This window comes from Momordica charantia (assembly GCF_013281855.1).
Source record: "Momordica charantia cultivar OHB3-1 chromosome 4 unlocalized genomic scaffold, Mcharantia_2.0 BLBB01000004.1, whole genome shotgun sequence".
Classification (NCBI taxonomy): domain Eukaryota; kingdom Viridiplantae; phylum Streptophyta; class Magnoliopsida; order Cucurbitales; family Cucurbitaceae; genus Momordica; species Momordica charantia.
In genome coordinates this window covers 27,598,645-27,701,710 of record NW_028275162.1, presented here as the reverse complement: position 1 = coordinate 27,701,710, position 103,066 = coordinate 27,598,645, and the positions used below count along the sequence as shown (strand labels likewise).

Sequence of the window (103,066 nt, the reverse complement as noted above, 5' to 3'; positions counted from 1 at the left end):
TCTATATTTTTGAAAAAAATCTGGAAACCAAAAAAACTTGATTGTGTTGTTTTTAAAATTTCTACTTAATTTCGAAATTAACATTTATGAAACTAAAAACAAAAACCGTTACCTTATGTTTTTCCTAAATAAAAACGAAAAAATAAAAAACAAGAAGCGAAAATGTTAGCGAACAAGCCATTCAAATCTTAAAATGACTCTAATAAGTGGAGGTAGATATAGAGTTGCATGATTAATAAATTGGAAAGTTTAAAGAGGTGTTGGTTGATGGATGCCACACTGTCCTCTTTCTTTAATTAAAATCTTCATTTCCCTTTATTGCCCTTTGACATCTCTCACAATTCACAAATACATATCCCCCAACTGTGCATCTCTCTCTTTATTATATTAGTCAAACCATTGACTTCTTTTCTTTCTTATATATGTAATATAAAATGTAGTTTATAATTAATTTTGTTCTTGAACTTTAGTTTATTTATTTCCATCAATGGGACTACGAAGTTAATAGGTCGCGTCGCGGACATGACAGAAAGTGAAATAAAGTCATTTTGTTTTTCTCTTATTGAATTAGCGGGTGAATAGACAAATTAAATGTGGATGTATAAGTAGAAAGGAACAAATAGACGCTTTCGATTGAGATAATGGAACCTATCTTATAATCATTTCTAAATAACCATGGCAAACAAGTAAAACTTACATCTAAATAAAATACATGGTATCGATAGCCCTTTTTTTTTAATATCAATAACTTAAACTTAATGATCATTTTCTTAATATCAATGACTTAGATTTATAAAACTTTACCAATTTCATTTAGAATTTAGATCTCACTTTACCTAAAATAAAAATTGATACGATAATTCATTTATTATATAATAAAAAAGGGGTTTTTTTGGACCACTTCTTGCTCTAATGACAAAAGGGCCTTTAGGTATAATAGCAATTAGCATCATAGCATAGCATATGTTTCACACTTAAGCCACCCAAAGATAAATATAGAAAGAATCATGTGGAAATGTAATAATGGTGTGCAATTTTTTGCACATGATCCAAGTGTTCTAACTCACAAAGCCTGTTCTTACTCACAAACCTTTCATCATCACAAAATTAATGCCCAATCTATACTTTATACTAAAGTTTTTCTTTTTTCCTTTCAATTATCGCTTATTTTATGATATGCTTTTCGAAGTTTTATTACCGTTATGTTCTTATCTTTTGACCAAAACTTACCAAATGTTCTTATTACCAGTGGAGATAATATAACTTCAATACCACGGATTGCTACTTTGTTGCACTTTTTAAGAAGAGTTACATACATTATTTGCCACATTTATAAATAACTTCTCTTGAGGAATAACCTAGCATAATCAAAGTATAAGGACGGTGAAAAAACTACTTTTAGCAGCATGTGGACTATGTTAGATGTATATATATACGTGCAAATTGATTCTCTTATCCCATTTATAATCATAAGCAACGTCGATAATTTAAAATATGGCTGGAAAGTCGAGTTTTCTTTTATCCCATTCATTAATCATAAGCAACTAAAAGTATTTTTCAAAATTCTAATGATATTTTATGACGTGGTAATAATACTTTTGAAAATTTTCTAACAACCATTCACAAAAACAAAACTTTTTAAATTCAATGCATCTTCAAAATAAAATAATAAAAAAAAGCTAAAAAATAAAAATGGAAAAGAATGGGTGGCTTTCACAACAATCTAGGCCAACTTCCCTTTGCTTCAACTTGCACCAATATTTTGTTGGCTTTGTTTGTGGTCCAAAAACCTTCCATTGGGATCAACTGTGTTACACATGAAAGCTGAAAAGTTGGGAGAAGGCCACACTCTTCATATGCCACAACCTTTTTTGTTCTTCACCAAAAAAAAAAAAAAAAAAAAAAACTTTCTTTTTCTTTTCTTTTCTTTTTTTTGATTGAATCTTTGATGCATCAAACTGTAATCATGGTGATGTTTTAGGGATTTTTTGGAGTGGGTTAGTAGTGGAGGGCATGCAAGGGAAGAAATAATCTAGGCTTTGATTTGGTTTTTCTTTTACATTTTATGAATATAATTATGGGTCGTGTGGGTAACGATTTTATTTTTAGTCTTATGTTTCTAAATTTAGGTATGTTTTTACGTTTACCATTTTTTTTTGTGTTCGGTAACATACTTATAGATTTTTATTATCCTTTTTTTAATCGTAGCTAACTTTTATATAAACTTGAACAGGTTGGATTTGATTGGTGAATGATTTTATTTTCGATGTATTATTTTTAAAAAATCATACTTGTTTATTAGTAATTTCTTTGTTTTTTTTAATGCTGTTTAAAAATATTTTATATATCCCAAGTAGTTAGTTCAAATTATCAAGCACTAGTACATTCCGTAATGAATTAGAGATTCCAATCGACACTCTCCCATTTATGATATAATTTTTTTCCCTCTAAAGAAAGGTCTTTTAAAAAGTTTTAATCGACCATTTTTTGTTTTTCCAATTTTCCATTGGGATAAAATACAACATTTTCATTCACATGGCCCATAACAAGGAAATGGGTTCCATCAGGCCCAAGTTTCACGGGCTCAGCCCATAATGAAAATTGAAGATAAACCTGGGATAAAATATTTACAAAAGTATATATTTTTTTATCGAATTAATTATAAGTATTAACATTTTTTAAAATAATTGCAAAGATAACATAGGCCGAAATAAATAAATAAATAATCCCTAATTGATTTGATAATTCATAATAGTAATCATTAAATTTTTACTATAATAGATAATTTGATCGCTAATCGTGATCCACTTGAATATTAATTGAGATTGGCTATAACAGTCGCTAATGAAAATATATTTTACTTTTAATTTTTCTATCATTTTAAAAATATTTTTGGATTATAGCACTCATTAAACAAATCTCTCTAGAATAATTCCATTATTCAAAAACAAATTCTTTAAACTGCATTCAGCTATAAGTTTTTTTTTTTAGTTGTTTAAAACCAAATAAGTTGAGCTTATATCAGTTTTAATTGGTTTATGACTTCTTCTTATGTTAGGCTGAGTTGAGTCAAAAGGAGTCTAAATTTATACTTTTAATTAGATCCTTAAATTACTTTCTTTTCAATGTTTTCATTATAAAATTTTGAAACAAACCATTTTGAAGGTGTTGTTCCTCACCAAATTAAACTTATAATTTGAAATCTAAAAAATTAATTTATAACTTTGAACAAATAGACTAGGCGCTAGTCTTTTTACTCACAACCAATAGATTGAAAGAAGTTGATAAAAATCATTAGATGTATAGTTAGAAATATATATATATATATATTTTCAGAAGTACCTCGTACATCTAATGATTATAAAAGTGGAAGATATAAATTGCAATAAATTATTAGAAGCGGGTTGCTACGATATATAGTTGTCAACTAATACTTAATTAGTTTTAAAACATACATTTATCATGTACAAAAAGATACATTTACTATGTTTTCTATATATTCAAAAGTCATAGAAGTGATAGCTAAATGGTGCTAGTTGTAATAATAATTTATCAATCTCATTGGCATTCATTATAAAGAAAAAAAAAGTTACAAAAAATATTTGTTTGTTGAGAGTTACCCATATGCACATATCACGAATTCAAAACTTAGTGTGAAGGTCATTATGAGTTTTGATATTGAAAAAAGTAAAAGAATGTGTTTGAATATTGTTAGGGCGGAATCATGTCACATTTGTTCCTCTCTTTCGGATAAATCAAGGATGAGATGGACCAAACAAAATTACCTCTTTTACTGATCTATGGAAAGCACAGCTCGACATCGATTTGAAAACACAGATGCCACCAACACTAAAATTTACTGAACACACCTAATACATGGAGCCTCGAAATGACAGGATAATGTTTCTTTAAGCTCTCTGGTAAGAAGCAGGGGTTCATCTGTCACAAAGGTACACAATTTCTACGTAGTTTTACTAAGTTTAGCTCAACACTAGTTCGAATTAAGTGCAAACTTAAGTTTCGGAGTGTATGTAACCTAGCACCACACATATGTAAAATTCTACTTGTAGGTCATCACTTGGACCGAATCAATAGTAGCCGACCCACCGTCTCGCCGAGATCCAGTATCAACAAATATGTATAAAGAAAATACAATTGGTATGTGATGCAATTTAATGGGTGTGTGGTGAAATGACAATCCCTAACTAATACCTGACAAAAGGAGAGAAAGAATCCAAGAAAAGAAGGGAGGGGGAGATGGGTGGAGTTTAGGTATGGCTTTGAATTGGATGCATATACCATCATATATATGCATGAGCCATGATGATTGATGAGCATTGAGTGGTGTACAAAATAAAACAAAGGACACACCTAATTCCTAACCCTAACTGACAAAGCTGCCATATTCATTGATTGATTTTTTTGGTACTCCCCTCTCCAACTTTCAAACTTAACCCATTTCCCATTTGAATGTTGTGAAAATACCGGAGCCCTCCTGGTTTGGCGATGGGTTCGTTTCTTATTCTCAACTAAATACGTTTCTTGTTTATCATTTTTTGGAAACAATCAAAACAGATTTTTTGTTTCTTGTTTTCGTTTTCAGTTTTTAATTTTTTACAATACATAAATATAGACATTATTTGATCATTCTTGAATTCATGGATGTTGGACTATACAATTTTATTTTTCTTTATTAAAAATAAAAAAATAGAATGGTTACCAAACTAGTCTTGGGTGAATTTTTGAACCTAAAAAGCTGCCCCACCCTGCTCGTTTTTTTTCAACCCTTACCCTTACATGCTTTCTTTCTCACACTTTTCCATTCACATATATTCCTCTATTTTGCTTTTCGTATCCAACCCATTGTTTTAGGTCTTCTTAAAACTAGTATTCCAACGACGAGTGAAGATTCAAACTCTAGATATGGTTCTAATTAAGAAAAGTTATTAATATGTTTTGAGTAATCGAACTAGATTCATGTAACTCCTGATCCCTTGACCTATTTCTTATCTAGGTCACGATATTTTGACATTATGGTATACGTTGCAATAGTTTATGATCAAAATAACATTGAGATATAACCTAACATGTATGATTAGCTTGATGTTAGTTTTTAGTTGGAGGTAATTAGCAACCATATGAATGAGCAAAATATCTTTTCTCAACTTATGTCTTATATTATCAACATAAATATAGCTCAACCACTCAGAATTCTACTACTTCTCTTGAGATTAGAGGTTTAAATACTCATTAAAACTATGCATTTTATGTCCCAAAAAACTAAAATGCAAAATTAACAAATAATTTTAGAGTTCTTATCATTTTAATTGAAAAAATAAAGTTTTTCCCTTTCTGAATCTAACAATATTGTAGAAATGGCATCAATTTTTTTTTCTTTTCGAGTCTAGCAATTGTGTAGGGCAAGTGATTGAACAATTGACTGTTGAAATAGTAATATACATCTTATCCACTCAATTATGTTCGGATTAGCTAAGTTAGTTTTTTAAACCATACCTGAAGTAAATAATAATAATAATAATAATAATAATAATAATTAGTGAGAAAAGCATGAAAAAACTTGTGTACTTAATTGAAAGCACAAGTTAGCGAGGAAGGGAAAAGTTCCCAATTTAATATATTTTGAAGAACTTATTAATTGAAATTAAATAATTCAAAGTTAAATAAAAAAATGAAGTCAACAGAAGACTTGGTCATCTTCATCATTTCCACCATGAATTTCAGAGCATGTGAGTGTGTAGATCCCAATGAACTGTCAATTTTGGAGACTATGAATTAATTATTGAGTTTTTATTGTGGCATTTTGTCAAATCCCTTATAAAAGAATTTCAAGACACTCCCACAATTATTCTATTACATTTCCTTCTTATTCTTTATTTTATTTTATTGGGAACATCAAACCAAAGTTTGATTATGCAATTCAAGGAAAATGATCCATTGATTTTCATTGATTTTTTTAGCCATTTTCTTCCTTGGCTTCTCATTTCCATTAATTTAATCTGTGCCAAAATTGAAGCCACCATATTTTACTAAGGCTTTAATTTGTTAATTTGAGATTTTTTTTCAATGTAAATGATTCTTCAACAATCTTTGACTTTTACCAAAAAAAAAAGAAAAGTAAATGTGCTTTTTTTTCAAATGTAAATGAGAATCAAGTTCGCTGGATAGGATCAAATTTTTTTGGTATGTTTAGACTTTAAATAGATTTTTACAAAAGTAAAGATTCAATTTCTTCTCAACATATTTTATTCTTGTTTTTTTTTTCTCCTTCCCTTCAAATTTAATATGAATTACTATTAAGCGACTCCAAATGTTAAAATTATTATATATAAAATGGTATTGTTATCAGACATGTGATTTTAGATGAAAATAAAACTTTCAACTATTCTTAAAAGTAGACAATATTACGATGAAATATCTTTAGATGAATACTCAAGGAAATAGAAAATATGCTAAACGAAATGTTTTGTTTTGTTTTTGTATTTGTTTTTTGCCTTTTTACTTTTTCCTTTATTAAAATTCACTCTGATGTCATCTTAAGAATGCACAAACAACACTCAGCCCAAAAGCTTAAGCTAATAAATTGGGTAAATTTAATTAATTTATATGGATTCTAATAAATTTATAAATAACTTTCAAATTATTTTCAAATTTTAAATAGTAGAACTATATCACGGTTCATTTAAACTACAGGGATCAAATATAATTATTTTTCCTCAAATTATTGGAAAGAACAAAAGACTAGCTTTTCCTTCTTTCTTTTTCCAAATTGAACATAAAAATACAAGGAAAAAAAAGGCACATTGTTTTTTTTTTTTTTAAGAAGGTTCCAAATTTGTTCTATAAGTTTGATCATGTGCTCAATAAAATACAAAACTATTTTGAGATTTTATACCAAGTGGGGGAGATTGGCCCTTAAGTTTTTGTAATGCCCTTCAAAAGCTATCTCTAAACATTTAATGGGATATTCTTCATCCAATGGATTATTACATATAGTTTAAAACATATATCATTTTCTTTATAAAGTCTTAATCAACACAAAATATTTATTTTTTCATGCAAAAGTTTTCTTAACACAATCATATTATAAAATAAACTTAATTAGGACCCCTAAGTTTGAGATCCATAAAATCTTAAAAAAGCCATACCACCTCTCATGTGTGAAAAAAGGATAAGATGGAATCTCTTGACTTTATCCCACAATCATTGAATATGCAAATGAGAGACTATCCCTAGTTTTGTGGGTCACACAATCCCAAACCCCCAATATAATTTATGAAACTTCTTAGAATCTAAACCCAAGAAATTTTACATCATCCAATAGAATAATTTAATACTATAATTACAAAAAGAGATAGTAGCTAGGAATTGATTTTTTTTATAAGCATGATACTCAATATATAACTATTGAATCTTATTGAATAAGTAACTAAATTATAAAATACCCACATTAATTTAATGATAAAGAATTGTTTGTTTGTTTTTTTTACAACATGCAAGAGTGAAAATTCGAACTTACAACCTTTTAGTCAAAAATGACAATATACCAATGCTTTATAAAGGCGTTACATTTATATAGGTTAGGTTGATTAAATGGTGTAATAATTAAAAGTGGGTATGATTTGATGATGATGATAATTAAATTTGTTGACTTAAGAAGGTGATTAATGGAAAATCACATGGTGGATTTTGGTGTGTGGCAGATCATGTGGTGATGGACTGTACAATGGGTGATGATGCCAAGTTGGAAGGTGGTGAAGAATGATGGAGATGCCTAAGTTTGGTCTCTGCCCTTTGTGTTGAAACTTTTGAATTTGTTAAGGGAATCACTCATATGTCATGTGATGCCTTCACTTTTTCCATGTGGTTTTGCATCCCCTCTTTCCCAAATTCTCCCTCCATTTCAAAACCATCAACATCATATATCCTTTTTTATCATTTATATACCTAATACATATATTATCTAAACTCATCCAATGTTTATATATAATAATATAACGTTGTGACATTTACATAAGCTTTGTAACGGCTTTTTGAATGCTTTATAATCTTGGTGTTGATTGTCTAAGATGTAGTTGATAACCATAGGATCTGCCCAGTGATTGTCTTTTTTCTTCTTTTACGAGTTTGTGGTAGTTTGGTGAGATGTACATATTTGTAATTTAGGACAAATCAATCAACGTGGGATTAACTTTAAGTGTTACAAGAAACTTTCTCCATATAGTTACAAAACCTATGAAAAATGCTAATTTATACGGATCATGATCTCTAATGACAATAGGTTTATTATTTTTTTCATGCAGTCAAAGCATGAATTATAGACTATATGTCAAAATTAAGGTATTGGCCCACAGTTCAATATTCAAAATATTTATGTCAAAGCGAGCAATATAACTCAGCAGTAATTGACATGCATTTTTAATTAGGTGGGTGTGAGTTCGATCTCCACTCCGCATATTGTACTAACAAAATATATATATTAAAAATCTCCAAATGGCTCACATGTCAATTGACACCAATTCTTTTTATCAAGAATCAAATAAAATTTTTGAATGTTTAAAAGACGCAACATCTTATAATATGGGCAAATGCGTAAAAGGTAAATTTTTAGTTATGGAAAAAAGAATTTCAATGTCATTTTCAATGAACTTAGTTCTTACCTTAAAACCCTTTTACATAGTCTTTTCTTTCTTTCTTTTTTTTTTTAGTACACCTTTTACATAGTATTTTTTTAATTCCCATTTCCCCCTCTCACAATAATAATAAAACCTAATACTTGAAAAGAAAATAAATAATAGAAAGTGGCCTATTGGTTGGATGTCCTTTGCTTGTACTTCTCTATGCCACCATTTTCTCTCACAACTCACATGCTACATGAGAGAGGGAGATTTGTTAAAGGTTTTTTATATATCTATAATTGATCAGTTTTTGTTCTAATTTTTTTTTAATTTTATTTCCTAATTTCCAAAGTCTCAAAACTTTTTGAAAAATGTATGACAATAAACTTCAAACTCACTATAAAAATTCAACCACAAAGGAGCTACAATCAATCTTTATACAAATAAAAATATATTTAAATATCCATAAGATTAAAAACCTTCTGATTGATTCATCAAGCATCTTTCTTTTTTGAAATCCTTATATGGTATATAACTTTACTAATAGTTTTTTTTTTCTTAAGAAAAAAGAACTAAAGAAAATGAAGACATCTCCAAGATTTTAAATGTTGATGTCGATAGAATTAATATTTCAATTTTATGAAAATGTCTATGCTAATATTGATAATCCGTCGATATATATCGATAGATATTTCTGAAAAAATTATAAAAATATTTAAATTAACAAATAAGTATTTCACTCTTTTAAATAAACTAAAAACTTTTATTGTTAATATAATGTCTACATTGGTTAGTGATATTTTATCAATTTTTTTACAATAGTATGAAAATGTCGATTGACTTCTTGTGTCAATGTCGAATCCATAAAAATGTTGATGAAAATATCAATATATCGATAGATATTTTAATATGGTATTGTTCTGGATATGTATTAATTATTCTCTCCCCCTGAAAATGGATGGTACCGCAGCCCACAGTAGGTTCTTGGAAGATTTCATTTTGATGCATTATTTAGGGTTCCATAATAATGCTACATTATTGAAACTTTTATAATTTTTTCCTCAATCTAATTTCAATCTATGAAGAAGCTTTTGTTGGATTCACATGCATATGTTTTTGTTCCCATGCGAATGTATAAAATCTCATATCAATTAGAAATTAATTGAGAATATATATATATATATATAGTTAAGTAAAGATGGAAATCATAAATTTTTATAGCTTAAATACTTTTTGATCCCGGTGTTTTTTTTGCTTTGCTTTATTTTGGTCTCTTGTACTTTTAAATTTTGTTTATTTTGATATTTGTATCTTTCAAAATTTTTATTTTAGTACAATATGTGGAGGTGGGGGATTGAACTCACAACCTCTCGATTGGAGATATATGTCAATTATCGTTGAGTTATGCTCGTTTTGTTGACATAAAAATTACGTGGGTTTTGAACTTAAATTAGATAATATATTAATACCATTATAAAAATATAGATACGATTATCTATCTTAATGAATCTATATTTATAAACTTGATTACACCTATTTTCTGTAGGTTTACAAAATAAGAAAAGTGAAGTTTTTTTTTGGCAATGGGTTAAAGTTTTTATGGAAAAGTAAGAGCTACATGGGGGTGAGCTTAATTATGACAGTGGAGTATGATAATATGTCACATCTACTTTAAATACCTAAATATTCATCACAATCACAATTAATTTTTGTCTCTATTTCAAATCGTTTAAATTTTATCTATATAATCAACTCGATTAATCTCTACCCTTAATGAATGTTGAAAAAGAAAACAAAAAATTGTTCATGATCGAAGGATCTCGTCAACCACTTCAACTTTTTGTTACATTTAATTCCACTCAATAAAATTAAAATATAATTAGAACAGCAAACTAAAATGTTCCTTAAAAAAAAAGAGTAGAACTAAAATGTTTTTAATATAAATAAATTACAATACGTATATGCAATGTTTTGTTTGGTTAATTTTTGTTAAGCTTTAAATTATTTTTTTATTTAGTACAAAAAATGAAGTAACTTATTGATGAGAGACATGTGTCAATTACCCCACACATATATGAATTATAAATTGTTTTATATTTCTCTTTAACCGTATAGTATAATGAGATTTTAAAACCCAATCCAAGGTTGTAATGATGTTATAGCAACTGCTCCTATTGAACACGAAAGGATTTACAAAGGGCGGAATGATTAGGTTTTTTTTTAAGTAAAAAAAAGATTAGGAAAGAAATGTTTGATTAACAATTGATAATAATTATAATGATGTGTTGTGTTGTGACACAAACGGTAAAGAGAATACATAACACATGGTTTTACCGACCATAAAGTGATTGTGGATTTTTATCAAAATAATAATAATAAATAAATAAGTAAAAGTGTTGTGGATATTACAGGATTCTAAGTTGCTTAGCTGTCAAGATTTGGCCATTCAAAGTAAAGAGTGTGAGAAAATTTGCAAACATCTCTCTTTCAGGTTAAAAAGAATGAGAAAAAATAGAATAGTTTAAGATAAATGGACCTGTTCAAATATATTTATTAATGTTACAGATCTGGTCCATACAATTTTTTTTTCTTTTTTTTTTTTTAAAGGACAAAAACTAAACAAATTATATAAAATATGGAAATTATCCCTCTAAAAGCTTTTCAAGAGGGTACTTGGCTCACTAGCCCCTATCAGTTTTTTGAAAATCTAAAGTAATATTTATTTATTTTAGTTCCTCTCCTTTTAAAACGTTCTATCTGTTATCTGGACTTTAAAAAAAAGTGATAAATTTTTTCTATATTTTCAAAATTCTAACAAAAGTTTTATACATTTGATATAAATTTATGGCAACGAATAAAGTGTCATGTTAGACCAATTAGTCACTTTTTAAACTTACAAGTTCAAAATGAACATTTAAAAAATACAGAAACTAAAATAAACCGAAGTTAAAAAGTAAAGTACAAAAATAAATATACTAAACTTTTCGCAAATTACGATCCTGTAAACCAATTATAGATTACACAAATTAAAGTTGAGATGATTTGCTACTTTGTATAATGGAAATATGAAGCATATAAACTCAGACTTCCCAACCTAAGGTTTATAAATGTAGACTTGTTAAAAAAGGGAACCAAATATTCCACACTTGTTTCCATTCATTTGAGATGTGGATGGAAAATGGTTGAAAAAAGACGATAATTGTTAGGAAGAGATTAGAGTTGAAGCAAGGCTTTTTTTGGTAGCACTTTTGTAAAAATAAAATCCCACTTTCATAAATTTCATTCCACTTTTTTTTTTCTTTCTTTCTTTTCTGACAGACACCACATGCTCTCAGCTCAAACCTCAAAGTAGAGACTAAGAGAGGTCCATTCTTCTGACCCACCAGCCCCCATTATCTTCTCCACATCAAACTCTGTGAAAAAAATTCCATTTCAGATCTGACCCACCACACCCACCAAGCTTCTCTTCCTCTCTTGGCACCAATTTTCATCTTCTCTCTGTGTTTTCTTCTTTAATCTTATATGTAATGAGAGTAGACAAAAAGGCTGTCACCAGAGCATCATTCTCTGCTTAACTGGTTTCTGTGGTTTTCTTGCATTTAAACCTCACACCCCACAGTCCACAGGCATCTCAATTACCCTCTTCTGCAGCTGCATTCCCAAGATAGAGCAAAAGGATAAAAACCAGTCGTCTTTTCGTGTTCTGTGAACAAAACCCAAAACAAACCATATCTTATGAGCTTCTCATTCCCCCAAGTTTTGGACTTTGTAGTTCTTGGAAACGTGGGGACTCCTTACGACTTCTGGGTTTTGAATGTTTCCTGCTTCCGTTTCTTCCTTTGTCTTTCATTTCACATCCAATCCAATTTGCAGTTGCACACTTTCATTCTCACTTCTCTTTTCTCTGATGTGTGACGTTTCTTCCATTTTAACCCCAAGCATTGTTCAGTGAGAGAGATAACAGGGGAGGTGGAGGAAGAGACATGTCTGCAAGGCTTACCTATTCCTTATCGGATGAAAATCAAGGCCTTCATAAGCAGATTGGGTGCATGAATGGGATTTTTCAGATATTTGACCGGCGTTATTTCCTCGGCGCCCGGAGCTCGGCCGGCCGCCACTGCAAGAAGCTCCCACCATCGCCAGGTACTTCAGTTCTTCTACCTAATGAACACTGTATTTCCAAGCAATTTTTGGGATTTTGCTGATGAACTTCTTTGGCAGGTGAAAATGGAGACGTCCCAATGGAACCAAACAGTGGCTTACAGAGAACTTCGGTAAGAATTGGGCTGGGAGTAATTTGGTTGTGTTTTGAAAGATGGCATTGTTTGTAAATTACATGTTCTGTTCAATTTGCAGGGGAAGGACCAGAAGAAGACTGCGAGGGAGAAACAGAGGGTCTCCACAGAGTCATCCAGAACCTCATTTTCGTCTACCACTTCTTGTTCTTCGAGTTTTTCATCTCTTGATATTAACAACAGAGCAGCTCACCTTGAGACAACATTGTTCAGCCATGGCGATTTTCCCAAGAACCAGCAGCATCATGCTGCTACCAAGCAATTGAGCTGCCAGTCTTTCGAGTTCCGGGATATTGTCAAAGACAGCATAAACAGAGAAGCTTGTGGGATTTCAGTCAGAACAGTGGCTGGAGAAGAAGCAGTGAGTCGTAAGTTTACACATGTGGACTCCCCGAGGCCATCGAGATTGGTCGAGTCCCACGATTCCAAGACTTTGGGATCGAATGAATCATTTCGTGTCCTTGCGAGGTTACGAGAAGCACATAGAAATGCCAATGAAGAGAATGGCATTTCCACACATTCAGCACCGAAATTCAACCGAAGGCTCTCTTATGATGGAAGGGAATCTTGTGATACTGCACTAAAATCAACCATAAAGATCAGAGAACTACCAAGGTTATCACTGGACAGTAAAGAAAGCTGGGCTAAGTGTTCTGCTTCTGGAGCAAGATCAAATGATCTTGTTAAGGATTTGAAGAAGGGCAACAGGGATTTCGACAAAACAAATGACTACGAGCAAGAACCAGTAAGCTCGAGACAATCGTCTATGGTCGTCGCAAAGTTAATGGGATTGGAAGATCTCCCAGGTTCAACTTCAACCATCAATAGTCCAGCAAGATTGATCAATATTTACCCCACCCATGAACCAAATTCTTTGTCAAAATCATCAAGGAAGAATGAGGAGAACACACAACAAAGCCGGTTTTCTGGTTCCCCAAGGATCTCTCATGGAGGTTCTTGTTCACCCAGCTTGAAAAACAATACAAAGCTTACGGTGGAAACAACTCAGAAGAGCCAGCTAAGTAGAAATGGAGATTTTAATGAACCAGCTTTCGAAAGTCATGAACTTGCTACAGATGTGCCAAACTCCTATTCTGTTTATGGAGAAATTGAGAAAAGGCTGTCAACACTGGAATTCACAAAATCTGGAAAAGACCTCAGAGCTCTAAAACAGATACTTGAAGCAATGCAAAAATCTCGAGCGATGTTGGATAACAAGGAACAAGCATCAGACTGTGCATCGCAAATAAGCATGGACGGAGCCATCGATCAGAGTCACAGTTCGGGAGCAGCAAGCCCAAGGAAGTCGCAGCTCGATAACACAGTTTCTTCTGCCAGAGCCAAGGATTCTAACTCTTCAAAGACACATAAATCCTCAATTATCATCATGAAACCTGCTAAACACATGGGGAAAATCAGCAATTCCACTCCCTCAGTGCCACTGAATCATGATGCACCAGGCGATCACACCACAAGGAATGGGAATGAAGAGGTGAAAATGCAATCTACAAAAGATATTGGTCCACAACATGCTCATCTGAGGTCCCTCCCTAGTCATTCACAACTTTCTACAGATAAAAATACCAACACTAGGATTTCGAAATCAACAAAGTCGACGAAAGATCTTCGCATAGAAATCTCAACTGCCTCAGTAAGCAGTCCAAGAGTTACAAGCTCAAGAATACAAAAAAAGTTTGGGCTGGAGAAGCAATCTTGCCCGACCACCTCATCATCAGAATCCAGCAGGACCGAAAGGATTAATGGTAGAAAAGTTGAATCATGTTCCACAGAAATAAAATCAAGGCAAAAATCTCCCACTTCGAATCAGAAAAGTACCAAGAGATCAAGCAAAAGCAGCATATGCTCCCCTGGAGATACGAATCAACGAGGAAGTGTTCTCCCTCTGAAGCCTGAGAGCAAGGGAATTGCATCAAACATTAATACAAAAAATTCAAGCAACAAGCAAACTCATAACACCAGAAGCAACTATGTCCTGGTGGATGGAGATGAATGCGAACAAAGGGTTAGTGTTTTCAGTTTCACCTGCTCGCGCTGGTAAATTAAATGAAGTTTACTGGTCTCAGTGAGTTCTTATCTGATTAAAATATTTCATTTTTACTTTCTCAGAATGCAGAAATAATGTTGAGCAGCAGCAGCACAAAAGTCAAAGCAACATTAACTAGCTCTGAGCAACAAAGTCCTGTCTCTGTTCTTGATTCAACATTTTACCAAGACGATTCACCATCTCCTGTCAAGAAAATATCACATGCTTTTGAAGGTATGAATCTTATGCTTCATTACTTTTCCCAGCCGCACACGCTAGAATGACATAAGGACCATAATAATTACGTTGCATTCTGTTACATGACAAAGCTCTTGAATTTTCTTGGTATAGATGACGAGACCATAAATTCAGAAGCAGATTCGAGTCAAGAGGTTCCAGTTCAATCACAGAAAAGCAGAGAGATCCTCGGCACTGAGATTAAGATCTTGAAATCAGAGATCGACAACTTGAGGAAGCATATTCGACAAGTGAACTTCAGTAATGAGTGTGAGGAGCTCTCGAGTGATTGCCAGAATCATCTCTGCCAAGAAATGAATTCTCAGCACAAATATATTTGGCAAATACTATCAGAATCAGGTCTCCTCAAAGATCTTGACCATGGCCTTTCCGCTGTTCAGCTCCACTCACCAGGACACATGATCGACCCCAACCTATTTCTTGCACTAGAGCAAGCCAAGGCAGTCATGTGGCCTTTTAATGGTGATTCATACTATAAACAGAATGCCAGATCAGAAGCTCGCAATAAAGTACAGAGGAAACTTGTATTTGATACTGTCAACGAAATTCTATTGGATAAACTAGCAGTTGAACGTTCGTCCAAGCATTGGCTCACAACAAGTAATACAGCAGGAACAGAGTCAAGAGGACAAAAGATTCTGAAAGAATTATGCTCACAGATTGATCAACTGCAAGATAGCAACCAAAATGGCTGTCTCAATGACTATGATGATGCCTCAAGAAACATGATTTGGAAAGATTTAATGCATCCCTCAAGCTACAGGGGAGATTATCAAAATAATGTTCCAGGCATAGTGTTGGATGTTGAGCGACAGATCTTCAAGGATTTAATAACTGAGATTGTGATGAACGAAGCAGGCTTCTCTAACAATCATTACAGGGAATTTCCCTTAAACTAGGGATTTCCCAGGAAACATTGACAAATATGCAATCTGTCCCTCTCTTGCATCTTTAGTTCTTCTTTGACAGGGTTAGGTTCATATGATATTACCCTTTTAGAATTTTTCTTTTTCTCTTGTACAGTGCCAGTAACCCCTGCATGTTAATTTAGATGGTTGCTGGCATTAGAACTGTATTAGAAACAACAATTTACTGTATATGAAGGCAAAGGTACAAGTAGCATCCTTGTTTTCAAGTTCTGTCCAGGCACATTGTAGGGATCATAAGGCCATCTTGGAACACCCAGGCCCTGGAAGTTGAACAAATTTTAAAATTATAATTTTGCACCATAACATGACACAAGCACAAAGCTGATAGGCCATATTTTCTGATCATTCTGTAAGATAACAAGCCCATCCCAAGAACAAGAAGTATGTCACTATGATGTTTGATATGTGCAGAATTCTAAGGAACTCTCTTTTTTAAACATTGCAGTGAGGCCATGTTCACTATGATATATCATATTATTGAAATATTAACTTTATAAAGAGAAAATAGACAATTGCATAGATGATGCTTCCAAGGATCAAACTTCCAATCTTTCACTCTCGTCTTTAGTGTATCCAGAAACTTACTGCAATTTGCACACAACTCGGTCACAAAAGAAATTAAAGATCCTGTTCAGACTTTTCCACTCAAATTGTCTAAAAGCAATTTCTCCAAACTCAGTGTGGCTAGTAGCACAAGGAAACAATCTGCAGATATTTGCAATAAAATTATATTAATCCAACTGATCCTCCAAACTATTTCCAACAACCACAAGATTTAAAATTTCTTCTATTCATTAGAATGATTAACAACAATATATGACTTTTATTCAATATTCCTTTTAAACGTAGTATTCATTAGTGGACTAAATACAACCTTTATCTAATCAAATAAGTAACGAGAGATTCATATTTTCTCCATCAAGGAATCCCAGGTTCTGTAATTCTATTCCTTCCAAGTTCGCAACTAATCTGGCAGATATAAAAACCATATTCCACTAGTTCCAGAAAAATGAGGGAACGTTCCATTCAACTCTTGATTCTGATCGATCAGAGCAAGTGAAACATGGGGGGAGCATGGTAAGAGAACAATTATGGCCACATATGATCAGCTTCAAACTCTTGAATGCGTGCAAAATCAAAATACAAGTGCTATATGTCAAATACTCTCATGAAATAGTAAGAAAACAAATAATCAAAATGATAAGCAGAAACAAGAAATCAGAAAAACGCGTTGCTATGGCCTTTTAGACCATAAAACATTTATTGATGCAAAACCAGTAAACCAACCACTTTCGTGGAATAGAGACTTGCCCAAAGACAAAGTGTGTCTACATCAGCATGGTAGTAACAAATATATACACATATGACGTGAGAACTTCCTGAACTTTATGTTGGATTTCGAGTGGAAAAGTTTTAAGCAATCAAAGAATCCGCAACATTTAAGCTCAATAGAGAAGTGTCCATAATCGTGCCAAAGCTAATCTAAACCAAAATTTTCAGAAGCATGTCTGATTACTCCTCCCATGAGCAAAAACCAAAGTCACAAAGACAGACAGCCACATGAATGAGATAAGACTTATAATAGAAGCCACAATAAAGATCCATACTCGAGATTTCTTTATTAGGAAGAACTCAACAAAATCCCCAGAATTAAAAAAAGATTACAAAGGTCAAAGTTTTCATTCAATTTTCTAGGGAATGTAAATTGGAGAGATTAACTGTATAAATTTTAGTGAGGAGAAAGTACAGATTAAAAATGAGATTGAGATAGCTAATAAGCAAGGAAGAAACAAATATGAACAAGATATCCCTCTAACCCAAAACTTCCCTAGAACGTTGCAATGACAAGTTGACTGAAAACGTTAACTTCAATTATTTTAGAACCAATCCCCACAGCACCCCCCCCCCCCCCCCCCCCCAGGGGGCTGACTTAAAACGTCTGTCTCAATTTAGTTTTCTAACCCTTTTTGGCGGTGGGGATAGGATGATAGTTAGACAACGCATATGCTAAACTAAGCTTTATAATATACTCCCTCCCATTCTCATGATCTCCCCCCTTCGCTCAAAAATATATTGCTTAGGATGATATTAACGAGAGGCTTGGTTTATTCACCCAACCCTATCTGATATGGTATTCTCCTATTAAAAAGTTTCCAAATGCAAAATTTAGAAGAGAAAAGAACGAATTCATTCAGAATAAACACGAGCATACCTCAAAAATTCACTAAACTGGAATCTCTCTTTCCACAAATTTGAATCTTTCATTCTATAATGCTAATATCCAGACAATACAATGTCAGTAATTTTCACAACCTGGAAAAACTGCTGCCAGTCTCCTAAATTCCGTGTACAAATTTTAACAAAGCAACCTAATTACAACTGAGGTAGCTCCTTGGAGTTCTCCATCGAATCCTTCAGAATATTCTCAGCTTTCCTTTTCTTGTCATCCTTCTCATCCTCCACTAGAAACAAAGACGAAGACTTCTTCAAACCATTGTTTAGCGCCCTCAATTCTATCGTGCTACCTACAGGCTTCTTTCCAGCCCCAATCTTAAACTGTACAGTGGATCTCCTGTTCAGAGAGAAATTTTCCTCAGAATCGTATAAATTGTTCTTTATTGATTCAATAGCAGGAGCAAAAGTCTCCAGCACTGAGACATGGGCATCCACAAGACAGTTTTCCCTGACAGGGTAACCTGTACTCGAATTGTTCAAGATCTTATCTGGAAGAACGACAGAAGAAACTTCCTTCTCACCAAATTGCAGAGGAGGAGCAAGAAATGGGTTACTTTCTTGTATTTGCTTGGTCATAGCTGCATTTCTGGAGCCTTCTTTGTGGGATCCTTCCAATCCATTGCAAAACAACCACTGCTGTAGATTCCACAAGGGTTGTTCGGTACTTTTACATTGTTTTTCTGGCTCAGTTTTAATTGTTTGAGGCTCTACTACTTTCTCCTTCACAGTGGGGGACTGAATGCATGCGTGGGGATCAGGGAATGCAGGCAACCAAGAAGGTATATGCTCTCCAGGAGGTTCTTCCCCAATTTGCGAAAAAGTAGGTCTCAGCTTTCGCTCTTTGACAACCGGAAATTTGGGAACTGAGTATGCAAATGGGATTTCTTCTGCTTGAGCAACATAACGAGCAATCTCTTTGACTGCGCTGGAACTTGCGAGGCAGTGTTCAACATACGAAGCACCTGCATATCCTTGGACAGACCCCAAATCTTCCAGAGCTTGAATTATATCAAATACATTACACTCTGTTCTGCCAGAAAAATTAGCACAGAAATTTGCAGTCTTTCCTAAGTTTTGAATATACCGAACTGTAATGTCAGCTAGCGTTTCGAGGCCAGACTGCTGAAAATTTTGGAACCCCTCACTCTCACATATTTGGGTTACAGCAATCCTGGCAAGCGCCCGAGGGAAGTCTTCACTACCCAAATTCTTTCTCGTTTTCGGTCGTTCATGCACTTTTCCACTCGCCCCACCTCCATCGTTCATATTCAAATATTCATATCACTTTATCTGCCGCCCGCAAGGATAACAACCAACAGCACCACTCTGCACAAGTACCCAAAACTCCACGTCATTCACCCATGAATTAATTCCCCGCTTTGCACTTCGCTCGTAAGCGGGAAGTTCAAGAAAATAAAACTAAGTAGAAGAATAAATCGCCGACGTACTTCGCTAGCTCTCATAAATCATAAATCAGAACTTAAGGAAAAACCCTAAATACAAAATTAGACGAAACGAGAGTCTCGGCATTCAAATGACAGAAACGCTAAAGAAGGGCACTACAAACAGACGAAACATATACAGATGGAGAGAAATTATAATTCAGTAGAACAAAGCGTCACACGCCTACAACCAGAAAAGGAAAAAAAATCCAAAACTCAAAATTGGATCCAGCTCTAAACGAAGAAAGTGAAGGAGAAACACGAGAATTTCCGCATCTGAGAAAACCCTAATGCGCGGGATATCGAATTAAGAGCGAAATTCGCGTTCAGAAAAAAATCAAAACTCAAACAAACAAACTAATAGGATGTTTATCTTATGTACCATTAACTGCAATGGTGTCGGAATACATTTGAGATTCAATGAACAAGGAGATGTAGAGGAATTAATCCGGAAGAGAAAAATACGATGAAGTTTCCAATTGAAGACGAAGGGAGCCGTAGATCGCAGCAACGGAGGGTAGAGAAGTAGTTGAGTGGAATATGTACAGTTGAATTATGGAGAGCCGTGGCTAAAACCTAAGCAAAACCCTGAGATCCAGAAAACGGCGAGAGAGATGGAGCGAGAGAGAGAGAGAGAGAGAAGGGAGTTCGAGTTTTTAGAGAACCGGGCTGGGACTTAAATAAGGTAAACAAACGGGAATGTAATCGTTTAAGAAGACGAAGGAAAATTTCTAGAACTAATTATAATACTCTACCTCACGGTTTCTATGAACATGATTCCAACTCACGACTTCTTTTTTTTATGAGATAAAAGCGAACCACACTGTTTCGTATATGTCAGGAGTCTATTGATGAGAAGGGATCGTAAAAGGCAGGAACTATCTTACTTATTATATTTAAATTGACATTGTCGATTAGTTAACATCATATAATAATTATTAATAAAATTATATTTTTTAATACAACATGTCGAATGAGAAAGGAGATATTTTTATAATACTAAAAAAATAATAAAATTCATAAAGTTATTATATGATATATTAAATAACGAGATAACTAATCCATTATTTATTTAGGAAAAAAAATTAGTTTTTGTATTTTATAAACTTTGTTTAGTATGTTGATATCTTCGATATGGGATCTTGAACGAAACAAAAATTACAATGAGAATTTTAATGTGGTGTATAATAGATTGTAAGGATAAAACCATTTACCAAGATGGTAAGAAGTATTATATCTACTAAGTTAGGATTAGAAAGTTATATATGTTGAGTTTGTAAAATGTGCAAACAATGTCTCATGCTGGTTAGAGAAGATATTAATTCAGGACGAAAACAATTATATCTTACATTTTGAATAAAATCAAAAGTAAAATGGTTACGTCTTGTACTTCGGTACCGTTTTCTTTAACAGTAACAATTTGATTTTTGAAATTTGTTTGTTGGAAGTAGGGAGCCAAGTTCATAATCAACATGATGTAAATACAGTTTTTTAATTCTGTCCGTTCAGCTTAGCTCCCGGAGTTCAAGAGTATACACCCTCCTATCATACGATTCCATCCCGACATCAGCACTCCTTTTCGTCGGAAATCTCGTTCCCCGACGACACTGAGACTGATGTCGTCTCGAACAACATCTCCGACAGCGTAATTCGTCGAGTGACAATTTGTCGGTTCCGGTCATGGCTCTGCAAATAACTCTGTTCCAAAACAGGGGATCTCCAACCACCACACCTTGAAATTGTGGCCATACATTTGCAAACGTACCCAGATTGGAAGGGAAGACCCCTTTAGATTGGTGCTTTCAGAACCTGAAATGCACCGTCGAGACTCCCAAGAATCTATATCACGTGGCTTCCTTTATTAAATTACATGTTCATTTTCATTGCTTGCTTGGGAATTTTTTTATTTTTTATCTTATGGTTAGGTTTGAGAATTTTTAATAATCCAGCTGGGATATTTTTTGTCTTTGATTTTGATGATTAAATATTATTGAGGGTAAAACCCGAGCAGATGACGCAATAGGCTCGAAGAGTGACATATGGTTGGGGGACCACAAATTGAACAAAGTGTACGATTGGGAGAGGACGCGGCCCGAGCACATGTTGCGTAATACGGGAGACGCGGCTCATTCTGCAGACGACACTTTGTGGGGGGACAGAGTAGCAAGTCACCATACTACCACTATACCTCAAGGATCTCGTATGAATCTCGTACAACAACAAGTCTTGCTACCTTGCAACTAATAGGGCATCCTCCTAGGTCGTCCGAGTGTGTCTATAAAAGGGAAAGAATTACCACGACCACGGGGTAAGTGAAAATTTTGTCACTAATTTCCTAAGGTGTTTTTTTGCTATACTTCTCGTCGATTGCTAAAGTGATTATCGGAGACCATTAGGCAAGGTATGCACCGCTGTCAAGGATCGTTGTTGCAGACTCATTTGTCTGATGACAGTTTGTCTCGAAGGATATATGAACATCTCTGAAAACTCGCCATCAACAAATATAATACATTTTATTGATTGGTTTATACTAGCTCAATTTTAAGATTATATCATGTACGCGAGTCAAGCTTCCATGGAGTGGTAGGCTAGCAAAGCCATTTGGATCATGCAATCAAATCGAGCCAAGCTACAAGCTGGAGGGGGATGCACCTCGTACCAACAAGATTGACCTAATACTATCTAACTTGGAATTCACCCTAGCTTACCACATACGCTTGTCATTCTATTGACTTTTTTATTCTTAATCTCAAATTGATTAATTTTAATTAATTAATTAATATATTGATGATAACCAACTTAATTTTGTTATTTGACAATTTTGATATTTTGAAGTGTTACACAATGTATAGCTCAATGCAACACCTTCAACTACTTTTGAATTACTCAAATCGGAGTTCAAACGAAAAAATTATAACTAAATGAAATTCAAAGCATATATATCGAAGATGATGATATCGCAGTCGAGTCATCTCAACAAACCAACAAGAAGTTAACACGTGGTGTTTATATTATTAAAAAAATTTAGAAGAAATAAATAAATAAGAGAAGTTAAAAAAAAATTAAAAAAAACGAGAGTTACCGTTGAGGTAAAAAAAATATATGAAAAATTGTCAAATCAATATCTAATAATTTGGCATGAGTAAAAGAAAAAAAAAGTTGATGGTGGAGTGTGGGTATATATTATTAAATCTCCACCATTCATATATTTTTACAAAAGATGGAATAAATTTATGCTAATTTCAAATCCTTTCAAACCAAACTTTCACTCATGTTTAAACATCATTTCCCTCTCAAAATTTTACAACACCATCTTGACGAGTAGTGTTGTAACTAACAGCTCGATAGGCATCGATCATAATACTAGATATGAAATAATTGGATCTGAGGTCACTATGAGTAAAGAATCTTATCTCATTCACAGGAACATGACTTCACTTGACTTCACCCTACTCAATTCTCATTTTGATCTAAGTACTAATCGAAGCCTTTGAGTATATTGGGCATACCTTTATACTTAATTTAAGGTCTATAAGTTATTGTCACCTTGGTCCTAACATTAACTATGTTCTTACTTCACACGGATTAGCAATATCAATGATATGATTTATTTAAATTTAATATGAAATTTGATAAATTGAAAATTCTAAATTAAAATCGACTCAATAACTAAATTTTAAGGAGGAAAATGGATTTTTTAATTACATTTGTTGAAATTGTTAGGAACAAAACGTGTGGTATCATTTAGGGGTGTACATCATACCTCGAAAAATTGCTCAGGCTGATCGAAACATGATTCGGTCGATTTTAGCTACAATTCAGTCGATGTCAATTTTACCATCTATAAACAGTCGATCAGTGGTTCCAAATGAAGAAAAACGGACCGACCAACCAACTTCATTTGTATTGAAAAGGTATATTCAAGGTGGTTTGAGAAAAACCAAGTACGCCCATGGTTTTCTTGAAACCACCCAACCTTTTATAATTTTTATAATTATTTCTCTTTCCTCTCTCCTCCCCATTTTCCAAAATCATTCGTTATTCAATTTTTCATTTATTAATTTTCACTCTCTCTTTTTCTCCCATCTTCCTATTTCTCAAAATCTTCCCTCTCCCTCTTCACTTCCGTTCTTTCTTCTTCTTTTTTTCTTCTTTTTCTACTTCCATTACCATTTCAGATTTCTTTTCTTTACCTTTTCTTCTTTCTTTTTTCTCATTATCAGCCTCCAATGCTTCTTTTTTCCCGTTGATACAATCTTACAAGGATCTTCGCAGTTCTCAACCACGACAATGGTACACCCGTCGGTTGCCTTCGCCTTCGCCGGTCGCTCTGGCCGTCGCAACAGTCCCAATCCTCAGTTTGTAAAAGATCGACCGATCGAGTCGGTCGGCGTCGGTTTGGCTTTGAAAATCGAGCCGACCGACCGATGTACATCTCTAGTGTTAGTAGCATGTATTTTTATCACGTGAACAACGTGCTTCAATTTCTTCGTAGCAATTTTCATTAGAAAAATATTTTATGTTTGTCGTAATTGTCATGCGTAATATTCAAAATATTTTTTAAAACAGTTTCTCTTTATTTGAAAATTTTAAAAATATTTTAAAAAATAAAACAAAAGGAGTTATAAAAACACCTTTGGCTTTCACAGCTTGAGCTACTTCGTCAATGGCAGAAAATCCCCAAGCTTCGTCCATGGCGGAATCCCACTCTGTAAAGATCCTCGAAATCTGCAAAATCACTCCCTCTCCCTCTTCCTCCTCCGCCTCCTCTCTCTCTCTCCCCACCACTTTCTTAGACACCTTCTTCTTCCAACATATTCCCAATCAACGCCTTCTCTTTTACTCTCTATCTTCTTCAGATCCTCCATTTCTCCACTCTCTTCTCCCCCAACTCAAACTCTCCCTCTCTCTCACTTTATCCCATTTCCTCCCTCTCGCCGGAAACCTCGCTTGGCCGGAAATTTCCCCCGACCCCCTCATTCTCTACAACCCAGGCGACTCTGTTTTCCTCACTGTTGCTCAAACCGACGCCGATTTCCACCGTCTCTCTGGCAATCAACCCCGCCCAGCCATTGAATCTCACCCTCTCTTACCGGAATTACCAGCGACCAACGATGCAGCTCTAGCTCCAGCGATGGCGATTCAATTAACCCTTTTCCCGGAGAATGGATTCTCAATTGGGATCACTACAGATCACGCGACCCACGATGGGAAAAGTTCGACTATGTTTTTGAAGGCATGGGCTTTCATTTGTAAGCTCGGAGAAGGAAATCAGAGCCCCAGTTTGCCAAAAGAACTATCCCCTGTTTTTGATCGGACCGCCATTAAAGACTACCCTGCTCTCGACAGGCTCTATCGGGGCTATTTGCAGAGATTGGGGAGATCCGGCGACGTCAAGGGCATAAGGTTCAAGCCAAACAACGGCGTCACGCCGAAGATGGCAAAAGCCACATTCGAATTAACCTCTCTTGACGTTGAGAACCTGAAGAAAAAAGTGGAAAAATGGGTTCCCGGAATTCGTTTATCCACATTTGTTCTCACGTACGCCTATGTTTCAAGCTGTTTGGTTAAAGCAGAGGGATTAGATGAAAGCAAAAAGGTTTGCTTGGCGACATTTGCCGATTGGAGACCCCGATTGGACATTGGAATTGCACCAAACTATTTAGGTAACGGCGGTGGACCCATCGGTGTATTCACCGGAGTAAGCGACTTTATTGACAAAAACGGGATCGCCATTGTGGCGAAGAAGATCAGGGAGGGGATAACAGAGCTGGAGAATGCAGTGACGGAGGGGAAGATGGTGGAGCTGATAATGCATAGTATAGGGAAATATATGAAAGAAGGGCCGGTGGCTAAGAGTGTTTCGGTATTCGGGTCGCCGAGATTTGGACTGTACGAGGTGGATTTCGGGTGGGGGAGGCCGGAGAAGGTGGAGTTTCCGTCGGTAGACGGAGGGAACTTGATTTCGTTGGCGGAGAGCAGAGATGGAAGTGGAGGGGTTGAAGTTGGTGTTGCTCTGCCAACTGAGACTATGCAGGTTTTTGGTTCTCTGTTTTCTGAAGGTTTGAGGTCTCTTTGAGTCCCAAGTTTATTGAAATAAATGAAGTGGAGAATTTTCTGTCTATTGAATTTTATGGCTAAATTTAGACACTTTCATGAACCAGGCTATTTACTGCTTTTAACCCTGTCTGCATAGGCTCTTTACGTTCAATAATCCCAGGGCTTTCACGATTAAGTTATTTTGTGGTTTAATTCCAATGGGTTTTCAAGAACTGTTCTCATAAGATAGAAAGTTTGTCTGTTAACTGTTCATGATGGGGTTTTGATGAAGAAAAGTTGTACAATAGTATAGTAGTTCTGATCAAAGCAAGAAAAAAAAAACAAGCTCTCAAGATTTCATCATTTCAGCCTTGTGTTTATCTAGACAATGCAGCCTCATAAAAAACTTGAAAAAGAAAAAAGATTATACAATGATAACTAATTCTTCTGCTGTATGTAACTATTGCAACCCACGAAGATTAGAGCCATCACCTAATTTACTAGAATGTAGAGTTACCATCCCCGTAGATTTTTATGTGATGAAGAGGAAGAGATGTGAGCAGAAGAAGTAGTACATTCACCGACGTCGACACCAAGAGAAGCAGGAAAACCAACCCGAACTTGCGGTCGGCGATGCTGAGGTCGCTTCAGTAGATGGAGATTGATGCTCGGGCAATTGCTGCTTCAGTGATTGCTGCTTTGCCACCGGCTGCTGTGTCGGACATGAGTCTGTTGAGACAGAGCTGGCTGTTGTTGGTGTTGCACCTTCACCTCCCAATCTGGATAAAAGAGTGAAAAGAATTTAGAGCCAGAATGTTTCAGATTCCAAGTTCAAAGTGAAAACAATCTTTGAAACAACCATTTTTGTATCCATATCCATGATTCAAGATTCCTTACACTGGGAACTGAAACGAACGGGAGCTGTTCATGCTGTCATTTGATACACTGTGGCGACCCCTAAGATCATCCATAGGTGTCGAGACTTCTTCTGTTGCACTCTGAACTGAGATGGCTGGAATTTGAGGTCCAGTTGATGTCAAGGGTTCAACACATGGCTTCGCGGTGATTTCCTTTTTGCTCTCAACTCTTGCTGGTTCAACAAAAGGAGGCAGCTGGTTGGATGGATTTTGGGTTAAACCAGGGTTCGTCATCAATTCTCCAGACTTGTTAAAGAAATTGAAGTGGTCCCTTGAAAAGCTATTGTTCCCCACATGAATACTAAACAATGATTCATTCGAAGCAGTGCTCCATTCCATTGGGTTTGAAGGTTTACCAGAGAAGATCGATACCGGTATTCGGTTTGGGTCATGGTTTCCGAGTGCCCCCGATAATCGAATTTGAGAAGAGCCCCGGGATGAACTCCGGATTCTATTAATACAATCTAGGGTCGAATCCTCCGCTGTCTGCGTAGCTACCGGAGACTCGACAACATCTGGTTTTGGTTGAAGAGCAGGAGGATTAGTCTGGAAAATGCTGCTAACAGCTGACTCTTGTGACGAATCTGAGGCACATGAAGAATGAGAGTCGCTGCGATCAGGGATGACATCAGTTTCTTTATGGGTCACCTCTAATTGCACCTTAGATTGCTTAAAACTCTCTACACAATCCATATCATTCACACTGAAATAACCACAATTCTATCAATTTCCTTATCCCAATGCTGCATAAACAGAGAAACACAGCGAAATCACAACATTAATAAGCTCTAGCTAACTTGCCTTAGACCCAAAACCAGAAATTCAAACATGAACATAAGAACATCATTCTTGATAATTCAAGACATTTCAACCGATCATTTTTCTAATGGATTAAACATCCAAACAAACGCAAAACATCGAACCTACGTGAAATGGGCATCATGAAAATAAATTAAGTCGCGTTACTTATGCAAAACATTTTACATTTTTACAAATAAAAAACCCGTAAACCAAAGACATTAAATATAAGTTCTAGGTTTTTAAGATATATTTTCTTATACCATTCAAATACAAATTACAGAAACTCAAACTCTTCCTAATTTAAAAAATTTAAACGATTATGATTGAATTTATCACCTATAAAAATGTTTGAAATGATTAATTAAATACGAACACTCTCAATAACAATAATCAAAATATTGACACAAATTTTCAATTAAGATGCTGTGTTGCATTAAAAAAAAACTTTCAATAACAATAAATGTATTTTTAACCATTAAAAAACGGCCAACCGAAATCTAGCTCCAAGACACACATCTCCGTAAAAAAAAATTGTGCTAAAAAAAAATAAAAACCTTTGGGAAATTCTACTTCCTCCTACGTGCCAGGTTAGTAGCTTGTAGAAAAGACCAATTTGCCCTCTCAATTAAATATTAAGCTACTCAATAATGTTTTTTTTTTATATCAATTAATTTTACGCGCCAAAGTGAGCTATGTAATTGTCATACTAAAAAACAATTAATTTTACGCTTTCATTTGCCCTATCATTAAATGAAATTGGGTTAATTTCATAAACGTGTAGAAGTGGAAAATTCTCTTTCTTCTTCTTTTTTTTCCTTCTTTTTTGGGTAAAAGCAAAGGGGTGGTTCCGGTTACGTAAACCAAACGAAAAAGCGAAATGGTACTCAAACTACAATTCTAAACACGAATAAATGAAATGACCAAAACTCACAGAAAACCCTAGAGCACGTTGTGGATATGCAATAATGGTCAGTGGTTTGAATCTGAAACGCCCTCCTCAGTAGCAACGATCGAAATCGGAACGAAGGATGAAAGTGGAGAATAATGGCGAAGAGTTGGGAGAAATAACAAGTAAGAAAAACGAAAACGAAGAAACGGCGAGGAGTTCGAAGAATAGGGGAAAAGGCAGTAGGGTTTTGGGAATGGGTTTGGTAAAGACAAAAACCAAAGAGGGTGGAAATGGAAGGCCCAGAGAAGATTTCGGAATGCCAAACTCTTTAGCTTTGCAACCAAAGCAACTAATTTCATTAATTGTTTTTTTAATCTATAATCAATCACACCGTTTTTTTTTTTTTTTTTTTTTGTAACAATCACGTTAAATAATTTCATTAATTGTCTATGCTTATTCAAGAAGTTTCAACTAAATGTTTCCTAAATAAAGGACCCCATCAAACTTGTCTATTTTTGGTCATATTATGGGTTAATTGAAGTTGACCACTTCTTCTCACACTCTTTTATGTGGCTAAGTCTACGATATAATAATATTTAGGTTAAATTACAAGTTTAATCTTTAAATTTTTAGATTTGACTTTCAATTTTATGTCTCATAGATTATTGAATTGTAAAAGGCTGGTAGTAGATCTCCAAAATTTTAAATTTTATGTCAAACTTCACGAATTTTTATTTTGTGTCCAATGAATTTATTGATCTATTCAGCATTTTTTTAATTCACAAACGGCACAGTATTGAAATTTTAGGATGTTATGTCATATAGATCTACTACTTGAAAAAAAAGATGAATTAGACACAAAATTGAAAAAAATTCAATAGTCTATTAGACGTGTTTTAAGTTTATGGAACTCTATTAGAATTTTTTAAAAAGATATTTGTCCCTCACGAGTCACAACTATAAATTTACTAAATTCATGATTACATAAAAAAATTAAAAATAAAAGAAAACTATAATTTTTAAAACCCACACCCCAAACTGAACACCTAATTTTACAAGCTATACATCTACACATTAAACACATACAATATAAATTATGAGTTCAAACCCACTTTTTTTTCCCACAGTACAATATATACATATTGCATAAATTAAAACATTGAAATAAATTATGATGCTATTTATTTATTTTTTAAACGAATTCTATTAAATTTGAGAAGCATATTTTGGAGCGAAAACTGACATGTGGCTCACTTGTATATATAACAGGGTGTGATAAATAGGATGACTATTTGAATAATATTTAAGTATCTATTTTTTTCCTCTCTTTCTTCATGCATTCATTCTCTATTTGTTCCGTATTTTTTTAATAATGATAGTTCCATAAATATTTAAATATTATTCGTTGCCATTCTCAAAAGTGGGAAAAAAAATATGGTTGTGAATAGGTGGGTGTAATTGTTTTTTTTTTTTCCATTTTTTTTACATGTAGAGGTGGCCGGGGATGAACTCAGAATTTCTTTATTGGAAATATATATCAATTACTGCGTAGCTATGCTCGTTTTGACTGGGTGTAATTGTTGGATATCATAAAGACACCCTCTCCATTGTACTTCAAAATGTATTTACTACCTGGATTTCTTGAGATTTTTCAAAAAACAATGCTATTAAATGAAGGTAGAAAATTAAATATGGATTATTGATAATTATCTCTACTCCCTCTGACATAGTTTTAATCCCTTTAATTTTCAATAGGTTCAAAATTCAATATAGAATCAATGAAAAAGAAAATTGAATGATTTATATACTTTGTTACACCTTAGTATTGATGTATTAGCTTGTCTAAAAATTAAAAATAAGAGATTAAAAGGAAAGATTTTTGTATTATTTTTATTTTTTTCTGGAAAAGGATCAATAAAATATTTGATAGAAAATATTGAATTTTTTAATTAAGAAAAATAAATTGAGCCAGGTTACTTTTTCACTCACAAGTTAGGTTTGTGTGGTTCAAGATTAGGAAGTTAAATATATATTTAGTACGTAGATTTGGTTATCTCAAGTTAATAGATTTGTTAATTTAACGAGCTATGTAACATATTTTACACCATTTTTACAAACCACCAACTTGTAAACCAAATATATAAAATATAAGTTCTAAGTTATGAAATACCATTAAAATACAAAATCTTCCTAAATGAAAACTTATTTGAAATTCAATAAAAACAACTAAAATTTCAACGATAAGACCGACAATTAATTAAGACAGATCTTGGACTAAAAGTTTTATTGTGCTCAAAAAAAAGAAAAAAGAAACATTTAAAAACGTTTGGGAAGTTGTACTTCCAAAATCCTACGCGCCAGGCTAGTAGCTTTGTACAAAAGACTAATTTGGCAGCTCGAGTAAATATTCAGCTACTCAATTATTTTGTTGTTTTTTCTAATATCAATTAATTTTACGCTTTTTTCTCAAAAAAAAAAAAAATAATAATTTTACGCTTTCATTTACCTTATCATTAAAGGAAATGGTTAATATCGGAAATTTGTAGAAGTGAAAATTTCTCTTTTTCTTCTTCTTAATTTTTTTTGGTAAAAGCAAAAGGCTCGTTGCGGTGCATTTATGTAGAAGCTTTCACGAAGTATAAATTTTCTTTTGCCATGCGGATTAAACTCTACCATTCCTCATAAAATTATTAAAACTAAATTATATATTTTATTAATTTAGTTCCAAAGCTTCGATTTGAATCCTCTCATTTCATCAAACTTTTTCAATCTTCACTATTGTTACGAACCATCCTCATATTAAATACTTTTTATTTACACGAAAATGAACTGATATTTTTTATTGGATTAATTATCCGACTATATTTTAATTTGAGATCAAATGAAAAATAAAGATAAAATGTGAGGTTTAGTGTCGATACAAACAAAAATGATTTTATAGATCATGGTAGGAATCAAATCACAAGGGCTAACTTGATTTTATAAAAAAAAAAAAAAGTTCTATAGATCATGATAGGATTAATCATGATCATGTAAAATCTTATTAATATTAAGCTAACTATGTATATTGAATTGAAATAAATTTATAAGGACTGATTTGAAACTATATCCAAAATATAATTATCAGATTAATAATTTTACATTATATATATTAACATGGTATAATTTAATTTTATTAACATCACATTCTATTAACAATTTTATTTATAAAATGAACTTTAGAATGTGAAAATATAAAATTAACGTCAACTTGAGCATAACTCAACATGTAATAAATTTATACTTTCTTTGAGTTGGAAGGTTTGAGCTCTCTATAATCATTTAAATAAACATACATTTGAAAATATAAAATTGATACCAGATTATTTTTAAAAACATTGAAGAAGAATATATTAATTTAATAAAATTAAAACTTTTAAGGAATCAATAAAATTGAGTTTTTAGATTTAATAATATGTGAAAATTGAAATGAATAGCCAAAATGATCTGAATATAAACTCAATTATATATCCTCGACTAAATTGCTTGCGAGTGAGGCTGGTGTACGTGTACTAAAAATAATTAAATGAATAAATATGAGGGTCAAACATGTAATTTCAAAGGCAGAGAAGTAACGAAAGGGCAAAAAGAACATGGTGTCCATATCGCCCTTTGAGAGACACGTGGAGATGTTTCGCGGTAAAAAATTGACTCTTTATTTTAACCGTCCACATGCTTTGACTTTTCTACCCCCAATGCCACGCAGGAAAGTGACCCCAACTTCCGCTCCCTTTTATAACCATCATGTTCTTTCTTTTTAGGCCTTTTAAAATTGATTTGTCCCCCCTTTAAAAAAAAACTTTTTTTTAATTAACTTTTATATATATATATTCACACAAACACACTAGATTAAAAATTAAATTTTCATTTATTTTAAGAGTCTATCTTTTATCTTTTAATTTTCTACGATGTATTATTAAATATTAATATTGCCTTTTATTTTCTTCTCCCACTTTTATTTTCTATACCTTTCTTAACAATATTGTTTATATATAGACTATTTATCCTCCCTTTCAAATTTAAATCTTTAAATTTCGACTGAATAGAAGGGAGGAAGTAATTTGAGAAATTGTGGGAGAAGATAACGATATTAGTACACGAAAATATAAATATAATAAAAAAATATTGTAATAGAGTTTGAGAGCTCCATAATAGTGAGAAAAGATTTCTACAGCCAAAATTAAATGTAGATAAAATCCAACGAGGTGTGTAAAAATTAGAGATTGGTGAATAAAAATGGGTGTAAAGAGGAGTTAGTGAGACAATCTAACTGAGAGAGATGAAACAAGATAAACATATGGACTGAAATTAATAAAGAAAAGTTTGTAGAAAATAAAAAATAAATAAAGAAAGTTAATATTATGTGTTTTAATTTTAAAAAGAGAGAATATGTGGGAAAAGAGATGGAAGAGGGTGAGTGTTTGGAATTTGGATAGTAATTAATGGAGAGAAAAGTGTTATGAAAGATTAAAAATAAATGTGGAGCAAAAAATACAACAATTACTTACTTAAAAAATAGAATAATTTTATCTCTTCGAAAAGTATTTTAAATATTAGTCAAATACCAAATGTATTTTTAATCCTTTACTCCAAAGTTCAAAATATATTGAAATAACAAAATGGTGGAAACTAATCTTAATCTCAATTATATCTCTTAGTTTGCTTTTATAGCTATACACACATTTTTTTGTGACATTTTTTTTAAATATTTTATCAACACATCAAAAGTATCAACTAATTTCTCGTTTTAACGTGATCAATTATTTACTATTTTAAAATAAACTAACATAGTTTCAGCCAAAATCAACCGTTTGTTATTAATAATTTGATATAATAAATCCAAATCAATTATTTATAAATAATTAATAAAATTTTTACATAGACCAATCTAATTTTATGAACTTATAATCATCCTTATGGAAATAAGCCATAGCTTTGCTACAATATTAAAAAGTTGTTGAAATTTATGCAATGTTATGTTACTCATCAATACTCACTCAACTATAATTATCAAAACCTTAATTATAACATAAGTGTAGCTTATGTTGTTATATTTATATTATATTGAATTGGAATTTGATTTCAACTATATTATTTTTCTTTGTACAATTTAAAAATTTCTATTATATTTGAGAATATACATTTATTTTATGTAAATGTTTTAGCGAAAAAGAAAATGAGTTTTATTTTTAATGAAAAAGAAAAGAAAAAGGATGGTTGCGTTGACTTGACTCTTGACTGTGGAATACAAAAATAATAAATGGACGGTTGAGATGTAAGGCGGTGGTACACTCGAGCACACGCTAGTAGCCCTCTCTCACCCTAACCTGGTATTGGATGTCCGAGGCTAATTTGGAAGCGGAGGTTCGGGAACGGAGCTAAAGCGGCATTTTCCACCGGAGTTTGTTGATTAAGATTATTAATTGAGATTATTTAATACTTTTATTTACTGTTTTCATCGCTTTATCTTCGGCTCTGATGTCCGAACGAAGACACCAGTTTCTCACTCTTTCTGCAGCACTTAAAGAGAAATTTTTAAGAGTAGAGAGAGGAAAATTTCTAGTGAGAGAAAGCTCGGTGATACACACAGAGAGAGAGAGAGAGAGAGAGAGAGAGAGAGAGAGAGAGAGAGAGAGAGAGAGAGAGAGAGAGAGAGAGAGAGACATTGATTGGGAACTGCTGTGGATTTCGAAGCTTGAAGAAGAACTGAAATTTCAGCTCAAAGGAGAGAGACACACACACACAAGAAAGTGGAAGGCCTTCAATTGTGCCATTACAATACTCTCTCAGCTACGCAATACAGTTTTCGCAGCCTCTTGAGAAGTCATAATTCTGTTGCTCAGATCACGCCTCCCAACTCGCTACTGTGCTACTTACCTCGCTTTTCATTGTGGGTTTTCGTTTAATTCTATTTTTTCTCTCATCTTTCTGTTGCTAATTAGTAATTACCTTCCTGCTGGGTTAACTATTAAGCAAATTGTGAAGAATACGCGGTTCCTCGTTGAAATCAGCGGACCAACAGTTCTTCTTTGCTGGCGGCTCTTGATTTTGTTGACTTATTTGGGAGTTTTTGATGTTCGTCAATAGAGATATGCGGCAATTTTAGGGTTATGAGCTAAATTTGTGGGTCTTGGGTTTAAACCAATTTGGATTTTTCTGGCATCATTTACAGTCCACTGGAATTCTTCCCAATTCATGATTTGTTTTCTGTGCTACTGGTCTTCATTTTAGCTTAATTTTTTTGGTTGTAACTGTGCAGTTCTATTAACTATGTGCTTTTTGTATGTAATTGTCGCTACGTGGCTGCTTTCTGCTTCTCATTTTTGGATTTTCTTAGACTTCAAATCACTAAGCTTTATTATCTTTAAGTTTTTCTTTTCCTCAAGAATAACGTGCATTCAAATTGGTTCAGGACGCTGCTCAATTGGAATTTGACCTTCTTTCATGTTCGGGTCAAGTTTCTTACCGGTGTGTTTATTTGATTATAATCTTATATTGATTTGTTTTTCCACTTGTTTGGCATTAGGGCTGTGATGCATTTTGGTGACTGCACCTTTACTTTAAGCACTCACTACTGGTCATGATGTGAAGACAGTAACATTGCCCCAGATAATATAAATTAGATAAGAGCTGGCTTCAACTGCATGCCTTGAATGGCGACCTGTTTATGTTTATTTGAGGTCATTATGATAGAAAACCGCACGTGATAATCCAAGTTTCGATGCGAAAAAACTGTAACATTACTACTCTACAAGGTACACATCAAGTAAAAATTTTTTTTGTCACTCTTGTCACTGCTCCTTTTCCACCCATTATAATTGCTGGGTAAGTTTAGCACATCTGAAACACCCATATGTGATTCTTTTGACCACAAAAGGTTTTGATTTGCAGATTCTGTGGGTGGATACCAGAGAAAACATTTGACTGTGTCATTAGGCGAAAACTTTGCACCACTGGCTTCAAGACCTGGTTTTTGCAGTGACACCTTGGAAGGCCAACCACTGAATACGAATGGCTATATGTTTGGAGGGCAAAATTTCCAAGCAGAGCACTCTCAGCAAGCATTCTTGGGTGAAAATACTGGCCATGATCCTCATTTCTTGATGTTGAGAGGCTTAACTGTCCTAAAGTCACCTCAAGAATATGCACCAGTAGACAGTCCAACCCTGACAACTAATTCTGAGAGGTCTGAAATTACTGAAGCGTCAACTGACTTCAACTTCCTTGGAGGATCACAGCAGCTCGTGAGGGGTCAACAACAAATTGATACTTCACAACTCCAATCGATGCAACAGTCTACATATAATGACATGCAGTTACTGCAGCAGCAAATGATGTTCAAGCAGATGCAAGATATTCAGAGGCAGCAGCAACTTCAGCAATTTGATGATGCAAGACATCAGGGTTCTCAGAATCAAATCTCTGCTTTCACGAGACAGTCTATGGCGAGTCAATATCCGTCCTATATTAATGGAACATCCGTCTCTGATTCATCAGAAATGTTCATGAACAGGGCACATCTAGGTGCATCTTCTGCAGCTCAAGGAGTATTTAACCAATTAATGTTTCCTCAGGAGAAAGGCCAATCTTTCCATTCAACATTGTTGGTTCCTCAGCAGCTTGACGAAACTAATTATAGGTCTCCTATTTCCAGTGCACGGGGTAGCATTGGTCAATATTCTCAGCTCCAGGGCATGGATCGTGATTCTTGCAGTTTGTTGACTAAGGCTAGTGGTCACTGCCTGAAGCCTACTATGCAGCCTGTAGCCTTCAGCAGCTCCTCTGTTGGTAATATAAATAATGTTTCCGCAGACCATTTTGCCTTGTCCCAAATGGATAGAGCCAAACAAGGCTTTCAAGGAAAAAATTTATTTGAACAAATTCCAAATCATGGTCTGGATTCTGGAATCAAATCAGGTAACATCCAGCAAAAGAATTCTCTGCAAACAAATGTATCGTTTTCGGAATTTCAAGGGGGGCAAGATGGCAATAGTTGGCTTGGTGCCACACAACAAAAGGTCACACAACTGGATACTTCTCAGTATTTTGTTCCCCTGGATCCGATTGAACAAAAAATTTTATACAATATGGATCAGAATATGTGGGACACTTCTTTAGGCAAATGTACAAATGTTAGTAATGGAAATTTTGAAAATAACCTAATGCATTCAGATTATTCAAAGGTATTTCCTTCTATTCAGAGTGGGAGCTGGAGTGCTCTCATGCAGTCAGCTGTAGCTGAGGCTTCTAGTAGTGATACTGGGATACAGGAGGAATGGAGTGGACTGACTTTTCAGAATACAGAGCTGTCAACTGAAAATCAGCATTCAAACATTGTGGATAGTAAAAAGGAGCAATCAGCTTGGTACGAGAACAGCATGCATAGTGCATCTTCCTTAAGTTCAAGGCCATATCCAAACTTCAATGATTCTAGTATGAGTTCTAGCTTTCCTGGGTTCCAGCAATCAGGAATCCAACCCTCTATTGAGCAAACGGATCATCTTTGCCCGGAAGACCCCCACGAACTAAATCAAAATCCTTCTGCAAAAGGTGGTGAGTGGCTAGATATTAAGAGTGCACAAAAGCGACTTGGTGACCAGTCACAACATGTTCAACCACTTGAGCACTTAAACAAGAACTTGACAAGTCAGATTTATGAGGATTCTGAATATGACAGACCACCTCAACAGATAACAACCTCTCATGATAATATTAATCAACCACATGGAAAACCACAAGGTAGGATCATTCATTTACTACTGCTTAATTGAAGAATAATTTCATTGATTAATTATTGTTTATCCAACTATCTTGAAGGTCGAATCAATGAAGTCACACACAATTGGAGGGATTATCATAGTTTTCCCTGCAAGGCTGATAATGATTTTAGGCACTTTGAAAATATGAAGCATGTTAACATCTCTATGAACAGCAAGGAAAATGATATCATGAGAAAAAAGGATAGTCAGATAAATGATGATCCTATTGTTTTACAAAATTCTTTTGATAAAGCAGGTGACTCATTTTTTGAGAAGCTTCAGCAAAAAGACAACTCCCGTGACCAGTACATTTTAAAACAATTAAATTCTCAAGGGCAGGGACATTTTCAACAGTCATATCTTTTTGATGTTTCTTCCAATGCTATGAACTTGGAGAAGGTGATTTGTTATTCCTATGAGTATTTCAGTTTATCGAATTTATAACCTTCCAAATGTTGCATGTAATTATTTGTCTTTGCAGGGGCAGTTAACTGGTTTCCAGAGAAATTTAAAATCTTCAGATGGTACTCCTTCTAGGGGCAATCTGGATGCATCTACAAACTTTTGCAAATCAACCGGCTTAAATGGCCCAAATCCATACAATCAAACAAGGTAGTTATGTAAGAAAATATAGTACCACCTGGGAGGTTGAATCATTGGGCCAATGCTTTATAATTTATACTTTGTCGGTCTCTTAATTACTGTTGTCAATCAGTTGTCATAATACATTCATTTTATTTTATATATGCTCCATGATTTTTCTATCCCTGAACTTTGCAGTGAAAATATGCATGGGAATCTTCAAAATGTTGATCAGTCTAAGGAAAATAGTGCCATCCCCCACTATAGCTCTATTGGCTCTAGTCCCTTGTCCATGATGACTGAGGCAGTGTTTCCAAATCCATCTGTTTCTAAACATTACAACCAGTCCGCATCTCAAGGTTTTACTATGAGATTGCTTCATCCATCTCAACAGCTATCATATTCCAATAAGATCTCTTCATCTCGAGGTTTACCTCAATTATCAAGCAATCCGGATACAAGACCAGTAAATTCTGGGTTTGTGGAGAAAAATCAGAATCTGTTAGCTCCCCCATCTTCTATTCAGTCTATGTCTCCTTCAAATGAGTCATTGCAAAATGCACATTGGGATGAAAAATCACATTGTTTAGGAGAGGCAGAAGCTGCCACTTCACTATTCCTGCCGCCTCATTTTGCAACAGATGAAAATCAAGGGCAATTCAGTTCTGGTGCACCTGCAGCACGTTGGTCTCCACAGGCTTCATTGTCAAGTACCGCTTCTAGATATCCACAATTTGGCCTTGCTTCCTCTCAAGATACACCTCGACACACCAACAGCAATATGGGTGGAAAACAGTATCCAGTTTTTGAGGCCCATCCCATCTCTCCGCCTTTATCTGTGTCAAGAATTGGCCAACAAGGTGGGTTGTTGGCAAGGCAGCAAAATGTATGGTCAAATAACACAAGCCAGCAACATAATGCATCTACAGAGGCTAATAAGATTGGTGCATTAAACAATACTCTTGAGGCAACTTCATTGGCTCCACAGGGATCCAATGATCAAAATTCCCAAAAATGTGGACTCCAACTATTAGAGTCTGACATGATTTCTACGAATTCACAGGATTATGACCATAAGGATGAGATATTAGAGGAGACGACTAAATCCGATGCATATAATTCTTTAAAGGGAGATGGGGTGACAAGGAAGATTACTAATACAAATGCTTTTCCCTCTGGCTTATTACTGGTCCATCCACATCAGCAAGATCTTAATAGAATGCAAATTGAGGACAGAAATGGATTAACCACCTCTGAAAGAGATTCTCTATTTGATAACTTTTCTAAATTGCCTCATGCTGTTGGTCAACAATACTCGCTACAGAAAGTCAAGCCATTGAAGAATGTGGATACTGAGCCAAAGGGAGTTCAAGATGCTCAGCAGGTAACTGCTATGTCAAAAGAGAATTCAACAAGGGAAAACGCAAAGCATGGACAGAGTTGTACATCAGAGCTCAACTCATTGCCATCTGAAAATAGAAATGTGCTAAACTTGTTGGCAGGAGGAAGAGAAGATTTTAGAGTAAAATCTTTGTCCGAGAATCCACTAAATACATGTTCAAGAGGTTTTACTTCTGATGGCCGAAGTGAAACTCTGAATGAATTTAATCGAAAAAATATGGAAGTTAGTAATGGAGAAAATTCTCAGATCAGTCCACAATCCGTGTCTTCCTGGTTTAAGTTCAGAAATGGGATGCCTTCAATGTACAATGAGCTATTCTCAAAGCATCCTGGTGGACACTTCTCTCTCTTGAAGCCTTCGGAAAATTCATGCAAACAGCTATCTCTGGATGTAGTAGATTCCACAGATGTTAATTTGAGTGGCAGAGTTTGGTCAACTGCTGCTACAACCATGGCGGCAACTGACCTTCTGACAGCCACTCATGGATTGCCCTCTATTGCCACTGTCAAAACTGCAGCCATTGTGAGACCAAAAAAGCGTAAATTTGACTCATCTGACCTTCAACCATGGCATTTAGAAGCCCAGGGTTTGCAAAGGATCGTGAATATCAGGTGTTTAACGATCACAATAAAGAGTTTTTTTTTTTTTAAAAAAATTAAAATGATATCCTCTATTTACTGTTAACCTTCTTGGTTTTATTTTAGACCATGTGTTCATGTTGCCATTGTTAATGTTAGAATATCTTGCTTGCAGTACTGCGGAAGAAGACTGGGGACAAACCACAAACCGGCTGACAGAAAAAGTATTCCCATTAAAAGATCATAAACATCGTTTTAAATTTTAAAATATGAAGTTGCTAACTCCATTTTTTTCTCCATTCAATCTCAGATGGTAAATGAAGTTGAGATGATTGAAGTTGGATATGGGATGCTTCGATCAAAGAGAAGGCTTATCTTGACAACACAGCTGTTGCAGCAGTTAGTTTGTCCTGCACCACCATCCATCCTCTCCGCAGATGCCTCTTCCTTCTATGATAGTGCGATATACTTCATCTTAAGATCATCATTAGGGGATACGTGCAGCCTTATGTGTGGTAAAAGAGATGATCTGTGCGTCTCACTTGATAACAGAAATGAGTACGTGTCCTTTTCTACTGTTTGAACTTTAATTTTTTCATATGTTGTGACAGTAGGAATGAATACCATGTAATTTGTTTGCGTTTGTATGAGAGAAATTTTTTCTTGCTCTTATTTTTATCTGGAGCTCGAGTGTTAAATTACATGAAAGAATTAACTAGTCTTGGGGCAGAATTTGTAACATCTTTCAGTGGGTAACTTTCAGATTGTCCGAGGAACATGAAACCGTAAAATGTACTGATGATAAGTACATAGCGGAGTCTGTGGAAAGATTCTGCACTAGAGCTGAGAAATTGGAAAATGATTTGCAAAGGTATGGAAATATGATTTGCTTTTTTCACAAATGTTTTCGGGAAATTATGTTTTCACTATAACCATACTCATGAATTAATGCCCCCCCCCCCCCCCCCCCCCCCCCCCCCCCCCCAAATTAAAAGAAGAATATACATATATATAAATCAAAAAAGGGAAGAAGTTCCCAATTAATAGTTCTTTTGTAATAATAGATAGGAAGTTAGAAAATATGCAGTTGAAAAAACATTATCTGTAGTCTCTGAGTTATTTCACTTGGCGTGCAGATTGGACCGGACAGCCTCCATTGTGGACTTAATGGTTGAATGTCAAGAGTTGGAACGATTTTCTGTCATTAATCGTTTTGCAAAGTTTCACATCCGTCAAGCAGAAATCTCTGGAAATCCATCTTCAAATGGATTAGTTACATTGGTACCAAAATTATGTCCCCAAAGATATGTCACTGCACACCCAATCCCTAGCCATCTTCCTGAGGGTGTACAATGCCTTTCACTGTAGTAATTAGTTAATTGGTCCCTCATAGTTAATTCCCTAGTCGCCATCTACACATAAACCATATCCTGCCCGTTCTTTTTGTCTATCATCTCTGCACTGACATGATGTGGCACTGTAGAAGAAAAAGAGGCTACAAGAATAGATTCATATCTTGGAAGCTTTGATAATTGAGGCCATTCGTTTCTTTTTTGAATCAGGGCCGAACCGTTGTTTATTTTGATGAAGTACATAGTGTTATCATGTATCATGTAAAGTTTCATGAATTTCCCAGGTGAACACAAGTTATTCTGAAGCGAACTATTCAGAGAGGATGATGTTGGGTATGGATATCGCATCTCGTTTTGATACATAAATTAGAGAAACTAGCCTGCCAATTTATTGGTAAGTGTATCATTAGTCATGCTTTGCAGTTTTTTCTCCTGCCGTGTCACCTTTTATAGGTTTATTTTCCAAAAAGTTGGGGAAATCAGCACAGAAGTTGGCATCTAGAAGACCAGCAAGCGAATAAAATAGTCAAAAAAGGTAAAAATTTTGGTTTTAAAAATCCAAGGTTCCCAACAGAAGCTTCCTGAAATTCCCCCCACAAAACTCACTGGTTTAAAACTCAGTGTCTCTGTACTTTTCTTTTTAGTTTCTTTGTTTTTCACTGGTCACGTGTAGGCCTTCACCAGCACTTGTTCATTTATTGGGAACACACAGACATCGACTGCGTCCCAAGTGTCAAAAGAGGACACATTTATGAAGGAATAAAGGACAAGAAGATATTCTTGTTACATTCCTTAATATATTATTATTTGTAAAGTTTCCTTTTTGTCGGAAAGATTCTGTGATTGGTTGGGTTGACTGAAAGCAGCCAGTTATGTCAATGTCAGTATCTGATTCAACTCATGATTGGGAAGATGATGATGTGAGAGAAAGCTGATAGATATCATATCCTTTTCAACACAGCCAGAAGGAATAATGGGATGATGAGACAAATCCAGAACCAAAGTCTAATCCTAATTTTTTTTTGGCTTAATATATTATAATAAATGTTCCAGTTTCTGTGGGGGCTGTTTTGTTTGTACGAGGATGCTTACTCACCTGTGCCGACAAAGTTAGTGGGTGGGTTTTTTCTTCAAATTCCTTTATTGTTTTATGTTCAAAATTCCTTGGACTAATTTTTCCTCATTCTTTGGAGTTGGACCTGTTCTTCTTCTTCTTCAGGATGCTACTGTATGCAAAGTTTCAAAACTGTTTCTCTGCCACCATCTCATCTGACTTTGATGCCTGATGCTCGTCTCGTCTTTGGTACCAAAGATTTGATTTTCTAGAAAAGTTCGTTGTTGAGTGAGTGAAGAAGAAAGTTTGTCCACTCTTCTAAATTTTTAGAATTGAAAGATTATATATATAAAAAGTTAAAACGTCCCCTTGAATTATTAATAGTTACTGTACCACTTCCTTTATTGTCTGAGTTAAAGTCACTGCTAATATTATTAGCACAAGCAACTGAATCATGCTTCAGTACTTAATATTTCAAGTGCTTTGATTTGCTTATTGTTCTATCTCGAGATCATCGGTTAGAACTCTGTCAATACTTCATGGACTATGAATTAATGTGGTCGAGCTTTCGTTTAGTATTATATGGTCACCTAGTCTCTTGTGCCAAATATAACGAGTTCGAAAGCGAGCTAGGGGTCAAACCCTCTTGCTTAATCTCTTCGGTATGTATGTCAATTTTTTTCTGAGGTAAGCGGACCGAAATGGTTAACTTTTAAAAGGCTAGAGTTGAATGTTTGGGGACTAAAATGAGAATTAGCTTAATAATAGTGGGTACATGATTCTATTTGGACCAGAACATTATGTTCGGCTCAAATTTTGGGCTCTAAAGCTCTATTGGGCTTCATAAGCCCACATTGGATGACACTACCAACCTTTGGGCCTTGACCACACCAAAAATGGCTTTAAAGCAGCCGTTTAAAAATTTTCCTTATTATTATTATTATTATTTAAAGTTCTTTTTTTTTCCGTAGTTTCTAAACAAGAAAGATCCTTTCCACTCTCTCTTGCTCTCTCCTCTCCTCTATTCTTCAATCTATTCATTCACATATTCAATTATTCTTCATTTTTAGTATTTATGTATATTAATTAAAATGAGATTATTTCAAAACTTTTCTCTATATCCATGCTTCATTTTTTTTTAAAGATATGGAATTAATATTTGATATCTATTTAAATATTGTAATTATAAATATCAATTTAACTCATAAAAAATCAATTATAACATAATTAGGTCACAATAAAATTTCTATTAATTAATTTAAACAATTTTCATTAAATTTTATATATTTGTCCTTATTTTATCCGATGTTGACATATTCATATAAATATTACTATTATTTTTATGTAGGATTATTAAAGATGATGAGTTATATCCTAACTAAATCACAGTTATAGTTTCAATAACTAATTTAAATTTTTTTTTTTATAAATTTCCATAATTTCCAAAAGTTTTTTTTTGAAATTTTCATTGATATCAATATTTTTGTAAAATTGGAACTTCGATGTTTCGAACTTTTGGGATGATTATTATATGTTTTATTTGAGAAGAATAATTGTCATATTATAAAATATAAATTTACAAACATACGAATATGTGTACGTAGATGATTTGAAGGTAGTGAATGCTACACGATCACCGAGTTTTTTTTTTCTTTCTCTTTTCTCCCTTTTAGGTTAGTAGTTTGTTCTTGGTCATTAAATATCACTTTCCATATTCAACTAGAAGTAAGAGTATGACATAAATACAATACTCCTATTTGGTTTCATTTTCATCCTTCCAATTTTAGAAGTTCCAATTTATCTGGATTGATTAGATGATAGAAATATTTCGACATGCCATGTATTATTTGGACATTAGCTCATCATTTTTCTACCACGTCAAAATAAAATATGTCATTCATCTGAAAAACGGTTCACTAAGAAAAGTGTTAACATTTGATGCAAAATGAAATATTTTTCCAGAGACTAAATTATTATGTTAGTTTCTAAATTTTTTGTTTTTATTCTACTTTAATTCTAAAATTTTTTAATATATATTTTTTGTTAGTATAACAACAAGTGGGTATTAGGGTTCAAACTTCAAATTTATAACTTTTTTTTAATTAAGCACACATGTCTTGACTTTTTAGTTATTAATTATTGTTGATCTGTTGAAGTAAATATATATATATATATATATATATATATTTTTTTTTTTGAGTAGAGGCATGTATCTTATTTTATTATAACAGATTAATTAAATATATAGATAAAACAATAAGTGTGAATGAATAAAAGATAATTTAAATAATTATAATGAGTTTTACGAGTTTTGAGAAATCACGTTTTTTTGGTGTGGCATCAATTAATTTGGCACGTTTATAACGTGGGCCGGAGCAACCTACACTAGTAACACAATTGTTTTAAAATAAAACATTAAAAAAGCGTAACACATTTGTTTCCATCTTATCATTATTATTATTTCTTGATTGGGTAAGAATTTTGCTGTTAATCTTCTCCCAATATCTTGATGGGAGATATATGTCAATTATCGTTGAGTTATGCTCGCTTTTGACAGAAAAATAACGGATTTATTGTTACAATTCTCTGAATAATCTGCAGCTACTACATAGTTTTCTACGTAAAATTTAGAGTAGGTTTAGTAAAATTTTAAAATTTGACTTTCTGCATTTCTTTTCTAAACTAAACTTATTTATTCATCTTAACTTTGTTATAATCTCTTAGTTGAAAAAGTCAAAAATCATTATTTATGAGTTTTTTCATACAGAAATTTTATGAAATTAGTTTACTGGAAACGTGTATGAATATTTGTTGTTGAACGGTTAGCATTAAACATAAAATCTTACGGATTCTTATAAATTAAATTTCAAGCTTTGGTTGGATTCTCAGTATAGAAAAATTATTTACTCAGTTTTAGTATTTCGTTAACATGTATAAAATATTTTTAAATCTTTGGGACGATTTAATTAAATTTATTCAACCTATCCATTTGAATTGATGGATGATTTATACTCGTACACTGTATCTCCTCCCAAAATAAATATTCATATTTAAAACTATGTTTAAGTAAAAGAATTAGTAGACGCTCTAAATTAAGACTCTGAAATGGTATTTATGGTACTCATATTAATTTTAGAAATAATTTTTATACTTGTTTTTTTTTTCAGTACATTATACGGGTACGTGGACTCGAATTCATAATATTTTGGTTGAAAATTAGTGTCTTAACCAATTGAGTTATGTTAAATCGTCAAATAATTTTTCTACTTATATATTTGCAATTATTATAGTTTTTTTTACTTAAATAAACAAATAAAATTAGTATCAATTAGAAATTATTGGTACATACATTTTTTTTTTTTAATTTTTAATTGAATAGAGGAATCCGTTCCAACAAAATTTTGTATTGTCTGCGAGAGAGAAAAAAAATCATCTCATAACTAGTTATAAATCTAAAAAAAAAAATGGTTAAACTTAATTAATGTGTGTCGATATTGATTATTTTATTATATATATTTTTTAGTATAATATGGTATATGTCAATTATCGTTGAACTATGCCCGTTTTGACGTGTCAATATTAGTAAATGATTAAGTATCTCTACCTCTTAAAATGATGGTAGAGGTATGTTAAATTCTCAACACTATATCTGTGGTGCATTATTTAAAATATATTTATTCAAAATTTATCAAAAGTTTAAATACTAAAACCATCCTAATTACATTTAAGAAAAAAAATGTATTTTTACTTTTGAATTTAGGTATAGGATAATCAATTTTAACCTTTTACTTTCAATTTCTAATACACTTCATTAGCTAAGTTTCTTAAGATTTGTAATTAATTATGAGTGTCCTTATAATTAGGTAAAACTACTTTCGATGTATTTTTTTAGTATAACATGTGGGGGTGAACTCAGAACCTCCTAACGAAAATATATGTCAATTACTGTCGAGTTATGTTCGCTTTGACACTACTTTCCATGTATTGATTTTAGTAATTGTGTTTGATTTAATTAACTGAATTGGTATATTATATTACTAAGTTTGAATATATATATTATTATCTCCTTGATTTTGTAGCTAAATTTAACATCTTTCGTTATTATATTTCAACATTTCTTTAACACGATTTTTAGTATTTTGTTAGTGAAAATTAGTATGATTTATTGGTTGATCCATTAACAATTTGCAAATTCACAATAGGTATGAATTACAAAACTCAATCAGTTAAAAGATTTTGAATTTAAAAGTTTAACCACTTAATTGTAAGGTTAGAAATTGAACCATTCAAATTAATATAAATATAAATAAAATTTAAATTACAAATTCGATCAGAATACCTATCTAATAGATTTCTAAACTTTAGAAAGCATTTGATAAGTCCATTAATTTAATATAAAAAAAATTCGTCCCAATTTTGAATATAATATTCCTTTTAAAAAAGTCTTCAATATTATATAAATAAATCTTTAAACTTTAAAATATATTTAGGTAGGCTAATAAATTCGTAAACTTAAAATAATATATTTTTTAAATTATTTAATGTATAGTTCGAATGGAAGATCTTCCAATTTAATGTCATGTCATGTTAAAGATGAATAAATCAGTACTGAACTCGAGACCTTAAATTTTAAATTATGGGTTAGTATCCAACGTACACCAGTATCGGCTATATATAAATCCTTGCCTCTTTGCATAATTGCTAGAAGAAAGAAAAAGAAAGAAAAAACTGGCCATTTAAATTCTCGATCGCCATTACCATCTGAATTGGATCCCACACAGTGTCGAAGCTTGAAAACAGCGCAACAATGGCGAGCCATAACGTGGTAGTGATCCCATACCCATCCCAAGGGCACGTGAATCCCCTGATGCACCTCTGCCAATCCTTCGCAAAACAGGGCATCAAATCCACCGTCGTCAACACCGAATTCGTGCACGCCAAAATGGTGAAGGCAATGGGCGATAAAATTGAATCGGTTCTCGGCTCCCGCATCGAGCTCGTCGCCGTTCCGGACGGATTCGGCCCCGACGAGAGCAGAGACAATATCGAGAGGCTGTTCGTCGACATCATGAACAATCTCCAATTCGAATTCGAGAAGCTGCTCCCCAAGATGAACTCGGAGATCGCCGGTGGAATCGCCTGCGTGATCGTGGACTTGTCGATGGCTTGGATTCTGGAGATCACTGAGAAATTGGGGATCAGAGGAGCCATTTTCTCGCCTTTCACGGCGGCGCACTCTGTTTTGAATATTAGTATCAATAAGCTTATTGAAGACGGCATTATCGATGCCGAAGGTCAGTTTTTCTGTTCATCTCTTCGTCTTCTTCTTCATCACTCTCTTCAAACTGCTGCTTCTTGTGTGGCTCCATGCATCATCCTCAAATTTGAAAAAAAATTAAAAAAATGCAGAGGACAAACCAGAGATATATTTTCATGCAGAGCATGAATATTAATTAATAAAGTTGGATTTAATAAGCAAATCAACTCTCAATTTTGTGATCTGTTAGACTAATTTTAATAACGATTAAAGACTTATTCAACATAGCTTTAAAATCGAGTCGATTAAAATTGTAATTTAACTTATTGAAGATTTAAAAAGAAACAGGAAGAATCCACTGAATCAAAATAAAACGACTTTGATTGACTTTAACAATTTAGCCAATGATGGGTATGAGATTGAGAAAGTTATCTTATTAGAATTTAAAATAAAATGACTCAAAAAAATCTGGTCAAGTTCATCATCTATACGTCTAGTGGAGGATGATAACATTACGTTAGGGGCTTAAATTCGTATAAAGATACTTAAACTTATTTGATATCAGTTTGATTATTTACAATCTAAATTTACAAAATATAAAGTAGAAATGATTTTTAAATCAATAAGAGTTTATACCAATTGAATTTGGTTTGATTTGGGTCTTTTTCAGGAGTTCCGATGCAAGGGGCCAGAATTCAACTGAAGCCGGGAATGCCATACATGCGCACGCGAGACCTGCCATGGATGTGCGTTCCCATAAAAAAGTCACAGAGGATTTTATTCGAACACCTGGTGCGCATCCAGCGCGGCTACGAGCTATCCAAATGGTGCCTCTTCAACAGCGCCTACGAACTGGAGCCGGAATCAGTGTCATTCCATCCCAAGATCCTGCCGGTGGGGCCACTAATGGCGAGCGAGGCCGGCCAATTCTGGAAAGAAGACGCCTCCTGCCTCGAATGGCTGGACCAGCAACCCCCATCCTCGGTAATCTACTTGGCCTTCGGGAGCTTCACCGATTTCAGCGGCGCCCAGTTCGAGGAGCTCGCCATGGGGTTGGAGCTCACCGGGCGGCCGTTCCTCTGGGTGGTCCGGCCGGGAACAGAGCAGAAGCTGCCGGCGGGTTTCAGAGGCAGGAAGGCGAAAATCATAGGGTGGGCGCCGCAGCAGAAGGTGCTGAGGCACCCGTCGGTGGGTTGCTTCTTGAGCCACTGCGGGTGGAACTCGATTCTGGAGGGCGTGAGCAACGGGCTGCCGTTCCTGTGCTGGCCGTACGTCGGGGATCAGCACTTCAACATGAGCTACGTGGACGATATCTGGAAGGTGGGATTGGGGTTCGATCGGGACGAGAAGGGGACGGTGAGCCGGTGGGAGATTAAGAAGAAGGTGGAGCAGCTGCTGGGGGATCCCAGTTTCAGAGCAAGAAGCGCACAGCTTCAGCAACTGGTCAGGAACAGTGTGAAACCGGAGGGGCTTTCTTCCATCAATGTTGATAAATTCGTGAGATGGGTGAAGGAGGAAGGACAAAACGAAGCTGTAGTTTAGACGTTTCCATTCCACAATTTTTATTCAAAGATTGCTAGCTCGACTGTGTGTGGGCGTTTGTGGAGATGGATGGATTTTATACCTCCTCTCCTTTCTCTTATTCTCGAACAAACAAATAATTATTCATCTGTGAACTCTTAACTAAGACAACTCCTCTTCCTTCGAACATGCGATACAGAGCAACAATGGCGAGCCCTCACGTGGTGGTGATCCCATATCCAGGCCAAGGGCCGCTAAAATCGTCTGTGTCACCATCGTCAACACCCAATTTTTTTTCTAAGGGGTTTATTTTTTGTGAAAATTATTCATCTGTTGGGAACTTTGATTTTCTTCTCTTCCTCCACTCTTTTGTGTTAATAAATAAAACTCCTCTTCCCATTCCTTCTTCTACTCTGACTTTCTTCCCTTAACATTTTAATTATATTCTAATAAGTTGTTGGGGAAATTATAAGTTTAGTAAAAAAAAAAAAAATTGCATCTAATAAATAATATTGATAAGTATTAATTAAAATAGAGTAGTATTTACATTCTTACTAGCCCTCATCAAATATTCATTTCTATATTTTTCTATCATAGACATTTGTCATCGTTTAGTTAATAATTTAATTTCATTTTTCCAAACGACAATCTCGAATTTTACCCAACATACACACAACAATTACCACGATCATTTACGCACGTCTTTTCATTTGACTTTTATCCTAAGAAACCTTTTTGTTCCATTCGGTTTGAGCTTAAGAAAGTATAGAAAAACAAAGAAATAAATTTAAATTATAAAAATGATGTGATTCGATACAGCAAAATGAAAAGGAAAATAGACATTTTATTTTATTTTTTTGAAAGCAAAAGAATTTTATAAACTAAAAAAGATCTTCCCTTGCCAACTGAATCAGCCAATTCGGGAGATAAAACGACCAACATTCAGATTCCTCAAGCTCTCCTTGCCAAAGAATGAGCACACTTATTTGCTGCTCTATTCACTTCTCAAAAGATAGAACCCACACCTTAATAATTAATATAGCCTTTTACATCTTAATAATTATAATGAAAAATTAAAATAGAATAAGCTTAACATAGTAATTAAATTAACCCTACCATTTTAATCTTAATTTTTTTTAATAGAGATTTGAAATCATGTAAACATTAGCCAACTGAAATAATCAAATTAAAAAATTAAAAATAGTCGTAGGTCATTGGGACACATAACCACCCACATGTTCATAAATTGGCCTAAACTGATCTCAACAGTTTATAACTTTAAAAAAAAAAAAAATTGAAAGTGAAATTTTTTGAAAGTTTTTAGTTCTGAAAAGAAAGTAAAATATATAACATTAAATCTAGAAATGATGTCAAATAGTAAAAAGAAAATATGATTAAATTAAATATTTTTATCAGTTTGTTACTGAAAAAAATAAATGCTTAAATTAGTAATTTAGTATAACAAAAATCTGAAGATCCAACTAATTCAGTCAACCATTAAAAAGAGTATTTGAATTGTAGAAAAAAAATCCATTCAAACTCTCCATAACAATTCCCAAGATCCTCTAACAAATAAATTGGTTAGTATAAAACTCTCACAACCCAAATCATATTCTTCAACTTCATCAAGCATTTCTACTTCTTTCCATAATAATGGTGTTGAAACTCTCCCTCTTCGCTCTCCTCCTTGCATCTTTTGCACAAAATGCTATCTCCATACGCCATCTCCACACTCACAAATCATCCCCATCACCGTTTCATTTCCCTCAACATCTTCAAGGCCCTCGAAAGGGTGATACCGTAGAAGGAATCCACAATGTGAAGCTTTACCTCCAACATTTCGGCTACTTGACCAATGTTCCAACCCATACCCACAACACATTCGACGACCTCTTGGAATCGGCCCTTAAAACATACCAAAAAAACTACCACCTCAATGTCACTGGCGTTCTGGATGGTGAAACGCTGACACTATTGTCCACACCTCGATGTGGGCATCCCGACATCATGAACCCAGATTATGTCATCGCCCCTGGAAGGCCCAAATGGCCACCCACCAAATACCACCTCACCTACGCATTCATCCACAACTTCCCTCAAAACTTCGAGGCCCCAGTGCGATGCTCGTTAAACACGTGGTCGGGCGTGAGCAAGTTCACGTTCTCAGAGACAACTGAAGCGATCGCCGACGTGAAAATCAGTTTCGAGAGAGGGGACCATGGCGATGGGGCACCTTTCTACGGGCCAAACATTTTGGGGCACGCTTTCTTCCCGCCGGACGGTAGGCTTCACTTAAACATGGACCAGAATTGGGTGTGGGGGGCTGTGGCTAATTCAGCGGACGTGCAAACAGTGTCGTTGCATGAACTTGGACATATTCTTGGTCTTGCCCATAGCCAGGATGAGGGGGCTGTAATGTACGCCTACACTTATCCAGGAACCACCAAAGGCTTGAGTCAGGATGATATTGCCGGAATAACTGATTTATACAGCACTTAGTTCCTCATAAATGAGATGTTTTGCATATATATATATATATATATAATAATGCAAAGAGGTAGCAGTTTTGCAGGGGTTCTAACCTTCCAACTAATATTTAGTTGTTCAGTTGTTAGTTGAGAGTAGTTAAAGTTTCTTATTTTGTTAGTTTTTCAAATGAGTTTGAATGAATAAAGATTCAATTTCTTTTCTTTGTTATATCTCATTTCTTTTACCTACCTAAGATCATTAGCTTAAAATACGAGGCTCTATTTTTTTAAAGTTTTACTTAAAATCCAAGATTTATAAGATAATAAATTGTCACGATCTGTATCCAAAATTTAGTATTATAATATGTTTGTTTCTTTTTTTTTTTTTTTACACCAAGAAAAATCTGAACTTCTTACCTATCAATGCAGGGCAAAAGGGATTTATTTTGTGCCCCCCATAGAACGCACGTGTAAAACGTGCAGCACTACTATGTGAGAATCATGCTTCCATTTTTTTTGGTTGAATTTTTCCTCGAAAAATGAAACTATTACATCTTACAAATGTTAATGTATATTAAGATTTTCAGACATTTATTTAAAAAATAAAGACACAAAAACAAATGGGTACAACTTACAAGTACAAGTACAATGGTACAGTTTCTACTTTTTGAAAACTGAGTTTGGAATAGAAAACTTTCTATTTTGTGATATGTTACTAAGTTGGGTTGGATTGATGAAATTCAATTGATCATTTATCTAATTTGAATAACTTTTATCAAATAATTGAGTTATTTGAGTCACACGTGCAATAATAAATTATTTATACTACTTTAATATTTATTTACATACTTACAAAACTTATAAATTATTTTAAAAAGTTATTAGAAGATAAATAATATATAATATTTGATCACAAAAACCAAACTCGGATCAAAGAGGCTCACAAACACTCACAACTTCCACACGAATCGGGTAGGCTAAGGAAGGTAGTTGAACTATATTGTTGATTCTTTAGACTTATTCATTTTCGTTGTAAGCTAAATTGCCTCCAATACATAAAGAATTAAGGAATGGAATAAAATTAAAATAAATATATCTATATATAATTTTATGATTAGTAAAATAAATTGTTTTAAAATTAATAACAAGTCTGCAATTCAACCAAAATTTACTTTAGGAAAACCCTTTTTAACCCACCAAATATTTTACTTTAAGAAAACCCTTTTTAACCCACCAAACAACAATATTAGTTAGATTGGATTGATGGAGTTTTTGGAATTACCAAATATTTTTCGAACACTCTTAATAAAGCAAAGCAAGTATAGTTCAACTAATAAGTGACTATACCTTCGAGATTGTGAGTTCAAATCTCCAAGTATCATGTTGTACTATTTATCATAAAAACAAAATCAAATAATACTATGGGCCGTTTTCTGAGCTTTTCCAACACGCAATTTTCTAATTATGTCCTTTTTCGTAAAAGTTGTAACCACTAGCCAGTAGGTATTTCACCAAATTTATATTCCGTTTCAAATTTCTGCAGAATTTCAACTCGAATCGGCATTGATCTTTGGCGCAGACAACCAGAAATCGGAAAACCTAACAATGGGAAACCCGCACATCGTATCGGTGCCCTTCCCCTCCCAAGGCCATGTGAACCCTGTGATGCACATCTCTCAAAAGCTTGCCAAAAATGGCGTCACCGTCACAGTCGTCAACGCCGATTTCATCCACACTAAAGTCGTGGCTTCCTTGGGCGATTTCAAGGACACAATCCTCAGCTCTCATCTCCAGTTGGTCTCCCTCCCGGACGGCTTCGGCCCCGACGAAAACAGGTACTCTGTTGACAAGCTTTTTTACCGATTGATGGCAGCGCTGCGCTCCCAGCTTCGGCAGCTGTTGAGTCAATTCGACAAACACAATGCCTGCGTGCTGGTCGATCTCAACATGGCTTGGGTCCTCGAACTCGCCCATGATTTGGGCATTAGGGGCGTCGTCTTTTCTTCCTTTTCCGCCGCTTATTGCGCCATCAATTTCAGCATCCCCAAATTCATCCAAGATGGGATCATAGACGCCCAAGGTCAGATAATTTAGAAATTGACTGTAGTGGTATAATGCTTAGGAAGAGCATCTTGACAGTGTTGTTTAAAGATTGTATTGTAGACTGATTCCAAGTGGGTTTACTCCTATGGTGGCATAGGCTATGTAAGATCGTATTAGACACAAACAAAAGATTAAATCGAGATAGCACTAGAAGAAGTATGAGAACTAATAAGAGTATTCCATACTCTATTAATTTAGTTTGTGTGTTTGACTGATAAATATAATTAAGAATGATGTTGGGAATATTGATTGTTGTTTGATGGTGATGGATTTGCAGGGGTCCCCATGAAGCAGCAGAAGGTTCAGCTGAGACCAGGGATGCCGCTAATGGACACTGTAGATCTGCCATGGAGGTGTCTTGGGTATGAGGAGGCAGATACGAAGAAGGTATTTGAGTATTTAGTGGAACAGGGGAGAGGGTTTGAATTGGCAGAGTGGTATCTTTTCAACACAGCTTACGATCTGGAGCCTGAGGCAGTGTCATTGAGTCCAAAGATTCTTTCAGTAGGGCCATTGGCAGCGAGCCAAGCGGGCCAGTTTTGGAAAGAAGATGACTCCTGCCTCGCTTGGCTGGATCAGCACCCACCAAAATCCGTTTTGTTCCTAGCTTTTGGGAGCAGCACACGTTTTGACAGGGCTCAGTTCCAGGAGCTGGCTCTGGGGCTCGAGCTCACCGGCCGCCCGTTTCTGTGGGCGGTCCGGCCGGGAGCAGAATATGAGCTTCCTGAAGGTTTTGAAGGGAAGAAAGGGAAGATCATAGGCTGGGCGCCTCAACAGCAGGTCCTTAGCCACCCTGCATTGGCTTGTTTTGTCAGCCATTGTGGTTGGAGTTCTACTTTGGAGGGTCTCAGCTCTGGGGTTCCTTTCCTCTGCCGGCCTTACATCGGCGACCAGTTTACGAACAGGAACTACCTCTGCGATGTATGGAAAGTCGGTATCGGGTTGGAGAAGGACGAAAATGGGGTCGTATCTCAATGGGAAGTCCAGAGGAAGGTGGAGGAATTGCTTGGGAATGAAGGTATAAGAGCGAGATGTGTTGAGCTGAAGGAGAAGATCAGGAGGAGTACAGAAGCAGGTGGAAGATCTTCAAACAATTTTGACAAGTTCATTGAATGGCTGAGGAATGGAGGAAACAGCTGCAAGAATGAAACTTAGCTGAGATTTTGATCTCATAAAAAAGAATAGTAGACTAAGTTTTTTTTTTTTTAATAGTAGATTTACTATATAGTATTTTAGAGGATATGCAAATTTATCTTCTTTTTTTTTTCCTTCAAAATATAGGATTAATGTTATTTTCGTAGTGTGTTTTACATCACACTTGAGTTTGAGTTTGATTTAAATTTTGCTATTTTAATAAAAAAAATTTGTTATATTTAGAAACACATATTTTTTTCCTTCTATTTAAGTTGAGCATTTTATTACAATTTCAAACTTCATTCCTCTAAAATATCATGATGATAAACTATTTGAAAGGATAAATAATTAGTCAAAGCTAATTAAGATCTTTTATCAATAAAGACTTTGAATACATAATAAACTATATAGTGACTAAACTGTTACATAGTAAGATTTATCAACTAAATTATTATTCATTTGTAAGTACTAAATTGTTAGCCGCTAAAATTTAAGGATTAAATCATTGCTTCAGTGAAATGATAGATACTAAAAGTATAATGACTTCAATTTTTACCATAATAGCTGATTATTTTTATTTTATATTGAATTTTCCTCACACTTGAAGTCTTGAACTATTTTCAATGGCGGGGAGTCTAACTTGAATTACAATAAATATGTGAAAACAACAAAATGCTAATTTTGTTCTACGGTTTTTTTTTTTAAATTTGTTATGAACGCAATTTTATATAATTACCTTTTCAAACAAAATTTTCTACATTAAAACGATTTTTTTAAAGAAAAGAAAAAGTAAAGAAAACTGTTTTTAAACACAAGTTCCAAACAGACCTTTTAATTTCACCCTTATTAATGTTTTAAAATTCAATTTAATTTTATTAAATTGACCTCATTTATCTAAGCAGAATAAAAATAATAATAAAAAAAATAAAAAATCTATAAATTTATTTCTAATCGTTGTCGTTGCAATTAGTTGCAAATAATGTTGGTGTCGGCATTTTAATGCGTTTTGTTGATGGGAAACTAAATTCATTAACCAAAAACTAACAACTTGATTATGACCTTTTTCCTTTTTTTAAAGGGATTATGACTTCTATTATTAAAACTTTTAAAATTTTAGAAAAACCATAAATTTAATTTACGAACCAATGCCATAAAACTACTCGAATAAGACTCTCCACCAAAACTTATTTTTTAATGAATAAGTTTAGTAATCTAACATTGTTCAAAGCGAGCATAACTTAAAAGCAATTATCATATATTTACAACTAGTGAGTTCAATTCCCACCCTCACATGTTGTACTTAAAAAAAAAAAATCTAACATGCTCAAAGGTCAATCCATGATCCCATCGAGCTAAGATTTGCCTTGAGATGGTTTTTTCTAAGTTAAAATTATTGGCATTTTACATTTATTATTTCTACTTAGTATTTCCTGCTAGATTCATACAAAAAAGGATAATTCATCCTTATAATATAATATAGAGTTTATCCCAACACAAACTTGGAATCTTCTCGTTGGAGAATTAGTATAAATCTACAGAGAAAAAACTTCACTCGTTGGAGTTTTGTAGAATTCATGGCAAGGAAGTGAGACAACTGATGTCCAAGCTTCTTTGGAACTCTAAGCCTGCCTAATTTTAAATATTATAGTATAAAGCCAAGAAAATGGAGCAAAACAAGAGAATAGAACAGTAAGAAATTTTTCCAAACAGAACAAATCAATGACAAATTGAATATAACCAACCATTAGCAGAAGAAGGTACAAAATAAAAGGCAAAGACAAAGAACAATTAGGACTAGGAGATATAAACAAAGTGAGCTTACAGTTGAGTTGCATATAAAAAATGACAACGACGACAATGGCTAGAATATTGAGAGTGAAGATAAGTAGATTCCTTATCATTTATGGTTCATGTGGAGCTACTCGTTCATGGTGTGTGTGTGTGTGTATATAATGAGATAAACTGAAGCACAGACACTACAATCAATCGAATCAATCCGAACAACACGGAAACTCCTAAATTACATAACAGAAATGGGGGGCGGGCATATTTTGGCCATACCTTATCCAGCACAAGGCCATGTGATCCCCATGCTGGAAATCTGTCTGTGCTTAGCCAAACACAGGTTCGAAATCACGTTTGTGAACACGGAGTATAATCACAAGCGTGTGATAGATGCTATGGCGGAAGCAAATCATACAGAGGAATGGGACGGTAATACTAATATTCATCTTGTTTCACTCCCAGATGGCATGAAACCTGGAGAGGATAGGAATGATCTTGGTAAATTGACCGAGGCAATGTTTCAAGTCATGCCAATAATGCTGGAAGAGCTTATAAACAAAATCAATGGATTGGGTGGCAATGAAATTACCTGTGTTATTGCTGATGAGAATACTGGGTGGGCTCTGCAAGTTGCTGAGAATATGGGAATCCCACGAGTTGCTTTCTGGCCGGCTTCAGCCGCAGTGTTGGCTCTGATTTTCAATATCCCAAAGTTCATTGAACAAAAACTTATAGATTTTGATGGTAAGATGAGTTTCAATTCAACTATTTTTTCTCTCCTTTTTGCTTTAGAACAGTTGCATTAAGTTGAAACAATCTTATCCACAACAAACCATTGGTCACCACTATGTAGAATTTGCTCATAGTACTTCAAGATCAGTAGAGTATGGAAATAACTAGTTTCAATAATCAACAGGAACTTTACTTAAAAGCGAGCAGATTAAGTTGGCGGCATCAGTACCCACAACCAGAACAGAAGGATTGGTGTGGGCATGCGTAGGCGACAAAGAGACACAGAAAATTCTATTTCAAGTGTGCTTGAGAAACAACAAATCAGCGAAATTGGCAGATTGGGTTATTTGCAATACAGTATACGAGCTTGAAGAAGAAATTTTTACCTTATTTCCTCGTATTGTCCCAATCGGCCCACTTTTAGCGAGCAATCGGCTTGGAAATTCAGCCGGACACTTCTGGACAGAAGATTCAACTTGCCTGAAATGGATCGACCAGCAATCTCCAGGCTCAGTTATCTATGTCGCATTCGGAAGCTTCACCGTTCTGGACAACGCTCAATTCCAGGAATTGGCCCTAGGGCTTGAGCTTTCCGGCAGGCCATTTCTATGGGTGGTGAGGCCGAACATCACCGAAGAAAACCCTAATAATGTCTTCCCAGTAGGGTTCCAAGAGAGGGTGGAATCACGTGGGAAAATCGTGGGTTGGGCTCCGCAGCAGAGGGTTTTGAATCATCCCTCCGTCGCTTGCTTTCTGAGTCACTGCGGCTGGAATTCGACCCTCGAAAGCCTTAGCAATGGCGTCCCATTCCTGTGCTGGCCGTACTTCGCGGACCAGTTTCTTAACGAGAGCTACATCTGTGAAATTTGGAAGGTGGGGTTGAAATTGGAGAAAGATGGAGATGGAATCATCAGAAGAACAGAGGTTGAACAGAAGGTGGAGAAGCTCCTCGGAGATGAAGAAGTGAAACACAGAACTCGAAAGCTGAAGAAAATAATGATGGAAAATGTGGAAGAAGGTGGTCGATCTTACAATAATTTCAACAATTTTATGGATTGGTTGAAGAGAACGTAACATTTTTCCATTTAATTTGAAGTACTATCCAGTCCCAGTGTGATCGCTATGTGCCTAGATGAATGAATTAAAAGGGAAACTATATCCCTTCCTAAATGTATAATTTCCGCCCACTTTTTCTTTTTGTTAATATATTTGTTAAATACTAGACAGGTAATACTGTCATCACCCCATTAAATATTTGAACGATTAAAATAAGATAAATATGGAAACAAATATTTTTTTAAATAAAATGAATGGTAAATTTTTCAATAACCACGAGCATTCCACATCATTAAGAGTCAAGTATTATTCTTTTCTTTAAACTAAATCTTGTTTTTACCACCATTGAAAAATTGACAATTTATCGTTGAAAAGAAAAACAAAAAAATTTCTATTTTGGTATTTATCTCTCATAGTTGTCAAATATTTAATGGTGGTGAGCGCAAGATTGGTTATCACATTTTTAAAATAACCAAAAGAAAGGAATACATTGTCAAACTTGAGCATAACTCTCAACTAGTAAAGATGACAATGTGAGATGGAATTCAAATCTTTAATATTATGGTCGATAATATATATATTAATAAGTTAAACTACCCTCAAAATGATTTATAGTTATTAACATCATTCCCTATTTGTAATTATTTTCACATAAATGATGCAATTAGTATATGACTTTGAACATGTAAACTAATTACGTGGTGATATGAGCATGTATTGAAGTCGTCGAACGTTACCTTTAATTAATTGGAAAAAGATCGTCCATGAGACGGAATGTTGTTATATCTAATGTTTCATCACGCTCACAAGATTAATTCATTGTATATGTCTTGAATGGGAATGTGAGATTAGGGGGGAAATAGAAGATGAATGTGGGGAGAAAATTGTGGTTAGATAGGGAAGCAAATGTGAGTCCCATGATTGGAAAAATGAAGGGAAGGGTATTATGAGGAGGCAAAATTCCCATAAAAATTGGCTTTAGCACATGCCCATTTTGTCCCTCTTCGCTCTTCACTGTCCATGCAATGAACTTGTCCATCTCTTTGCCTCTCCCACTTGCCATCCACCATCAATCATCAACACACCACTCCCCTAGTGCTCTCCATTTCACCAAAAACTTCTCAATATATCCCCTTTCCTGATGAAATAAAATTAGTCTCGCGACTATTTTACCGTTTATTTAAATGGGTCATTGCATTCCACATCATTTGAACCCAAAACTTTAGAAATATTTCTTGAAGTCTCAGACCATCAAAACTATCTTTTGAAAACAATTTGTAGGTTCATATTTTAAAAAAGCATGTAGTTTGAAAGAAAGATTTCAGACAATATCGAACTAAGTGATCTATATTGTAATTCGCACATGGGCCAAACTTTCCATAATTTTATAAACACGAAGCAAATATTTCTCGTCATGCCAATAAGTAAGACCTTTAAACTTTACAACAACCACATTTTTTCTTGTCTCATTTTTCTATAATTAATATCATAAAGATTGTGGTTGCACCAACTTGAATGACTACGAATAAAAGAAAAGACAAAACGAACAATAGAAGCAAAATAATAAGAAGAAACTTCAAAATCAACATTCGTTTTTCCTTCTACAACAACATTTCACATTTCAACTTTTACAATACATACATTTGAATATAGTTTTATGAAAGAAGAGAAATAATGCACAAAATACTTGCATATATTATGATATCGAAAATTCAGAGAAGTGGGTGTAAAAGAAAAGTATATAGTGGAATCATATAACTGTATAAGAACCAAATAAAAAATGGAGAGCCATAGAAAAATTATCTGAGAATTTTCCTTCACTTTCTATCCAACCAAACAGAACCCCATTGAAAGGAAATTCCTTCTTAGCGGTTTATTTATTTTTATCTCTTGATTAATTACAACAAGTAAACAAAAATTAGAAAAAATAAAAAGAAAGAACTATGAAACGACGGCGTTTTCTGCGTCGTCACTGCAGCTGGATCCAAAAAAATCGACCAGCTTCTGCAAAATCACGACCTGGGTTTTCAATAGAACAATGTAATCCGCAGTTTCCTTGAACAACTGCTCCGTTTTGCGGGCTTCGCCGGCAGTTTGCGCCGGAATGAGGCTCTCCAGAGCCTCCAATTTAGCCGCCACGTCGGAGGAGGAGCACGGCAGCGACGACGACGACGTTGTTTCGCCATATTTGACGGGATTCCGGCCTCCGAAAGCGCAGGGACGGCGGCAAAACCTCCTTTTGATTCTTCTTCTGACATTTCTGAGAGGATTTGGGAGAATCTTCGTTTTGGAGCTCATTGTTGTCGGAGTGAAATTGGTCAGCCAAGACGAGGGAGAAACCCAGGTTTAAGTAACAGTACGCCAACACTTTGCCCCCTCACTTCCTATTTATTACCATAATGCCATTTATCTATTTCAATAAAGATTTTAAACCATCATTTAATCGTTTCTTTTTTTTTCTCTCTCTATTTTTTTCCCTTTTTACCAGAATTGGAATTCTTAAATTCTCTCGTACATTATCTAATTATGGGTGTTGGATCGAAATCGACCCAGTTCGGATGAGATGTATTGAAGTTCGAATTATGTGCAAAGCAAAGTTTGCATTTCAACACTCCAATCAGTACACAGTTCGATCTATTGCTCTAGAGAGAATAATTTCACACACCTTTCGTGGGAGGTAGGAATCTCTATTTATAGAGATGAGTTATTAACAAGGCTTTCGAGAGCGCTTCAAGACTCTCCGACATCTTGGGAAGTCGGAGAACATTCTCGTTGTCTTCACACTTGTAGGTGCTGGTTCATACCTGATAATGGTCAATCGAGAGGATATATGTAGTTCGATTCGGCTTTCTCTTGTCGAACTACCAAGATTTGAATCAATCTGAAAGATGCAGTCGAATCTTTTTATTGTTTTATAAGAAATTACATGCAAGATTGCAGACTATAAAGGACCTCCAACAATTGACTATATTATATTTCAGTTATAATATTTTATAGTATGATATGAATTATTTTCTTGGAATAAAAGTCTTTTTAATAAATTTATCCACATGAACAAGTATTTGAAGCATTATATAAAGTATTAAGTGGTTGGTTTCTAATGGATTTAAGTTATATTTTCCTTAAAAAAAAGGATTTAAGTTATTATTAATTAATTAATGAAAAATCAAAAGTTGAGAAACAAAAACAAAACAATTTAAAAAGTTTAGCAATGAAAATGACAACAAACATGAAAGTTCTTTATTCTAATTGGTTTGTTTGAAAATTTCCAAAAAAGAGAGAAAGAAAGGGTTGACGAGGTAATTTTGAGAGGAAAGAACGGCAATTTCTCGTCAGAAGAGCACGCCGGTCAGCGACGGCGCATGTGAGGCAATGAAACCTAAATTCCACATTCCTAAAATACCCTGGAAAAAACTAAGGAAAGAAGGGCTGAATATGGGAGTAATAAGCAAAGTCTTAAAAGGTCCACGTGGATAAAAATGTTGATGTTGATAGATATTTACGAAAAATTAAACATATAAAAAATTCCTAACAAATATTTAAATTAACAAGTAAGCATTTCACACTTTTTAAATAAGTAGTGATAATTTTTATATTTTGTGTAATGCTAGAGTAGGAGACGAGGGGTACATGGATGAACCAGTATCACATCTGAATGAGACAGATCCTAAGACCATGAAAAACATAGTTAAAAAAAATTTAAAAAAATTGATAGTTACTATCTATATTAACAAGATGCAACTTCCTTTTCAGTGACTCAACTGCATAAGAACTTCAAAATCAAACGTGCTTGGTTTGGAGGTAGGTCGCAGGGAAATTGCTGGGACAATTAGGTTTCGAATCCTGGCTTGAGATTTGTCGATTCACCTATTCATGTTGATGTCAAACTCATAGACATGAAAATATTTACAAAAATGTCGGCGAAAATTTAAGACTTGGGTAACGAGGAGGTGGGAATAAGGGCAAAGAAGGAAAAAAGGAAAAGTGAAGTGGTGGTGTAATTGGGGGTTGTGGGTTATGGCTTCCCTAAAGGTTGCCATGTGAGTGTTGTATGGGGCATGAGAGCCAGAAAAGCCCTGAGTGAGAGAGAGAGAGAGAGAAGGGCACATGGGGAAGCACATGGAAAGAGGGGATTTTGGAGGGTAGCCCTTGGGCATGTGACAAAAGAGGGACAGTGCAGCACCAAGCATGAAATTGTACTACACCATGTCCTACACATTCTCTTCCATGGACCCCCATCAACTAGCCCCTGCCCTCTCCCACTCTTTCCCTCCTTCTCCATGTCTCGTTTAATAGCGATTTTGTTTCAATCATCGTGCTAATTAAGTACCTTGCTTCATTTCACGAGAGAAATGATGGGATTGAACGAATGTAGCCACTTCTTGAAATCGGGGGAAAAGCTTCCTCTCTTAATGTTTACATTGATTAGAAGTAGTTTGTGCGACTTTTTGATGAGATTTACTTTTATTGAACAAATTTTATTGCATTTAATAGATGAGAGGATTTTACCAAAATTTATGAGTTAATAAAAATATGTCACGTCAAAATGTCATAAAGGCTCTTATGAATCGGTGTGTAGATAAATATTGTTGGTTGAATCGGGTGAAATTAATTCTATCATAATCGTTTTAGCTCTTGTGTTAACTTTTGGTTTGGTAGTAACACTACGCATTTGTGATTTCTTCTCTTTTTCCCATTTTAAATGTTAGTCAAATTTTCCAAACATAAAAATGAATAATTGAGAGCCACTTATCATGATTTTATTTTATGTTGTTATGTAATAATAATATATAGATTTTTGGTTCAATTTATTATAGGACATTCCAAGGAAAAAAAAAACTAAGCAAAGAAATATTAACAGATTAAAAAAATAGTTTAAAAAATATAAAACCAAATTATGTTTGAAAAGTTAAGATATGTTTGGTTGGTAAATAGAGTTGTATTCATCTCTCAGTACTAGTTTTAGAAATTTAATTTTAATTTAAAAAATGGTTGAAGACATGTTTTGTAATATATTTACAAATTACTCCAACTAAACATTTTGTTTAGTCTTAAATATTATTAATTAATTTATTAACAAATATGTTATAAAATTTGTATAATAATTATTCTATAATATTATATAATTTATAACCTTTTACATTTTACCTGTTTTAATTTTAACAAAAATAAAATGAATTTATAATGCAAAATACTAAACTTATAAAAAAAATTCTATCTATTTTACGGTTTCAAATTTAAAATCTAAAAATATTGTCAATATTAAAATGTTGTTTTCGGATTTTTCCTTATTTAGTTCACGGGATATGCACAAACATTTTTATGAAACAAATTTTTCAAACAAAAATATTAATTGAGTCTGAAAACCAAAAACGGTTGCCCCTACTTTTTATTAAGTTTATAAATTTTAGTTAAGATTCTAAAAATATTTTTAAAAGGAAATTTATATAAAATAAAGAAAGTACTGATAAATAAGTTTAGTTTTTTTTTTTTTTTAAATAGAAAGACAATAAACTAAAAATTCAAATCTCTTTAAACTATATATTTAATAATAATTTAGTCCACTTAGAATATTGTTTAATCTTCCGTTATATAAAGGCAATCTACTTTATCCTTCAAAATGATTTCCACAGTATCAGTCAAAGGTTTTGAAACATTATGATTTGATTAATGACTCATTGACCATTTTTTATTTAACATGAAATTCAGTTCAATTCCCCCTCTATTTCTATGTACATTTTTTAAGGAAAAATTCCATAAAGCACCCTAGAATTATTAAGCTTATTACAATTACATCTCTAAATTTTTATTTTTTTCAATCAGTAATTAACTCATTCTATTTTCATACTATTAGTTTTTGTGTTTAATTGGATGTAAGTTTGACTCATTTGTAAATCACACACGTACACCCAACTAAAAAAACACAACAATGAGTATTTTGGTTTCTGTATCTTAAAATTGGAAAATTAAGATCTTTTACGCATGCGGTTATTTTCTAAGTTTGTAATTTGTAACCATTACTACTTAGTTTGAGAGTTGAGGTAGTAAAATTTGTAAATTCACATGTCAGGTATAAGCTCCACGTCCTAACATGTTTCTATAAAAATACAATTTGCGCCCAATTTAATAATTAAGCTTCATAAAACACACCAAAGGAGGCATGAAGCATGGGGGTGGATGATGTAAAACATGTCACGAAGACATCTCATATTTTGTTTCAGCCAATATTGTATTGTGTTAAAGTAATATTTTAGATATTAACATCGACATCTCAATTTTATACATTAATGATTGTTTATTCCTGTATTTTTCTTCTTATTTTGTCAATTTTTTTACAGTATAATCAAAATGTTGATTCTTTTTCGTGTCGATATCAAATTTATTTGTCAAATGAAATTAAAAAAAAAAAGGTAAATGAAAAGTGGGACAGGAGATGTCATGAGTGGCATTGTTGCAACCAAGTGAGCAATGTGAAATGGCGACATATTCTTAATACATTCTTTTCTTAAACATGACCCTACTTGTTTTGTCTAATGTGAAACAATTTTTTTTGCTCCTTTTCTTTTTCCACTTCAATTTGGTTCATTCTTTTATTTTCTTCTCATTTTTACTAAATTTAAAATTTAGTCCCTCCTATGTGTGTGTTTTCAAATTTGTCCCCTAATAAGTTTTTCTCTCAATTAAGTTTTATACTATCACTAACCCTAAATAATAATAACAGCAACAATAACAATAACAAGTGACTTAAAAATGGTAAATTTTTTTTACCAAAACGAGTATAGCTCAATGGTAATTGACATATATTTCAAATTAAGAGACTACAAGTTCGATTTCTCACCCCACATATTGTATTAAAAAAAATAAAAATGGTAAGTTTTAATGTGGGTGTCAACCGTTAGCTTTGATAGCATTTTTAATAGTCTTGTTTTCTAACTTCTGTAATAACAAATTAACTTGGGTCGGGTGGGTTAATACGATAATCATAAAGTGGGAAGATTTTCAATTTTATTGGGGGACAAATTTATTTCATCAAATAAAAATATAGTGTTTCCGACTCGACTAATAAAATATATTTTGACTAGATATTATTATTTTGTCAACTAATTAGAACCTTCTGTGTGACAACAAGTACTTTCATGTTTTATCAATATTTATTTTGGCTCTTAGGTTTTTGAAAGTTGGATTTTGATTCTTGCCCATTCTTTTGGTGTTTTAACTTTCTAATTTTCTTTATAGTGTGCATTTATTTCTTACGTCCATTCTGACGCGTAGGTGAGGATTTGAACTCACGATCTTTTGGTCGGAAATACACATCTTAATCAGTTGAACTTCAAAGGATATCTTGAGGCCTAAAAATCTTGAAGTGTTAGGTTCAAGTCACATGAGACGCAACTTTTACCTCAGGTATTGTGGCATAAAGGTCAAAGGGGAGCTATGTAATGAGAAGTAGGTGAAGATCGTTAATTAATCATTTATTTAGATAGTGATAAAATGAATTCGTTTCAGCATAAAATGTTAGTTGAGAGCTTTGAAAGGCAATAAAATTATTTTTTTTTTAAATCCGTATGTTTTTGCAAGTTGCTCCTTACCACGGAGGGGGAGCCAAATATTTTCCATAATTAAATGTATAATTATAATAAAAGTTCGAGGATTAAAATAAAAATAAAAATAAAAAATAAAAAGTATATTGTTAAAACCAATTTTTGAAAGCCATAATGAAAAATGAATAAAAATTCAATAATAATTTCATTTATGGTTTCAAAAGTTTCTCAAATGCTAATTTTATATCAACCAAGTATTAATTTATGTTGTCCATCAAGATTAAGATAACTAACTTAACACATAAGTCAATTGATAAAAGTATTTGATCTTAAAGTTTGAGGGTAAGTGTATATTTGTTCTCGAAGTTACAAAAAATTTTAATTACTTAAATTTAGTAAGTGATATTAAATGATCCCTAAGCTTAGTAGTTATTTGCTGACTTGACAAGTTATATTAATTTTAAATTAAATTTTAGTAATAGTTGACATCTCTTTCTCCTCTCTTTTTCTTCTTCATTCTTTTCTTCCTACAAATTTTTGTCAATGCCGCCTCGTTGTCACTCCTACTATTGTCATCTTGACATTTCCTTCTCACGGTCTAAATTGATATCAAATTCAAACTTTTTGAACTATATATATATATATTTTTGAAGGTTAGAATTTACTTCATTAGAAATCTAAGCTCAAATTTGACCCAGGCCCATCAAACCTGGGCTTGGATGAGCTTATATCTTATGCTTTTTTGTTGGGCTCTATTATTTTCCGAAAGTCCAAATAAGGGAATAGAATTGATATGTCTAAATTTTGTGTCATAACACCTTTTTTTTATAGGAACGTGTCATAATAATTTAAATAATTGATAATTAGTTTCATTATATTTTTTTTAGTTCAACAACTATGGAGATGACCGTAGATCTTAAAAACGACAATAACATCAATTCATTTATTATAATAACAGAATGTGTATTACATTTTAGCTACTACTTTTATATTACTTTATACTAGATTTGTATCATCAAATGAAATTTTCTAACTCAAAACTTCTTAAGAGATCTTGTCAAAAAAAAAAAATAATAATAAATAAATAAAATTAATGAGAATAATCCAAAATTATTCTAAGAAAAGAAGAAAAATGAAATCCAGAAATCTAACAGGCCGAGCCCAAATGAACCATGAACTACTATAAAATGCTGTGGAAGGGGCTGCCCCTAGGGTTTATCTTTCTCGCGATCATCTGCAATTGCTTACCATGGCGACGGCAAAGACTGTGAAAGACGTCTCTCCTCACGAGTTCGTCAAGGCCTATGCGGCTCATCTTAAGAGATCTGGAAAGGTATTCATTTTATATTTCTACTTGCCCTTTGCTGATTCTCTCAATGTGGATTGATTTTCAGAATGGGGTCAAGGCTGGGCTCGTTTTCTGTTTAGTTGGCCATGTTATTCGGCTTCTGCTGGCTAGTTTTCAGGTTTTAGAGTTTCGGTTGATTTTTTTTTGTGTTTTTTCGAACTTTTAATGTGCTTCTGAGTTGTAAGATTCATTTGCTAATTCTTCTGGAGAGGTTAATCGTTTAATTAGCTTTGAAAGCACGCTCGCTTTGAATATGCCTGTTCCGGTATTCACTACTTTCTATTGCTGTTTCTGGCCGTTGCACTTGTGATGAGAAATTGCGAAATATTTTTATTTTCTTGCATTTACACTTAGCCCTTGAGCGTTTTTGGGATCTTGTTAATTTTGTGGACATTTTCTCGGTCTAAAGGATTCTGTATTTTTTATATATTTCTAACTTTTTTTTTCATCCCCCTAGTTTGGGTTATCTCTTTTGTCATTCGATTCCTATGAATACGATTTTAGTACACGTTCTGTTCTTGATTTGTTATGACTTTCTACATCACGTGTTCTTGTCCACTTATAAATTGACTATGATCATTTTTCGCCTGTATTGTTGCCGAGCAGGTTGAACTTCCACCATGGACAGACATAGTTAAGACTGCAAGATTCAAAGAGCTTGCTCCTTATGACCCTGATTGGTATTATGTCAGAGCTGGTCAGTCTCCCCTTTTCCTCCATTTGGCTTCCATACTTTCACTTGTTATAAAATCTACATAAATAAATTGCTGCTGTGTTATGTATGTACTATTTACTGATCTCATAGTCTTATGATCACCATTTCAAACTTATTCAGCATCCATGGCTAGGAAGATCTATTTGAGGGGAGGTCTCGGTGTGGGGGCATTTAAGCGGATTTATGGTGGAAGCCAGAGGAATGGAAGTCGCCCACCACACTTCTGCAAAAGCAGTGGTGCTATTGCTCGTCATATTCTACAACAGTTGCAGGAAATGAACATTGTTGATGTTGATACCAAGGGGTGAGTTCAAAATCCTCATAAATTTCTTTTAGCTCTTCGATTTGATGTTCCAAGTAAAATGACAACCGATTGTATTGGATATAACCCTGCTTCGCGTTTTGGACTGGTCTCAAATCATCTGAACCAGAGTTATAATTTAGTCCTACATGGTTATTGTCGATTAATGTATATTTCTCTTTGGATGTGTTTGCAGTGGAAGAAGAATCACCTCAAGCGGACGACGGGATCTCGATCAAGTTGCTGGCCGCATTGTTGTTGCCCCTTGATTGATAAATTGCCTATTTTGATAATTAGAGACGAGCGTTTTGCTGATGAGATACGGATTATGCGTGGAAGTTTTGGATTAAGCTGTTGAAACATTTTCAAATGAAGATAATCAATCTCGTGTTTTCATAGTTTTGATGATCTTTCAGGTCATTTTCAATTCCTTGGTTATTTTTGGGTTTTTAAATATTATCAACAGTAATTATGATGTTTGGCAACGAACCTTCTGTAGTGATTTTTTTGATAGAGTTTATCCGCTATAATCGTTTCCATGCTTTTAAATTTTACGTAAGCTTTATAAATGAAAATGTGAAGTGTAACCATCAGAACTTAAGAGTGAGGGAACGTTTTGATTATTGTTAAAAACGGGTCTTTTTTCTTATTATGAAAGTCAATTTCAAACTTAACTTTTTCCATTTGTTATGGAACATGTATGATTTTTTTTTAATCTTTACTTCTGATTTCTATGTTGATTAAATCTATGAACTTTTATCACTTGACCTTCAATCTTTCATTAAGCGACTTAAATTCAAAGAGAAGTTTCAAAATTTCAGTTTCCTTTAAGGATTTTTTAAGGTAACATGAAAGGGTTAAAGACACCTTCTATTGCGTGGCCTATGAGCCCTTCAGAGTAAATTAAAAGTCTCATCAAGACTAATGAGGGGGACAACGTAATGCTTATACTCTATTGAGTAAGCCAGCAACTATAATGGTTGCCAAAGAATACATCAGCAATATTAAGCCAAAAAAAATTAAGAGATAGAGACGAACACTTGATAGAACATGCTTATTCAGAGAATTATGTCACAAAATTTTAACAGAATTGTTTCTACACCCTCAATTGTTTTCTTCATGATTGGAATGTGTAGTGGCTCATATCATTCCAGGACAAGCAGGACTTGATCTTCTTCTGCTGTGGGATATGGAATCTTGGTTCTCTTGGTATTGTTGGAAGCTTTGCTGACCTTTAAACAAACATCACAAAAGGAACAAACCAACCAGTTCAAACTCCCAAATGACATTAGTCTCAAGTTTCTCAAATGAAAATTAAACAACTTTTCGATGTACCTTCTAGGGATGAAGGGCCTATCAAAGTAAGGCATTGGTTGTGCCTTTGGAACCAGCTCCTTCCTCAATCTCCTTACTTCTTCATCCTCAGCCATCTGTCGGATTTCGAATACCACCATAGATGTGTGAGATGTCAAAAACAAACTAACGAAACAACATAATATGTAACTTGATAATCATTTCATTCTTTTCTACCTTCTGTTGTCTCTCTTTTTCCATCTTGTATCGCTCTATCAGAGACAACTTCTCTGCTACCTTCATTAACAAACAACAAACAAGAATTTAGTTTTTTGAGTTACAGGCCATATCCATCATACAATACTTTAATGATGATTAACAATAGGGTTGTTTTTTTCCAAAAAGACGAGATCAGAAAACCACCTGATGATCAAACTCGGAGCGCTCTACTGCTCTTACATCGCTATGGAGAACTAGATCCAGTGGTTTTGTAATTTCCTTCACGGGAGGTTTTACAAGGCACTGCAGCAAATGGACATGTAGTTTCTATTAAACCACAAAGGGCATTCAAGAGTTGAAATTTGAACACGAAATAGGCTTATATATGGAAATAGGAAATTGAAGATCTGATTGTTTACCTCTGGCTCATCAGTTGTCCATGGAAGGCCTTGAGCAATTGGTATTCTTTGTCTCTCCTCCTCTGTAATTGCTTCTTGTACCTTTTTTATAAACTCCTCTTCCTTCTCCTTTCCTCTTTGCTGCAAATTCCCGACAAAAAGGAAGCAAACGTTGTAATTTTGTGAGGTTGATATGGAATTTTCCTAGTCCATTTTCATTTTCTTACCTCTGTTCTGAGTTTAAATGGCTTCTGCCTGGTGACTTTTAGCTGCTTTTTCTTCCATCTGCTTCCACCAATTGTGCCAGCCGATTCGGTGCTCTGAAAATCAAAACGATTGTTAGAATTACCAAACAGTTCCTTTAATAGTCCATTAACGAGAGATCTTCACTTACATTTCTTCTGCTTCTTCTTCCAGCATTGGAAGTCCTGCTTGAAATACTGAAGCTCGAAAAAAAAAGACATAATAAGTTAACCAAATAAAAACACAAATGTAAAAAAAGTGATTAAGCTGCAGACCAACCTTCCATGAGAGCCGTCCCAAGAAGATGAAACTGAAATTCGAGGATCCAAACCGAGATTTTCTGATGTCAAAAACAGCTCAGATGGACAAAATGAAGAAGACGAAGTCTGCGTTTCAAGAACCGCTGGAGGAGGTAATCCTGGCAAAGCCCATTTCATCACCTTCTTCTTCTCTTCCATGGGCTTCTCTGCGTTTTCTGATTGCTTCTCCTCATTCTGATCCGACTCTTTTGGAACCTGTATAGTTCTGAGTTTCTCAAACGCCATAACTAAATGCTTCACTTTTCCAGATCCTGTTTCTGGAACACTGTTCCTTGCTGTCTCCAGAAGCCTTTCCCTCCGTCTCTTGATCATCGAATTGCTCACTTGTTCAGGCGATTCACTCGCTCCATTACCTTCATGTTCATCATCAACTTTGTCTTCAACTTGGAGGTCTTCAATCATCAATTTCCTCTCCATCTCTTCTTCAAGTTCAATCTCAGCCCTAATTGATCCATTGAACTGCTCCGACTCCTCGTTCTCTTCAACTGCACCGCTCTGATTCTTGAAAAACTCCTCTTGAGAAGCCCTCAGAGTCTCGTAGGCTGTAGACAAACACTTTTTCGCATCACTCCCTGATTTCTCCCTCTTCGAATTCTTTTTAGCCACCACGAATTTCCTCTCCCTGATCTTGTACCTTGGGGAGTTCAAAACCAGAGTAGGGTTTTTGGCGGCAGATTTCTGAGCCGCCTTTGAAGACTTGATCGAAGGAGAGGATTTCGAAGGCTTTGGAACTGGGCTAATTGAAGAATCGTTGAGATTCGGATTCGTATTCTCAGAGTGCCTCGAAACTTCTTGAATCTTCGATCTAGATCCAGTTGAAGGAGTCACCGTTCCACCATTCTTGCCGATCGAACCCATCGCCTGAAACTAAAATACAAATCAAAAAATGGGTAGAAAGTAATCTGCCGGCGGCGGGGGAAGGGGGTGCTGCGTTCGATTCGATCGTCTTCGGAACCGAAAGGGAATTGAATCGAAGGGATATATTCGATAGTGGAGGAAGAAAAATGGAACGTTGAGCACAAAACGCTCTGTGTAACGGCTATTATTTGTGGACCGTCCGATCGAAAATTTTGAAAATTTGTGTTCGGTCACCCGGACCGTTGGATTAAACCCTACTGGACTGATGGATTTACTCACACTGAAAAGCGTTGTGGCCGGGCTACCTACAAGAAAAGAGGCCAAAAGATGGTGTGTAATTACTGTCTTACCCTTGGATGTACAAAATCGTCCTTTTACTAATTTATTTATCAAAATTATGAAAATGGTATCTGGTTTTTATTGCTTCTTTTGGGGTTCAATCACAAATATATTTGTTTGTTTTTACTCATGGGAATGACGTCCAGGAAGTTATAGTCAGACACACATGAAAATGATAGTAAAATTTATAAATCCATAGAAATTGAATTAAGTTTAAGATTAAGGTTAAATGCGTAGACGAGGGTTTGAGAATCCTAAAAATGTACTTAGTCGTGAGTATCAATTGTAAAAGGACTCTCAAGAAGGAAAATGGAACGAACTAGGGATTAGATCAAATGAGATTTTGGGACGTAAAGTTGTTGTCAAGACCAACATCCACTATGAACAAAGCATAAATTAATACAACACGTTTTAGTATTGTTTACTAGGATTAGCAAAAAGCATACTAACAATACTAAGAGGATGAAGAGGAAAGGAGAGAAAGAGATTATCTTTGTTCTTGCAATAAAATATGAATTTGGAGCATATGTTTGTTTCAATGATTTATCATAACTTACTAGTAAATAACATCTCATCTTTCTCTTCGAATGGAGATTCAAATCTTCATGCCCATATTTGTTGTAATAATAATAATATATATACACATATATATACACACACGCACACATATATTTTAAAAAGGTAGTTGCGTAGGCTCAATTGGGTCTTGAAGCGAAACAATCATACCTTACAAAGTGGTAGTTAAACTTAGGAAAATATCATTTTTATCGAATAAATTTTAATCTCAAACTTGTAATTTAACTAATATCTCATCGAAATTATTAGAGAATTGTCTAGAAATCAACTAAACATCTAAAATTATATTATAAAATTTCTCAAACCCAATTATGAAAATACTCTGAACCAAGAAGAAAGTCTAAATCTAACAAAAGTGGTTAATTTAACAATAAAATGTCCAAATCCAACAAAAGCGGAAAGATAATGGTTTGTCCAACCATAATATCTACGGACGATATTAATTACATCAGTGAAGAGTTTAAATTTGGCTACTTATTAAAACATATGATTTTTTTTAGTTGATTTGAAGTGAACTTGATTGTTTAAAAGAAAATTATGATTGGACCAATTAAATTACATCCATGTCAATTCAAATATATGATGTAAATTAATGAAATTAAAAATTTATGGTCAAAATGCATGTAGTACAAGGTCAAAAGACCTTCCATAAGTCCATTGCAATACTTTTCTCCCCCATTTTTTCCCTCAATTATTTTTCCATTTAATATTGTTAGATGCTCCAGTTTTATCTTGCCTTCTAATTTGATAAAAGAGTTGTGTTTTTACACCTTGTTATTTTTTTTTCCTTTTCATTTTTCTCTTTATGGATATTAAAAAAAAAAACCATACGCTACATAATTAGATAAACTAAAACGGGTATGTCTTAAGCCGATAAAGCAATTTAACTACAAGAAGGTATTTGTTTTTCCTTCTCCACCAATCACATCTCATCCATAAAATAGATACCAATTCAATTTATACGAAGGAATGTCAACCCATATATATCATTAATTAATATTTTAATATTTATTCGTGTTTTGTCAACTAATATATATATATATATATATATGTCAACATGAGATTAGTTAAGTGGTAATTAGGACGTGTCTCTGACTAAAATGTCATGAGTTCGAATCCTCCATTTTCATTTGTTGTATTAAAAAAAACTAATATATATATATAGTCAACATGAACACACTATCAGCAATAATTGACATATATCTATTGCGTATGTTACTTTTCTTTTGAAGCGGGGTGTTTAAACTCGTACTTCTAATTTATTGTATTAAAAAACAAAAATTAATATGTATATATATATGCACACGTGGATATTACGACTTTATTATGTGGATTAATAAAAGAAAAGGCTCACCAAAAATTAGAACACCTTTAATTAATTCGTGCAGGCTTTTTTATTGTTTACATCCATGGTGGTGGATCCCCCTTTCTTGTTCCTCTCCTCTCTGCACCATTTTCCCCCAAACCCTCGCTAAAGAATCACTGAGCTTCAACATCTGCCTCCAATGGCCTTTCATCTCCACCGGACCCATCTTCCCGATGCCTGTTGCTGCGGCTGCGGCTGCGGCTGCGGCTCCGGCTCCGGCGGGCTCACCAATCCCTGTTTCCAAACCCACCACCACTGTCCTCCTCCGCCGTCCGACCCCCTACTTCAAGCCGTTGCTTCTCAAATCCTTCAATCCGCGCAATTGCAGCACTCCTCCCATTACCCAGGTCTTCGTACCCACAAATTTCAATCGCATTACCAATTTCAGCCTCTCAATTCCCAAACTCAGAAGCGCCTTCGTGAACAAGAGCTTCCCCAAGCCATTCCCCACTCTACCGTCTCCTCCCTTCTCTCCCGCATCGACGCCCTTGAATCGTCTCTCCACGGAGTTTCTGCTTCTCGTGCTCCTTCGCAATCTCTCCGGCACGTTGCTGCCAGTATAATCCAGACCCACTTTCGAGCGTTCCTTGTTCGTAGATCGAGAACACTTAGGCAGCTTAAAGACCTCGCGATCATCAAGTCTAGCTTTGAATCTCTCAGGCCCTCACTTTGCAATGGATTTCACGTTGATCACAACGCCATTTCTCTCGTTATTATGGATTTGCTGCTCGATCTCGATTCCATTCAGGTAATACAAGTTTGGTGGATGCCTTTCGTTTTTCTACTTTATTTTGATAATTTTTCTTTCATTTTGTTCCCTTCTGATCTTCTTCTCAGGGTAATGACCCAATGGTCAGAGATAGCAAGAAGGCCGTAAGCAGGGATTTGGTTCAGTTTTTGGATCAGATCGATAACTTCACTGTGAAGAGACACGGGCTTCCAGTCAAGGCAATGAAAAATTTGAGGTTAGGTCAAAATGTCAGTAAATCTAGGGTTTCTAATCCTAAACTTGGAAGCCATGGGAATCAGAAGGAGACGATAGATAAATTAAAGAGTAGGGTTGAAAAGATTTGTGAGCGTTCGAGAATTTTCGAGGATGATGGCAAAGATATGAATCTTAGAAGGTTTCACCATGTTGGTGGTGATGGTGATGAGGAGGAGGAGGAGGAGGAATCCCCAAGTCGAACTCGAAGTCGGATTCTTGCAAAAGGCCATAGAAGTCAACCTAGAGTGAAGAAAAGTGTTAGCTTTGCAGAGAATGGAAATCTATTTAGGGTTTTAGGCAGCAACAGGCAACATGGAGATGATGGTGTCTTGGATGAAAGGGATTCAAGTGATGAGCTTGTGGAGGATACTTGCAATGAAGCAGTGGAGATTAAGGAGTTTTCTGAGGTAGCTGAGGACGAAGAGGAAGCTCATGGAGAAGGTGGATCTCCAGAGACCAGTGATGGAGAAAGAAACCCTAGAAGAAAGATGACCAGTGGAGATAATTATGAGTTTCAAGGTAGCAACCATGGAAGTTCTGCATTCTCTGCTCCCCTGCCTTTGAAGATGGAGAACAAAGCTGATTTGATGAAGAACAGAAAGTCTCTGAAAATTTTGGGATGAGTATGTGTTTTCTAACCAATTATTTGTTAGCTTTTAGATCTGTGAATCTTTTTTGGCAATGGCATTTGGTTTCAGTGTTCAAGAATGTGATTCTCTGTTTTGTTTTGACCTCAAATAGAAGAGGCTTATTGCTTTCTTGAATCATCCTTCTTTGAAGGAAGGTGTGATGTTGTAAACTCCTGCTTCTGGAGTTTGTAGAGTTCTCCTCTTTCCCACTAACTTTCCTGTGTAGAAATGAAGCCTCGGTTCCCATTTGTTTCAGCTTCTTGCTGTATCATTTCCATTTACTTCTGGAATCAATACCTCCTGGGTTATTCTCACTAGTCTGAAAAATAATGATCGCCATACTTGATCAACCACCATGGGTCGGGGATCGGGATGTAGTAGTCGAAGGAACAAACTCGAAACTTAGATATCTTTGAACTTTGGAATCATGGTTATTCTCAACTTGTTTGAATTACTAACATTGCTTCAATTGATCAACCACCATGGTTAGAAATCAAGATCTGATCTAGTAGTCAAAGGGACAAGCTCTGAACTTGGATATCTTCGAACTTTAAAGTCATGGATTTTAACGAGGGTGATCATGCCAACTTAAAAGATAGCTCGACTTGTAAGCCATTTTGATGTCAATGACGAGAAACTATGCTCAAATTCTCATTGGATCTCGAGGAAAGAGTTTGAAGAAATTTTGTTGATAATCAAGACCCTACGGATGATGCACAGCCGTGAACGTGTGACAGGAAAGGGAGCTGCTGTAACTTGTAAGCCATATCTATGGACCATACAGAAACTGGTGCAGAGTGGTTTTGCTTTACTTGAAGAGTTTTCTCTATTTATAGATAATTAGGTTTTTGGATGGGAGGTATACCTAAGCTACTTTCTGTGAGCATATTCTTTTTTTTTTTATCATTAAATTTAGTAATTTTTTTTTTTTGAAAAAGTTTAAATTTAGTATTCATGCTATATAAAGGAAGTTGAGAATCAAAATCTGAGAGAAATTTCGTATAAATATATGAATAGTTCAAGTTCATTTGAATATTTAAAACATTATGATTTGATTCCTGAATTTCTCATAAATAAATATATATTTTTGGTTTAAAATCATTTAACAGTAACATAAAATACAGATGTCTTTTAACATAAAAAAAGGGGTCATTTGAAAGCCTGGATAATTTTATTTTCTGTTTTCAAAATATATATTTTTTTATTTTGTAAACTCTTACAAAAATATAATTATACTCTCAGCCAAATATTAAAAAAAAAAAGAAATTAGTTATAAAGAAAGTTATTTTTGAGTTGAAAAGCAAAACGAAAAGGTGGCACTAAATAAGTTTAATGTTTCAGAGTAAAAATATAACAAAATTATTATCAAATATAGGTTATTTTTTTATTTAAAAGAAAAAAGGAAAGAAAGAGTGCAACGTAAAGAATACTTATAACAATAACAATATTGGTATACATAAATTACAAACTAAAATATCTGTTAAGAAAAAACTAAAATGATTGAAGAAAGAAAATAAATAAATATTTTTTGAAGTAGAAGAAGGAAAGGAAACCCATCAAATTTATAATACTAGAAATGATATAGAAATGAAAATCTCAGTTCACCAGAAAAAATTCATTACTTTAATTGCAATACACCAAACCTGGTTCTTTGATTACAGATTCGCAAGATTTTTATTTTATTTTTCTCATTTTCCGAGAAATGAAATTTGGATCGAACCGATGCGCCGAGAAAAAGCTCTTCGAAAGCTCGGAGAGTCGAGAGAGATGAAATTAAAAAGAAAATAGTCGCATTATATTGCCCCCAATGAAACCCCAAATTTTTCTTCAACATCCCGCAAGTGAGTGTGCTGAGCACTCGCTTTGTCCGATCATTGGGTGAGAGTCATTCACCAGTTGGGGCCGAAACACAACTGGAATCTGTTCGTTCTTATTCATTGTGGTCTTTAAGAAGATCCCACAAAATCAAAATTCCATTTTGGAGCAATCCCAGAAGAATCGATTTCGGTTTTGAATGTGGGTCTCGGTATTAACTGGTTGTCGGTCGATCGTTGATGCTTTCCAGATGGGAAAGACTGCTGGAGCTGGTTTCTGGAGCGGCGAGATTCGATGGCTCTGTTAGGCTAGGGGTTGTCTCAGATAACAGCCGCGACCTGAAGAAGAGGCTGCGGATTCGAGGATGCGGCTTCACTTTTCGCCTAGCATGAGAAGCATCACGGTCTCGACCAGTAATGGGTTTATTGACTTTATGAAGATCAAAGTTGCAGCTCGTCACATCTCTTATCGAACCCTTTTCCACACTATTCTCGTTCTCGCTTTCTTGTTGCCCTTCGTCTTCATTCTCACTGCTGTCGTTACGCTTGAAGGTGTCAACAAATGCTCCTCCTTGGGTACTGTCATTGAACTTATTAATAAATTTGTCTTTCTGGCTAACGTTTATGCTGAGTGATGTCATTTTTAGACTGATTGTGATGGATCTTGTTTGCTTTTTGGGCGTGCAATTATGAAACCTTTTATGTCATGATTGTGGTCATTTCAGATTGCTGCAACAATCTGATTGATTTTTGTTTCTATTTAATCATGAGACGACCGTAGATGACAAATCCAATTTAATGTGATGAAGTTTTGTTCCGTTCTTTTTTTTGTCAAATTCATATATATGCAAAAGCTGTGGCAAAGTTCTCTTTGGGATCCTCTTACAAATTTCAATGAAATTACTCAGTGATGGAAATGAGCTATAAAATCTGATGATTAGCTATGAAGACAAGGAAAATTAGGTCTTACTTCTTTGAGCCAGTGCATTGCAAAAACAGTGAACAAGGAGAAGATAGTTGAGCGTGAAATGAAGAAATTAGCTCAAACATTGTACTACTTCAAGATAAACTTCAATAACTCTTTCTTTAATCAACCCTTGATCTCGTTCGAGTATAAGGGGCTGAATTTATACAAGCTACATAACCTCACATTCTTACTAAATTATGTTTGTCCAAAAAGAAGCCTAAGTGACCAGATGAAAGTATGAAGCTTTCAATTAAAACAGGAAATGACGTTTTGAGCAATATAAATGCAACCATTTTGGACAGAATGTGAAATATCTCACTGATTTGAAGTCTCTAAATGACATTACATTATTCGTTTCATAGCAATCCACGTCCTTATTTCCTTCCTTTTTGGTGCTAGATTGTTTAGGTAGGACATGGGGACCTCGGCTTCTTGGTAGGGTTGATGTTTCAGAGGTGATGACCTGATTCTATTTCTTGTTTTCTATTTTTCTTTTCATGGCTTTTTTTCATATCGTATTCATTCTTTAGATTGTTCTAAATGCTGTTTTTGTTAGCAATAATTTTATTATTGCAATTGGTGATCATATGCAGCAGAGGTTGGTGAGTGACTTTTACAAGGTCTTCGACCGAGTTAACATTGAGGAAATCCCAGATGGTCTAAAGCTTCCAGATTCATTTAGTCAATTAGTTTCAGAAATGAAAGAGAACCATTATGATGCAAAAACATTTGCTTTCATCCTAAGGGCCATGGTATGTTATATTTATTAGTTTGTATAAATCTTTTGGTAAGGGGAAAAAAATGAATGCCCCCCAAAGCTATTTATATTTGTATACTCTCCAAAACCTCATATGGTGAAAATTGTAATGCAATGATTGGAAAAAATTCAATCAAACCTGGCAAAATTAGAGTTTATGATAACGATCATCTCATCTCATAAAGTTGATTATGGCCTATAGTTAGGTATGCATCTGAGTAATCCTGGACATATTTGTATCCTCAGTTCTTTAACAATATATGTATCGGAAACAGAAATTCTTTACTAAAAAGCAATATGTTAGTAGCTAGTACTTCTATTTTTAAGGGGCAGCAGTATGTTAACTTTCTCCTTCCTTTGCAAAGCCCTCATATCAATTTGGTATGAATCCATCTCTCTCTTTCTTGATATGTGTATTACCATTTCATGTTGGATTGGAGCAAGTTGAGTTACTTCCAGATAAGTATTCTATGCTTATTCTTCAAGGCTCAACGATTAATTACAACCACCTAAATTGCCTTCTAATCACTGTTCCAACAACCTAAAATTTTTGAGTTGAAGGAGTTAGGTGGGGAAGAAGCCCTTGGTGGATGTTCCTGGGAAGTTGATTATGTTTTGAGAGATGATTGGGTGAGTGGAAATTCTTTGGTTGTTTAAAACCAAAATTTGTTTGGAGTGGTGGAGCCAAAATTGAAAACAGTAAATGAAATGTGGGATTCAAATGTAACATGTTGGAGTATTACAACCAGAAGAGAGAGGGATTAGGCTGTTATTGAATTTCTTTTTCTTTCAAAAATCAAGGGTAAAGGGAAGGACCGGACCAGGCAGTCCAGACTGGAGGTTTTGGCTGTGCTGGTGTCTATTGGCAGTTTTTTCAGTTAGGTCTTTTTAGGTTTCTTATCTTTGGAAAAAAAAAAAAAGTTCTTAAACTGTTTGATGGTGGAAGTGTGTTGGAAAAAGCCCTTTGTTCTGTTGTTTGGAAAGGAATCTGTCCAGAAAAAATGATTGGGTTTGATTTCTTGGAAGAAGGTAGCCTTACTCCTTGCCTTTGGTTGAACCTCCCTCTACTTTTCTAGAATGAAATCTTTGTGTCTTTTATTCAAATAAGAAATTGTCTGTAAAATCCCATCCTTGGAATATTTGGTTGGACAGGAGTAATGGGTTGTTTAATGAGGTTTTCTAGAGATTTGTTGGAGGTGGTAGAATGCTCCAAAGTAAATTGTTTTCTTTGGTTTCTTTTAGATAGGGGGCTGTATATTAATCAGAAAGCTTCTAGACCATACAACCGTACTAGTGAGCAGGAACCAAAGGAAGAATGGCCACCTTCAAGATGTGAAAGAAATTGACATGCATGGAAAGGAAGTTAAAAACTACTAGGATCCTTGTACCAAACTCTCCTATCTATAGAGGTGAGAGTTTAATGTCATGAGCTTAGCCCCAAAAGGGAACAAAGTTCAGCGCTCTCTAACCTCTGGAGTTTCTTTCGAAGGAAAGATCCAAGAATCTTGTTGAGAATAAAATAGAGGATTGACAAACCAATTAAAATTAAGTGTGATGCAGTAGGGTGCGGAAAATGACTCTCAGAAGAACTGGCGCAAATATCTTTCAAGTAATTCAAGAACTATCTTCTAAGACAAATTTCATATGAGAAAAGAGAATGGAAATCTTAGGAGATAAATCTCTGTGGGGGTGCAAAGCATCGCCCTTCTCAACAATTCTAAAATCCCAATGTGGACTTATCTCTCGCTTTCTCTCTCTTTGTTTTCTTTGATGGATTTTGGAGCTTCGTACCAGAAAAGTAAATTATACAAAAATAGGGAGGAAGATTTGGCATTCCTCAGCAAGTAGTTACAGAAAGGCTCCCCAGTTTCTATCCATGATAGAGAGAGTGCTTATGAAATTTCATTGAGGTTACGAAGTAAACTGAACCAGAAAACTCAAAATCTTTTATGGATTTATCTCATTAGACATTTTGGCGTTTCATAAAATTTCTTGTACTTTAGTTGGAGAAGTTCCTTATTAACAATCTGCTATCCTCATTAGTGGGAATTGCTTTTTGTACACAGATGGAGAGATTTGAAAAGGAGATCAGGGAATCTAAGTTGGCAGAGCTCATGAACAAACACTTTGCAGCTAGTTCAATTCCCAAAGGCATCCATTGTTTATCTTTGCGTTTAACTGATGAATACTCATCAAATGTTCATGCTCGCAACCAACTGCCTCCTCCAGAGCTACTTCCCTTGCTCTCTGATAACACGTACCACCACTTTCTTCTGTCAACTGATAATATTTTGGCAGCTTCAGTTGTTGTCAACTCTGCTGTGCAATCATCTCTCAATCCCGAAAAGATAGTTTTCCATGTCATCACAGACAAGAAAACTTACGCGGGGATGCACTCTTGGTTTGCTTTACACCCAGTCTACCCAGCCACTGTAGAAGTGAAGGGTATTCACCACTTTGACTACCTGACGAGGGAAAACATTCCAGTGCTTGAAGCTGTGGAGAACCAGGAAGGAATCAGAAATTACTACCATGGCAATCATATATCAGGGGCCAATCGGAGTGATACAACTCGAATGTTTGCCTCAAAATTGCTGATTCGAAGTCCGAAATACATATCCTTACTTAACCATCTTCGCATGTATATACCTCAGGTAATTTGGATGCAGCGGGAGAGTAAATTATTCTCTCTGATCTACTTATGAAATATTTAACTCATATAATTAATTATAAATGCCATCATTACCACCCCACAAGTTGTGGTCTGAATCAGACAAACTAGCCTTTTATCTCAAGTGAAATTATAATTGAAATCGGTCCATGTCTCTGCTTATCATGAACCTCAAAGCTGGATTGTAACATTAGTTGCAAGTTCTATAGGTTTCATATTAGTAGATCAAGTCTAACTGGAAATATTGTTCTCATTCCATGGGTACCGACCCACTTTGAAGTTCATGATGGTAAACATGTTTTATATGAATATCTAGCTAGTAATTTTACTGTTCTCTCGACATTTTATTTTCTGCTCCTAAATTGTTCCTGTGTCATTGTCGCTGTACTTGAGATAAAAAATTTCATTCTTCATAATCGTTTCTTCAAGGCTTGCTTGTGCAATTCTCTGTTTTCCTGCATAAACATTCTGAATTCATTCATTGTACAGCTCTTCCCAAAACTAGACAAGTTGGTCTTTTTAGATGATGATGTTGTAATTCAACGTGATCTGTCTCCACTTTGGGACATTGACCTCGAGGGAAAGGTTAATGGAGCAGTTGAAACTTGTAAAGGTGATGATGAGTGGGTTATGTCGAAGCGATTCAAGATCTACTTCAATTTCTCTCATCCCCTCATAGCTGAGCATTTAGATCCTAACGAATGCGCTTGGGCATACGGCATGAACATTTTCGATCTTCGTGCATGGAGAAAGTCAAATATAACAGAAACCTACCATTGGTGGCTGAGAGAGGTATAATATAAACCCATTAGCTCAGTGTTAATTTAATTCCTTGAGTTTGGTTATGGTCGGCAGTGTCATTTATCATATGATATACTATTTCATTCTGTTTGGTGATTGCATAATGGTCCCTAGTTACTAAAGATGCAAAGTTCTTGTATCATTGTGTTTCTTTCTTTTTATGCGGCAGAACCTAAAGTCAACCCTGACATTGTGGAGGCTGGGTACACTTCCACCGGCCTTGATTGCATTTAGAGGTCACATTCATCCAATTGACTCTTCATGGCACATGCTTGGCTTGGGCTATCAGAACAAAACAATCCTTGAGAATGTGAAGAAAGCTGCAGTTATTCACTATAATGGCCAATCTAAACCATGGCTGCAGATTGGCTTTGAGCATCTCCGGCCATTTTGGACCAAGTATGTCAACCATTCTAATGATTTCATTCGAAATTGCCACATTTTAGAGTCGTAATTCTCGAACTACAGGAGATTAAAGGTAGAGACAGGTAGCGAAACGAAGGAAACTATGTGAGTTACTCTGAAACTGTTACTACTTGGGTTAAGAAATTTGGAGTTTTACATACATGGCAACAGGATGCAATGAGGCACCATTACGCCATGTTTTAGGTTGAGCGATGTCACGGTATGCCTACGAGTCGTGACCAGGATCTTCGTGCTCGCATGAGCATGGGATTCACTCATTAGTGTGTAATGTAGCAATCACTTGGCCTTAGTGCCGATGATTCTGGTATTATTAGTTCTTCGTGCAGGGATCTCACCACGGTTCCCAGGCGTATATTTTGGAATATAGCAGAATACATACGATACAGAACATCCCATCACATTGCTGTTATCTATCAAGGTGCAAACAAGGTTATGACAGGTCTCTCAGTGAGTGTTTCTCGAAATGATCGGTCACCCAACATTATTTTCCGCCCTTCATCTTTTATTTTTCATAGTACCGTACCACATTTTCTGCTTTGAATGGATATTATATGGCGACAACAAAGTCTGGCTCCTGGGAGATTTATCAGCTATTGGTTCATTGGATTGAAGAATTCTTCTTAGATGATTGATTATGTTTATTTAGATTGGTTCTGTACGAGACACATTTCAAAATGTGAAGAAAATTCTTTCCATTCAGTCCCATCTACCATTATCATCATGTGGAAAAAAGGGACACAAAAAGAGAGCATTTTTCGTACCAACATGTAATGTAATCAAGTTCTAAATATCAAGTTTAACTTGGATTCTCTTAATTGGCTCTGGTTTATATTTCTATTCTGTAAAGCTGTAAAGAGTTATTCGAATCTCTTCAGACACAACACTACAAGATAAGATTAAACGATGCACATCAGATGCTTATCATACAACTTCCTCAGTTGGTGATGACAGGAAACCCACCAAGCTTTTATGCCACTCAAAAATCATCACTTTTCTTTCTCCTTTTAAATTCTCTCATATTTGAAGCTGGTCTCGAAGTGGGTGAAGCCTCTTCGAGAATCAGCGGAGTGGGACCATGAGCATAATGCAAGAAATGGGACCTTCTTACTCGAATTATCAAAGTTATTAACGTATCAATCAACTCTTTTTACCAGTCTTACTATGATTAATGGAAGAAAATTCTAGAGGGAGAGAAATCAACTGCTCTTCCAAAAACTAATTGAAAAGGCATAGCCCACATTGACATTGATTTGGACCCCCTTTGGCATTTTTCTTTGCTTTCAACATTATCTTCTTGTTAATTAAATGATGCCTAACGATGGATTAGTGCCACTTAATCGCATTTAATAAGTAATTGATTGATCCTTCCAAAGCCCAAACGGAGGAATCTAAAAGGCTCCAAAATTATATCACCAAAGCAACCTGTCAACTCCAACTTGTAACTAAACAAATTGAAAAAGCATCTAACAAACACAATGTTAGAGAAATTTAGTTTTAATTATTGGGCATTTTAGAGAACCTTCTTGTGAATTGTGTGTATATATATATATATATTTTTTTTTTCTGTCAATGTCTATTAGCTGAATGCCGCGTGTATATTCTATCGTTTTTTTTCAAAAGTTTATTGGAACAGTGTATGAAATGAGAATATCTGGTTCATATATGCACGGTACGCTCCACTTTTTCATCTCTGAAATTCTCTCCTTCTCCCATCATCATTCAATGTGGTTCTTCTATTACCGACATGAATGATTCTGGCTATGTAAAAGGGGTTAAATTCAAAGAGTGAAGTCAATTTCTTGCATTGTTTAAGGTAATGGGGTCATGTATAATTTTTTTCCCCTAAGAATTGTGGCCTTTTCTACTTCCTCGGAGCTGTTTAAAATACGTGTAAATATTATGATTGGGTAATCGATTTTAATTTTTGTGAATATCAAGAAATCACTTTTAAGAATGGAGGCATTGACCCCAGATTTAGAAGACTTTGAAAACTCCGGAGGTGCCTCGTCTCTGAGTTCTTCTTTGATCTCTTCAACTGGTTTTTGTATTATTATTGTGAGAGCATCGGTTTTCTCTTCAGTTCGAATCTCTGAATCGAGGTTTGTGGAAAGAGAGAACTACCCAGATCAATCTTTTCCAGCCAAGTTCGTATCGGTTAAGGTTAATCAGTTTCTATGGGTGTTTTCTGTTGGTTTTCTATTGGTTTTCTATTGGTTTCTCGGCAGCTTATTGGAGGATCGAATTAATTTTCCAATTCCGAAAATTCCCATTTCTAGAAATCAGTGTTTTGAATCGCTGAACCTTAGCGGCCTGAGTTATTGCTCTGTAGTTTTACAGTGTTCGTAATTCTTTTCCTGCCTTTTGCGACTTATGAATAGAAATCAATTCTTCGAGTGAATTTATCTACGCGAATACATCTAGTCTTTTGGAAGACGCTACTGATTGCTTTTGTCGCTATCTTTTTTTGTTCCAGAAATAAAACTGAAATCCAAAGCGTATTTCGTTTTCATTTGCAGCTGGCTTCATACTTCCGATTGCCGCATCTTCTTTTATGATTTACAACTCAATGATATTAACCTCCGTTTTCTGGGTTTCTCTCTCTTTCTGCAGACTTACCCTCGTGAGAATCTGAGCAAAAATTTATTTGCTCATTAACGGAATTCGAGTACTCTGGTGGGGCTTTGATTTCTTCTATAGGAAACCCAATTTACCTGTGATTGATTGAAGGCACGAGTTAATATGGCTGGAGTGGGAGATCAATTAGAGATCAAGTTTCGATTGAACGATGGATCTGATATCGGTCCTAAAACCTTCCCGGCTGCCACAAGCATCGCAACCTTGAAAGAAAGCATTCTTGCACAATGGCCAAGAGGTGTGTGAAATTTGAACATCTTTCTCATGGTTTGGGCCTTTGGGGGTGTTTGATTTTATTTGAATTCCTATGCTTGAGCTGATCTTGTAGCTCTGTTCGTAATTGAAGTATTAAGTTTTAACATTTTCAGCATATTGGCATCTATTTCGTCATTTACTCAAAATCGGGGAATTTCTTAAGACGAAACATAACACAAGCAAAGCTCAGATCTGATGTAGAGCTCTGCATTTTCTTCATTCTTGCTCTCGCCAATTCAGAAGATACACCACGGAAAAACACCTAACAATCTGTTACCGGAAGTACATCGGTCCATAAAACCTCATGATATTTGTTACATGTTGGATCTTTAATAACCATTTTGATTGAAGTTAGTGACTGGATTTTATGGCTCTTCGAAAGAAAATTCTATCAAGGAATGTCTGATACTCTGTCTGAGTTCTTAACAGAAGAATGCTCTTTGTTTCCGTTTACTGTGGATCTTCTGACTTATTTTCTTCTTCATTTTAACTCAAGTTGCAACATGTTTCTGACATCATTCACCCCAAATTATGTACAGTGGAAATTTGTGGATGTGAACTGGATTGTGGGAGCCTTTCTAGCCCTTCACGCTTCTCGACACCTGCAGTTTTACTCCTGCCATATTCTTTTGTTTATGCATCCTGGTCCTTGAGCGACTAGCTGTCTTGTTTTCTATTGCTTGAATCCATGATTGAACTATATCTCAAAAAGTCTTCTGTTTCTACTTAGCTTTTTAGTTCTGAAATCGAGTAGGCTCAGTTCAGTTAATATCCATAAAGAACATAGTTTCTTGCTGCTCTGCTTTGCTCACTTCAAAGTCATGGGTTCCTTTTTATAGATCTTTCCTGAGGCAGTAATCTTGTAATATCATTCATTACACACAAGTAATTTTCAGTAGGATTTAGTGTCATTCGCATTGGTTTATCGACATATATTGACCATATTGTATATTAATGAGAATTTCAGTGTTAGGCAATGGCAAGAAGGATGTTATTTCTGTTGCATTAGCGCTGGGGCTAGATCTTAATATGCCCTTCTTTACTTTGTTACCGTAATATTGTGAATGTAAGTTTCTTTTGATCAACCATATGATTATTTGTTTGAGCAGAAAAGGAGAATGGTCCAAGAACAGTTAAGGACGTCAAGTTAATAAGTGCAGGAAAAATCTTAGAGAATAACAGAACACTTAATGATTGCAGAAGCCCATTATATGACATTCCTGGAAGTGTGACAACCATGCATGTTGTAATCCAACCACCAAGTTTGGAGAAAGGTATAATTTGTTCTATAAAAAGCTTAAATTATAAATGACTTAAGATAGAATGAATGCTACTTTGGAATTATCTTTGCTGTATTTTGAAGTTTCCTTTGATTCCTTTTGGATCAATAAGAGCTAATTAATCTGATATTTTTGGGGATTTTCCATCACTGTTGATAAGAACTATCTTCTAGAACTTCAGAGTAAGAATTGTTGAATGTGTATACAAAGGTTGCTGGAAATTTGGCCGAATGGCTTTGATCAATCAAACTAATACTTCAAACGCTTAGACATGTTTAGATGTCTTTGCATTGAGCATTGGTATGAATAAGCATATATAATCGTTTGTATGTTGGGTCGAGGGCTGTGGAAATACGATAGGAAGTTTGTATCAAACACAACAACCAGTTAATTGTGTTAAGTTTAAACTAGTTTCGAGTACTATGCGAAAAGATAAACTCTCAATTTAAGGGAACGGTTTGCTTGTATCTGAAAACCCTTCTGGCTGTTGCTTCAATGGGATTACTGAGTAAGATTTATATTCTTTCTTTGCCTACGCAGAAAAGAAAGCTGGAGATCAGTCAACACAAAACAAGTGTGTTTGTGTTATACTATAAACCGAACTCATGGAAGTTCTCGACGCCATTTTTGAGTGCATAAAGATAGCAAAAATTTCCTTTAAAGTTCTGATGCCAATAACAGCCCCCGGAATCGGTTGAAGAAGTTTATTCTGGAGCTTTTGTTATTGTTTTCACAGTAGTAAAAGTAAAAAAGAGAAGAAACAGACAGAGGTAGCAGCAAAGATGGCGAAGACGATGGGTAAATTATCGACACACGCCAGTCGTAGATCCATAGCAGTTGAATGTCTGGTGGTGTATTATGAAGAGTTTTTGCCTTTTTCATGATCCATTGTTTAGCTTCATTTGTTGTTTTAGATTGATTTTGTGCAACTCTCTGCTATCTCAAAATGTTTGTGGTGAAAGATTTATATACTTGAAGTTGCAGTTAGGCTTTTACTTCATCTCCAAACTGTATCTCCATATGGGTTTCAGGCCCCAACTTCATGATACTTCCCCTTCCAAAACAAGGAATGATAATATTTCTTTCATCTTCTTTCTAATATGCTTGAATGAAAGGAAAATTTATTGATTTAATCAAAAAATAGATCTAATTTCTAATTATTTTCATTTGGGTCGTTTATTTTAATATGGAAAAATGATTTTGTCCATTTTGAAGTTTAGAAATTTTGATTTTCAAATTCAAATTTTCTACTCGTTGTATACAAATGATAAAATTCTAGAACCAGTTTATTTATTATTTTCACATATTCAAAGAATTTGTTTTGTAAAATTTTTTCCTTTGAACTTTCAAATTTTAAATTAAGTTCGCGAGTTCTCAAATTTGAACAAAATCTCACTTTTGATTTGTTATTTGAATATGAAAATCTAGTTTGACACCTCCTACTCCCAATCCAATTTGGTATGCTTTCAAATTCCAAATGAATTTGACCATAAACTTAGCATTTTATGGAGTAAGTAGTTGACTTTTCTTAGTTTGAACTGTTTTTATTATTTTTTTTTTTTTGAGAAGATTCTTTTATCAATTCCTCTTCTTTCTTGTGAGAAAATAGATAGAGAAGAACAATTTTTAGCACATAATAAAATATAAATCCATTCATAAGAAAAGAGTCGCAACTAACTAATAAATCCAAATTCGGCAGATAACTCTGTCATAGTTCAAAACACATGAAGTCATGAGCCTACCCTTATTCTATGTGCAACTCAAATGTCAATAACGTCAATTCAGTAGAAAGATTTGAGGTTAGGGAGCAGAAGATTACCCTGAAAAATAATATCAAACCTATCAAGATCAGCTGCACAAACAACACTTCCTGTCTAACTGTGTACAAAAATCTTCCTATCATTAAAAACAGCAATCTTGTTTCTATGCTACTTCAATGTCAGCTCATCGAGTTCTACATCCTGTTTTCGAAACAAAACTTATTACCGAGTCACCGACCACTCTATGAGGATCAATTAGATTCTTTAAGTCGAGCTCAATTTTTCACTCAACTCGCAGTGTCTAGAGAAGGTTTCCCATCTTGCAGGGAGATCACTGTTTCAAAAGCACCAACCAAGGCCTTAACCTTACTCTTTCGTGTTTCAACAAGTTTACTTGCGGTTTCTTCAATAACATTGTTGAACAAGCCCTGCGCATCTTTTTTCCCCTGCACATCTTGGTGCCTTAAAACAACAGTTTCTGGAGCTGTTTCTATGGTGTTGGTGTCACTGTCAACTTCTTTTACCTTCTTGAAGTTTTTTCTAAAGCCATCAACAGCCCTTTGATTCTCCCCCAGTTGCCTTCCACGCCTAAATTTAAGCCTCCTCGGACTATTACTCTCAGACCGGATGTCAATAATTTTTCCCCTTCTGAAACTTAGTTTTGTAGATTGAGGATCCTTTCCTTCAGATTGATACATCCCAAGATTGTGGGATCCGACTTCTTTACCACCTTCACTTGAAACATTATGTGCTTCCATGCTGCCAAGTTCATCGTCTTCGGAGTAAGAGTCATCCTCTGCTTCACTTTCTGTGTATTCAGATACATCATGATCTTCTTCATTGGCCAAAAAAGACGGGGTCGGTGGCGATGATAATGATTTAGGTGGTGAAAATGGCACCGCTTCCATGTTATCATCAGTTTCATTCTGATCATATTGTGGAGATTTCTCCTCATTTTCTATCTTAATGACGTATAAGGTTTTCTCTTGGACCTCTTCAATCTGGAAGGTTTTTTCTTGAATCTCCTCTTCACTCTGGAAGGTTTTCTCTTGGACCTCTTCACTCCGGACTTGCTCACGTTCAGCTATTTTCGTCTTACTACGAGTTTTAAGAGGGACGGCTTTCAAGTTACTGCGCTTTCTCACAGTAAAGTTTGCAGCTCCACGGATAGAGTTAGAGGATAGTGAAGCTCTTGCGGAGGCTGCTACTCTCTTAGCAGCTTCTTTGGAGGTCACTAAACTTTTCCCTACTTCGGAATCATTTTTTCTTCTCAAATTCTCTGGAGACCCAGCAGATCTCAATGGTTTCACTTTAATAGACTTCGATTTTGAAATGTCATCATGCTTTTCAGGTAACCTTCTCTCCTTGGATTTTTCCAAAACTTGAACTACAGCATCTTCTGGATTTCTAGTAGCTGAAGAGGCTCTCGGCTTCAAGTTTTTCAGGGCATTTGTTGTATGTGATCTTGACTTGAGTGAAGGTCTTGGCTCAGCCAATAATTTCTTCTTACTTGCATTCAGGACTTCTCTCTGCATTGGACTCGAAAAGACGGGAGTCCGTGATCTTGACTTGGGTAAAGGTCTCGGCTCAAACAACAACTTCTTCTTACTTTCATTCAGGACTTCTTTCTGCATTGGTCTCAAAACGATGGGAGATTGTGATCCTGACTCGGGTAAAGGTCTTGGCCCGGCCAACAATTTCTTCTTACTTTCATTCAGGACTTCTCTCTGGATTGGACTTGGAAATACAGAAGACTTTACCAACATTTCAGGCCTCACGAAGGTGGTCGAATCAGTATCAGATAATCTGGAAGCTGATGAAAATTTGGCATGGGCCTTAGTCGAGGTGGTTTTCTTTCTCTCAGGAAGTACCACACTATCTACCGAACTTTCACTGTCGAGTGATTTACTTGCCACATTTTTTAGCATAGGAAGTCTTGTCTTGGTTTCAAAAGCATGCTTTCTCCCATATTTGCAAAAATCATGACAGGAGCCAGTAGATGCTCTTAAATAATGAGGCACAAGTTTCTCTCCACTATTCGAAGAACTTGTCTGTCCCCCCATAGAGCTTCTTCTCAAATTAGTACCTGCAGCCACAATCGTTTCTGGTGTCACTGGCAGCACATCACCCTTCTCGGCCATTAGAATTGACAGAACACCTGGAAAAAAAACAATAGCCTACTAATAAAGAAACTTAATGGGCATAAATAGCAAGAACAAAAAAGTGCTCGACATAAATTAAATCAATAGGAGGAAAAATGGAAGGTGACCAAGGACCTGATTACAATAATAGTTTTCGATAAAATGCCTCAGTCCAGAACAAAATCCACTGAAGAAAGCAATAACGAACAAAGAGTGAGAAGAATATCGCTATATGAGGCCCTCCAGAAGAATGCACTTAACTCAAAAATTGAATTTTAGAGATAACAGAACTTAAGACATATATATACAAAGATAAGAGTTTACAGCAGAAATCTTCTTCCAAGACAAAAGCTAGAAAACAAAATGGAAAAATTATATTAATCGAACATTCATATCACCCTTTAAGACATTAAGAACATAAATGGAAGAAAGCAAAACAAGGGACATGAGAAATCTAATGCAACCATTTACATCCAAGGGACAGATGAATCCACTGTTAAGCTACAACATCTCATGAACTCCCTTAAAAACGCTATTGCACTTTAGTAAGACATCCAACATAGGAAGCAAAATCATTCGAAGAACCAAAAGGTTATCCCAGGAAATCTGCCAAGAGAGCCAGGTAGAGCTGGAAGCAGACAGATTCACACACAACCAAACATCTAATTACTCAACTGACAAAAACCCAAAGTTCGAGAAGAACCAATAAAGCAGGCGAATAAAATAATAGTTGGAGACATTGCCAATGCCGTCCGATTACGATACACTTACCTTAAATTAAAAACAGAGCACAGCCCAGATCAGATAAGAGATGAGTTCATTGGCATCCCATCTTCAACGTTGTAAAACAGGACGAAAGCGACAGATAGCCATTAAACAGACTGATAAAGGGAATATTTCCACACAGACCAGCAGAAAAGGAAAACGACGATAATATTCAAAGCAAACGGGAAAATATAACAAAAACCCACAGCCCCATTTCAGAGATTAAGCGGAAGGATTGCTCACCGTTACAAAAAAGAACGCGTCAGAGATACGCAACTTAGTATCGAATTATGTGGGTTTTCGTTGTTGGGTAAGAAAATCTTCAGCCCCTCTTCTCGCGATTACGAGAAAGCAAAGAAAAAGGGGCTACGCCTAGAAAAGATGAACAAACAAACGAAGGAATGAATGGAATTCAGAAAAGGGTCCACTCTTTTCGAGTTGATCGTCTCTTTTCTATTCCATTATTTGTTTATTCAGCAAACAAATTTGTCGGTTTCGATTCGCTTTAGAGATCGTGCAAGCAACTGTGTAATATTTCTTTCTTTCCCGTTCGGTAGCCTTTTATTTTTCCTCCCCGCGTTGGTTACACAGATTCTAACTTCAGAAAAAGGAGAGAGAGAGAGGGTCCTACAAAAAGCAAGCGGTTGCAGTGGGAAAAAAAGGAACTTGCTCTGATTTTGGGGGAAGGAACCGACTCTGATGAATAATTTAATATTGTGTGGAATTATTCGTATGAAAGGCCACAACTTTCGTGTGAAATAATGAAGGAATTGAAACTTCGGAAGTTTAAAACACATATAATACAGAAAAAATAAATAAAAATTTTGAATTAATTTGTTTTAAATTCAATTTCCATTGATGGTATTTATTATGTTTTGCAAAGAAATCCATATGACATTACTTTGGCTTCTATACAGGGAAGAAAATCTTTCATTTCCCCGCTAAATTTCTATAACAATTATGAATAGTACATTGACTCTTATCAGAACAATAGCTTAGTGGTTAAGATATGCTGTTCTTTCTTTTAGGTCAGCTACCTTTATCTTACTTAAAAGAAATTGAGATTTTTACTATGAATCATTTTTTCTATATATTTGAAATACAATATCATACTTTAAGGGTTATAAAGTTGCAGTAGAACTACCTTTTATTACAATTAAGAAGTTATAAATACATTAACATCTCATTCAACTTCTTTTACCATTCAAATTCAATGCTCTTCAAAAATTAATAACACTGGTTTAACAACCTTTTAACTCATATCTGAAAAAAAAAAAAGATTGTAACTTTCAAGTACATAAAGTAAGAAGAGGAAAAAAAATTCACTTTTAAATTTGCCCATAGATCTACTCTCTCTCTAACTTTATTTTTCAACCACAAAGGAAAAATAATAATAATAATAATGTGGGAACAGCTTTTGGTGTCACATGGCTTTTTATTTTGAAAAGATATATATGGCCTAGATTGTTGCCATGCACCATTCATAAAGAAAAAGAAAGGGCTCACATTTAAAATGTCACTAATTTGGAGGATGAATTTTGGTCAAGTGGATTTTTCCCAATTCCAATGTTAGGTCTTCTTCCCACCCTCCCATTTAAGATGTCCTTTACTTTTTAATTAAAAATAGAGATATTTATTTTAGAATAATTGATTTTTATCAACTGAATTGTCTGCCTAACTTATTTCAATTAATGTTTCTTTTGGATGATGGGTCATATTAAAAAAAAAAAAAAAAGGTGTTGAAAGCAATAATGTACTGATAAAAGTTATAGGGGCAGAAGTGGCAAATAAGTAAGTGGAGAAGGGAAAAAAAAAAAAGACAAAATATAGCAATAGGGATGCACCTAGGATTCCTATTCTCCCACCATGTCTTTGAATTGATGGTTGTTTTAGGAACAATTAAACTTAGAAAATCCCCACATGTCTATTTCTGCTTATACTAAATCTTCAAAAATTTTCCAATCAAAAAAATATTTTAATAAGTTAAGGGATGTATTCTCGACTAAAATTAATTATTAAAGACGTTTATGATCAAAATATTTCCACCAAAAATAATTACTTTAAAGACACTAGGACACATCTTGAAGTCTTTTTTAATTATTATTTTTTTTTTTTTGAGAAGTACTCATAAATTATATAATCAAACATAATATTTTAAATAAATAAGTGAGTATTTTAAAATTTTAAACTAAAATATTGAGAGACCATTTAATTTGCCAACGCCATTTACTTTGTAAAGGGATGAATATGAATGGGTCAATTAACATCAAGAAAGATGAAACAACTGTGACTCACTCAAGCTTCTTCTATCTATAAATTTTATTTTATATTAATGGTCAAAAACAAAGTTTAAAATATCGAGAGAAATATCGATAAAATGTTGAAATCAACATATTTTTATAAAAACAATCAATTCATACGAAATATTTAAATTAACAAATAAATATTTTATCCTTTTTAATAGATTAAGGATTGTCAAATCAATAATATATCGATATATTTTTTTATATTTCAGATTCACATGTCGATATCAAATTCATGGACATATAAAAATATCGATGGAAATATTGACCAATCAACTAAAATTTAATACTCTAGTCAAAAGTCAAAATCAGTAATTAATTACATAACCTACCTTGATTGTGACAAAATCTTACATTTTTGTATGGTTGGTAGAGTTGACCATCTATTTTCTCTATTTGCTTGCTCCAAAGATTTCCTTTATTTAGACTTTGGACCCAAGGAAAGATTCTTAACTACTAACAAGTTCTCTGTCTTTATTTCTTAAAATAAATTTTTTAATTTTCTAAAAAGTAAATTGGTTATTAGAAGTTACTTTTCTTCGTTTTTTAATTTACAAACTATTAAATTTCTTTATTTCTTCAAGTTCTTGGAATGCATGGACTGGATCAGCAGAAAAGCCTCTGAAATCATAGAAGAGTGCAAAATAAGCAACTATGAATTGTGCATTATATTTTTTCTTCTGCATTTACATTCAGAAGATGTTATAATTTGATATCAGATTACCTTCTATATTCAGATGTCAAAGATAGGACATTGGTTGGTGAATCTACATTACTGAAACATATGGATGTGCTAAATTTATTTGGTATCTTTGAGACATTGTCTTTCCTATGTTACCTTTTTCTGCCCGAGACCGTCTTCTTCACGGCTCCAACCGATACTAAGAACTGGTCGAGCGATGATAAGGTCTTCATATCATCTGGTGGGAAGTAACTTGCAGCCTTCCCCATGATTGATGCAAAGAGAAGAGAGAGTGAAGGTCGGTTGACATAGCGCTCTCCCAGAAGGTCGTCGAGAAACCCGAATGCAGTTAAGAAATCAGACCTACTTGCAGTAACCGGAGCTGCAAAGTGAGCAGGGATGATTCTCTTGAACTTCCAATCTCGGACGATTCTGTCGATCCAGTCCCGGACCTGAAATCACAACACAGAAGAGTAAAATCTCTAGATTTATAGAACCTTTTAAGTCCTTTTGCACACACACTATTCAAGGAGAAAAATCACCTTTTCAGGAACTTTGCTGAAGACCAGAGTTTTGACAATGGGTGAAACAATAAGTTTCTGTGACATTTGAGCAAAACTAGCATTAGGTTCCAAGAGGTTTGAAGGCCCAAGGAACAGTATCTGGAGGACCATTCTTTCCCACCCTGCACCACCAGTCACCATTCATCAGTTTGTTTGAACAAACATAGTTTAACTTCTTGTTAATTCAATCATAATAGCACTAGACTACGCGCTCAATCTCGAGATGTCGAAGGCAGAGGAAAGAACCTTTTTGACGGTTGGTTTTGTTGTCAACAACTGGCTCTTCAGGGACTTCCTTTCCCTTGCTTAATAGTTTTACTGCCAAACCGTTCTTTGCTGATGCCAACAAGGATTCTTTGCTAATGCATTCGGGTGGTTGCCTCGGGACAAAGATTACAGCATCTGTCACCAGCAGCGTTCTCGACTGCTTATGATAGAAAGCAACCTCCACGTACGGTCCAATCCCTGCAACAATCAAGTAAGTTAGTTCTCACTAGCAACTAAGATTTTAACTTGATAGTATATCAGCAATTCTTATTACCAACTTCTGGTGAGCTTAAGACTTTTTGCTCGATCTCATCTGCCCAGGGGACAGATAAATCCTCATCTTTCAATGTCTTAGCTCCGAAGATGCCCAAGAATTCCAATGGCAAGTTCAATGGCCAACTCCACTGCCTCGGTGCCACCCATATCTGAGCGCGTGGGAACTTCCTCGAAAACGGACCAACAAATATTTTGTGCTCATAAGCAAACGTTGGCAAAACAATGTATTCTACAGGAGCCTCCAACTCTTTCAGAAGCTGTCAAAGATAAGAAAACTTACAACTTACATACAGTCTTTGTAGTTGTAGTGTAAAAGAAGAGGTATTAAATCACCACCAAATATAGAAACTTAAGCTAATACGTTAGAACATGGACTATTATATGAAATGGGGAAGAAATATCATTGACAAAGTTTGAAACCATTATAGCACCTTGTCTTGAATCTCAAAAGCACATAGAAATATGAAAACAAGTAAATCCTACAATCAATTTCTTTTCCTTTATAATTCATCCTATTCATATGAATGAGTAGAAGTAGAAGTAGAAATAGAACCTGAATACACTCCTTGGTTGGAGCAATGGGTGCATGGACCCATAAGCCACCAGATTTGAGTTTAATGACTGTCATCCTAATGTTTGTTGAAACGCTGCTGAAGCCTAGCGCTTGTTCTTGCTCAAAAAGCCATATAGAACCTTTTACAGCCTAAAAAACACAAGGGAGATTTCAAGCCAGACTCACAAAAGCTGAAAATTCTAAACAACATAAGCCCACAGGCCCATTTGCCCATATCTTCCGTTGCTCTGTCATTTCTAAAATTTCAATCAGAACACACAACTTTGCAGCAAATTCTATAAAATCGAACAGACCCAAAAGAAAGAAAGAAAGGGGAAATGGATTACCTCAGTTCTTATAGTGCGCCTATTGAGAAAGGGGCCGAGAGGAAATGGAAATCCAGTGAAATTGAAGTAGAATCTTTCACCAACATTTCTGTCGCTGCTGCTAGACGTAGTGGCTGAAGCGACAATTAAACCTATAGGATCAACTTTCGTCCTCGGTTTCGGCAGGAAACCGAAACCCTTGAGCGGCCGATCGAGAAAATACGAAGCAGGGTCTTTGCGAGAGATTGGATTTCGCCCTAAAATGGCCGATTTGGGAGAAGGAACAGCAATGGCTGCACTCATTTTTCGTTCTCTCGTTTCCTCTCACTCTGTTCCTGGAAGAAGATACAGTGGCAACAGGTTGAACTTTTGACACGTGGAGGATCATTATTGGATTGTCCTACGTGGAATTTAGTGTGAATTTTATATTTATTCTGGATGGTATAAAACCATATAAATAATAATATCGTAGAACCTACCAGAAGAATCCTCAAAACAAAACGAGAAAGACGGTTTTAGTTATTGGAGATTGGGCATCTGACCCGACCCGATCTAATGATGACGTTATATTCAACTTCTGAACGATTTGAAAGGTGAAAGAATATTCAATATGAGTTTGAATATTCTATCGTCTAATTGTATAATAACAATGTAATCTCTAATGATGCACATTGGTTTTCCCCTTATTAGTCCGTCAGTTTCTTTGATTTGATGAATATTTCTTTTAGCACAGTACATTGGAAGTACGTGGATTTGAACTTCTGACCCAAAAAAAGGAGTAGAAATCAATTATTGGAGTGATTTAACTGACATATATGCAGTGTTTACTTCGTATGTCATTCAATTTCATTTTTCGACCGTCCAACTAATGAATATAATGCACCGAAATAACAGACCTTCATATTTCTTTTTTTTTTCAATTTAAAACTCTGAAATCCAAAGACTTTTTTTTATAACTTTTGTCAAAAACAAAAAACAAAAATTAAATTTGTTATTGGCAACTCTTAAACATATTTAAATCACCAATTAACCTAAAAGTTAATATCAGATTAAGAGTGCTTAAACTTGTGTATTGTCATTTCCTTCCCATATAATATTGATCTGCAGGTGAGGGAAAGTACGTGTTAAGATATCTATAAATGATTAAATTTACCCTAACTCATTTACTTAAGCTTTTGGATTCATTAGTAATTTAACCTGTTTAAAAAAACTATTTTTTGTTTTTGTTTTTGTTTTTGAAAAAATAAATTAAAGTTAAAAATATGTTATATAGAGAAGACAATCTATATGTCGTAGAGATGGCAAAGGAACGGGGTTGGAGAAGTCCTCCCATCCTCAGCTACATGAAGAATTTTAATCATCGTCCTTGAAAATTGAGGTCAAAGTCAAGGAATCCCCATTTAGGGATTGAGATCCTCACAAAAAAAAAGTTACATATTTAGGAATTAATATTTTAACTAATTTTAAATTAAATTTTTTAAAAATACATAAAAAATTATATTTAACTTACAAATTTTGGTATTTATATTGTTTACTAATACCAATAATTAATTTTTAAAATACGTAATATTTTTATTCATAATTTAATAAAAAAGTTAGTATAAAATATATATTAATTATTTAAAAAAAATTTCCCATCTCTGACCCTGACCCCATCTAAAATGGTGATTCCTCACCGTGAGGCACCCGATCCCACACGAAATTTTGTCATTTCTAATGTAGAGGTATTGTAAATAAAAATTAGAGGTAGAGAAATTTTAGAGAAATAAAAAAAAAATTAGAAAGCAAAAAATTGTGAGCAGAGAGATATTAGTTGGGAAAAGAAAATAATGTTAGTGAGAGAAAAGTCCTACAAAAGTTAGAGATAAAAGAAAAATTATAGAGAGAGAAAAGGAAGAAAAAAAAGATAAATTGAGAGAGATAGAGAGTAAAACTGAGAGTAAAATATATGTTAGAGAAAGAAAGAAGAAAATTTAAGGAGAAAAAATTTATAAAAAGAATGAGTTCAACCTAGCTAAACTTGTTAGGTTTTCTATAGTTTCATTTGACTAATCTAGACATATTTGATGACTAGTATATGCACTAAAAATTCACTTTAACTTTTTTTTTTTTTTTTTGAAGAAATAAAATTCACTTTGAAGAATACTAATGAGGATAGGTGAATTGATAAGTTATCAAATAAAAGCATGTCATAAATATTATTAAGATAATAGTTAATTTAGGAATAATAATTGATATAGTGGCCAACATTGTGCATGTGAAAGTAAAACCAAAACATATTTAATTATTAAGGAGTACGGAGGGATGGATGAAAAGATGATCACAACTCCAAATCACACACACTATAGTCCGTTCTGTCTTTTTCGTTCAATCCGAAGTTAGATGTAAAAGTTTGGTTCAAAACTTGTTTATCCACTCTCTTTTTTTCTTTTATCCATTTTACACTCTTGTTATTCTCAATTTTTTTAAAAATACGAATCGTCACAAGTAATAAAATAGTACATAAATTATCGTTACCATATGAATTGTTATTAATCGATAATTTCCAACTATATTCAATTTTTAATCTATTCGATGGAATCGATAGAAGATGATGTGAGTAAACTAAAAAGAAAGTTTTAAAATAAACAAAGAAAAACGTACGGCTACGACCTTACCTTACTAATTCCTTAAGGGTTTCTTTACTCTAAATAACTTTTTTGTTTCTTATATATGTAATTTCCTCTAAGTAAAAGTTCGATACACAAATTCCTATATTTCAATAAAATTTTGAACCTATCAAAAACTATCCAGGACAGAAAATTTATGAATACTTTATAAGAATTCGTAAACATCCTTGTATTATGAGTGTGACTTATGGCTAAAAATTGAAGTTTCGATTCAACTCTCATCTCTAAATCTCAAATTAAATTTAAAATTATGTAATTAGTGATCAAACAACTACAAATATATTAAAATCAGAATGTTAACTCTCAACAATAAAAATAACATGGTTAATCATAAATGAATGAAACTCAATAATTCATAGTTTAGCTACATCTTGCCCCTAGAAACAAAATCTAACATAAAATTAAGCTAAAATCTAAACAACACTAATTAAGAGGAATACCTTAGCCACAACCTACACGGATCTCCTTCTTTTACAAAAAAAATCTGACCTAATTTATGAATTGATATTTCCCTTTTGTTCTGGTCACTAATCAAAACTGATGGACAAATTTTAATTTTAATCAAACTTATTTATTTGTTTAATTATTTTGGTGTTGTATATGCACAAATCTCTATATTAAATTTGGAAACAAAGATTTAGATTCTCTCAATATTGAATCACATGAACATTTGTAAGGAATTATATGTATGATTAAATAATTACATCACATGAATAATCATCCCCTAAATCGTCCCAAAGATATAATTTTATAATAATCTCAATTATATATAAAAAAAAACAAATCAAATGTATACACGTGTGCCAAATGGGCCCCTTGCTTTCCAACTTTATCGTAGCAGTGGCATAAAAACAAATTATTCTTAATTTTCTAATTTGATTATTTTTCATTTTCATTCATAAGGACGACTTTAATCAAACTCACACAATTTTAATCATATTTCTATTAAATTAAATTAATTTTTTATTTTTAATTATTTTTGAAAGAGTTCATATTTAATTAGTTATATTCACGGTTGCGTCGCTATCATATCGAGATACCTTTAATCTTTTATACAGAGCTTCAAAAAAAAAAAAAATACTAAAATAATATATTACATTTGTAACAATTTATTTAAAATTTACAAAAAAAAAGAGAGCATAATATTCTCCTGTTTCGAAAATTATAAAAGAAATAATACATCAAGTTTCAGTTATGTATGGTTTACGAACTGAAACTATAGTTATAATGCATCAACCAAATTATTTTGGTCTATTTAATTAATAATAATAATAATTTTTTTTTTTTTTTTTACTTTCTATCCTCTTTACAAAATTACAATTTTGATAACATGTATTTTATTACTTTCTATTTTTAAAAAAGCTTTTATGTAAATAATTTTCCATGGCTAATTTTCTTAAAATTTGAAATGTGATTTTTTTAATAAAAAACTTTAATGTGTATAAAAAGTAGAAAAAAAATTACATATACACAATTTGTAAAAATTATTGTACCCTTCCTAAGAGAGTTTAAGAAACTTTGAAATTATATACTATACTCAAGTTAGCTAAGATTTAACAAACTTTCTCTTTTTTTATAAAATTATACTCATAATTCTAAATAAATAATAAGTTCATTCTATTTAATAGAGACTTACGTTCAATCTCCATGTATTTATACAAGCTAAAACATCAGCAAAATTGTTCTTTTTCCTACAAGTGTTCGATTAACAAACTTGACGTAGGAGATCAAGAATCGCATATACTACATATATAAAGTAAAGGTATGTTTCAAGTTTCCAATTTTAGGCTATATACAAATTTTGAACTAATGAACCAAAATGGTCCCAAAAATTGATATATACACACACACATAAAAGAATAGCGTTAAAAGATTGAATGGAGATTATTGGTTTGAAGTTGTCAAATTGGGGGGGCAAGTTTTTGGTGGTGCATGTTCTTTGAGGGGCCCATTTTTTCCAATTGTAAAATTTTAATTTTCCCATGTATAAAATACCAAAAATTCTTTTTGTTTTTATTCCTTATTGGGATTAGATTCTCTAAATAATTTCCATCTTTTGAAAGAGAAAAGAAAATACATACATATATATATATATCAAATTACATTCCAAAAATTTGGAGATCATCATTCTCACCCCATCACAAGGGCAAGGGCCAAGTAGGGAAAGGAGAGGCAAGGGGCACTCTTAAACTTGGATTGGATCAATTATTTATTCTTTTTAATAAATATTATTTGGGAAGTAAGATTGAGTGAGAAATAAAGTTTAAAATATGGTATTTTCAAAATTTGAAAAGAAAAGAGAAGAAAATATTGTAATTTTTAAGAAGTTTTTGAAAGATAAGAACACAAAAATTATAAAAATATTTTGGGATCATATTATCAAATAAGAAATATATCAAGAAAGAGTTGTTATTTAATATATAAACATATTAATTATTTTGGTAGTTCAATGAGATAGACTAATTAATAGAGATTATCCAAATTTGTATCAATCTGATATATATATATATATATATATATATATATATACCTTTTTTTAATGATATATTGAAGAGTTACGTTTAATAGGTTATGGATTTATTATTTGGATAGAATATTTAGAGACCAAATGATTAATACGAAGAAAAGCAGAAATAATAATTGAAATTGGGAGGATTTCAACATTGATTTGATAACGACACCACACCAATTTATGACATCAAAAAAATATGGAAATCATTTTTGAGTTTGATAGCGATTTATATTATTTAAAAGTAAATCAATCATTAAGAAAGTCTTTAGGTCCTTAAGAGAAGAGGAGAGATTCTAAACAAATGATTAAATCATCTTTTCTATTGATTTTTTACATAAAAGAATAATACTAAATTTGTGACTGCTTCACAAATTTGGAAAGCTTAACTTTGTGGGCGTTGATTTTGTTTTTGGTTTTCTAGTTTTTAAAATTAAATTTAAAAATACTATTGTTTAGTACGTGTTCCTTATATAGTTTTTAAAAACATTTTCAAAATTTATACCAATTCTTAAAAAAAAAATTGAAGAATTTGTTTTTGTTTTTTAAATTTGGTTAAGAATTCAATTATGTTTTCAATAACATAATTTTTTAAAATGGAAAAAAAAAAGTCATGAAACTACAAAAGTGTAGTTTTATTAGATTCCACAAAGAACAAGTTTTAGAAACTGAAATTTATGTAACTCATATTTATTTAGTTTTGCATTCATGATTGGTAAAAATTAGTGGTTATTAGTTGAGAGATTTGTTCTACAAGAATGAGCTTTAGGAAGTTTGTAAATGGTAATATAAGCTAAGTAAATCCATTTGCCAAATGTTGGCTGAAATTTTTAACTTTAACTAAGTTAAAAAAAATTCAGCATGTAGTGACCCAAATGCTCCTAAAAAAGCGTACTTTTTTTTAATCCAGAATACAATTAGTTTCTAGTTTTATTTTAAATTTAAATTCCAAAAATTTTAACTAAGTTTAATTATAAGTAAATAAAACAATTGAAACTTTGCAGAAAATGAGTTAAACTAATTAATTTAAAATAAAAAGAAGTTTCATTTTAAGGTTGAATACTATGCCTATTCTAATGCTAAACCTTAAAAGATATATATACATTCAAACTCATCATAAGTTATGAATTATTTTTATCTTTAGTCCTTGTCATGGATAGTTAACATCTGTTGACATAATGCAAACAAAACACCACTGTTCTGAAATTT

At 34.2% G+C, this 103,066-nt stretch overlaps 15 protein-coding genes and 1 long non-coding RNA gene across 29 annotated transcripts; 10 read left to right on the top strand and 6 right to left on the bottom strand.

Annotated features, from left to right (window-relative positions):
* Nucleotides 1-11,711: 11,711 nt before the first annotated feature.
* On the bottom strand, nt 11,712-15,389 carry LOC148212095 (uncharacterized). Its single transcript, XR_015790194.1, has 2 exons — nt 14,975-15,389; nt 11,712-14,841 (listed from the first exon to the last, which is right to left on the bottom strand). It is a non-coding gene; the product is annotated as an uncharacterized LOC148212095 (long non-coding RNA).
* On the top strand, nt 12,620-16,181 carry LOC111006312 (protein LONGIFOLIA 2). The gene is made up of 5 exons (XM_022278174.2): nt 12,620-12,779; nt 12,858-12,910; nt 12,993-14,954; nt 15,059-15,209; nt 15,327-16,181. The coding sequence occupies exons 1-5, from the start codon at nt 12,620-12,622 to the stop codon at nt 16,130-16,132; spliced, it is 3,132 nt and encodes a 1,043-aa protein (XP_022133866.1). The 3' UTR covers nt 16,133-16,181.
* A 2,222-nt stretch (nt 16,182-18,403) lies between these two features.
* Nucleotides 18,404-20,515, bottom strand: LOC111006314 (transcription initiation factor TFIID subunit 8). The gene is made up of 2 exons (XM_022278176.2): nt 20,222-20,515; nt 18,404-19,723 (listed from the first exon to the last, which is right to left on the bottom strand). Exon 2 carries the CDS (start codon nt 19,661-19,663, stop codon nt 18,536-18,538), a length of 1,128 nt encoding a protein of 375 aa, XP_022133868.1. The 5' UTR covers nt 19,664-19,723; nt 20,222-20,515; the 3' UTR covers nt 18,404-18,535.
* Nucleotides 20,516-23,891: 3,376 nt separating this feature from the next.
* Nucleotides 23,892-25,999, top strand: LOC111006313 (malonyl-CoA:anthocyanidin 5-O-glucoside-6''-O-malonyltransferase). The gene has a single exon (XM_022278175.2). It carries the CDS (start codon nt 24,506-24,508, stop codon nt 25,916-25,918), a length of 1,413 nt encoding a protein of 470 aa, XP_022133867.1. The 5' UTR covers nt 23,892-24,505; the 3' UTR covers nt 25,919-25,999.
* A 212-nt stretch (nt 26,000-26,211) lies between these two features.
* Nucleotides 26,212-28,834, bottom strand: LOC111006315 (uncharacterized). Of its 2 annotated transcripts, none has more exons than XM_022278177.2 (3): nt 28,528-28,834; nt 26,776-27,538; nt 26,212-26,657 (listed from the first exon to the last, which is right to left on the bottom strand). In XM_022278177.2, the coding sequence occupies exons 2-3, from the start codon at nt 27,486-27,488 to the stop codon at nt 26,456-26,458; spliced, it is 915 nt and encodes a 304-aa protein (XP_022133869.1). In that variant the 5' UTR covers nt 27,489-27,538; nt 28,528-28,834; the 3' UTR covers nt 26,212-26,455. The 2 variants fall into 2 exon arrangements, with proteins under 2 accessions (XP_022133869.1, XP_022133871.1); XM_022278179.2 differs by having other exon boundaries at nt 26,776-27,498.
* A 5,173-nt stretch (nt 28,835-34,007) lies between these two features.
* On the top strand, nt 34,008-41,606 carry LOC111006651 (uncharacterized). Of its 4 annotated transcripts, none has more exons than XM_022278682.2 (10): nt 34,008-34,414; nt 35,051-35,279; nt 35,416-37,263; nt 37,342-37,682; nt 37,771-37,895; nt 38,064-39,878; nt 40,021-40,069; nt 40,156-40,403; nt 40,609-40,716; nt 40,982-41,606. In XM_022278682.2, exons 2-10 carry the CDS (start codon nt 35,246-35,248, stop codon nt 41,211-41,213), a joined length of 4,800 nt encoding a protein of 1,599 aa, XP_022134374.1. In that variant the 5' UTR covers nt 34,008-34,414; nt 35,051-35,245; the 3' UTR covers nt 41,214-41,606. The 4 variants fall into 4 exon arrangements, with proteins under 4 accessions (XP_022134374.1, XP_022134373.1, XP_022134375.1 ...); XM_022278681.2 differs by having other exon boundaries at nt 37,765-37,895; XM_022278683.2 differs by having other exon boundaries at nt 34,009-34,414; nt 37,540-37,682; nt 37,765-37,895.
* A 5,277-nt stretch (nt 41,607-46,883) lies between these two features.
* On the top strand, nt 46,884-49,176 carry LOC111006050 (UDP-glycosyltransferase 83A1-like). The gene is made up of 2 exons (XM_022277788.2): nt 46,884-47,545; nt 48,179-49,176. The coding sequence occupies exons 1-2, from the start codon at nt 47,059-47,061 to the stop codon at nt 49,048-49,050; spliced, it is 1,359 nt and encodes a 452-aa protein (XP_022133480.1). The 5' UTR covers nt 46,884-47,058; the 3' UTR covers nt 49,051-49,176.
* A 1,506-nt stretch (nt 49,177-50,682) lies between these two features.
* Nucleotides 50,683-51,528, top strand: LOC111006562 (metalloendoproteinase 1). Its single transcript, XM_022278568.2, has one exon. It carries the CDS (start codon nt 50,683-50,685, stop codon nt 51,526-51,528), a length of 846 nt encoding a protein of 281 aa, XP_022134260.2.
* A 1,442-nt stretch (nt 51,529-52,970) lies between these two features.
* Nucleotides 52,971-58,472, top strand: LOC111006173 (uncharacterized). Its single transcript, XM_088123009.1, has 5 exons — nt 52,971-53,577; nt 53,878-54,754; nt 55,249-55,268; nt 56,766-57,263; nt 57,436-58,472. The coding sequence occupies exons 1-5, from the start codon at nt 53,103-53,105 to the stop codon at nt 58,323-58,325; spliced, it is 2,760 nt and encodes a 919-aa protein (XP_087979135.1). The 5' UTR covers nt 52,971-53,102; the 3' UTR covers nt 58,326-58,472.
* Nucleotides 58,473-67,023: 8,551 nt separating this feature from the next.
* On the top strand, nt 67,024-68,610 carry LOC111006771 (small ribosomal subunit protein eS19x). The gene is made up of 4 exons (XM_022278861.2): nt 67,024-67,181; nt 67,803-67,893; nt 68,032-68,215; nt 68,409-68,610. The coding sequence occupies exons 1-4, from the start codon at nt 67,098-67,100 to the stop codon at nt 68,479-68,481; spliced, it is 432 nt and encodes a 143-aa protein (XP_022134553.1). The 5' UTR covers nt 67,024-67,097; the 3' UTR covers nt 68,482-68,610.
* Nucleotides 68,611-69,137: 527 nt separating this feature from the next.
* LOC111006052 (microtubule-destabilizing protein 60) lies at nt 69,138-71,675 on the bottom strand. The gene is made up of 8 exons (XM_022277790.2): nt 70,645-71,675; nt 70,517-70,562; nt 70,350-70,442; nt 70,144-70,263; nt 69,929-70,027; nt 69,743-69,802; nt 69,548-69,642; nt 69,138-69,444 (listed from the first exon to the last, which is right to left on the bottom strand). The coding sequence occupies exons 1-8, from the start codon at nt 71,541-71,543 to the stop codon at nt 69,330-69,332; spliced, it is 1,527 nt and encodes a 508-aa protein (XP_022133482.1). The 5' UTR covers nt 71,544-71,675; the 3' UTR covers nt 69,138-69,329.
* A 2,170-nt stretch (nt 71,676-73,845) lies between these two features.
* LOC111006637 (calmodulin-binding protein-like protein) lies at nt 73,846-75,693 on the top strand. Its single transcript, XM_022278665.2, has 2 exons — nt 73,846-74,572; nt 74,662-75,693. Exons 1-2 carry the CDS (start codon nt 73,964-73,966, stop codon nt 75,430-75,432), a joined length of 1,380 nt encoding a protein of 459 aa, XP_022134357.1. The 5' UTR covers nt 73,846-73,963; the 3' UTR covers nt 75,433-75,693.
* A 1,361-nt stretch (nt 75,694-77,054) lies between these two features.
* Nucleotides 77,055-83,689, top strand: LOC111006331 (putative galacturonosyltransferase 14). 4 transcript variants are annotated; one of them, XM_022278203.2, is made up of 6 exons: nt 77,055-77,804; nt 78,619-78,674; nt 78,816-78,971; nt 81,043-81,630; nt 82,137-82,439; nt 82,618-83,689. In XM_022278203.2, exons 1-6 carry the CDS (start codon nt 77,618-77,620, stop codon nt 82,900-82,902), a joined length of 1,575 nt encoding a protein of 524 aa, XP_022133895.1. In that variant the 5' UTR covers nt 77,055-77,617; the 3' UTR covers nt 82,903-83,689. The 4 variants fall into 4 exon arrangements, with proteins under 4 accessions (XP_022133895.1, XP_022133894.1, XP_022133892.1 ...); XM_022278202.2 differs by having other exon boundaries at nt 78,813-78,971; XM_022278200.2 differs by having other exon boundaries at nt 77,056-77,828.
* Nucleotides 83,690-84,549: 860 nt separating this feature from the next.
* On the top strand, nt 84,550-88,130 carry MUB1 (membrane-anchored ubiquitin-fold protein 1 precursor). Of its 3 annotated transcripts, none has more exons than XM_022278348.2 (4): nt 84,550-84,687; nt 85,485-85,746; nt 86,873-87,037; nt 87,584-88,130. In XM_022278348.2, the coding sequence occupies exons 2-4, from the start codon at nt 85,614-85,616 to the stop codon at nt 87,637-87,639; spliced, it is 354 nt and encodes a 117-aa protein (XP_022134040.1). In that variant the 5' UTR covers nt 84,550-84,687; nt 85,485-85,613; the 3' UTR covers nt 87,640-88,130. The 3 variants fall into 3 exon arrangements, with proteins under 3 accessions (XP_022134040.1, XP_022134041.1, XP_022134039.1); XM_022278349.2 differs by lacking the exon at nt 84,550-84,687 and adding an exon at nt 84,773-85,018; XM_022278347.2 differs by lacking the exon at nt 84,550-84,687 and adding an exon at nt 84,775-85,034.
* Nucleotides 88,131-88,699: 569 nt separating this feature from the next.
* LOC111006524 (uncharacterized) lies at nt 88,700-92,326 on the bottom strand. 5 transcript variants are annotated; one of them, XM_088123532.1, is made up of 4 exons: nt 91,953-92,326; nt 91,716-91,776; nt 91,080-91,131; nt 88,700-90,961 (listed from the first exon to the last, which is right to left on the bottom strand). In XM_088123532.1, exon 4 carries the CDS (start codon nt 90,942-90,944, stop codon nt 89,091-89,093), a length of 1,854 nt encoding a protein of 617 aa, XP_087979658.1. In that variant the 5' UTR covers nt 90,945-90,961; nt 91,080-91,131; nt 91,716-91,776; nt 91,953-92,326; the 3' UTR covers nt 88,700-89,090. The 5 variants fall into 5 exon arrangements, with proteins under 5 accessions (XP_087979658.1, XP_087979659.1, XP_022134207.1 ...); XM_088123533.1 differs by lacking the exon at nt 91,080-91,131; XM_022278515.2 differs by lacking the exon at nt 91,716-91,776.
* Nucleotides 92,327-94,657: 2,331 nt separating this feature from the next.
* LOC111006077 (lysine-tRNA ligase) lies at nt 94,658-97,012 on the bottom strand. The gene is made up of 6 exons (XM_022277822.2): nt 96,701-97,012; nt 96,354-96,503; nt 95,799-96,057; nt 95,504-95,722; nt 95,237-95,379; nt 94,658-95,146 (listed from the first exon to the last, which is right to left on the bottom strand). Exons 1-6 carry the CDS (start codon nt 96,980-96,982, stop codon nt 94,847-94,849), a joined length of 1,353 nt encoding a protein of 450 aa, XP_022133514.1. The 5' UTR covers nt 96,983-97,012; the 3' UTR covers nt 94,658-94,846.
* Between the last annotated feature and the right edge of the window lie 6,054 nt (nt 97,013-103,066).

What these genes read in the sequence shown, in the direction of transcription:
- LOC111006173 (XM_088123009.1), top strand. Translation starts at nt 53,103, where the DNA reads ATGGGAAACCCGCACATCGTATCGGTGCCCTTCCCCTCCCAAGGCCAT. An exon ending in TGGGATCATAGACGCCCAAG is followed by an intron (nt 53,578 to 53,877) that starts GTCAGATAATTT and finishes ATGGATTTGCAG; the next exon opens with GGGTCCCCATGAAGCAGCAG. An exon ending in AAAACTTATAGATTTTGATG is followed by an intron (nt 57,264 to 57,435) that starts GTAAGATGAGTT and finishes AATAATCAACAG; the next exon opens with GAACTTTACTTAAAAGCGAG.
- LOC111006651 (XM_022278681.2), top strand. Translation starts at nt 35,246, where the DNA reads ATGCGAAAAAACTGTAACATTACTACTCTACAAG. An exon ending in ACCACATGGAAAACCACAAG is followed by an intron (nt 37,264 to 37,341) that starts GTAGGATCATTC and finishes ACTATCTTGAAG; the next exon opens with GTCGAATCAATGAAGTCACA. An exon ending in ATGCTATGAACTTGGAGAAG is followed by an intron (nt 37,683 to 37,764) that starts GTGATTTGTTAT and finishes TTGTCTTTGCAG; the next exon opens with GGGCAGTTAACTGGTTTCCA.
- LOC111006312 (XM_022278174.2), top strand. Translation starts at nt 12,620, where the DNA reads ATGTCTGCAAGGCTTACCTATTCCTTATCGGATGAAAATCAAGGCCTT. An exon ending in GAAGCTCCCACCATCGCCAG is followed by an intron (nt 12,780 to 12,857) that starts GTACTTCAGTTC and finishes CTTCTTTGGCAG; the next exon opens with GTGAAAATGGAGACGTCCCA. An exon ending in AATATCACATGCTTTTGAAG is followed by an intron (nt 15,210 to 15,326) that starts GTATGAATCTTA and finishes TTCTTGGTATAG; the next exon opens with ATGACGAGACCATAAATTCA.
- LOC111006052 (XM_022277790.2), bottom strand. Translation starts at nt 71,543, where the DNA reads ATGGGTTCGATCGGCAAGAATGGTGGAACGGTGACTCCTTCAACTGGA. An exon ending in TGGGACGGCTCTCATGGAAG is followed by an intron (nt 70,563 to 70,644) that starts GTTGGTCTGCAG and finishes TTCGAGCTTCAG; the next exon opens with TATTTCAAGCAGGACTTCCA. An exon ending in CATTTAAACTCAGAACAGAG is followed by an intron (nt 70,264 to 70,349) that starts GTAAGAAAATGA and finishes GGGAATTTGCAG; the next exon opens with CAAAGAGGAAAGGAGAAGGA.
- LOC111006524 (XM_088123532.1), bottom strand. Translation starts at nt 90,944, where the DNA reads ATGGCCGAGAAGGGTGATGTGCTGCCAGTGACACCAGAAACGATTGTG.
- LOC111006050 (XM_022277788.2), top strand. Translation starts at nt 47,059, where the DNA reads ATGGCGAGCCATAACGTGGTAGTGATCCCATACCCATCCCAAGGGCAC. An exon ending in CGGCATTATCGATGCCGAAG is followed by an intron (nt 47,546 to 48,178) that starts GTCAGTTTTTCT and finishes GGTCTTTTTCAG; the next exon opens with GAGTTCCGATGCAAGGGGCC.
- LOC111006313 (XM_022278175.2), top strand. Translation starts at nt 24,506, where the DNA reads ATGGCAGAAAATCCCCAAGCTTCGTCCATGGCGGAATCCCACTCTGTA.
- LOC111006077 (XM_022277822.2), bottom strand. Translation starts at nt 96,982, where the DNA reads ATGAGTGCAGCCATTGCTGTTCCTTCTCCCAAATCGGCCATTTTAGGG. An exon ending in CTTAAGCTCACCAGAAGTTG is followed by an intron (nt 95,723 to 95,798) that starts GTAATAAGAATT and finishes TGATTGTTGCAG; the next exon opens with GGATTGGACCGTACGTGGAG. An exon ending in CAAAACCAACCGTCAAAAAG is followed by an intron (nt 95,380 to 95,503) that starts GTTCTTTCCTCT and finishes CTGGTGGTGCAG; the next exon opens with GGTGGGAAAGAATGGTCCTC.
- LOC111006562 (XM_022278568.2), top strand. Translation starts at nt 50,683, where the DNA reads ATGGTGTTGAAACTCTCCCTCTTCGCTCTCCTCCTTGCATCTTTTGCA.
- LOC111006637 (XM_022278665.2), top strand. Translation starts at nt 73,964, where the DNA reads ATGGCCTTTCATCTCCACCGGACCCATCTTCCCGATGCCTGTTGCTGC. An exon ending in TCGATCTCGATTCCATTCAG is followed by an intron (nt 74,573 to 74,661) that starts GTAATACAAGTT and finishes TCTTCTTCTCAG; the next exon opens with GGTAATGACCCAATGGTCAG.
- LOC111006315 (XM_022278177.2), bottom strand. Translation starts at nt 27,488, where the DNA reads ATGGATTGTGTAGAGAGTTTTAAGCAATCTAAGGTGCAATTAGAGGTG. An exon ending in CGTTCGTTTCAGTTCCCAGT is followed by an intron (nt 26,658 to 26,775) that starts GTAAGGAATCTT and finishes TCTTTTATCCAG; the next exon opens with ATTGGGAGGTGAAGGTGCAA.
- LOC111006331 (XM_022278199.2), top strand. Translation starts at nt 77,618, where the DNA reads ATGCGGCTTCACTTTTCGCCTAGCATGAGAAGCATCACGGTCTCGACC. An exon ending in TTCGCATGTATATACCTCAG is followed by an intron (nt 81,631 to 82,136) that starts GTAATTTGGATG and finishes TTCATTGTACAG; the next exon opens with CTCTTCCCAAAACTAGACAA. An exon ending in ACCATTGGTGGCTGAGAGAG is followed by an intron (nt 82,440 to 82,617) that starts GTATAATATAAA and finishes TTTATGCGGCAG; the next exon opens with AACCTAAAGTCAACCCTGAC.
- LOC111006314 (XM_022278176.2), bottom strand. Translation starts at nt 19,663, where the DNA reads ATGAACGATGGAGGTGGGGCGAGTGGAAAAGTGCATGAACGACCGAAA.
- LOC111006771 (XM_022278861.2), top strand. Translation starts at nt 67,098, where the DNA reads ATGGCGACGGCAAAGACTGTGAAAGACGTCTCTCCTCACGAGTTCGTC. An exon ending in ATCTTAAGAGATCTGGAAAG is followed by an intron (nt 67,182 to 67,802) that starts GTATTCATTTTA and finishes GTTGCCGAGCAG; the next exon opens with GTTGAACTTCCACCATGGAC. An exon ending in GTTGATGTTGATACCAAGGG is followed by an intron (nt 68,216 to 68,408) that starts GTGAGTTCAAAA and finishes ATGTGTTTGCAG; the next exon opens with TGGAAGAAGAATCACCTCAA.
- MUB1 (XM_022278348.2), top strand. Translation starts at nt 85,614, where the DNA reads ATGGCTGGAGTGGGAGATCAATTAGAGATCAAGTTTCGATTGAACGAT. An exon ending in TCTTGCACAATGGCCAAGAG is followed by an intron (nt 85,747 to 86,872) that starts GTGTGTGAAATT and finishes TTGTTTGAGCAG; the next exon opens with AAAAGGAGAATGGTCCAAGA. An exon ending in ACCACCAAGTTTGGAGAAAG is followed by an intron (nt 87,038 to 87,583) that starts GTATAATTTGTT and finishes TTGCCTACGCAG; the next exon opens with AAAAGAAAGCTGGAGATCAG.